This window comes from Procambarus clarkii, chromosome 44 (genome assembly GCF_040958095.1).
Source record: "Procambarus clarkii isolate CNS0578487 chromosome 44, FALCON_Pclarkii_2.0, whole genome shotgun sequence".
Lineage (NCBI taxonomy): Eukaryota > Metazoa > Arthropoda > Malacostraca > Decapoda > Cambaridae > Procambarus > Procambarus clarkii.
This window is the reverse complement of record NC_091193.1, coordinates 12849582-12986170: the sequence shown is the minus strand read 5'-3', so window position 1 is coordinate 12986170 and position 136589 is coordinate 12849582. Positions and strand designations below refer to the sequence as shown.

Below are 136589 nucleotides of genomic sequence, written 5' to 3'. Positions count from 1 at the left end.
CGTGTGCAGCTTTCTGAAGAATTCGCTTGTTTACATTTCTTAAAACTATTATTGTATCCACTTGTTTTCCAGATGCCGTCGATGTTGTCTTTTTAATGGGTGCTACTGGTGTGAAATTCCGTGTGATGCCTTTATCCAGATATCTTTTCTTTCTTTTCCGGTGTTTCTAGCTGCCTGCCCTTCGAACGTTACTGCTCCTCAGGCCTCCATTCTACCTCACTCATTCTCATAACCTTGCATTTACTTGGGGGAGGTTAAATTCTAAGAGCTATTTGTCTAAGAATTCATTAACACTGCAGTTTTTAGCGTTTTCGTAGCTAAGTGCCATCTACAAACAGTGACATGATAGAATCCGTCTTGGCTGGTAGGTCGTTGGCATAGATCAGAAGGAGAAAGAGATCTGTGGGACGCCACATCCTTTACTTTCCATAATTCTCGTGTTCACTCTACCACGATGACTCTTTGCCTCCTTCCTAATGGGGAAGGAGGCAAAGAGTCATCGTCATAAATCGTCGTAATCGTCGTCATAAATCCAAGGGTATATCCAACCTTGGATTTATCCTATTACATAAAACTTACTTCTTCATTTTAATAACAGTAATGAATCAGAGGCCTTCTAACAGTCTTAGGAAAATGCAATCCATCCATCCCACAGTTATTTCTGACTCCTTTCCTCACTACTTGCATTAAATAGCTTACCATCAAATAATAGCGTGCTTGACTCCGAAGCCAGATATCAATATATATATGCTTACGTAATAAGGGGTCAGAGTCTTAAATGTTGTGGACTTCCTCACACATTGGACTGCATGAATATGATAAAGTTGATGCTGTTGCTAAGCTTGCAGTAAATAAAGACAATGTTGAACTTAACCTTGAGCTATCAGAATAGATCTGTTTAAAGTTTCATCAGACGAGAGCTCTTGTATGAATTTGAAGAAAGTGAAATAGTGTAAACAGGAACTAGTTGATCCATTGTTTATCATGATAAGATGTGTCAAATAAAACATATGTATGGGGGCAAGTAACAAAATCAGATTAACAGACGTTGCCACAGCTCGAATGCAAAGGAAGTGAGAGACAGGACATTAAAAATATGTATAATCTGCTAAATTAAGCAACCAAAATATTATTTGTCATATATAAACTTTGTTCTGTAATGATAACTCATTTTACACGCGCAAGATAACGTAAGTTTAAATATTTATCTCATTTTAGACGTCTGTTCACTTGAGTGTGTTAAGAGAGTTCAGGCTGCATCTGGGTACAAGTGACAGGATGAACACCCGGGAGGGGCTTTCTTCCCTTTTTTTTTTTTTTTGGTGGGGGGGAAATAGGTGTTGTGTATCCTGCTATGGAGATTTGCTCATTCAAAGGACTAGTGCACACTAGTACCTCCTATTAGACTGTTTTACAGTCTAATAGGTTTTATGAGTTTTCGACGGTTTTATACAGTTTTTTGAGCCATCTTTTCGACGGCTCATAAAACGGAGGAAAGTGTCACGAAAGATATTATTAATAGGAACGTTATCCCCACAGACCCAAATCTGACGATACAATTAACAATTTAGTACAAAAACAAGAAGACGGCCAACCTACTCATGAAGAACTCTCCAGACACCAAACAGAACGCCTTGAAAGAAATCAACATCGTCTATGCCTTCACATGCCCACTTGGGGACTGTCAGCCCCAAAGATCTTAGTTTATAGGCAAGACAACAACGTCTCTCTCTCTAAGCGATTAACAATGCACAAACAACAGGGCTCCATCAAGGAACATTTTTTCTCCTCATACAACCAGACCATCACCAGAGAAAAAATCGGACATCATTATTCCCAAATCCTTGACATGCTGTTTTCCTACTATGGGCAGATTCGATTGTGTTATGTACCCTGTATTATGTTTCAGAGCCTTACTTTTACCGTACCTGAATACCTGGAATTTATCACTGTTAAACATCATGTTATTTTCTGCTGCCCAATCGAAAACTTTGTTGATATCTGCTTGTAGTTTTTCGATGTCTTCCGCAGAGATAATTTTCATGCTGATTTTTGTGTCATCTGCAAAGAATGACACGAAGCTGTGACTTGTATTTTTGTCTATATCTGATATGAGAATAAGGAAAAGCAGTGGTGCAAGGACTGTACCTTGAGGTACAGAGCTTTTAACTGCGCTTGGGCTCGATTTTATTTGATTGACTGTTACTCCTTGTGTTCTGTTCGACAGGAAATTGAGTATCCAGCGTCCTACTTTACCAGTTATTCCCATTGACCTCACTTTGTGTGCTATCACTCCATGGTCACACTTGTCGAATGCCTTTGCAAAGTCTGTGTATACTACATCTGGAATTTGCGTTTCTTCTAGAGCTTCTGTGATTTTGTCATAGTGGTTGAGTAATTGTGACAAACAGGCTCTTCCCGCTCTAAATCCAAGTTGTCCTGGGTTGTGTAGTCCATTATTTTCCATAAAACTAGAAATTTGATTCCTGCTCACTCTTTCAAAAACTTTTATTATGTGAGATGTTAGTGCAACTGGTCTATAGTTTTTTGCCAAGGCTTTACTACCCCCCTTGTGCAGCGGAGCTATATCTGCAAATTTAAGTGCAGCTGGTATCTCCCCTGTATCCAGGCTCTTTCTCCATATTATGCTTAGCGCTCGTGCTACTGTTACTTTACATTTCTTAATGAATATTGAATTCCACGAGTCCGGCCCAGGAGCTGAGTGCATGGGCATATTGTCAATTTCTCATTCAAAGTCTTCCGAGTTCGTGTTAATATCCGTTATATTATCTGCAGCTTGAATGTCATTCATAAAGAAGCTGTCTGGATCATCAACTTTCATGTTGTGATCCAGGGGAGATCCGGGGAGGTCTGGTCCTCGACCTGTCTAACTCCGAGGTACCTATTTACTGCTAGCTGAGCAGGTGCATCAGGGTGAAAGAAACTCTGCCCATTTGTTTCTGCCTCCACCGGGGATCGAACCCGGAACCTCAGGACTACGAATCCGAATCGGTGTTCACTCAGCTGTCAGGCCATAGAGACATTGAAAAGCACTTTGTTAATGTCAGAATAGTTAACAGATGGAATGCATTGGGCAATGATGTGGTGGAGGCTGACTTCATACAGTTTTAAATAAATATCATATAGCCCAGTAGGCTCAGGAACCTGCACACCAGTTGATTGACAGTTCAGAGTGGGGACCAAAGAGCCGAAGCTCAACCCCTGCAAGCACAATTAAGTGAACACACACACACACACACACACACACACACACACACACACACACACACACACCAAAGTGTAGCCAAGCACGACACTGGCCTCCTAACAGTTACCATTGTGAAGCTCTCCATTCTAATAATCATTCTCCGGGGCGTTCTCTCTAAATTAAAAAATAAATAATAAGACTTCCAATTTTTGCTTGTATATTTTTGATGACATATATTCAATTTGTCGGCTCCAGTACACATACATCACGAATATTACGTTTAATTTTAGTTCATTAGCTTGTAAAGTCGTGTTCATGGGGTTCAAACGAGCCAACACCCGCCGGTCTAGGGATAGCCGCCCATTGGTCAGCGACGACACCCGTTCACGACCTCCAGCCAATCACAGAGTCCGAGGCCAGATACTCCTGTGGGGTAAGCCCCGCCCCCGACACGCATTCAGACACGAATCACATCCTCGCATGATCCATTGGTTGATGCCTGACCCAGAAAATCCCTTACGACGTCTTTATGCTTGGAAAATATTACGGTAAGAGAGGATAAAAGCAGCATTCTGTACTCAGGTGATGACGGTGTGTAATTTGTCCTCGTCAGTGATGTGGGTGTATCACGCTAGAGGAGTGACGTGAGACAAGCAGTGTGGGAGGACATGGAAGGTGTATTGGTGAACACCCAGCACCTTCGGGGACCCATGGTACCTTGAGGTTACCTTGAGGTGCTTCCGGGGCTTAGCGTCCCCGCGGCCCGGTCGTCGACCAGGCCTCCTGGTTGCCGGACTGATCAACCAGGCTGTTGGACGCGGCTGCTCGCAGCCTGACGTATGAGTCACAGCCTGGTTGATCAAGTATCAAGTAGAGTACACCAAGTGGTGTGTATCAACACTCTAGTCTAGGGAGCCCTGGGAGTGTAGTTCACCAAGTGTAGCAACACCCTGCACTCTAAAGGTGCCACACACTCTTCTTCTGTGATTTGCGGAACCCAAATAGCGTTTGCTGAGAACGACCTCAAGTGCCTGGGCTCAGCCTCTTAACAATTAATCAACTGGTGTAATGCAAAGTCAGCCCTTAGGAGGTTTTAATTCATTATTTAATTTGCGTTGTAAAGGACAGGAACCCTGTACTTTGGGTTATCAAAGTCTCCCTTATAAAATATATGTTTCCAGAAAGGTTTGTGACCTCACCACAGAAGTCGCAAACATTTTTCATTATATATTAGTCAAAACGTTATCAACAATTCAACTAGCGGCTAATTTCTTCAAATCCCTGATGGAGCTCCGCTATACTTAATAACAACTCGCATAACTTCATAATTAGACTTTCAGGATGTGTGGTAGCATTGCTTATTAGATCCGCAGTGAAATATATAGAAAACTCGCCAGATTTTCACTCCTTTTCAGTGATCAAGTGCGGCCTGTCACAGACCACCAGTGACGTCACTGGTGACGTCAGTTATCCTGGGTGACACATTTATTTGTCACTTTGTGTGTGTGGGTCTACCTGACTGTTCAGTAATCATTCACGAGTCACAAAAAAAAATGTCAGTGACACCGCTCCTTCACTCAAGACTGGCCCTCAGCTTGATTATTGATTTACCAATAACTGATCTGTCCATCCAATCCGGATGTCACTTCTCCCAAATTTCAACGCCAACATGGCGCCAAGTCTTGTTCCTCCAACATTGACCGTCGCCTTCATGGTGGCGAGAAGCGTACAGGAGAGCCATTCCCTGCTGCAGTGAGGACACTGGCTTCAACAGAGCCACCAATCCTTACCCCTAGCTCTGTGTAGAGCCATGGCAGAGCTGATGTTCTCCAGATGGGCTACCAATGCTCCAGGAGTTTATGCCTCCTGCTTGGGCACCGCCAACTCCCTATTTTGGCGAGATTAGATCGGTGGTCTTCAGAAAGACTCAAGGAATCCACTCAATCCAGCTACCTGTGCGCCCACTTGGGGTAACTTTACTCTCCAACTCCACAGTCCCACACTATATACCGAGTAACTCAGATATATTACTGGTAGATATAACGTTAATTTAAACAATTTATGAAAATAAAAAATAATTTATCTGATAAAATAACTCTTGAGTGTGCATTCACTTGCAAATGTAAATATTAGAGTGATATATATATACACACATAATGCAGTTAATTAATCTACCCATTAAGATGAGGGTAAAAAAGTATCTCTTATTGCTTGATCTACAATGTGGCTTGTTGAGCTTGAAACGCATACTCTGGTGCGCGATACACCGGACCTTTGAAAGAAGTGATCTGGAAATGTGACCGTTTGCTTCGCGTCAAATCAGCCAGAACTACGTGACAGTATTTGTGAACTTGGCTAGACATTAACTATAGTTACTCTTGAATTACCATCAAGAATGTCGAGCCAAGTGACTGGAAGGTGAATATTTGTTTCGTTATTAAGTTTCAAGTGTTATTTTTGTGATGACGGGTTTTAACAGGACGCTTGGCTTTCTAACTGCTCCTTAGACCGGCTTAGTGCCATCTTTTGATAATTACTTATTGCCTTTCTAACTGCTGCCAAATGTCACATTGCCTTTCCGCACACCTGTTGTAAAAGAATTTCAAGTCTGTCTTAATGGTGCAATGTGAGTTCAGGTCATGAAGTCGCCAGCGTGGACTAGTGACTTTACATGCAACCATGCACGATCGTAAATCCTTTAGCTCAGGACATAGGTCTGTCTTGTTGGGTATCTACAGATAGCCCATTGGACGGACAGTTCAGTGGTGTTGCAATTTCTTGTTTTATTTTTATTGAGTTACAATCACAAAATACAGAGAGAACATAAAGCAGGAACAAAACAAAAAATTAAGTACAAAAAGTAAGACAGGGGTGCCAAAGCACCAAACGGAGCAGGCTCAAAACAACAGAACAAAACACGGAAAATGACACAATGTAATACACATGAACAAGGACAGAAAATAAGCAAAATAGTACATGCAAGGGAACATAACAGTAACATTAAACATCAATACAAAAACAGTAAAATATAAAAAATATACAGTAAAGAAAAATATACCGTAAAAGACACTAACCCACCACTAGAGCAGGGAAATAGACAGAAAACACTACACAGAAACACATCCAAACAGAAAAATGAAATCACAAAAGAATACACACAGGGGAGCCGCTGACAACGGCAAAACGGAACACTGGCTCACGCAGGAGCCGGGAAAGGAACCCACATCACACACTCCCACGCAACCACAACTACCGGAATTTTATTCACATAGCTATGGAACGCCCTCCAGAAACTTCTCTGGGGGATATCGCAGACAGTAAGCCTCCCACCGTGCCCAATTCTACTTGATAAGGCGACCCCCCTGCCGGCACCACAGGGTACTTCATGAACACAGGAATCTCATGATCGATGCTACTCGCACAGGCAGCAAAGAAACGGGGGCTGGCACCACTGGAACCCCAGACACATGGCATGACACCACAGCTTCCTTCACCCCGGCGTCCTTCCGTCGAGATTCTTTCTTCAACGCCACCACCAAATCCCAAGAACCATCAGTGGGCACCTCAGATGCAATAACTCCCCACTCCGGTGAACCGCCACTCAAGAATACGGGGAGGGAAGTGGACACGAGCCGATACAGAGACCCCACCACAGTTAGCCACAACCGGAACTGGGACAGTCTCAACAGAGCCAGCCACCACCACAACAGCCCCAGCATCCGCAGGCACCCCAAGCACACCAGGACCGGCCTCGTCAGCAGAAGAGAATCCCATGGATTCAACCATGTCCGCCCAGGCTTCACCTTGGGGGGGGGGGGAGACAAACTGAGAGTCCTTCTGGAACGCTTCGACCCGGCATACGTCGTCCGAACTGTCGACCTCCCCCAGAGGCGCCGCAGCAGGACCACCAGGAGACCTCACACGATCCCTCTTCACCCGATCCCGCAACACCTCGACCACCGGAGGCACCGGACCACCCACCAACATAGACGGTAACGCATGAACATCCACAGAGCACTCATCTCACACAACCCTCTATCACGTGGCAACGCACCGCCACAGACCTCCACAGAAGACACAGCAACTGGAGATGTATCCCCACGGTCCACTAGGGAAGCTGCAGGTGCCAGCCCAACACCCAATGCACACTCCACAACCCCCGATGGCGCAGGCACAACAACTTCCTCAGCACACACAGAGTCCTCCTAGGCCTACAGTGGAGGGCATTCCTCCTCCCGGAACAGGTTGATATGCTCCACGGCACCCACATGGCACCCAGTAGCCTGATGGCTCAACAAGCCACACCAGAAACAGGTCCGCTGCTGACCTGCATAAAAACTTCAGATATAACATCCCATCAGGAGCACTGAAGATGGGACAGCCACCGTAAGCCGCATCGCGAAGGGTCCGGATCCTATTGGGCACCCCCTTCAGTCGGCCAGATGAAATGACATTCATCCAAATGTTCGACCAAACTACCCAAAATATCGGAGCAGCACGTCATCAGGGAACTCGAAGGATGCACCATGGACACTCACATTAGTCGTAGCGCCACTGCGATCCGATATGATCACAGTAAGCGAGAGCCCAGCATAACGGCCCACAAAGGCCGCGAACACATCTGCTGTAGTAAACTTATTTTGTTCGACCCTCAGCCTGTGTAGTGATGTTCAGACACTTGTTCAGGTGTAAGATTATTAGCCAAATCACACACACATTTAGGGGTCTCGGTGACCTGTCAAATGTAGTTATTATTTGTCTCAGTGACTGGTAATTTCAGTGACTGTATACCCCATTTTTGTAATAACAGTGACTTCCATCAACCCAGTCACAAGAACTGCTCCCGCATTCTTTTACCAATTATATAACTGGGTACAGGCTTCGGGTGTTGATGCCTTACAGCCTTAAAGACTGAATTACAGAAAATCGGTGAGGCCATAGTGTCTTTGGCTCTAGAGGGCGTCCAGGTGTTAGAACAGAGCTGCGACCCGGTGACGGGGGAGGCACCCGTATGATCTTTGGGAGATTAGTGTCGTGCGACACCTTCTCACCGTCTGAGATACAGTGAACCTCGGAGGCTGCTCTCGCATACTTTAATTACCGCTAATGATAGCTGGCACAGTGACCACCATTGGGAGTGGTGGCGTTGCATGCAGTGCGGTCGTTGCGGGTAGTCAAGCACCCATCACACCAGTCCACCCCCTTCTACACACCCCCCCTTTTCCACACACCTCCCTTTCACCACACCCCCCCCCCTCTTCCACACACACACCCTCTCTTTCCACACACACCCCTCTTCCACACACCACCCTTCCACACACCACACTTCCACACAGCAATCCTTCACACACCACCCTTCCACGTCTCACCTCTCCACACACTACCCCTCCACACCCCTCCAGACCACCCATCCCCACTACACCGCCCAAACACTAAAATACGCACTCCAGCTCATGCACCCCGTCATCCAGGGTATTACCCAAGACATTAAGAAGGAATTTGCCTAAGTAAGACAAGGAAACCTTGGAAGGAAAAAACATATTTGAATTTTGTTTCAACTATTTCTCCGAAACTGGATGTTCTTGTGCAGTATAATTGTGTATTTAGACTAAGGAGATACGAACATGGGAGTGGGTTATCATCTCTGTATTAGGGCTGTTGATGTGTTCTCACCTAAATGTACTCACCAAGAGGTACCTGAATGGTCGGGAGTCAGCTCCTGAGCGGCTCTGTTCAATCATTCGTAGTTAATGTTATAATGACTCTCTCTCTCTCTCTCTCTCTCTCTCTCTCTCTCTCTCTCTCTCTCTCTCTTTTCATATTTGCATTTAGAATTGTGAGTCGAGTTAAAATTAATAAGCAACTCAACTAATCCGTTCCATTTATTTACAACTTTAACGCTGACGAACGCTTTAACGCGGGTTGTGGGAAGAGATATCTCTTCCCACAACCAGATCATCACCAGAGAAGTCTTAACAAAAAACACGGAAATCATCGATAGATACAGCGATAGCAGGCGGCTAGATATCTGCGAGGCACTACACATTAAGTCGACACCAGCAATCAACAGCCAATTAATGCACAACTATATTCTACCCACTTCAAGACTCCGCACCAATATAGAAGCATCAAGAAATATGGGCCAATAGGCCCTTTGCAGTTACTTCCATTCTTCCCTTTAACTTACAAAATATTATACAAATTGTTTCGTGTTCTGTCTTGTGTTGAAAGTTTGTTTTCACCTCATCCAAAACTGTTGTAACATATCACCTCACCCAAATGCAGGTATAAAAAAACGAAGCTGTTTAAACTCTGTTCAGTTAAAGTTGTGTGTGTGTGTAAACTAAAGTCTTTGAAAATGTAATAAGTTTTACGAAACGCGCTCAAGTGTCGCGTCAGACAATTAAAAAATTAATTTTGGAGAATTGATATTTTTATTACCACCGACAGTGAAGAAAAACATAAGAAATATTGAGAAAATTCGTGTTAGAATTATTAATCTTACTTTTTCGGTCATATTTAATAATATATGTCTACAGGAAAGACTGCTACCAATATATATATATATATATATATATATATATATATATATATATATATATATATAGTAGGCATCCTTCAGTCTCGGGAGACTATGGAGTTGCGCCCTAGTTGTCAATCCTGGTGCAGCGTCTGGTGTGACTGATGAGGCCAATCCGAGAGTGGCAGTCCATCCCACACCGAGCACAAACGAAGTCCGATTCTGGTCTGTCTTCCTGGTTACCGGCTTTCCTATATATATATATTATATATATATATATATAATATATATATATAATATATATATAATATATATATATATAATATATATATAATATATATATATAATATATATATATATATATATATATATATATATATATATATATATATATATATATATATATATGCAAACATAAACAAACTATTCGAACAATAATATCCATAAATCATAATATTCTCGTTTTAACAAACGAGGAAAAAAAATACAGTAGGCTGGAAATTTTGGCGGAGGAATATCGTAGCAGTTCCGCAGGTAACTTGTAGGCCCTCCCTTCCGAGGGGAGCCTTACCTAACCAAATTTCTATAGTCTAGGGGCACGCACCTCATTACTGCTTAACGAGGTGATTAAAGGCAGGCAGTAGTTAGCAACCAGCCGTGCCAAAGCCTCAACTGGCTCTCTTAACGAGATGGTTGATAGAGCAATAATCAGTGCCGGGGAGGATTGAATGGTGATTGGTTGGTGGTGATGGTGGTAACCCAAGGGACCGTTGGTGTCTGCTGCTACCGGTAGTGTTACTGCTACCGGTGGTGTTGCTGCTACCGGTGGTGTTGCTGCTACCGGTGTATCTATGTTATTGGCGGAGCTATTGCTACTGATGGTTGTAACCGGAGGGGACTGTTATGAACTGCTCCTGCTGCTACTTACGGTGCATTTGCTGTTGGGGATGGTAACTGCGCGAACTGTTTCTAGTAACTGCTACTAGGGGCGGAAACACATAATGTTTCTTAATATTCTACTTGCGGTGGTAGTCGCAAAAGTGTTTTTTGGAACTGTTACTGGTGTCAGGGAAGTAGCGATCGTTGTGTGTAGCCACTGGCGGAGAGAAGTAGTCATTGAAATAGTGATCGTTGCGTGGAGCTACTGGCGAACGCAGCTAGCAGAAGCCTAAGAAGAAAAGAGGCTGTGGGGAAAGAGGAAGCAGGGCACCTTAACAGCCAGCTACTGGTTGCTGGCGGCCATAAAGAGAGAAAGCTTTGTGCGCTGATACGGGTGATAATAGCCTGGGGAAGGGAGATGGCTCTCCCGCACCGCCCACCATTCACTAGGTAGCCTAACCTCCTACATAGCAGCCTCCCTGACAAATATTCAAGCCTAGCGTTTACGCCTTCGTTCACCTTCTCACCCACACACTTACATTAGGTGAGTTCAAGTTCAAGTATGTTTATTGAGATAAGAAAGAAATATATCTCAAAGGGATAGAGTAGCTTAGGCTATTACTACCCCCCTCTACTAGGTGAGTATAGAGCCCATATCACTGTTGCCGACAGGTGGGGGGAGGGGGGACTAGTTTATGGGACGCATCCTATTGTTTGTATGGTAATTGGTGTCTATAATGATGTAAAATTCCATATTGGAGTTGAGTCATTTAGAAAATGCTTTTGTTGATGGTATTTCAACATTGGTGATTATTACAGAGTAATGTTGTTTTTACAAGTTGAGTGAGACATAATTGGCTCCGATTTGCCTAGCCTATCGATATTTTTGTTGTCCATATATGTTTACATATTTTCCAGAAGCGAAGGCATAAATGCTGTGTAATGATTTCAAGCATTTAATCATTAACTATAAAGTGGTGCACCATTTAGTGCAATGGTAGTTTACAATAGATCAGCGGTAGTTTTGATCTACGGTTATTTAGATTAATTGTTGTTTTGATCAATGGTAATTTTGGTCTACAGTTTTGATTAACGATAGTTCAGATCAACAGCTTTCTAGATCTAAGAAAGTTTTGATCTCCGCTTGTTTAGATCAACGGTAGTTTTGATCACTGGTAGTTTATCGAGATCAACGATAGTTTGGATCACTGGTAATTTAAATCTGTTTATAAGAAATAATAAACACCTGAAGAATAAAATGTCAAGCTTTCATTGATAATTTATAATCGAACTCGCCTCCTGGGACACCCCAGATGTACGCATTATCAACTAGACCACGATGAGTTTTAAAAAGTAACACAACCTGAGGTACGTGAGCTTGATTCCCTCCCTCCAGCCCGTCCTCCTAAACAAAGGCCAAAGTCCATTCCATGCACCCGCCAACCTCCCCCCCCCCTGTTTACAAATGAAAAACGGTTTACACACGACTCACAACTGATGACGTCAGAACACTTCCTGAACAAGTGCTTTGCTGACGACTTTTGTTTGAACTACAACGCAATAAATGCTTCACCCACATACTACAAATACAAATAATCAGCAACAGAAGCTAAACACCTAACCTAACCAGTGCCTAAATATGCACAGCATGTTAATATATAACAATATTAATTTATATTTGAGAAACTGCCTGTTTTGAATGAACAGTATGTTAAAATTGACGAATGTGTCTTTGGGGTCGACTGCTGGATGGAATGGACATGGTCTCAGGACGGGGTTTTGCTCTCACACCGCTGCGTGGATTTTCTCATAATACATCTCGTTATTGTGATATTGTGCAATATAATTAAAGCTTTATGTCCCGGTCAGCAAACCCGTCCTCATCAACAAATGCCATATGCTCGTTAATCCAACCCCCCAAAACTCCCCTCCTGCTTATGAGTGAAAAACTCATTATACGCGACTCAGAAGTTATAAGACAATTATAACTTGTTCCTCCCTGCTAGTCACACTGGATATTTTTGGATGTCTTAGGTTTGCTGAAGTTAAGTTTTACTACATGTCAGGTTAGACTAGACTTGTTAGTTTATGCTCTCAGTTTGTGGAAAATGTTGTAAATAGTTGTGTAAGAAACATAGCACATCATCAACACAGAGGGCCAGCGTGTTCACGAATTTCATGTACAAACATCTACAGTTTCTACAAACTGTAGATTATCCTAGTTGAAAATAGTCCGTATTTTGCATAATTGTCAATTTGAGTGTTCGACAGTTTTATTCCTGACGTGCTCCATTCACTTTAAGCCATTCATCGTACAAAATACGATATTTATATTCATTCATCGTACAAAATATGATGTTTATATTCATTTATCGTACAAAATATGATATTTATATTCATTCATCGTACAAAATATGACTTACTATAAATCATAGCGGCTCACAAACATTTACGTTTTAAATGCGTGGATTACCTAGTTAAATTGGGTCAGGTTCGAGAGTTTTAGTACACTAATTTTTGTCCGTTATGGCAACTGAAGAGGATACTCAATAAATTAACTCAATAAAACGACAATACATAAGTATTGGCCTTAACCTGAATAACCGAGTGACGCACACATCATCCACTGTAGCAGGTGATGGCAAGTACTAGAGCCAATATGCCAGATATAAATACGCTAAACACTGTTCAAAAATGTATACGCGTTACCCTTCAAATTGGCCATTTTCTGTGGTTCAATGTACGTAGAAAATGGTATCTGTTTTAAGGTAAACTTATTTAGATCATTAAACTAATTTATAATTCATATATACTTGTATATGTGTAATATATGTAATTCAGTATTATAATAATTTCATATAAATTCATAATTCATTGTGTGTGGGAACAAGCAGCCAGTATATACATACAGTACACGTTACGCTTAAATTGAGGTCCTCCCCAGGGACGAATTACTGACAAATAATTCAGGATGCTACCCCACACGCTGATTAACTCCCATGTACCTATTTAGTGCTTGGTGGACAAGTGCACTAAATAGGTACATGGGATTCATGCCCAACGTCACCTAGGTTGGGCGTGTTTCCTAGGTGATAGGAAACACGCCCAACCATTTCTGTCTCACCAGGCATTCGATTAAATTGGCTAGAGAGGTTGAGAGGCTCTCAACCTTTGCAGCATATTCCACTTCCGCTCACAGGATGGGTATGGGGGTACTTAATGAATGCAATTATTATAATAATAGCAATAATTTATAGGATAAAAGCAATTTCAGGATCAAGAAACCGAGGGTCACTGATGCATAGGGCCCGGAAGAAGAGAGACCGATAAGACTTGTTTTAACAGAAAGGAAATGGTAGGAAATTATGTAAATATACATACCCCTATGCATAGGCTTGCGGTAAACAGAAAAAAGGTAACCAGACACAGAACTGTGAACACGAACGTCTGGAAAAGGAAGGATTAGATTACCATTCAACTTTGAAATTGCTAAAAAGGGGAGAGGAAAGACTGGAAGACACTAATCATGAGGCCATAGAGCACTTAGGGAGTGTAAATAGTAAGTGATTCTTGTCTGACTCTTCCTTCGCTACGCATCATTGACCCTCAGTTTCTTGATTCTGAAGTTGCTTTAATTTACGTCTTTTCGCTCGCTTGGGTTACCCCTTACATTTTATCACCTTTGCCTATTCTCAAGCTAAACTAAATTTATTTCATCCCAAACCTGTTTCCAACACTAGCAACACAGCTATGTCTTCCCTTCATATCTGAACTCAAACTCTCGCTAATATCCTTCGACGTCTTGTTGTAAAACTTTCCTTTCGACAAAGTAACACACTTCATAGTAATCTAGTATTTTAGTTCACAATGCTCCTTCCCGCTCGCATCGTAGTAATCTGGCTAAGCCTGTCCCCCGACACAATGAATTATTATTATAATTATTGAATTATTTCACAGGTGTGTCTTGACATTTTAAAGATAGTCTAAATAGTATCAAAAAATTTTATTTAGTATATCTTTGTTCTATAGTTTGCAAATGACAAATCAAATGTGTACAAAAGAATATGCTTGCTCAAAAGTTAACCTCACAAAAACACCTCATTGCCGTCATCTGTCTGTCAGTAAACATAGAAGAGCAGGAGGATTCCCACTGGTTGTGTTTTCTAGAACATTCGTGTCTATTTATGCCCCAGCTTGCGGTCCTGTAATCCGTGACGTCACCGATGACATCATCAGACTCACTACTGGGATTTTCACTGTTGCCATATTGCGCATCTCTTCTTTTACTCCGACATTTTGTAATTTTTCAGACTTAATAGGATATTAATGTATACTCTTTTGGATACACAAAAAAAAAATTAACGAAAAAGATAACCACGACAAATATGTTTTACGGTAGTGTTCGCTTCGGATAGAAAAAAAATGTAAATCTGGTGATCGCTGTGTGGGCAGTCATAAGTGGGAGGTCAAGGAATATCTGGACGCGCCCTGAATGGTGGAGAGCGCACCCTTAGTCACCCGGGAGGAGCTGGCGAGGGAAGTACCGCTGGTGCCGCCTCTACCTCCTGCCACCCTTCAAACAAATAACCCACGCACAAACCACATAATAGAAAACGATCAAACATATACCCTTAGATAAGATAATATTTGTTTATCAGTTAGAGCCTGAGCCGTCGTCAACATGCCAGTACCCACCTCACGATCTGACCCCACTCAGGTGAGTTTTGCTTTACCTCATTATCTGATTTACCTGAGTAAATCTAACTACTATACTAACCCTAGTGGCCCTCGACGAGGACAGGAAGCCGGCGGCTTGTCGAAGATCCCTTCCCATTTGCTTTGATGATCTTTCCCAGGTAGATTTTTAAAACAAATTTTGAATCTAAGTGCTAATTATACTTTTCATGTTTGCAAAATCAAAATTCCATTCCGTAATTTCTGAATATACAGACTGAATGCTGGAGAAGGGAAGGGAACTGTCAGGTGTAAGCGCCAAGCCCTTACGATTATATAGCACTTGGAAGGGGTCAGGATAAGGATTTGGGATTGAAATTGAAATTGAAATAAGTTTATTGAGGTAAAATACACACAAAGGGATGAGGTAGCTCAAGCTATTCTCACACCGTTCAGTACAACGTGTTAATACATACATAGACACACATCACAAACAATAAACATATTACCAAACATTCTGAGAGATAAACATCTACATTTCCTAGGATTTGGGATGGGATGGAGGGAAGGAATAGTGCCCAACCACTTAATTTAAGCGCATGTGAAGATCTACAACAAAGGGTTATTGGTTATTTCTTGATGGTAATGGCAATGAGGTCATTGCTTGACCCTGCTGTAACCAGCCCATACTTGCATCATGCATTTTCAATTTTAGTCAGAATTGGATGAGAGTTTCAATCCAAAAACACGCGGTGATTGACACTGGTAATCACTCCCCAGTGTCAATGATCACTGACTGGAAGACCGTAGAAGTTATTGAGTGATTGAGAGGCGCATCCTGAAGGAAGACGTATGTTTAACGGGAACACTTATGTGAATGAAGTGTATCTTAGCTTGAGATGATTTCGGGGCTTTAGTGTACCCGCGGCCCGGTCCTCGACCAGGCCTCCACCCCCCCAGGAAGCAGCCCATGACAGCTGACTAACTCCCAGGTACCTATTTGCTGCTAGGTAACAGGGGCATCAGGGTGAAAGAAACTCTGCTCATTGTTTCTCGCCGGCGCCCGGGATCGAACCCGGGACCACAGGATCACGCGACTAGTGTTCTGTCCGCTCAGCCGCCGGCTCCCTAAAAAAACACTCATGTCAGGAGTGGGATTCGAACCCACGCCCGGAATATGTATAATAGATACAATTCACGTATACGTATAATAGATACAATTCAAATGTATAATAGATACAATTCACGTGAAGTGTATAATGGATGAAATTCACGTGAATGAAGTCATTCAATATGGGACATTCTACAGAATCCATTTATAATGTAACAATATATATAAATTCCTGTAACTAGCTTATCATGGCTGTAACTTGTTTAGCTAAATGAATTTTGGGGTTCAGTCCCTGAGCCCATTATGTGCTCTGTAACCCTTTCCACTACCGCCCACAGGATGGGTATGGGGTGCAGGACAAAGGGGTCCCGGTAGTATAGTGGGGTTCGTTCTTGGTGCACACTCGAAAATTCCGGGTTCGAATCCCGAGCGGGACGGAAATGGTTGGGCATATTTCCTTTCACCTAATTTCCCGTTCACCTAGCAGCAAGTAGGTACTCAGTAGTTTGTCAGCTTGTTGTGGGGTTGCATCCTGGGTGGGGTCAGTAATTAGCCTCTGGGGACGACCTCGATAAAAAGCCTAACGTGTATGCATACACCATGGCTTCCTGTCCCCCAACACACAGTGAAAATTAACTAAACTAATTTCTCTTTCACAAAATTGACAGTGTATTCTACACTTTAGTTAGCATAAGCATTTATACTAACTATACGTGTCCTTATTCTAGACGTATTGGTAAATGGAGAGTTCTTGCTGTGTTAATTTCGTATATAAACGTCGTGAGTATAAGGAACACAATACACTAGCCGCCGTTAGCGGCATTAATGAATAAAATCTTATTGTACACATACGCCGAGAAGCGTGGAATACCAAGCGAGGTATATATCCCTTGTGATCCTTTGTCACGCGTAATTCACAGATTTAATATATTACTACAAGGTGTAGAAAACACAAATTTGAAATGTAAAATATCTTGTTATATATATGATAAATCAATCAGTTATTACTGTCGTATGCCTGTAATTTTCACTAAAATGTGTTGATCGGCTTAAAGTACCACTAACGTCTACTTGCTTATTAAAACATTTTACCTGTGTACTAATCTTTTGAAATTAAAAAATTTCCATGTTTCTAAAGGTGTGCTAATTTTAGTTAAGCCTCTCCTGTACAATGTTACGTTTTCTGTAGTTCTATTTTCGTCAGGAGTGACTTAATTTCCCCGGAAATACCTATGCTGACTTTTGTTACAAAATTTTCCTCTTGGTGGACATTTTTAGCGGTCCTAAAGGCAACAAAGAAAAAACTTGAGTTATGGGAAACAGAAGCCTCGAGCGGAAACACTAGTCGACCACCACAGTTTCTGAAATAGTTAACGAAAATAACGTCATGAGCTCGTTAGTATTTCCGGTTAATTACAGGTCTAAATGCGTCCTACTGTTGGTGGCTTCGTCCTCAACTGAGTACGGTCTAAAACCTGAGAAGGTATGTGTCCCTTTGTCATTGTTGTTCTTTAAGTACATCTAAAACCGAACCTAACCCAACCTTTAATTACCTTATCTTGAGATGATTTCGGAGCTTTAGTGTCCCCGCGGCCCGGTCCTCGACCAGGCCTCCACCCCCAGGAAGCAGCCCGTGACAGCTGACTAACACCCAGGTACCTATTTACTACTAGGTAACAGGGGCATAGGGTGAAAGAAACTATGCCCATTGTTTCTCGCCGGCGCCCGGGATTGAACCCGGGACCACAGGATCACAAGTCCAGCGTGCTGTCCGCTCGGCCAACCTTACCTGAAGATGAGATACAATTTTGTACTCACCTAATTGTGCTTGCGGGGTGGTTGAGCTTCGACTCTTTTAGTCCCACATCTCAACCGTCAATCAACTGGTGTACAGATTCCTGAGCATATTGGAACAAGCTGCTCCAATATCATATATGCATTTGAAACTGTGTATGGAGTCAACCTCCACCACATCAGTACCTTGTACATTCCATTTGTTAACTACTAAGATACTGAAAAAGTTCTTTCTAATGTCTCTGTGGCTAATTTGGGTACTCAGTTCCACCTGTGTCCCCTTGTGCGTGTACCGTCCGTGTTATAGTGTATTTTTCTTCCTTGTCAATTCCTCTGAGAATCTTGTAAGTCATGATCATGTCTCCCCTAACTCTTCTGACTTCCAGCGACGTGAGGTTTAGTTCCTGTAATCTTTCCTCGCGTATACCTCTCAGCTCAGGTACTAATCTTGGGGCATACCTTTGAACCTATTATAATTTAGTCTTGTGCTTGAATAGATACGGACTCCACCCCTGGCGCTGCATACTCCTGGATTGGTCTGACATATATGGTTCAAGGTTCTAAACGATTCCTTTCACAAGTTATCAATTGTGTCCCGTGCATGCGTGCGTGCGTGAGTTTGAGTGTTCACGCGTGTGGCGCTGGCAGACACCAGACGAGCCCTGGAACACGATACAACACTGGGGAGGTTTTTTTTAGAACGGCAGCGTGACAGCCTCTGTTTACATGAGTCACTCCCTCACTCACTCACTCACTCGCTCGTTTACTCATTCGCTTACTCACTAGCTCTCATATTGAATCAACTACTCTCTACTCCATCCCGTCATCATGAACATTAGACAAATGCTCGTTAATTCAGCCACCAAAACCCTGTTTGTTAATTAAAACAGTTTAAGCGTAACTTGTTCTCGGGCCAGGCTCGTTAAAGCGGCGGCCGACCCCCAAGACGCATTCATCAATTTTTAACATTTTGCATATTGAAAATAGCTTTTTCATCGCACATAAAATAATAATATTAAAGCTCTATATGTAGTTAGGCATAGATTAGGTTAGGTGATTAGGTCCAGTTGGAGATCGTTTGTATTTGAAGTTCGTGGAGTTTGGATTCGTTGGAGGTTGCCATGGAGTTGGTGGGAAGGGTGTAGCGATGGGACTGGTGGGAAGGGTGTAGCGATGGGACTGATGGGAAAGGGGGATTTCAATGGGGTGTATTGGAGTCAAAATGCGCAATTTTTTTTAATTTGCTCCGAGGAGCGAGTTTTTTTTCTTACATACGACTAAGTTGATGGGGCTTCGTGTATAGGCTTGACAATGAGGTTGGTAGAACGTGTGTTTGTTGGGATGGGTGTGATATGTAACGGGATGTGTTTATGTGTGTTTATGTGTGTTGGAGGGAGGTTAATGTGTGAAAGGGTGTTGATGTTAGGGTGTGTATGTGTATGGGTCAGAGTGTGGGAAATGGGCATGAGTACGTGGAGTGGGCGTATGTGGGGGTGGGTATGAGTGTGGGTGTGGATGTATGGGGGGGTGGGGGTGAGCGTGTTGAGGAGGGGTTTAGGTGTAGGGTGGGTTGGGGTGTGGAAGGTGAGTGTGGAGGAGAGTGTATAGTGGCCAGCTGTGTACCACCTGGGCACATTACAGTCTCGGCTACAGTATTCCCTGTCATTCATCACGCTAACTACCCATCGTCAGGAGCCAGCTGGTTGATACCTGGTTGAGGTACCAACCAGGTATCAACCAGGTATCAACCAGGCTTAAAGTACCACTAACGTCTACTTGCTTATTAAAACATTTTACCTATGTACTAATTTTTTACCTACAGTGGTTACACTAATTTTTTACCTACAGTGGTTTACCTATGTACAGCTAACGTCAGCTGTGACCTGTCACCGCCTCTTGTTACCATCTGTGGCGCCGTCACGCGCCTCTGGCACTATATTGCTATCGTCTAGACTATTATAGCTCTTTTCAACAGCTGATTTACTTGTGGCTCTCCTGACGTCTCTCCAGGCTGTCAGCAGCGAGGCTGACGTCAACCCCTCACTGTCAGCTCTCATGAGGTAGGCGGGACCACTCCATCACACTCCCATGTACTCACATTCTGGGTCAACTAGTTCATTCATAAATGGTTCATGGTCTGCTCCACCAGGCTATCGGACGAGGCGGCTCGCAGCCTGACGTATGAATCACAGCCTGGTTGATCAGGTATCCTTTGGAGGTCTATGTACACCTAGCACCTAGTTGTTAGGGGAAGCGGCCAAAGAGGGGAGGCGGGTAGGGAAAACAGGGGAGGAGAAGAAAGAGGGGAAGGGCTGACTTGTCACACCCGAAGGTTATCAGGTTAGTGTTATTCCTGTGAGTGAACATTCTGTCATAGTGACGGTATGAGGCAGCGCCACTCATCTTGTGAGTGAACATACTGTCATAGTGACAGTATGAGGCAGCGCCACTCATCCTGTGAGTGAACATACTGCCATAGTGACAGTATGGGGCAGCGCCACTCATCCTGTGAGTGAACATACTGCCATAGTGACAGTATGGGGCAGCGCCACTCATCCTGTGAGTGAACACATTACCGTGTACAGTAATAATATTATAATAATAATAATAATAATAATAATTTATTTACAAGAAGGTACAATGGGTTGGTATCAGGTAAGATGAAAAGGTGCATTGTACCAAGGTTTTATATCAACAAATAACTACAATATAAATTAACAGAGGTGGTTACACAGGTAAAGATATATGTCTTAAGTACTAATATTGGGGAAGTGGGTAATACAAGATACAGTGTGAGTTTGAAGCACAGGTTAGGAAACTATGAGGATGAAATTAAGTACTTTTTTATTTTACTTTTGTTTAGGGCATAGGCTGGACAATTATTTAATTCGTCAGGGAGTGCGTTCCAAAGACTGGGTCCTTTTATTTGCATGGAGTGTTTGTACAGATTTAGTTTGACCCTGGGGATATCAAAGTGATATTTATTTCTGGTGTGGTGTTCATGGGTTCTATTTCACCTATTAAGAAAAAGTTTCAGATCCAGATTAGCATTTAGGAACAAGGTTTTGTACATGTAAATAGCACATGAGAATGTGTTTGGAGTGAGTGTATGTTTAGCACGTTTAGGGACTTTAACAGAGGGGGTATGTTGTTCAATATCTCCCCACTAGGAAGAAAACCCAGACGCAGCTGGGATTTACTTCCAGCAAGTGAACAAACTGTTCAACAAGAGTGCAAAGTGGTCGACCAGACCGCCAGCCAGGAGGCCTGGTCAGAGACCGGGCCGAGTGAATACAGATCCTCGGAACCACTTCAAGGTAGCCTGGAGATGAGGCCTACACGGACAGAGGTCCGCAGTGTTCTCGTACTGGGTTACGACCACAGAACATAAACACGGCCGCCACACCCCTCCACCACCACCACCACCAACTCTCCCTCCTGGTACACTACATCCCTCACCTTCCTCTTGCTGTCACCCACAACTTACTCAGTTTTACATAAAATATTATGAATTATACAAGTATACGTGATTATAGAGGTTGGCAGTGTGAAAGTGGGTGTGTGGCTGGGGGATGGGAGTGGGTGTGGTGTTTGGCAGGGAGATGGGAGTTAATGTGGGTGTGTGGCAGGGAGATGGGAGTTAATGTGGGTGTGTGGCAGGGAGATGGGAGTTAATGTGGGTGTGTGGCAGGGAGATGGGAGTGTGGGAGAGCTGTGGATGTTGCTAAGCAAACGGAACATTGGCGTGGGCTCGCTGAATATAATTTCAGGGGTGGGTCAGGCGAAATATATGAATGTTTGTGGATGGTTATAGAAAGGAACTCCTGAGCACAGGCGTGAATGTTTAACTTAGCCTGTTCTCTGTCGTGCCTGTACGTGAGGTTGTGGATGGAGTCTGCCTCCACCACTTCACTTCTTTTGGGGCTGGTAAATGTTAGTTTTCTTGTTTGATAAATGGTCCACTTGAAACAGTTAAGTTCCAGCCGTTTCTGGGTATACGTCACAGGATGGATAGCCCCAACGGGTTTTCTTTTTGTTGGGGGATGGAATATACATGCTGCTATATGGCGATATGTTCACTCACAGGGTGAGTGACGCTGCCCCGTGCTGTTATTATAGCTGTTTGTTCACTCACAGGATGAGTGACGCTGCCCAGTACTGTCACTATAGCGGTTTGTTCACTCACAGGATGAGTGAAGCTGCTCAGTGCTGTCACTATAGCGGTTTGTTCACTTACAGGATGAGTGAAGCTGCCCAATAAACTCTCTCTTCGTGGCAAACAAAAAAAATAATAATCTATCACGTTCAATTTGTTTTCGTCTGCTCTTAGCGACGTATTTCTCAGCCCTTCGATAACCTCTGGTGGCATATCTCGCTTTGTGTTTACGGAGATAACAACTCCATGATGGTGTCCCATATTGTTGGGGATGGTAAACCTGTTAGGTTTATTAAGGTCTCCAAAAGCCTCCTACTGACCTTCTTAAGGATACATCCACAAAAGTTGCATACTTTTTTTTTATTGCTTCTAGTAGATAAATGACATTATGATTAGGCTGTGTGTTGGGAAGCCTAATATTAATTGCTCTTCTAAGATCCGGTAAAATCCCCATATTTAAATATTTTATGTGTTAGCAAAAGATCTACTATCAATTTCGAATAATTTACGTAACTGTTGATATTTTTAATGGATTTTTTTTTAACTAGCTTACGCTATCTTTATAAGATCTGCAAATTTGATGAAATTGTTCATGTAAAAATCTCCGCTGAGGTCTAAGATCTTTTATACATCCGTAATTCTTTTTGCGCTACCGCTCACAGGATGGGTGCACAATAAACTAGCCGCCTCCAGTGGCAACAGTATAAAAAAAATCAATAGTTTCCTAACTTCTGGGAGACTACTATCACAAAGAGATGACTGACAGGCAACAATATTGCATGAACTTTGTTTTGGTAGTGATTCTGACCCCGGGATATTGCCCTACAATGTGATGATTGTGTGAAATTTGTTTGTATAAATTTATTGAATGATTAGTTTACATTAGTCCTTTAAATTGTATTCTCATCGTCCTTCTTTTGCAATGAAAAGTGTGGCAATATTTGTCACTATAAGGTAAATTACATTTTATTTTTCAAATATATTTCAACTTTTAAACTGTAAACTGAATGTTACTTGGAGCCAAAATGTCAAGTTTGAATTACACTGATGTACTCAGGTGTACTTCAGCCATTATTGTAACGAGTTGTAAAAGTTGTTACTTTTAAGTATTTATATGTAATGATTCGAAAATCATTGATAAATGTAGCTTCTAATTCTTGATTATACTGTTTATAACTACAGATATTTCATGTTATTATTATTACTGTCTCTTGGGTAAATAATTTGCTGTGAATTTTGTTAAACCAATCCAACTATGAATGTACACAATGAACATTTATGAATAAAGTTATGATTGATTTACTGCTAGGTGAACAGGTCTTTCAACAAAGAAAGGAAACGTTGCCCAAACGTTTTTGTCCTGCCGCAAGAATCTGACCTGGCCCCTTTTGATTATGACCTGATGCCTAGACACAACCCGTCCTAGACTCAAGTTCATTACATCCAGCGGTCGACCCCACAGACGCATTCATAAATTTTTACATGCTGTTCATTCAAAATGGGAATTTTCTCAAATATAAATTAATATTATAATATATTAGTATATTGTACATATATATATAGGCATAGATTAGGTTAGGTTAGGTGTTTAGGTTCTGTTGGCGATTATTTATATTTGTAGTACGTGGGTGAAGCATTTCAACCCGTCCTCGACTCAAGTCCATTACATTCAGCGGTCAACCCCACAGAGGCATTCATAAATTTTTACATGCTGTTCATTCAAAACGGGAATTTTCGCAAGTATAAATTAATATTATAATATATTAGCATATTGTGCATATATAGGTTAGGTTAGGTGTTTAGGTTCTGTTGGCGATTATTTGTATTTGTAGTACGTGGGTGAAGCATTTATAGCGTTGTGATTCGAACAAAATTCGTCAGTGAAGCACTTGTTCCGGATATGTTCGAACTTCAGCAGTTGTGAGTCGTGTGTAAACCGCTTTTCATTCATAGACAGGGGGTTTGGTGGGTGGATGGAATCACTTTTGTATCTTTGTTTGGAGGACAGGCTGAGCATTTACAGCGTTGTGGTTCGAAAAAAAATCGTCAGTGAAGCATTTGTTCCGGAAGTGTTCGAACGTCATCAGCTGTGAGTCGTGTGTAAACCGTTTTCATTCATAAACAGGGGGTTTGGTGGGTGCATGGAATCACTTTTAGGTCTTTGGAGGACGGGCTGCTGAATTGGTCTGACACATGTGGTATGCCGGACCAAATCTCAACAGTAGTCCTGAACGAACCAATGTTTAGATTTCTAAAAACACTTATATTGGCAACTCTTGCACATGCTGTTGATGATATCGCTTTATTCGGGGTTCTGGTGACGGATTCCGTGTGATATGGACTTTAGCTCTTTTTATCAGTCTATGCTGTATATTTAAGCTGTATTAACCCAGAAGGTTCTTTCTTCTCCAATTTGATACATTGTGTCTGGCCTGAAACGTTTGGCGCAGTTAGTGGTTTTGTAAAATATTCCAATATAAATATATCAATATACCAATCCATCTAACATTGTATCTACTGAGGAACCACTGTAATTTCATCCATTGTATTATTATTATTATTATTATTATTTCATTACTTTGCAATTGCTTAAGTTGAACTTTAGTAGTCACATGCTGAAATATTCTTTTAATTTGCTCGGATCATCCTGTAGCTTCTTACAGTCTTTCTCTGTATCCTCCTCAAAACTTTAGCATCATCAGCAAATATTTAGAAGTCTGTTCTCTCGGGTAAGTCATTCACGTGGATTAAGAATAGGGTTAGCAATAGTATTGAACCCTTGTTACGTCACTGGTAACATTGTTCCACTCTAAAGTGTATCCTCGTGTAACTTTGTGTTCTTGTGCAAAGGTACAGTGCTTCTTTTTTTCCCTCGAGCACCTGTCACTCCTGCTTACTTCTCCATTTTGTATACTAGTCTCCTACGGAGTACTGTGTCATAGGCTTCCCGACAGTCACAAAATATACAATTCACCTTCGCTCCTTTGTCTTGCTTGGTCGAGGATGCTGGGTCATTGAACTCTCCGAGTTCAACTGAGGTAGAATTTTCCGTCTCTGACCCCTTGGTGGGGTTGCGTAATAAATGCCCTTCTCTCCAGATGGCATGTAGTTTAGTGCCTACTTCCCACCAAACACACGACGAAAGTACGACGTTGCTACAATGTTCGAACAAGTTATGAAACCTAACAGGCTGTAACAACAGGGACCCCTTACGTTGTGTGTTTGCAGGGTTGTGAGTGTGTGTTGCACTGCACTGCTCAAGCACTGCAGTGCAGTGCGCTAGATGAGCTAGGAGAGTGCATAGGAATCATGAACATGATAAAGATTCGGTTAGGGTGTGCAGATCGAAGTATTAGCAAAGGCCAATTAGGAGAGATCACGGCTGCGGAAGGGGTTGGAAAAAAAACAAAAGCCAACCCGGAACAGACAGTGCCCTGCGTCCTAAAAATACTGCATGGCTCGTTTCTAGATGGAAAACTTTTAGTCTGCCTTCTATCCTTTGGCCATAAAAAAAAGGTCTCTGCACAAGCCATATTCAACTGCTCCTCTGGGTCGCTGGATCACGCAGCCACTTCAACCTCTCGAAAGTTAGTGGGATAACCTGAGGAATTTCTCCTCCCTCCTCAGATACCTAACCTATGTTTGGTTAAATTCCTGGGAAAGGGAGCCAATTATTGGTTAAGAATTGTGAGTATGAGGTGTTATGAACATACGGGAACGGGTTGAAAGGGTTGTAAACACACGTTAGGGGGTTGTGAGCATGCTTAAAGGGATTGTAAACGCATTTAGGGGGAGGGGTGTGTAATCGTCTTTGATGGTTTGTGAACGTGTGGAATATTGTTGTGAGCGTGCGGGAGGGGGTTGTGAGGGTGCGGGAGGGGTTGTGAGGGTGCGGGAGGGGTTGTGAGCGTGCGGGAAGGGTTGTGAGCGTGCGGGAGGGGTTGTGAGCGTGCGGGAAGGGTTGTGAGCGTGCGGGAGGGGTTGTGAGCCTGCGGGAAGGGTTGTGAACGTGTGGGAGGGGTTGTGAACGTGCGGGAGGGGTTGTAATCGTGCAGGAGGTTGTAGCCATGTGAGCGTGAGGGTGTGGGGGAGGGAGGTCGTGATCTCAGCAAGCGTTACTGGACTCTAACCTCACGGTCCGAGGTGAACACCCCTCGAAATATGTTCCAACCTCCACCGACCCGCCTCTCACCCAGAGCGCATGTATGCGCGCCCGCCTTGCGCATGGGGCACACTATACAAGTATCCAAAACAATAATGAAATAAAGGAAACGGCAAATTACGTCGAGAGCTAACCGATTAGACGCCGATTAGCAGATATTAATTACAAATACCGGTAAGCAGCTGGCCTTGTCATAGGCTAGCCAGGGTGGGGGTGAGTAAAGCTCATTGCCATTTCGGTCTTTCTCGTGAGATTCTCTCGGATTTTAAGGAAGGAATGCATAATGTGGGTGACAAACAATATTTTTTGTGAGTTGTATTATATATCTGATAATTCCTTAAAAAAAATAATATATAACTGGAACCATTTTAACCTCGCGTCTAATTGGCATCGTGAGCAGACTAACTAACCCATGCCGTGCTATTTACAACGCTTGAATGCGTACTCACATGACTCTAAATAGATCTTTAATTAATTATATTGCCTCCACGCTACATTTTATGGGGATTAAAGTGTTGGAAAAGGTGAAAAAAGACGAAAAAATAGCCGTCGACGCCTGGCGTGAGTCGGGGTGGGCAGCGGGCGGCTGGACAGTCAGTCAGTGCTCAGCTCCCAGAGTGTGTGGTGGTGTGCGGCCGCTGCTTGGACTTCCTCCTCCTCCTCCTGACGATATAATTTGAGACCCTTGTGAAGCATCCGTCCGGTGGGCAAGTTCGCCGGTGAAGGATTTCATCTCGCGCTGAAGCCGAGGCCAATTTGTTGAAGTTTTGGTCGAACGTGAAGGTAGGTTTACATTTGGAGTTTGAAATAAATGTGGTGTTGATATGTGCTTTCGAGATCTGAATGGGTGAAGTAGTTGTTGCTGCTTTAATCGTCGGCGATAGCGATGGATGATAACGATACAATTCGACGGTTCTTTATGTGAACGTCCTAGAAATGTTTATCCTTTGCGGAAATTTGACTTTGGGTGAGGGTTTGCGTGTATAATTAATGCTAAATATACAAGTTCGTGGAAATATGTAGACCGTGTTGGTGTACACATGTGGCACCACAGCTGTCACGGCACCGCCAGCCTCTATGCACATCTGTGTCGGCACCGCCAGCCTCTCTGCGCACATCTGTGTCGGCACCGCCAGCCTCTCTGCGCACATCTGTGTCGGCACCGCCAGCCTCTCTGCGCACATCTGTGTCGGCACCGCCAGCCTCTCTGCGCACATCTAGAAGACAGAAGAGTTAGGGGAGATGTGATTACCACAACAAATTTGCAGGGGGAAATTGTGAGTAGATAAGGGGAGAATATTTAGCGCGGGTAGTACTCGAACAAGGGAACACAGGTAGAAACTTGGTATCAAAGTGAGCTTAACACGTTATAATTTTTTCCATGTCGGAATAGTGAAGAAATGGAATGCATTGTGTATTGTTACGTTGGAAAACATACTCCATACACGGTTTTAGATTAAGATATGATAGCCCAATAGATTTAGGATCCTGCACTACAACCAATTGATTGTTGAGAGATGAGACCAAAGAGCCGAAGCTCAATCCCTGCAAGCACAATTAGGCGAATACACCTGCTACTAGTTCTGCTTGGAAAACAAATATTTGGAGATCCAAATAATGATCGCCAGAGAGCGGAGAACTTTACTGAATTTCATTTGACGATGCAATATTTTTTTATCGGATATTACAGTAGCGTTGGAATGGGAGAAATAAACGTAATGTAAAAGTTTGGTGAGAGGCGGTAACAGTGCTTCACACTTTGACAAGGGGCGGGTGGCCTCGTCGTCTTGTTGTTATCTATCTGTTAGACGATAATTTGATAAACTGTGAATAGATTGTTGGTATATATGTTACTATGTTACAAGCTCAAGGCTGTGACTTTCATACCTAAACGAATTATGGGGCTTATAGGATGGGTATATTGTGCGTAATAAATGAACTAAAATATAAAAATTAACATCGTAATAATATTCGTTTAGAGCGTATAATTGAAATAAGTTTATTGAGGTAAAATACACACACAGGGATGAGGTAGCTCAAGCTATTCTCACCACGTTCAGTACATCGTGTTAATGCATATATAGATACACATCACAAGCAATAAACGTATTACCGAACATTCTGAGAGATAAACATATACATTTCCTCCTTTACACAAGTAGTATAGTATAGAGCGTATAGAGAACGTACAGACTAGGATGGCGTTTTGGGGGGGATGGGGAGGGGGTTGAGACTACAGCAACGGTCGCATGTGGAAGGTGTATCTTAGTGCGCTGCTGGCGATCCCAAAGTCAGTCTTGCTAATAAATTTTAGTAGTCATAATGTTTGCATAGTGTGTAGAGTACGGGTGTCTGATGACGTGCCAGTCTCCAGCCCATTAAAGCGTGTGTAGCAATTATGTTGGAAGCCACGGCCGAATCTCCTTTTCTTTTTTAAACCTTGGGACGTCTCCAATATAACTGTTTTACACTCAGATCGTGCGAGACATTGTAAATAGCTAACACATTTTATACATAATATTTGTACTGGGTATTATGTTTCTTTAGTTATCACCCAAACGATAATTGGCATACAGGAAGATCTGGGAAAGAGGTTATCTTGAATTGATTTCGGGACTTAGCGTCCTCGCGGCCCAGTCCTCGACTAGGCCTCATTGTTACACACACCCAGGAAGCAGCCCGTAGCAGCTGTCTAACTCCTAAGGTACTTATTTACTGCTAGGTGAACAGAGGCATCAGGGTGAAAGATATTGTGCCCATTTTTTTTTAGATATATACAAGAGTTGTTACATTCTTGTACAGCCACTAGTACGCGTAGCGTTTCGGGCAAGTCCTTAATCCTATGGTCCCTGGAATACGATCCCCTGCCGTGAAGAATCGTTTTTTCATCCAAGTACACATTTTACTGTTGCGTTAAACAGAGGCTACAGTTAAGGATTTGCGCCCAGTAAATCCTCCCCGGCCAGGATACGAACCCATGACATAGCGCTCGCGGAACGCCAGGCGAGTGTCTTACCACTACACCACGGAGACTGCGGAGATTTGTTTCCGCCTCCACCAGGGATCGAACCCGGAACCTTATAACTATGAATCCGGAGCACTGTCCACTCAGCTGTGAGGCCCCCCCCCCTGACAGCTGTTAAGACCCCCCACCCCTGTTAAGAGTTCATAATGATGAGCGATATTAATGAGTCTATCAATATGCTGGTATTAGGTCTTCCCTATCAGTTCTAGTGACTGTGGGAGCATGTTTTGTATTTTTCACCCAACATAATGCTTAACACACAGCATCCCGTGTTATAGAGTGCTTTGCCGTGTTTCGTGAGTGACGTATTGTTCATCCTGTCCTAAGGTTTCCCCAGCGTCAAGAAATTGTCGTACTAAAATGGTTTTTATCCTAACCTATCAGGGGGGCCCAAAACAGAATTCTGGGCAGTATGTCAATTTCGCAAACTGCTACTGTTTTCTAGTACATTTTTTGGCCTTGGGTAAAATATACATCAAAATGCGACGTTCTATTAGGAGGACAAGTTGCATTGTTGCACACTGACGACAGCGGGTTGTCGAGTTCTTCCTCTTGTTATCTTGTATCTTGAGGTTATCTTGAGACGATTTCGGGGCTTTTTAGTGTCCCCGCGGCCCGGTCCTCGACCAGGCCTCCACCCCCAGGAAGCAGCCCGTGACAGCTGACTAACACCCAGGTACCTATTTTACTGCTAGGTAACAGGGGCATAGGGTGAAAGAAACTCTGCCCATTGTTTCTCGCCGGCGCCTGGGATCGAACCCAGGACCACAGGATCACAAGTCCGGCGTGCTGTCCGCTCGGCCGACCGGCTCCCCAAATCTCCTTGTGATTGCCTCTTAGGATGGTTGTAGTCGCTGATGCATATAGGATGGTAAGAGCAGTGGTGCTGATCCTCTCGAATGGTACATCGCTTTTTGACGTATTTTTTGGCCTTAATGACCAGAAAATGTATGTACTAAAAGTCATAGCGGTTCGCAGAATTAATGCAATGTCCCTTTTTCTATTCGTGGGTCCTCAGTTAAGTTAGATTCGGGCACTTTAGTACATTAGTTTAATGACGTTGGGAATGCTGAAGTGGACGGGATGGCTGATAACGGTAACGGTGGGTCACTATCTACCCCTCGATCTTCATATAGCCCTCATCAAAGTGAAGATATGCAGGCAGTTCATTATGAATGAATTTAACTTCGTCCAGCTTTCAAAGACTTATTCTTTAATACCGTCTTTCTTTCTTTCTCCCTTGCCAGACTTTCATTAATGACGACATGGCGCCATTCCCAAGCCTTCCCGCCGTCGCGAGCCTTCGCGTCACTAAACTGATGTACTAAAATTTGACTGAACCTAATTTAACCCAGGACCCACGAATAGAAAACGGGGCATTACGTCAATTTTTTGAGCCGTTGTGATTTTTAGTACGTCATTTTTGGGTTTTATGGGATTTATACGTCTAAATGCCACTTATTCGAGAAGACGGGTTGCACAAACACACCCTCATCATCCCGTTTTCTTTGTTTATCCCTTTGTTGTTCTGATAAATAAAAGGCATGGATGCTATTTGTCACCTCCCACTCTTCTCACCCTCTTTCTTGTCTATACCCCTTAAAAGAAGAGGGTGTAAATTATGTGGTGTTTGTGTAGCCAGAATAAGTACCAAAAGGGGGGGGAGGGGATAACCTCAGGAATAGAAGAAATGTGAATTCTAGACTGCATCAGGTAGCCTAGGTAGTGCGGTGAATGCTGCCAAGAACCTAACGTTCATTTTTCGGGAGGTAGACGGGTGGGGGCGGGCAGGCGGGCGGGCACAGATGTGCTTCCCATTCCTTGTCTGCAGTTACTGGATAATCATGCGTTTTATTATATTTGTTCCCGGTTATCTCGCTTATCTGGCACATAACCACTTGCGTCATAACGTGACTTAGTACTGTCACCACCTCTGCTTGCAGTACCAGGCAGCTGCGCACTCCTTAGTATGGGTTCTATTCATGTATGATTCATATATAAATTTAGAAAAGTACAGGTTAAACACTAGTTTGTAAATTAGGACGTGGAATTTTGGAACAAGTTGCTGGGTATAAGTGCATCTGCCTTACATGGGCCACAAGGCCTTCTGAAGTTTCCTCATATTTTGTGTAATACGTCCTATTCAAAATCCATATCCTCGTATCTCACCCAAGTGCTGTATAGTCGTAATGGGCTTAGCACTTTCTCCATTCACATCTTACCCAAGGATAGGGTCTACTGGAACAGCGAACCGCCGGCGAGGACTACCGGGTATTTGTATTCCACCTCCAACCTATGCTGGGTCCGGAGCCGATTACGGTTCTCGTAGTATAGCTGACTTCGTTCTCGACTCACAGTTAGGGCTCCCTGGGTTGGTTCCCGGCCGGGGTAAATGATTGTGTACATTTCCTCTCGCCTAAGCAGTAAATAGGTTCCCGGGAGTTGGGCAACTGTTGAGGGGTTGCATCCTGTTGAGTGTTAGTAGTTCGTCCTTTGGCGAACCTCAATAAAAGCTTAGCGTTTGTGTGTGTATATATATACAGGCTTAAATGTTCCCATGAAAATGAATTATTATTTATTACAAAGTCACATGTTAGATATCGCTATTCACCTCACGTATAGCCATTTAAGACATGGCCATTACATTAATATTCAGGCTGCGATAAGTAAATACCATTATTTACATTATAATTAGATATGTTCTCGTAAGTTGACTAAATACAACAGTTTAAATATGGGCGAGAGTTACAAGGTTGTCTAAACATGCAGGACTGACATATAAAGAGGGGAGTAAAGAGAAACGGAGGTTGAAGAGCGAGGGAAAGTGAAGGCAGTTGGAGGGCAGGAGTGTGGGGAGGTGGGGGGGGAGAGGGGCATTGCAGAGTGGGACTGACAGAATGGAGAGGGGGGATTACAGGGTGGAGGAAGAGGGGGGGGGGTACATGGTGAGAAAAGTGTGTGTGTGGGTGGGGGAGGGAAGGGGGGGAAAAGAGCCTCGTGCTAGACGGGGAGAGGGGAAAGGACTGGGGTGGGATAGGAGAGTGGTACTAACAATAAACGATGGAGGTGTTTGGCCCCTCGCCATGAGTGCCGTTGCTGGGGATGGGAACACGCTCTCCCCCCCCCCCCCCATCCTTCCATTAAAACCTGGAGGAGCTTGAGAAGGTATGGTGGCGGAGGGTGTTGTGCCTCCCTAGGGCACCTTGGGTTGATTTAGATCTACGAAAATGCGTCCTCGACATACTAAACAAGAAGTAGAAATAGGGCAAATACGATTCAACTAAGAACAATCCTAGTAACGTTGCTATTCCTTGACTTATGGTTTAGTTCATTCATTATGCATCCCCATACCTATCAGTTAGAGGCACTTGAGCGCAGGAACATACCCTCAAAATTAATTTAGCTAAGCAAGTTGGTCTTGATACACTAGTTATAACAATGGGCTCGAAAAAGACTACAAGTGCAGTCTCTTAAACTAAGCATTTTACATCAACCTGGATTTAGGCAGGAAATCCGCTCACGGTAATGGATTCACGATGACTACGTAATTAGTGCTATTATCTACTCTATCCATGGTTAGGTTAGGGTTTGTTTCGTTAGGTTAGGTTTCATTATGTTTGGTTCTGTTAATATGGTCGGGGGAGGGACGGTCTCACTTAGCTTGTGTAATCTGTTGTGGTTTACCTGGATCGTACCTGAAGTGGGTTCCTGGAGTTGTACTCCCAAGCCCAGCACCCAAGCACTTAGGCTAGGCGGTAGAGCGACGGTCTGGCTTCTTGCAGGTCGGCATTCGATCCCCGTCCAAGTGGTTGAGCACCATTCCTTCCCACCGTCATATCCCAGATCCTTATCCTGATCCTTTGCAAGTACTATTTAGTCGTAATGGCTTTGTGCTTTATCCTGATGCTTCTCTTCCCAAGCCCGGCCTGGTGGCTTGTAATAACTTGGTCAGACAGACTTTCTGGGAGCGGCCCACAGATCCACATGTTCACTACAACCCGGTTGGTTCGGCACTTCTTTAAGAACAAATTAGACAGTTTCCTGCAAGAAGTCCACTTTTCTCTTGGCAATGTCTAGTGCTTGCTGGGAAGACATTGAACAGCCTTGGACCTCTGATGTTCACACAGTGCTGGCTGGTTGTGCCAGTGGCACCTCTACTCATCACTGCCTATATTCTGCATTTCCTGCCATATCGTTCACTCCAGTATGGTATTTTACCACGATATATAATTTTACTAATAAATAACTCGACCCTAACACGTGTAATGAAAACCATGTTGTTGTGACTTTCTGCATAATTTTATTAGTTTGCAACACAGGCTTCACGTAAGAGGAACGTACACCTTCATATATGTAGATTATGTCGAAATAAAATGTTTGTTAGTTGTTTAAGTTCCAGATATTCTTCCGTATCATCACGTACTCTTGTCAGTTATATTCCAAATTCCTTATAAATCTGGAACTACTACATGAATCGACGCATGAAGTGTTCTGATCAGCGAACTTAATATTCTGATGAGTTTACATTTGTGTGCTGACACAGGGTGATGACGCAGATGACTGGCTGGCAAAGATGGCGGTGAAAGCTCTCGACTCTGCTGTAATAATAATAATAATAATAATAATAATATTTAATCATCAGTTAGGAAGCGGGGAATTGTGACAAGAGTTTGAGACTTTAGATTCACGTAATAGAAACGTTTACGTTACTGGCTAGATCTTCACCAATAACAAAAAAAAAAAAAAATGCGCTTAGATAATCCGAGTCAACTTGCAGACCTAAAAACTCTTAGAGTTCAATGCTTTTATCTTGAGGCAAATCAAACGTATGTGTAAAGTTTTCCATATGCTGTATATTTTCCATGTTTTCCATATGCGTGTGCTGTATTGGGTAGGGGGAGGGGGAAATAGAGGCTTGTCACCATGTGTTGTATTCTCTAGCTCAATAATGTAGACTTTGTTACTTGTTCAGAATAGTGCACTTATTAACGATAGGAATAAATATTGAATGTAAAGTTCCATGTGTAAGTAGATGTGATGTATGTTGTAATCATTAGAGCAAAGTTTAACGAGTACTGTTGTTAATATAACAAATTGAGGTGCTCATAAATGTTGGAACTGTCTGAAACTAGTCTACCCTGTCTTGATTGTACTAAGCTATACGGATAGCATTAAGTACAACCTGGTAACTTAATAAATGAGTGTTATTATTTATCGATCTATCCTATGTATGCAAGCGTAGAAACATAATGCATAGGCTAAACGTCTGAATTGGACGCAGTTTTCGATAAATCTTTTTTGATAAATGGCACGCTCTTAAAAGGTTGGGTGAACGTGCTTAAGTTCATAAGCAAATTTTAGGGTAGTATTAAATGCGTACACATTGCACGCTCCTCAGTTAGGCTATACAAATTGGGACCAAATAGCCAGAGCTCAACCCCCGCAAGCACAATTAGGCGAGTACAAATCAGAAGGAAGGACTGTATTTAACAGAGTTGGGGGTAGAAGTAGCCTAAGCTACTCTCTCCCTTCGAGCTGTAATTTTCTTGTCTCAATAAATATAATTGAACTTGAATTAACAGAAAGCGTTGCTGATGCATCTCACACGGGGGAAAAAGTGATGCATTTGTTTACAAGTTAATGTTAGTCACGGGTATTTTAGTCGCGTTTTTCATATTAAGTCAACGTGTTTATTTTGTTAACCACATGTTTACATATTAGTCATATTTATATCTTGATATTAGTCACGTGCTTGTCAGTCTTCATATATATTATTGGCTTGTTTATTTATCAATTTGGTTGGTGTTTATGGCGTGGACGTGGCACAAGAATCGGCTTGTTTGCCAGGGTCACCTTGCAATTGTTAAATGTTTTTATCATTGAGTATTTGGCGACCTGTTTGTGATGTATCGCAGTGTTGTGTAACATCATTTGTATATTGTTCAGTCCAATTGAGGATTTGCCTTTGCGGGACCGCTGAGAAAACAGTGTTTGCGGCGCGTGTAACGGTTGGACGCGAATGGACTTAAGGAAGCTTTCTGTTGAAACGCTTACCCACCAGTGCTTACCCCCTGCCCATGGAAGACAGAAAAAAATGTATATATGCTGGTTAGCATTGTAAATATGTGGCCACGTCTGTGGTAGAAAAAAAGTGCTTGCCTAACTCTTTCTACAGGGACGCGAAGGCTAGGCGCGCACTCTGCCCCCCGCCTGCTAACAGTGGTGTACCTGCTATGGGATATTTTAAGTATTAACTATCCTGACATTCAAATTCTTTGTCATATATCTGACCGTTCACTTAATTTGCTAATGTGTAAAAACAAATGCAAGTGTTTTTACGTAACCAGAAACGTTACGAACCCCATCATATCGTCAGTATTACGGTGCTTTTAATATTTAGTAATGCATCCCATTTGTAACGGATTGTTAAAATTGTAGGACCTTTGTGTTTGAGCTGAAGGACAGTCGTTTCCATTTATTTTCACTAGTGCAGAGGCAACAGTTTTCTAGACAATTTTCCTTAGAATATGATCATCTTGCATGTAGCTCCAGACGTCATAGTGGAATTTAGGCAAGAGAGACTTCATGTCATGCTCTATAGTCACAGCTTGTCATTGTTTGCCTTCTCCCAAATTTTGGCATCCTAGCTCAGTGTTACCGTCTCGGTGAACCATGTTTTTCTCGCTGATGAAACACACACACAAGCAAATTGGTTACGTTCACAGATTCGTAAATATAACGGAGAATACTACGAACACCTTACTTTTTTCTTTTTTATCCTTGGCTAGTGCACGGTATTCAGTTACGTTGGGGTAATTTTTCCCGGGGTTAATGCACGGTACTGTATTAAGATAAGTCAGGTTCGTTTTCAGTTGTACACGGACCCTGGCCGCTGGTAGTGCTGCACGTGACGTTATTAAGTGTGTTTTTTAATATTTTGGGGCCTAAATGCACACAACCTATCTCCAGCCTATAAGAAAATATAAAGCTTGATAGATACATTTTTAACAGGTATGATTGATATCCAGCATGCAGTTAGGGATTTAAATAAAGGGTTCACTTAATATGTTTTGCGTTTACAGCTTTTCGACTTTCAGCTTACAAGTCGTTACAGACGATTTTGCTGGTTCGGTTATCGTCCCAGTTGCAAGCTACACGACCACTACTGTAAGGCTTCAGTGCCTTTAATCATTGCAAGGCTTCGTGCATGGCTTCAATGCAAGGCTACTGACAGCAGGAGATGCGTTCTCACCCATTGGGGTCTGACATCTGAGTGGACAGCGCTTCGGATTCGTAGTCCTGAGGTTCCGGGTTCGATCTCCGGTTTAGGCGGAGACAAATGGGCAAAATGTTTCTTTCACCCTAATGCCTCTGTTACCTAGCAGTAAATAGGTACCTGGGAGTTAGACAGCTGCTACGGGCTGCTTCCTTGGGGGGTAAGAAAAAAGGAGGCCTGGTGGAGGACCGGGTCGCGGGACGCTAAGCCCCGAAATCATCACAAGATAACCTCAAGATAGGGTAATAAACCCATGAAATCCCCTGCCAGCCGAAGCCGTAAATTCAATTCTAAATTCATATGGAAAAATTCCCTTGGAATAATGGAAGAAGGGAAGGGACCTTTGTCCTCTTCGAGGCCACTAGAGGTAATGACTTCTCAGATAAATTCAAGTTATCGAGCTCAAAATCTTAAATGATTCTGCATATATCCCAGTATTAGTAGAATACTGTGTGTTACATGATGACGAATGTCGCCATTGGACGTACGAGGCCAGTATACTTGTCAGCGAGCAGGTACTAGTTGGTGTGGGAAGATTACTGCTTACACGAGCCGGTTGGTGCTGATGCAACACTTGCAAGTGATTGTATTGGTTGTGGGGGAACCTTTCTCTCCCACAAGTTTTAGATAACTTCTCCACATATCTCCCATAGTTCTTGCCTTCTCCCATCATTCTTGACCCCCTTTCCATCGTCCTTGCCCCCACTTGAATGACATTAGAAAGAACTTTTTCAGTCAGATTAGTTAACAAATGGAATACATTAGGCAGTGATGTGGAGGAGGCAGACTCCATACACAGTTTCAAGTGTAGATATGATAGAGCCCGATAGGCTCAGGAATCTGTACACCAATTGATTGACAGTTGAGAGGCGGGACCAAAGAGCCAAAGCTCAACCCCCCGCAAACACATCTAGGCGAGGACTTCCCTCTCCCACCTTTCTGGGCTCCCACCTTGCTGACGTTCTGCTCAGCTGCGCTGATTGACTGGCCAGGATGTTCCTTGTTGAAGGGAGGGGACGGGGAGGTTGGTGGGACAGTGGCAAGTGAGAACGGGGAGGTGGTGGGAGAGTGGCAGGTGGGACGGATAAGTGGTGGTCTGTAGGTGATAACTTAAGGATGCCACTTTGCAGTCAGTTATAACTATTGACAATGAATAGTGTGGGGGCGGGGGGGGGGCATTATAGCGGCTGTTAAAAATCAGGGTTTTTTTTTTTCTTGATATTTTCTTGAATCTTACCGTGTTAATTTGCGATTTCGTCTGGGTTCAAGCCCTGGCATAAAGGTTTGACTGGTTGCCAATCCTTCAGTGTTCGCTCTTGGTTTACCCAGCAGTAATTGGGAACCTCATTGTAAACCGATTGACTGGTAGGGTTCCAGGCAAAACTGGTTGGGTAAGACTTAAACATGAGCTATGGGAACGGCAAGCTCTAAGCGTGCTAAGAGAAGTCAGAGGTCGTCTGCTACTGACGACGACGAAAAATATAAATGTAGTGGAGCACTTCTCACCGTAGGCGGTGGAACCACTACATCTTCAAAAGGGGGTAATTGTATGCTCTGATGACCCGAAGAGAGACTTGCTCCTTGAACCTGCTGGGCCACCTGGCCTAACTCCTCTGATTTCACTTCAGTCTGAGACCAGAGTCGAGATTGCAAACCAAATGTTCAGGTTAAATTAATATAGTTTGATAGTGTTAATAACCTCTTTGTTCCAGTCACTGATAAATTATACATTTTAGGCATGTTTTTAAGTTCGAGTTGAAATACTGTATTTAATATTAGTAATCATGCATTCCATACAGTTCTGTTAAGTCGTGTGCCTTGTGCCTGTGAAGGGGGCTCGCCACCGGTGAAGTTAGTAATTAATTATGAGGGACTCGATTCTGGCAGACTGAGATGAAGGTCTTGACTCCCTCTCTCACTCCTGTTCAGTTACGACATAATAAAGTGTCCAGGACGGACCGAAGGGTCAAGTTTCATTTTAGGAATAAACTCAAGACCTTTTGCAGAGAATAAATCACTACCGTGGCTGAAAACAAACCCAAAGATCTTGAGCATATTACTAAAGCAGCAGTGGGAGGTTGGGCTGAGAATGCCTTCTTGAGGTTATCTTGAGATGATTTCGGGGCTTTTTAGTGTCCCCGCGGCCCGGTCCTCGACCAGGCCTCCACCCCCAGGAAGCAGCCCGTGACAGCTGACTAACACCCAGGTACCTATTTTACTGCTAGGTAACAAGGGCATAGGGTGAAAGAAACTCTGCCCATTGTTTCTCGCCGGCGCCTGGGATCGAACCCAGAACCACAGGATCACAAGTCCAGCGTGCTGTCCGCTCGGCCGACCGGCTCCCTAAAACATTATTGCCAACAGCATTTGGTGTTCCCAGGCGGTCACCCATCCAAGTACTAACCAAACCCAACGTTGCTTAACTTCGCTGATCGGACGAGAAGCGGTGTTCTCAACGTGGTATGGCCGTTGCCTTCCCCACTGCCCATGACTGCACCCTATCCAGCTCTCTCTACTGACGTGATACAAGTACTGCATGTCAAGCTTGCTTCATAGAATAGCTAAGCTTGGCTGATTTTTCCATAAATTCGTTGAAGGGGAACTACTGTGCTCTGTGCGTTAATGTGTGTCATGTTCAGCTGCATCTGACAATCTTTCGCCCAGCTGACAACACGCCCCCATTTGCCACAGGTACCATAGGTACCACAGGTTTTATCACTTTTATTGGGTGATGAATGCTCTATTGTATGCTTGAGCTACACTGAAGTTCGTGCTTTTTGTATTGCAACGCTTTGTCATACATCAGGTCTTGCAACATTGTGGAATGTGTTTAGCCTAATAGTACAAATATTAAAGCGCTGCAATGTTGTCATTGTAGTCCTTGACAACGTAGATCAGCTGTGTTCAATCATGCCTGATGCTTGTGTACACACACAGGAGCAACACGTTAACAATTGTTGTGATTGGAATAATCCAAAACATTTTCCTCTTTTTCTTCTTTTCTTCCTAATCCCCCCGCCCCTTCCTCATGCTGCTGCTCCTTTCACCGTCTCCTGATCCTCCTCCTCCTCCTCCTCCTCCTGCTGTCCCCCCAGCTCCTGATCTTCCTCTCCCAGGTCTCGTCTCGTGCTGCTCCTGCTCCAGCAGCATAAAATGGCACATCAGCAACACACAAGGCAGGGCATAAGACAGTCAGCACTGGCGGTACACAAACGTGTGGGACACCGGTGCAAGGCAAGTGTCCCAAGCCAATTGAGCTACACACACATTAGAGAGGATTTTTTTTTCCAGTGCGAGTAGTTAACAGATGGAATGCACCAAGTGAAATGATTGAGGCAAATTGCATAATTTGAAATGTGAATATGACAAGAGCCCGTTTGGCGGAGGAACCTGTACATCAGTTGATTGACAGCTGAGAGGCGGGACCAAAGAGCAGGAGCTCAAATCCCGCAAACACAATTAGGCGAGTACCTTAATATCCTAGGGATGGTGACGGGAGGGACTCGCAGCACGCTGTATTTTTTTTATTTATATATACAAGAGTTCTTACATTCTTGTACAGTCACCAGCACGCATAACGTTTCGGGCAGGTCCTTAATCCTAATATTCCCCGAAATACGACCCGCCATATCGTTTAACAACCAGGTACCCATTTTGCTGTTGGGTAAACAGAGGCTACAGTTAAGGATTGGCGCCCAGTAAATCCTCCCCGGCCAGGATACGAACCCAGGCCGAAGCGCTCACGAAACGCCAGTCGAGTGTCCTACCACTTCGCAACAGACTACATTCTCCCGGGTGAATGTACTACGTCCAGGGCCTCGTGTTGGGAGTCTGTTTTAACGGTCGTTTCATCTAGTCCATTCTAGTAGTGGCTTCTGGTAGGATGTGGTTCAGAGGGAGGGAGGGAGGGGAGGGAAAACACGGATATAGCGAATGCGTAGTGGTGGTGGGACAGGGGGGGGGGGTGGCAGATAGCCTTTCAGGTGCGCGCGCACAGTAACTTACTTTAATTTTGTACTCAAGTGCGCAACATTCTTGCGGAACTGTTCAATCGGAGCACGCCGCTTCCAGTGAAATTAGTCAGTTAACAAGCTGCGTCTGATGCACATTTCGAAGTATTTAAAAGAAGTTTTAGAAATTTGGTAAAATTATAACTTTAATTAACACTGAAATGACTTAATAATAAAAAACATAACAGTTCAATCAGGAATTTGAGAAATGCTGCCTAGTGATTTATAGACTTGAGGACTGCAGGCCATTCGGGCCCTTAGACAGACAGGTCTTCTTCCTTCATTCATCTTGCAAATTGTTCTTCGCCATCTTCGACTTCCATGCATTTTTTGGAGGGGGGGAGGGGGGTGATGGGGAGGAAAAGTTATTATTAAAATGTGCAATATAGTGTGTGTCGAAGTGCACGTGCGTCTCTTCTTGGTGTAATCGCTGTAGAATTAATTATGTGTATGGTGTTCAACACGCTGAACTGGCTTGCTGGTGGCTTGCTGTTCTAGTCTTTATGTTCAGTGGTTATATGTTCAGCGATTCATGGAACTCTTGGATTTTTTCGTTCATATGATGGGGGGGTTTACAGCTCTTCTTAGTGTCTTGTTTTTCACAGTATGTGCTCTGAGTGTTCCTGTTCTTTGAGGGATGTATTGGTAAAAGGGGAGAGGGGGTGCGGGTGTATTAGAGACGCGGACGAATGGCAGCCTTGCGTAAGTTTAATTCCGTTTCTGTGATGTTACGGAATCTTCTTTCTGTGTCTAAGACTGTTTTTGCTTCGTTTATTCTGTTCAGTGGATTTTTATTATGGTAATCTAGTCTCAAAGTATTTTGCCTGTATTTGTATGGTAGGTTGGGCGGTTGTCGAAAACTATTGATTCTCATTTTTTTTAATAACTAATAATTCGATAACTTTTGATTATGGTATATTTTACATTGCTTTTCCAATTTGTTTATAAATTCTATTTCCGTCTTGGTTTGGTTGGCCAGCAACGTTTTTTTTTAACTTTCTTTTGTTGCAGTTTATTACCTCTGTCGTCCGCATAGGAGATGCATTTTCAGTGTTGTGTAGGGGACAGGTCAGGTGTGTGTGTGTGTGTGTGTGAGATGAACGCGGGGGGTTATTGGCAGGTACCTTAAGGCACTCAACGTCATCTCCCAAGTAGCGGCTACGCCTGATTTTGGCTGGAATGTGAAGAAAGCTGCGTAGTATGATGGGGAATATGGCGTCCACCGATGGTGAGTAGATCTTTCTCATTAGACCGGTGGGCCATTAGACTTTATCGAAAGCTTTCTTTTAACTCCGAACACGATATTGCCTCTCAATTTTTTTCGTCATGGCATTGACGTTGAGCATAGTCAGTATCTTGTTTCTGAATTCATGTTTGTCCTGAGGTTACACTTTTTGCTCTTCCATTCACTTCACCAGTTTGTTACCAATATTTTTAATACTTTATCAGGGCTCTCGAGCAGGGGAAAATTGGTCTGTAATTTGTTACTGAGGTCCCACCGGCTTAGGGATGATAATAATAATAATAATAATTAATAATAATGTTGTAGTGGCAGTTTTGGAGTGGGTGGGAAATGGTCAGGCCAGGACGCCAGGGCTACTTCAAATATTAGTGTATACTGATGGAGTATACTCTCGCTGGTAATAAGTTTGCAGTACCAGTTTGTTTATTTTGTTAATGTGGTTTTTGTTTCCCCTATTCCCCTTCCTCCCCCTCTCCTACCCATCTCTCCTCCTCCCCTCTCCTCTCCTCCTCACCACCACCACCTCCCTCCCCATTCATTCTCAACAAATTACACTAAGCTGTAGAAAAAACATAGTAAAAAACCATCACTCCCGAGGCCCCTCACCCTGTGATACTTCAGCACTGTGGTTCCCATTATGTACTTGCACGCTTCGCAGATCGTCTTAGTCTCGGGAGGGTTGAAGGTCTCAATTACCCGCGTGTAGACGTGACGGGGATTGATAGGTGGTTATAGGTATAAGGTAGGGTTTGTTGTGCTGGCTTACGGGCTATTCAGGCCCGTGCCCCCTTTTGGGTGGCTTAGTCATTATCAATCAATGAATCTGTTGTGCTGGGGTACTCGTCTAGTTGTGCTTGCGCCGGTTGAGCCTTTGGCTCTTTGGTCTCGCCTCTCAACTGTCAATCGACTGGTGTACAGATTCGGAGCATCGGAGGGTTTATATATGAAGGCTATACACAGTATTCATCTATAGACATCCATATATGTTGAAATACATGTGCAAAACCTCTCTCACTCAGTTTTCTGACAAGAGTGAGAGCAAGCTTAACTTAGCTGCCAACACCCACACATTGTGTCAGCAAGGCGGACAGCCCGCCTGCTTTCATAACTCACTGTATTTCCCATTTTTAAACCTCCCTTCACCTATGCCTCTCCATCCTTTATACTCCCTCCCTCCCTCCCCCCCCCAAAAAAAAACCCGCCTAGCTAAAATCCGACGTGCCTTTCTTTTCTTTTTTTTTAACATAGGCACATCTATATTTATGCAGTTACTTTAGACACTGTGAAAGTTAGTTTGTAGTTCTAAAATCACTCTCGCGTTGGGGTGTGTCCAGTTCAGGCAAATCCTGGACGGATGGTGAGGCTATCGTCAAGAACACGGGGGAGCGGATAACGTAAGGACGTAGCTGCAAAGCTCAGCTATCTCAACAATAAATGTGAGCTCGGCTAGTCTCCTTCAGTCATGATGATGATGCTAGACAGCTTCGAAGTGCATGATGATGATGGACATGCGTTGTGCACGTGAGTTGGGGGGAAGGGGGGGGGAGGTGCGGGAGAGTTTGTGGTTATGCGCACACATACTGTAAGTGTGTTCACCCCCCCCCCCTCCACCCCCCACCCACCCCCTACCCTGGCCTTCGGCACAACCCGACATTTGCTGTGGTGGTGTTGTGTAATGGCATCAAAACACTTGCAAATGCTGGTGATTTACCTCTTGTGTTTACGCTTTGTGTTATGAATCGTCACCAGATGGGTAAAGCAGAGGTTAACGCCTCGCCGAGTCCCAGATGCTCCCTGTTCGCCGCCTTCCCCCCTCCTCTCCCTCCTCTCCTGGGTAATTCACAAAGGCACACCTGCCATTACCCACACTGAGGACTGAACACAGGAGGTGCGTAATGTTGCCTACCTCGTCTGAGGGTGAAATACAGAGCGGGGATGAGGTCGGGGGAGGGTAAGCTGGCTCAGACACCAGGCTGTGCAGTAGAGGTAAATGAGAAAGGTGTACAGGTGAAGGAAAGATGTGGACGCGAGACATACAGTGGTGGGAGTCAGGAGGGCAGGCGGGCTGTCAGTCAGTCTGGTTGACATGGTGTGTTTGAAGCGAGGGTAAATTGTGGGCTTATTTTAACCGGTGTTTGTAAGAATTTCACGAGTATTTTGTCGTAGTGGAGCTGGTTGCATGCAGGTTCTGATGCTTGTTCCTGTGTTCTGCTGTTACTCTTGGGGGTTATGTTGGTGTTTTGATGGTGTTTTAAAATGATTGTTTTGCTTTCTTAGCAGTATGGGGGGTTGCGCGCACAAGGGTGTAGAGAAGTGTTTAGCAAGTCTACACATTTTGACCTGCAACTGATCTTCAAGTATTTATTGAGGGGCTTGGTTGTCCTTGATTAAATCTAGGCTAAGCTCTTGGGCCCATCAATTGTGGGGGTTGAATCTCTTTCTCTCTTGTTGGTGGGCTTTCCAACAGTATTTTACCATCCGTTCGTATCCCATGCCCGGGTGGCTTGCTGTTGTAGTCTTGTGGAGACTACATTGTGGAGCATTCTCAAACTGCAGCACAGGGAAGGCCAGACTGGAACATTCTCAAACTGCAGCACAGGGAAGGCCAGACTGGAACATTCTCAAGCTTTAATAACGTAATTTGTAGTGTAGGTTCTCCATTTAGATTACAGGGTGACACGAAAAACAATGACAACTGAAGACTGGGCTGAAGTAGATGCATCTTAGGGTTTTGACTCGTGCTTCATTGCCGCCTAAGATGTATCAAACGCGCGTGCGCTATAACACCCCACACGATTTTTTTTTTGGTTTGTTTAACTAGTTCCTTTGAGCGTGTTCTTGCGTGGCAGGAATGGTGACCGCAACAGCCGCTTGAAAGCCTTGATTGTTAAGCTGCATTTTATAGGGGTCTCTGGTTGGCTCTGCTGGTGATGGTAAACGTGCTTCTACCTTACATCTTCCCCCTCCCCCCCTTCTACTAATTTGGAATTATTAACTTAACCTGTTAGGAAGGATTACGTGTTGTAACGACCCCGGGGCACAGAAAGAGTAGCTTGTGAAATCCCACTTTGAAGCCCCACTGGCCGTCTCCTATTCAGTCAGAGGATAGGAAACGGTTTGTTCTATTCACAGGCGAGTATAGGAGTACACGACTTCTGACTACTTCTAACAGGCTTAGAGGTACTTTCCATCTTTTCCTATACCTCATGGCAAGCCTTATCCTAATAGTTTTCCCCTAGCACAAGACCCGCCTATTGGTTTCCCACCAGGTCCCCCAATTACTTCACTGCTGAGTGAACAAGGGCAAACGGTTAAGGATCCTCCCCGGCCAGGGCTCGAACCCAAATGAAATAGCTCACAAGGCGCATGGCGAGTGTGCTACTACGACGCCACCAGAAACGTGGTTTTATTGAACCACAGAGTCCTAGCAATCATTATTTACCTACTGTTAGTAGAGTCGAGATTGCAAACCTAAAACAAAGATTTAATTAATGCGTATATAAGGCACTATATATGAGTCAACGTCAACCGGTGGGTCCTCGACTTGGGGGTTCCTTGAAACCTTCCAGGCCGGTAGGTATGGCCATGGACCGAGGAGAACTGTAATCCTTATGGCGCCGCTCCAAAACCTAACCAGCCCTCCGACGCCAGTGATCAATACGACCTTGGCATCGTCTCCAGGCTTAGTGGAGAGGACGACTCGGGATGTCGAGGATACTGTGGAGGAACTGTGGCAGAGAGGAAGGACTTGGATCGGGTGTGCGAAACCAGTGATCATAGGAAAAGCCGCTTTTGAAAGTTCGGCCTTCCCTCTTAACTCTTTAACATCCTCTCCCTTCTACCCAACCACTTGGACTGGAGGGTAGAGCAACGGTCTCGCTTCATGCAGGTCGGTGTTCAATCCACGACCGTCTAAGTGGTTGGGCACCATTCCTTTCCTCTGTCCCATCCCAAATCCTTATCCTGACCCTTTCCAAGTGTTAGTCGTAATGGCTTGGCCCTTCTGGTAGTTCCCATCCCTTCTCTCTCCCTTCTGTTAGTTCCCATCCCTTCTCTCTCCCTTCTGTTAGTTCCCATCCCTTCTCTCTCCCTTCTGTTGGTAAGGCGTTGATTTGTCCAGTATCTCAGTCGGCTTTTCCAGCGTGTAAATTATTTACATTCAGTTGAAGACTTTCCAGCAGTCTAAGAAATGCAACTCACCCACCCACGCTTCTCTTTATTTCCTTGTATCTGTTCTAATTATAGTACTTTTTATGAAATTGTCAGACATGATTTCCCTTCCGTTAACCCACGCTGCGGCTGCTGCTACTGCTGCTACTCCTTATATAGCTCTATTGTCTCAAAGTGAACTGTTATCTCTTGTGTTAGTCCTGCTGCTTGTAGGGAACCATGTCAGCGAGACTGGGGCCAGATTCAGGAAGCACTTACGCAAGCACTTACGAACCTGTCCATCTTTTGACAATCTTTGGCGGCTTTGTTTACAATTATTAAACAGTTAATGAGCTCCGAAGCACCAGGAGGCTATTTATGACAACAACAACAGTTGATTGGGAAGTTTTCATGCTTGTAAACTGTTTAATAAATGTAACCAAAGCCGTCTATGATTGAGGAAAGTTGTACACGTTCGTAAATACTTGCGTAACTGCTTCGTGAATCTGGCCCCTGGTCTATAGTTTAGGGCTACCTCTACATGCTCTTAATATTCATACGACATTGGCTGTCTGGCATCTGTATAGTGATCTATTGCATATTTTGATCAGACTTGCCTGGTCCCCAGGTCGGATTTGGAGAGTAAAACTCTCGAAACCGAATACTGGTAAGTAACCATGGCGAGATGTTGTAAATTATCGTTTTTCTTGTATTCAGTTCTTCCAGGTTCTTAAATCGCCTCTCGTCACCACTATCATTGAAATAAGTTTATTGATGTAAAATACACACAAAGGGATGGGGTAGCTCAAGCTATTCTCACCCCGTTTAGTACATCGTGTTAATACATACATATGCACACATCACAAACAATAAACATATTACCAAACATTCTGAGAGATAAACATATACATTTCTTACCACTATCATTGATCCTTCTTGTGTGACTGTGTGATAGTTTGGGTTTAATATGTTCATTTGTGTCATTTCGGCCAACGTCTCCCTTTCTCTCAGTCCTCTTATATTGCATGTCCTCGCATATTCACGGGTGAGAGACTGCGACAGCTTGTGGTGACCTCCCATTCAATTCGGCAAGGTAAGCAACTGTATTCCGGCGTGCACTTCCTTATTAGTAAGTACTTTCCTTTTCTGTGTACCAGCTGTCCACTCTTATCGTCTGTACTTCAGCTAGGCGCGTAAACAGGATGCAGTGGCCGCTGGCTCTTAGGGGCGTATCGTATGTTATAGCTCCTTGGTGTCGGTATATCTCTGGGGTGAATATCAGACCTTCGCTGCCTGGGTCTCCTCTCTCGTTTGCTTGGCAGCTTGTCTGTGTGGATGTGTTGGCTCTCGTGGTGCTGAGTGATGATATCTTTTTAAGGTTTACGCCAAGCCAGAGTGTCCTCGGAACAGTACGTTAGTTTGAGGGGCCAAGCACGAGCTGCTGGGATAATGTTGCCAACTGTGTGCCCCTGGTGTGCTGCGACCATCAGGGTGTAATGACTGTGAATTACCTTCACACAGTATTGCCGTTGTTGCCATGGCCGCGTCTGCGTTTGCCGTTTTTGCCATCGCTGCTACGTCTGCCATTGTTGCCACACGGCTTTTTTTGCCTTGTAATTTGTATTCATTTTGCGTACATCGTCGCATTTTTCTGCACGAGTGGCGGTGCTTAGTGTTTTAACCAGTAATGTTAATAGTAAAAATTATCTGCGTCTAATGATACCCGGGGCGAGCCCAGACTCGCCAAACAGTGGCTGCTCAGATGCAAGTGCAAGTCACCAGTTACGAAGCATTAACAAGTAAATGTGCAAATGATTTTATATCTGAAGTACATGACTCGCGGCTTCATCAAGACTTCAAAGCTGCTCACACTGGAGATTTATTAATAGATGCTTAAGGAATTCTTTGGCGTGTGGTTTAACAAGCGGGAATCTCGGGCCACCGAGGCCTGCAGACTGGACGACACCCAACTGCCTCCCGTTGTTATTGATTCAGCTACTCGGAACCAGCTCCAAGTAGCACGGGCTATGGTGAGCCCGTAGTGGACTTACCTGGCACAGGAGCGGTGCGTGATGAACTGCCTCCCGTATGAACGCGCCGACATTCCCAGAGGTTTAGAAACACCTGACATGCCATTACTGGCACTCCTTGTGGGGGGGGGGCAACATTTTTGTTTCATCGTACTGGTGAGCGCGTCAGTGTGTCTGCAAGAAGGCGTTGAGAGTTTCAACAGTATATTAATATGCTTAACTGTATTTACTCAAGATATATTCTTTCAGTGTATGAGATCAATTTTCAGACAAATTTCGTTAATTTATAATAAGTTGTATATAGAGTTTCAGACAATTAGGAATCCCTTGCGTCGTTGACCGTGCTCTAGGGAAAAACTTTCACAATGAAGTGAAAGTTTCGGTTACCATACTACATCCTCTGGAAGATATACCGAGAAGAATAACAGATAATCCCCAAAATGAGGAGTCTCGTAGATCGAGAGCACTAAAGTTGTAACATGGTGAAAGCTGTAGACGGATGGGTAATATAAATGAAATAGTCAAATGAATGTAAGGCATTAATATAAGGTAATATCAGTTTCACAAGGCGTCCTTCACAATGGTAGTACCTGTAGCTACTGGTGAGCATTTTTAGGTCCGAACTGGTAGTAATGAACAGTAATGAACACATTAGGATACATACAGTAGGTCTACAAATTGTTTTGAGAAAAATTGTGGATGGGAAGACACTGTTGTACCCTTGTAGGGAATATCTTGGACACATTTCAGCAACAGGTGCAAGAGTAATAATGTTTGGGTATAAACAGGACTTGTAACACTCCTACTGCGGGCTCACCATAGCCCGTGCTACTTGGAACTTGTTCCGAGTTTAGCTGAATCTATAACAACAATAACAACTTCTACTGCATTGGTATTGTTATCACGGGAGCTGCTGTCCGCCGCTCTTGAACCCCGTCCCGTCATCAAGATAACATCCGCACACAACCACTCGTAATGACCACTATTGATTACCGCCAGCAATAGTCATACAATACGCTCCTGTGGGTGGGGAGAGGGGGGGGGGGTAAGTGTGCGAGAGGGGGGTGGGTAAGTGTGCGAGAGGGGTGGGGGAGGGGGGGGGGGTAGGACTGACGTCATGTAAATGGAGCCTTTGTGGCGGGTGTCGGCGATGTTTAGCGTAAAGATGTGTTGAGAGATTACGCCTTTGGTTATTTTCTCTCCCTCTCCAGTTCCTCTCCGTCTCTCTCTCTTCTACTCCTCCACTTCCTTCCCATCTTTCGCTACTACACTTCCTCCTCCTGTCCTCCCCCTCCTCCATTACCTCTTCTCCCTCTCCAAATCATTTCAGTACAGTGTTCTATATTATGATATCCCAAGATGAGTTGGACGGTCGGTGTGCGCGTGGTCTAACCTAACCTCGTATCACCTCGTCCTGAGCGTCGCAGAGCCATTATTGCCAGCTGAAGTGTATGAACAATTGGCTTCCCTGGAATATTTTGAAAGGGAATTCTATCTGCTGGTTGGCCTTGGTGGGGGCCTCCCACTGGCGATGGTCGCATTCCTCTAGGCTTGTGCTGTTTCATTAAGTTTTCAGAGGTTAACTGTGGGGTTCAGTGAGGAGTACTAACCCGAAGTTTCAACACAGCACCGCTCCTGTGTCAGGTAAGTCCACTACGGGCTCACCATAGCCCGTGCTACTTGGAACTTGTTCCGAGTAGCTGAATCTATAACAACGTTTCAACATCTTCTATACATAACTTGACTCCTCGATGTTCGAAAGAGAACCTGATCAATTCCTCCGAAGGATTCCTGATTAACCAGGCTGTAATTTATATATCAGACTGCTACCATTGGCGCCTTAACAGCGTGATTGACAAGAACAGGAACCACGAGGCCTGGTCAGAGGCCTCATAGCTACGTAACCAAAATAACTAAATCTAAAAAAAGTTTGTTGAACAGTCCTGTGAATCAATAGTATTCATCGATGGATTAAATATTTTAATGAGTTATGATTTCTGGATTACTTTGATTTAAGAGGAGAGATCAGTACTAGTCGTTTGTGTGTGTGTGGAGGGGGGGGGGCAACAACCCGCCACACACCGAAACTACGACGTTGGTACAACGTTCGAACGAGTTTTAATACCTCCTAACCAGTTATAACAACCAATATAGCAAGTTGTAACAACGTTCTAATACGTCATAAACACGTTAAGCCAAGATGTAACAACTTTATTACAAGTTGTAACCAGCGGAAAATAAAGACAGTTTCGGTTTGTGTTTCCAGGGTTAAGGGATGACGCTACCAGGATTACGTCAGTGTTATTTGTCCCCAGGACGCGTCTGGACCTTGAGGAAGGTGACGGGTGTCATTACTGAAAGTACGCCCGCTGGCTACATTCTTATGGCGTCACCCCCACATTTTTTCCTCTCCTCGCGCCGCCCTTACGGGCTATTCATGCCCGTGCCACCTCTAGGGGTGGCATAATCTTCATCAGTCATCAATCTCGCGCCGCCTTGGCTCATTCGGTAGCTTCTGGAACTGTTTATTGCATGCATCGTATGATATAAATGAAGAAAAAATTGGCAAGAAAATGGAAATCTTAGATGACGATATGAGGAACTTTGGGTGGCTATAGGATCTGCCTTGTATGAGCCATAGGCCTGCTGCTGTAGTGAATCTTAAGAGCTTCTATCCAGAGCTAAATATCGTGTTCGTCTCTGCTTAGACTGTTATAATTGTATCTAGATTATTTTCATTACCTGCTGATGTAGATCTTATTGAATGTAAACTGCCAGGGGAAATTATTCGCACACTCTCCGTCACTGTGTGATGGAGTACGGAAAGATGCGTGAATTTAGAGACACTTATGTGACAAATGTTCAAAAGATATGTAAATATTTTAATCAAAATGATCTACTGAAAGAAGTTTTTGCTAAATATTCCCAGTTTTCTAACTGTATAGGGAAATGTGGGTGACTAACCGATCTACCGTCACCCACCGGTTGGAGGGGGGGGGGTAGGGGGGAAGATGGTGTCACCCACCGGATGGGGGGGGGAGATGGTGTGCTTGATAATGAAACCAAATTATGAAACTAGTTCACCGCATACACAAGTTGCTTAGCTTAGAGACTACGTGTGGCCGTTCTTGAACTCAGGGTTCATATAATAATACAATTATGTAACTAGGTTATAAGGACTGTAACTTACTTAAATGAATTTTGGGGGTTCAGTCCCTGAGCTTATTATTGGCCTCTGTAACATTTTCCACTACCTCACACAGCTTGGGTATGGGGTGCATAATAAATGAAATAAGCTGATCAAACAGGATGCGAGTTATGCAGGTCAGGCTGCAAGCAGCCGCGTCGGACAACCTGGTTGTCCAGATTAGCAATCAGAGACCGGGCCGCGGTGACGTTGATCCTCGGCATCATCGACAAGTAATTGACAGACAAACGTCAACTAACGTCGTCGACCTGAAGACGTTCATATGCGAGAACACGCGCACCTCACTTCCTCGAGACACATATATCCACCCTTCGGAAGTATCAAAGCAGTTCCAGCCCCGCTCCTGTGCCAGGTGGCTCCACTACGGGCTCATCATAGCCCGTAGACACCATTGGATATGGACACCATATGGATATGGTCATATGGACACCATTACGTATCCTCCTCGCGCTTGATATGCCCGCACGCACACGCCCGCACCTGCTCTGTCCAACCACTTGGGCTGGACGGTAGATCAACGGTCTCGTTTCATGCAGGTCGCCGTTCAATCCCCGACCGTCCAAGTGATTGGGCACCATTCCTTCCCCCCCCCCCACCCGTCCCATCCCAAATCCTTATCCTGACCCCTTCCCAGTGCTATATAATAATTACCTAAGTGTAATTACTTAAGTGCAGTTACAGGATGAGAGCTACGCTCGTGGTGTCCCGTTTTCCCAGCACTCTGACAAAGAGTGCTGGGAAGACGGTCGTAATGGCTTCGTGCTTTCCACTGATAAGTCCTCCCCCCTGCACCTGCCCGTCCCCGTACCTGACCACACTCGTCGCCCGTCAACCCCTGGGCGGTGAGGACCTTGTATCTGTTGCTCAATACAAAACCAGAAAGGTTACACACAAAACACTTAACAGTCTAAGGTGAACACTGCGGGAGTCCCACAAATTAATTCGTAGCTAGATCATGGGCGGGTGGCAACACTCTTGGAATAGGTATAGGGTGTCAGTGCTATACCCTTGGGGCGGGGGACCATCCCTAGGACAAGGCAAGCGTATAAAACATACACTAGTAATGTATTAAATACAGTAAGTTAAATACAGTTTTATCACATGGGTGATAAAACAACCAACCTGGACATACTCTACCAGCGAAATGACTGTCACGGAAAACATTCAAAAAGTCGACACGACTAAATCAAAAACGTATGGAGAAAACGGCTGTTCAAGATCAGACATCTCATTGCAAAGAGTGTTGGGGAAGCGATGCGCGACTATGGATCCCGATACTGGGGTACAAACAGCTCTTTGAAGAATGGAGTGTGTCTCCCGTCACGCAGGGTGCAGTCGCACCTCCACAGATCTCCAGTATCAGCTCTTGATACTGGTAATGGCTCAAAAGGGGCCCACCAGTTACGGGCTATTCATGCCCGTGCCACCTTTTGGGTGGCTTAATCTTCATCAATCAAATCAATCATGGAGTGTGGGACAGCCACGCCACTGTGATATTAAGGTTCCAGCGAGGTAGCCAAGGTACCGTGCAACATCTTGTGGAGGAGGCCATAGCGCCAACATTATTATACGTTACAACTTAAAGGGGGCAACTGTATTAATAGCGAAAGACCAGGGGGCCCGGAAAAGTATTGGAAGAAAATCGATGTTTATATAAATTCCAGACTTAGGCGTACAAACCAGTCAGACTCTTCAGTAAGGAGTCCCTGGTGGTAGAGTGGTAGCACACTAACCCTGCGCCTCACCAGTGATTTCGGCTAGGTTCGAGCCCAGCAAAGGCTGGGTGGAAGGGGAGATTGAATGTTCACCCAGCAGTAATTGGGGCCCCTGGTTGTGTTCCATGGAAAACTAGTAGGGAAAGCATTACCCTAAACTTTTGGATGTATGATAATGGAATGATAGAATACATAAGAGGTACAAGCACTTTGTCCCAAGAGTGTAACACTTAAATGCAGTGTTGACTTGATTAATGTGTAATGTAAAATATGATTTGTGTACTGTGATTTGTGGATTTGTACTCGCTGGATTTGTGAGCCCCCTTGAGAGATCTGACGTAGAGGACGGTAGAAATCGCCTAAGTTACTCTAGCCTTTTGAGATGTATAATTTATAATTTTGCCCCGAGAGGCGAGTTTACTGGACAGCGCCACCCATCCGTGAGTGGACACACCGCCATACCAGCATGTACAACACTCCCCAATAGGACGAAAACCCGCTGGATTGTTCTTATCATCTCAATAAACGTACTTAAACTACCCTGAGCTATGAGAAGATAAAAATCTAAGTCTGTTAACAGGAATGAATATTGCACTGTGCCCACCTGTGAAAAAGATAGGTTTAGTGGAGAAATTTTAAACGAGGATATGAATTCAATGTGAAACCATCCAATGTTATGTGTTAAAAATTCGCATACGTAAAAGCCAGGTGCTTATTCTCTGAAAAAAATATCGAGTGTTCTCCAAAGCACTCGACATCCGAGTGTACAAACAAAGTCAGCAGAAGAGAAAAGGTCATCTCTGAAATGTTCCTTAGACCATTATACTTGGATCAAATTATTTTAACCCGATTACAAAAACAAACAGTAGCAATATATATACGAGCAATCGGCAAGGACCACATGTTTGAGCACACGGATGGTTAATCACACATGACCACAGAGGATGGGCATAACAACAACAACGGCACTCCAGACAAGCCACCTGCAAACTAAAAGACGTAACTAGCCGAGTGGTTATAATGAAGATACCGATATCAAGAGATGAAGTATAGCAGCAGCGGTAAAACCGCTACGGAACAGGATAACTCGGCTCGAGGATAACAGGGTGTAACCTCACAATAAATTTAACTTGAGACTGCATCAAGAAAATTATGATTATTATATTATGAATATGTTCAATTACGGATGAGGAACCGAGAACATAACCTAACCTTGCAACACCAAAACCAAATTCATCGAAACCAACCATTAACTAAAACAAATAATGCAGAGATCCGAAGGCATTCGTATGACAACCCTAGTAATGCGTGGAGACACCCGGGGACACCACAACACTACACACCCATACTAAGTAAACCAGATAACTGACATCTCTTACCATTAGTAAAACCATTAATAATTAGAACAGTAGCCGCAGGAACTAAACCACATTGAAAAGCCGCTGAACCAATCAAATATATTAGTAGGCATCCTTCACTCTAAGACAATGGAGTTGCGCCGAAGCCTGGGTAGGTAGATATGGAGGAGAAGCTGTTACCCATGCAGCAGGTCCCCCCCTCTCCACGTTGCTGAAATTATCCAATAGAAAGGCAAATGCCAATACACATGGTTCCAGCAATATATTAAGTGACAACAGATACCCAACGGAACGCACAAATTTCACCAGCAGCAGGAGCAGCTCTATCAAGGATATATCACAAATGAAATCAACAAAATGTTATTAGGAGAAAACCTTTAATCCCACCTCTTCTGAATCCCAGCTGTGACCCCTTTCACAATCCTACCTGACAATATTAAATCCTTCCCCGTCTTTTCTAGCTGACCCTGCAGATAAACTCTGTAACCTCATCCGTTCTGGGTGACTGATCTTGCTTAGGCTAATGGGACCCAGCTAACGGGTTAGCTAGGTCATACATGAAGGGGAGGGGGGGAGTGAGAAAGTGAAAGGAATTTTGAATCGTGTCTTGAAAGTTGTGAATGTTGGTTGGTAGTGATTGTAAGGAATTTTGATAGTAAGATATGATGTGTCGAGGTATTATCTTTGATTGTGATAGGCGTTAGGGTAAGGGAGTGGCGTTAGTCTTGGGTGGTAACACAGAGAGTAACCTAATGACCGCTGCCGGAGGCTACAGCCATCGCCCCCCCCCCCACACACACAGTGTACGCAATTCAATTCAATTTCTTTTTTTATTATGCACCCCATACCTATCCCATGGGCGGTGGTGTAAAAGATTACAGAGCCACATAATCGGTTCAGGAACTGAACCCTCTAGTTCGTTTAGCTAAGAAAATAACAGTAGCTAAGCTCAGGACAGAAGAACGAAATTCTATAAACAAATATATATTTGGACGTAGTTGAGAGCCTCTCTATTAATTATAATAAGACTAACCAAAAATATCATACAAGTACCTGAATAAATTATTTGAAGGATTAGCATTAAAATACAACGAGGATTGAAGTGTTCAGTGTTTACTAGTCAGTGAGGCGCCAGCAAGTTTTTTTGTTTTTTTAATTTCAAAAGTATATTCTCCTTCATATCTTTTATTTAAACATTTACGTATTTATTGTCAAGTTATTTGATTAACTAACTAGTGACTTCCTCTCTCTCTCCCCACCCCTGTCCTCCTGACCCTTCTTGTCCCCACCTCTCCTTCTGACCCTTCTCGGCCCCCCTACCCCTGACTCCGCCCCCCCCTTACCACTGACCCCTTCTTCTCACCCCCCCCCCCCTCCCTGACCCTTCTCACCTTGCCCCCCTCCTTGACCCCATCGTAGGCTTCATCTTCTCCCTCCCAGTTTGTAACGCCACCCATCACTCCCCACCATTCCCCTCTCACTCATATAACAATATAAATAATATAAATCTAACCTATTATTCTAGTGGCACACCCCCTTTACACCCTCCTGTATCTTGCCCATTTTCTACCCCTTTACCACACCCTCATTCTTCCCTCTACACCCTCCCCACCCCCCCTTCTAGGGGAATTTCTACCAAGAGAACTCGGTTCTTTTTATTCTCTAAATTGTTCCTTATTGGTTAAATTGAGGGAAGGAATTCGAGGGAGAGAGTTTGTAAGAGTGTGGCAGGAAGGGAAAGGGAGGGTAAAGAGGAAGTGGGTGAGGGGTGAGGTGAGTATGAAAGGAACTGGAGAGGGAAGTTGGTGGGTGGGGTGAGTACGGAGAGGAGCTGTGTTGGGTGGGACGGAGAGAGGGAGTGGGTGAGGAGGATGAGTATGATAAGAACTGGAGGGAGTGTGGGGGGGGGGAGAAGGGATGATGAAGTAGATGATGAATCCAGGGAAGATAGCGCACAGATTATGACTGCGACACACGCACATGTTTATAATAATCAGGTGTGTGTGTGTTGCATGTAGATGATGGTGAAGATTGTGTTCTACCGCACAACCGGGAAGACACTAGCCAAGGACTGTTGCCTGTGATCGTCATTGCTCCTCGCCGCTGCCTCAAGCCTAATTAATACCATATAATACAGGCAGGTTGACGTAAAGCTGTGGGGGCGGCCCAGCACTCTTTTGTTTTTATTGGTTATTTTAATTTGAGTTAACTTTATATATATAATCTTCTCTTAAATAGTTTTATTTTTATTTAAATTATATAACCCCTTGAGGAACCCCACAGAAAATTAATTAGTATTCTTGTTATGAGACTATCATTTGATTTTATCCATTAGGCTTTCAGTTGTTCGTTTTCTGTGGGTATCTTGAAGAGCTCTTGAGTTGGACCTCGACTTAAAGCACTTAAGTGTGATCATCATGCAGTGCTTCCCCTTGAACTTGAGCTGAGCAACTCCTCCTCCTTGGCCTTCCGGCGCAGGCTACTCACTTTGGTAGCTTTGACGACCAGTTGTAAAAGCTTTTAATTAAACACGATTTCCTTACTTCACTTTTCGAATCATCACAGAACAGGCAAAGATAATGTCTTCAAATTTCATCATCTTAGCGTCTTAGCGAAAGCGTCTTGGTCGTGTTGGCTTCAGATTAAATGCGAGGCTCCACCGTCTGGGTCCTCAGGCTTCAGACGTTGATGATATCAGTCCTGGGCCATTACATGACTTGATAATGGTCCCGGACGGATCGAAACGTTCGCGCTTCCTTTTTTTCAGATTTTTTGGGGTTGGGTGTCTTGGGTGTTTTTGGTTCTCTACAATATCTATGTAGTCAATCTTCCTTACCGTCTGACTTCACTAATTCAATTTAAAGTGCATTTATTACATAGTTTCACCTCTTCACTGTAAACACAAATAATTATATATCTACAATATCGATATGGGTAAAATTTCAGCAGATACTTTCAATATTTTTTCCTAGATGACGACGACGAGGTCTGACTTATATTAGTTGGCTTAAAGCTCTTTCTTACAGCTTCATCTTAAGCCTTACCACTTACCTGTTTTCTCAGGAACATGATATGCAAATCCCTAATTAATCCTGGGTGAACATGGGTTACGGATCGGTGATCAATTAAGAAATATAACATTTGTTTACATTAATGTTGGTGCTGAATGTAGAACGTAGAAGAAAATTTTGTTTACTGGGGAGAAAAAATTTAAATTGCATACCGCTTCCCAGAGGTATAAGTTATTAGGAATGATTAAATGAATTAAACCTGGCGTCACTGGAAGGCAGAACTGTTAGGGGAAGACCTGATAACAACGCATACAATTATCAGGGGAATTAACAAGGCAGACACAGATGTTAGGTATGGGGCATGGATGAAACGTGAACAAACGGCCACAAATGGAAACCAAAAGTACGCAAATGAACTACAGAAAAATTACAAATAATTTGTTCAGTCACAGGTGGAACAAATCAAAAATCTAAAAGTGAAGTGACAGATGGCTCCCCCCCTCCCCCCCCCCCCCACACACAACTTCAAGCTTAGAAATGACCTAAGTGTTGAAGCCTAGCCTGGGGAGGCACAATTAACAAGAGTACTTTTGTCCCAACCAGTCCTACCTTCGACTCTACCCTGGCACCACCCAGCCCCTTCCCCTCTCTTCTAACCCCCCCCCCCCCCTACCCTCTCTTGCCCCCCCAGACCCACTTATTTTTTTGGTCACTTCCCGTCTCGCTCAGACCTTCTAATTGTGGGAGTTGAACTTCAGCTCTGTGGTCTCGACTCAACCAAAATGTTTCAAGTAGAATATCTTTGAAGTGCCGTAACATTGTTCTGTGGAAGGAGGGAGGTATCCAGTGGTATTAATTGGTATTTATTGTTAATATTGGAATATTTTCTCGTGGATACATCATAGATTCTTTGTATGAAATTCATCGTGACTGAATGAACTTACACTGATTACATTATAAGTATTAAGTAAACCGGCCATAAGTGCCTAGGTGCCTGCCCATGTCTCAGCGACCAGAGACAGCACGAACGCCGATTGATTAATTGATAAAGATTTAGCCAGCCACGAGGTGGCACGGGCATGAATAGCCCGAACGCCGTGCCACGAGTCTTCTTGAAGCTGCAGCATGACGCTACCGCCATCAGCCTCTCGCCAGCATGTGCCACCCATGGTCCATTGTGTCCACCTAATCTGATACCATTTGCGGTAAAAGTTTCTGTGAATGTCGCACTATCTCCAAACATTTATATTCGTGCAGTCGTCGGGAGGATAAACCCTTCATACAAACTGCACGTACCATCAAGAAGAAGAAGAAAGAGCTACCAAGGTTGTATAAGTGTTAAGAGTGAAAGTAATCCCAGGCCCTCCTATGGTTATCTTGAGGTTATCTTGAGATGATTTCGGGGCTTTAGTGTCCCCGCGGCCCGGTCCTCGACCAGGCCTCCACCCCCAGGAAGCAGCCCGTGACAGCTGACTAACTCCCAGGTACCTATTTACTGCTAGGTAACAGGGGCATTCAGGGTGAAAGAAACTTTGCCCATTTATTTCTGCCTCGTGCGGGAATCGAACCCGCGCCACAGAATTACGAGTCCTGCGTGCTATCCACCAGGCTACGAGGCCCCCCTCGTAATGGTAAGTACATTCTCTACATTGCATACAGAAATCACAATAGCGTGATGCATCAAATGGACAAATCTACAAGGGCCGTGACGAGGATTGGAACCTACGTCCGAGAGGATCGTTCCGAGAGGTTTGAACCTACGTCCGAGAGACGTAGGTTCGAACCCTCGTCACGGCCCTTGTGGATTTGTTCAATTGCAATCTCTACATTTCTCAGTATTGTTGTTTCCTTGTGTTGATCCTGTGATCAGCCACCAGATCGATAGATCTCTCTTCAAAGACCGCAACAAGTGGGTGGTACACGACAGAGAGGAAACTGGACAGTGTCAGTGAGGTAATCATAGTGATGCTGCTCTGCACACCTGTCACCTGTGTATTTAAATTATATACACACACCCAACACTTTTGTGAATTACCATTGTTGTAGTCACGTCTCGGTGATGTGAGATATTTCATTATTGTTTCGGCGACACATGTTTAATTAATTTGTGATTATTTTCATGGGGACATGTTTTTAATTCATTTATGATATTCATTTACTGATTTTATTCATTTACTGATCTGGGTGATTTATGCGGTGTGTATTGGTTTTGATTCATTGATTGTGCATTTCATGTGTACTGCCCAAGTATGTTGGAACTTAAATTAATGTCCCTTGATACTGAAAGTGTCGTATGCAGTTAGTCAGTATTCAGTAGTGTACAGTTAGTTCACATCGACCTGTGCAAGTAGAGGCTCGGTGACTTGTACCATAGGAACGATTCCTGCTGTGTGTGGTTTGTATAGTGTCGGGACACTCTTGATTAACGTAAAGCCAAGCTCCCTGTGTATTAATAAGTTTATTAAATAATCCTGCTATTAGTACCACTTATTCGTCAGTATTTTCCAAAGTACTGCGCCCACTATTTATTCTACCTTTATTGTCACTTTGCTGAATGTTTGGTACTGACTCTAGGTATTGAGACCCTTACAGCTTATTAACACTAAATACTAAAGTTAGTGTGACGACCCCCTCCCATCTTTCATGTCATTTCTTTAGAATAACATTCACACATAGGAGAAGGCTGCCAACCCAATGATGGGAGGTGCCTCTGTGCTCGTCTGGAGACTGGTGTCCCTCCAATGGAGACCTCTTCTCCATTGGAGGGACAACAAATCTCTGCGGGGCTGCTCTTGCATATATTTTCTCTCAAGTGACAGAATTTTCTTGCAGAGTGGCCACCCATAAGTGTTGATACTGTTACATGCAGTTGGCCATTGTATAAATACGCTCACAAGTGGAATGCCCTGAAAGGAGTCGTGGAAGCCACATCCACACGCAACGTCAAAAGGCATGTACTACAAAGAACGCGAACATCAGTTGAAAAAAAATAACACGGCGTAGAAGCGGCAAGTAGGTGATGGAAAAAATACTTTTCTTTCTGTAGTGACAGTCAAGTAAGCAGCACTGCTGTTGTCGCAGCTGTCCGAAGGGTGTTGGTGGAGGTGGGTGCAGGTGGTTGTGACCCGAACCAAGCACCACCCCCTCCTCCTCCCCCCCCCCCCCCCCCGTGTCACAAATATGGCCTCAGCTGGCGCCCCCGCCAAGGACACCGCCAAGCCACGACTACATGTGTGTAACCACCAAGATATGTGCCTTTATTTATATCTAATGAATATGGTCTGAGGTGGCGGGGTTTCCACGAGCGGGGAGAGGAGGGTGGCGCGGGAGAATGACTCGTTTCTGCGGCGCAGTTTGGCAGAGATTCTTCTGGAAGCTCAATTATTAGCAAACTGATGCTATATTTTTGTTATGTACTTTGAAATTACTTTATCACAAATGAAGTTAATATTTTGCTTTTATTACTATAACGGACACAATTTATAAATCTGTTTGAGAATTTGATGAGTATGCAAAATATTTTTGCATATAACGTTCCGCGAGCGCTATGTCATGGGTTCGTATCCTGGCCGGGGAGGATTTACTGGGCGCAATTCCTTAACTATAGCCTCTGTTTAACGCAACAGTAAAATGTGTACTCGGATGAAAAAACGGTTCTTCGCGGCAGGGATCGTATTCCAGGGACCATAGGATTAAGGACTTGCCCGAAACGCTACGCGTACTAGTGGCTGTACAAGAATGTAACAACTCTTGTATATATCTCAAAAAAAAAAAAAAAAAAAAAAAAAAAAAAATTTGCTAAAGTTATTCACTCTTTGCGTTAGAACGGATATTAGAATTAGAGGCATTTTATCACTAAATAATGTTTTTAGTTTATCAAGCTGGAGGTTATTGTTTTCTCCACTTAATTGTTCCACACACACATAATTTGCCCCATCTTGTAATGCTGGTTTGAATCCCACTATGTTTAATAATATATTATTAATCATGATGCCTAGGCTTGTAATTTCACTAGACTAGGCTACTAATTATGCCAATACACGTTGAAATGCATTTCAAGAATCATTTGAACAAGTCCATAACACACACTTGAGAGTATCATCATCATCAGCAGCAGCAGTAACAGCAGCAGTAGTAACAGCAGCAGCAGTAGGAGTAGTAGTAATAGCAGTAGTAACAGCAGCAGTAACCGCAGCAGCAGCGTTATCATCATCATTACCACGCAGTTGTTTAACATCCATGTGTATGTCTGAAGTTGGTCAAGATCTTCCGGTAATTCTCTGTAGTCCTCCTCCGATGTTACATTCCTCATTAGCTTTGCGTGGGCTACAAGCATTAACAGGTAGGAGCTTCTTCTTCTCTGTTTGGCGGCTACTGTTGTGTTTGGCAGGACCGCCACCTGTCGGCCGCCTGGAGAGTGAGATATATGGCGCGCAGGGAAATTAATGAATTGTGATGGGCAGATGGAATGTGGGCGTGTGGGGGGGCCTAGCTTTTTTTTTTAGCTTTTTACATCACGCATCTTTCCTCTATAGACCCACTACAGACCCATACAAATAAGATTAATGGACCCAGTGAAGAGGTCACCCGTCTTCTCCAACAGTACATCGCATTTTGACGTATAAATCCACAGCGGCCGTAATATGATGTACTATAAATCATAGCGGTGCACAACATTGTGACGGGCTGTCACGTTTTCTATTCGTGGGTCCTCGGGTTTTAGGTTAGATTGGGGCAATTTAGTACATCATTTTTCCGACGCTGTGACAACTGGAAAGGAGGACGGGTTGCAACACTAACAGTCAGAGAACACTGTGATCGTCAGAGAACACGTGCGATCGCCATCAAGCTGCTTCCTGTGTACTCGCTTATTTGTGCTTACGGGGATTGAGCTCTGGCTCTTTGGTCCCGCCTCTCAACTGTCAATCAATTGGTGTACAGGTTCCTGAACCTACTGGGCTCTATCATATCTACACTTGAAACTGTATGGAGTCAGCCTCCACCACATCACTTCTTAATACATTCCATTTGTCAACCACTCTGACACTGAAAAAGTTCTTTCTAATATCTCTGTGGCTCGTGGGCCGCTCCAAGCAACAGCCTGGTGGACCAAACTCTCACAAGTCAAGTCTGGCCTCGGGCCGGGCTTGGGGAGTAGAACTCCCAGAACCCCATCAACCAGGTATCAACCAGGCTCATTTGGGCACTCAATTTCCACCTGTGTCCCTTGTGTTAAATAGCCTGTCTTTATCTACCCTATCAATTCCTCTGAGAATCTTGTATGTGATGATAAGGCCCCCCCCCCCCCCGCTAACTCTTCTAACAGCGACGTGAGGTTTAATTCACCTATTCAAATAGGTGAGTACACGTACGTACGTACAGTTGTACTAACGTATACGTACGCACGTATGCGCTACCTCCCCCCCGCCCCGACCCATTCCTCTGTGCCCCACTTAATCTCGGAGACAGACATGGGTACCAGGACCCAGAATAATAATAATATGGTGCCTTGGGGGGCACTGCGCACGCGCCAGTCGCAATCGACCATGGGGTCGACCACATTGGCAACGCCATGTGTTTTAAGTCGCCTCCTTACCTGTATTGCTAAGCGTGGCGAGGATTATCCATCCAGTCGTCATTTAGTGTGCAAGGCTGGCACTTGCACGCTTCAGATGGATTATGCAGATATCCTAAACCAAAAAAATCCGAGTGGATGAAATCACTGGAAAGTTGAGTGTACCTCATACCGCCAGGTCTAAATGGTCTAATGACTGGACATTGAGCAATGTAAGGTTGGAGAGTGTAACCCTCTAGTCACTGCTGAGGCTTGAGAGGTTAGTCACTTGCAGCCACCTGCCACAGGTAACGGTAGCCAACAAGATCCTGGCAATCACTCTCGCACTTTTAGACGTGTTCTGCTGCCCATTGGTGCCAGATCTTAAACGGACCATATTTGTATTTATGCTCACAGATGTAATTGTGGGTCACTTCTTCAACCACTTTTGGTGTAAAAGATTCCCGATATACTTTAAAACTGTGTAACTAGTTTCACGAGTGTGTCACCTGCTTAGTGAATTTTGGAGGTTCGGTTCCTGGGCATATTTATGTGCCTCTATATCCTTTTTCCACTACCGCCTACTGGATGGGTATGGGGTGCATAATAGTGTGAAGAACAACAAATCAGCTGGTGCTCTCCTGCCGTTTGCTGACAAATTTCTGTATCAGGCTGACAGATAACGTCTTGGTAAGTTGTGGCAGGGGACACACAGAGCTCTGTTACAGTATCGGACTGGCCGGCCTCCAGCGGCACTAAAGTCCAACTTCCCTTTTGGTGGAAAACTGGAAAGGTAAAGTTGGCAAGGGCTGACCAACAAGCCGTCTCTACTGCCTGCCTACCACCCCCAGACATCCGTGCCAGGAGTGGATGGGTAAATGAACTGATCAGCTCTTCCTCTTCACTTATGCCTGTCAAAACACAGACGTATTTCCATCGTCCCTCCTCTCTCCATATCTACCTTCCTCTCTCATATCTATTTTCATAAGTCCATGGGTGTTTGCAGACTGTAATATCTCTTGTTTCACAAATATCTAAAGTTTCCTATTGGGTTCGTAGGTTTCTGGTTAGGTTAGTATGGTGGAGTTTTTACGTAGTGTGTAAACACAGGCACGGGTTGCATCCTTGCTTAGGTTAGGAAATCTTATCAGTATCAAAACTGCATCTGCCAATCATTTTCTCATTTTATGCCTTAAATCGTCTGTTAGCGTTTTTAAGCAAGTCTTCAATGTTTTTTTTTTCTCGTCCTATTTTTGTATAAAATGCAAATATCCAAATGTTGCTGCTGATTCCTGTTTAGCACGATAGGTAAGCATCACCAGGTCAATATTAATTTATTGATTCGGCAAATGCATCCTTAGTAATACACAATGTTCCTTACAGTGATTTTTAAAAATATTTAAACATTATACATACATCTTAAAATGAATACATTTAGAATGCCTACAGTGCACACGTGGGGCGCCTCATTCGCAGGTCTCATAACAGATTTGTTTGTTGCGAGCATGTTTCGCAGAGACCAGCAAGGCATTTATTTGTCAGGTAATTACTATAAAGTTGACCGCCTAGACTAAGAAGGTACTAAACCCCGTTGGAAGGCTTAGAGAGTGTTGGCATGTTCGAGGATTGGTAGTAAAGGTGTGGCAGCATCATCACGAGAGAGACAGACAGACTTGCAGGAACCCGGCCATTCAATGCACATCTTTGGACCAAGACTTTATGGATAATTTGCCGTTTGTAGGTAGTCTAATATCGGCTTTTTTAACACGCAGATGATGTACAAGCTCATACTCCTTCCCAGTTACATCTAGGGTTGTCTCCTGTCCTTTGGAAATTAAAATAATTAGATGACTGTAGAATTGGGGGGATAATTAGTTTGTAAATAATCAGACTCGCTAAATTTTATATACAGCAAATTCGAAAATACAGCACAAGAAAATACAGATAATTCGAAAATCTTACAACCTTTAAATAGTCTTCCTGGCATCTGTAGTCGTCTACTCTGTAGCTCATGGTGAAGATGTGTCCTTCTTTGTCATGGGAAGACCCATAACCTTTAAAGAAAAAAAGTTAATTTATACTGCTTTGGAATGCAAGATTTTGCTATTGTCTTTAGCGCTGGGAGGTGACGCTGGGGGGGGGTGTGGGGGTGACTCTGGGGGGTGTGGGGTGACTCTGGGGGGGGGGGGTGACACTGGGGAAAGTGGGCACTGAGGATTGAGGAAGTAAAGCGCCGTACGAGACGAGGACGCTACCGGGAGCCAAGTATTTATATCTGTCGCCTGCTACCACAACACATACGACCACGCCAACCTCACGCCCTCGTTCCCTAAACCCCTCACGCCCTCAATCCGGAAGCCCCCACGGCGTGCGGTCCGGAAGCCCCCCCCCCTTACGCCGTGTGGTCCGGAAGCCCCCACGCCGTGCGGTCTGGAAGCCCCCCCCCCCACGGAGTGCGGTTCGGAAGCCCCCCCACGGCGTGCGATCGCTAACTCTTCCCCCTTTTCATATTCATAGAAGAAATCCTACCTCAGAAGTTTGACAACATGCGACAGTTCGTCGGACAAGCTGACCAATCGCATGCCTCGACCGCGTCACCACGCCCACCCCACGCCCACGTCACCCTCTCCCCAACTCATTTATTCCAGGCCCACGCCTTTGCAACTCAATCGTTCTTGGTTCAACACCCTCGCACAGAGGTGCGCGCGCCGACTACTTACAGGCGGAAGGGTAATATTGTCCTTACTGATTCGTAAGTACACAAGCGCTACCCCCCCCCCCCCCCCGTCCTTTTGTGGACTAAACAAGTACGACTAAAAAACTCATTTACGGGATAAAATAATGTTTTTAATTTGTCAGTATAGTAATAATATTCATGCATTAGTTGAACGGGGGTCTGAGACAACTTTGGCGGCGTGTGCCCTGAAAATGTGTGTAGGTGGTTGCTTAGCCGCTGGTGTTTATTTCAGTGGAGTACGTAATGCCGAGATGTAAACGATCAAATGGACATTCCAACAGCGCACGAGCACATTCTACACCTCCACTTTCAACACATCCTCACACCTTCGACACCCCCCCCCACGTGGCCACATCAACCCCGGTCCAGTTGGACAGAGTACTAAAACGTGGACAGGTATCAATGCACCCACAGCACCGCTCCTGTGCCAGGTAAGTCCATTACGGGCTCACCATAGCCCGTGCCACTTGGAACTCATTCCAAGTAGCTGAATCTGTAACAATAACAATAATCAATGCACCAGGTTTAGTAATCGGGTGGGGCTACGCGATCTAGATCGTCCACTACGGGCTTACCATAGCCCGTGTTACTTAGAACTTTTTGTTCTAAATAACGAATCTTTAACAACAACAACAGCGATCTAGATCTTGCTCGCTGCGGGCACAAGTAAACACGGGCTCGCGAGACCACCTGACGTGAAGCTTGTACCCTAAACACAGCAAACCCAACAAAGAACAGTTAGGAAATAAGCATTGGGACATGTGCTACAGGGCGGGTTAGGGGGGGGGAGGGGGGGAAGGCGAGGCTACACATTGGGAAAACCCTCATACAGTGTGCGACAAGATGGTGACTGGGATAGCTGGATGTCTTGGTGTGGATGGTTGAAGCGCACGAGGGAAGAGTATTAACAGGGGAAAAGCCTATTTGGAATAGGCGCCAAACCAGTACGACTACATGTATACTCACAAGTGTTGAAATATTTTCATGTATAGTGATGGGTTTATAAGTTTGTGAGGGTACCACCTCTGGTGCCAATGTGGGGACCCATAGCCTCGGAGAAGAAAATAAAAAGTATTCAGAGGAGACCTTGTGGTTTCTCACTGAACACTAATATTATCTTCTCCTACCACCCCCATTCTTTTGTATGTACACATACATATTTACTTTATTTGAACTTTGTTACAAAAAAGGAGTTACATATGGGTTACAAAGATGGTTATCATAGGTTGTCGAGTTCCTCCAGCTCCTCAGATGGCGGGCAGGAACCCTGGATGCAGTGCGCATTTCCCCTCTGTATCGCCACACTGAGGCGCTGGAAAAGAAAGCTTGCAGCATATATGTATTCAATTAAATTAGATTTTTGTTCACAAGTAGTTTTTTTTAAGTGCTGTTTAGCACTTAAAAGTGCTAAACAGCACTTGTAAGTGTTGTTATTTTTCATATTTTCACTAATTTCTCGTTTTAATTAAGAAGTTAAGAGCTGTATAATTTATTGTGAACTTTGGCTAATAGCCTCACGTTGTTGTGAGTGGGTGCTTGTCCTCAGTTTACCAAGAATTTAAGCTAAGAGGATAAACTTGTGGGTCAAAGAGGAAGACCTAGAGGCGAGCGTATTTTTTTCCTCTCTTTCTCCTGCAAGATCTCGTACATCAAACAATTAACACTAACTGAAATTATACATTCAGTATTTATTTAATACTTTATTAATATCCCTCTAGTTATGCTCAGTCGTCTATTTTTATACTATTAGAAACATACAAATTAAAGAAATTAATTCAGATTTAGAAGAACTAAGAAATGCCCAGAGACCTGAAAGCTGCAGTATTAAAAGCTGTGACAACTTTTGTAATAATAGGTATTTGTATGGTCAGCACAGTAACCGGACCAGGCAATGTGATGTAGTCATTGCGGTAATTCGCTTTGGCTATAGGCACATCTGGCAGGTTAGTGAGGCTTAGCCACTACCAGAATATTTAGATTGCAAACTCTGTGACAAACCTTTAGTGCATTCACTAGAACACTATATTGTTGAATGTGAAACCGTAAAAGATTTTAGACCTCCTGGCCTATTGTACCACCAACTATGTAACTATTTCATTGAATCTGGTGTACTGGACGACATCCTAACAATTTATCCAAAATTTGCTTGTCCATTTTAAAGAATGAACAATTTTATTTATATTATTTTGAAGTTGCATCTCTTATGAATCCATCCCTGCCCTTGTGTGGCAGTGCACAATAGAAAGTTGATTTTACATATTTATACATTAAAACATTGATTGTAACCATGATATATATGTGCTTCAGCCTACAGTTTAGACTTATTGTCTTATGTATGACCCTCTGTCCTGCGTGACAGTGAATACCAGCATTATCCTCACTTTTTAATAAGACTTAATTGAAATCCTCAGATTAGGCAAAATTGTAATTAGATTTTGTCAAAGATGTTAATAATAATAATCTCCATGTGGAAAGTTTCAAATTTAGTAGGATTAACTTTATTTTTCACTGAACGCGTTAAAGTGAATTCATGTCCATTCTGTGATACGGCGACCCAGATTGAACTGCATAATGTAAATAGGACCTACTGGAGCAAGATAAAGTTGAAGAATAATTTTAAATGTTTTATTGCTCACGCTTCGATAAATAAATCTCAGTATGCTATTTGCCTTATTTCGAACTTTTTTGCATTCATTTTTTGGCTTTAAATTCCCACTAATCATGGCCCCCCCCCCGATCTTTTTCGCAATCAAACTTCTCTATCGTCATCACTATCCAGCTGATATCTGTAACTATCATCTCATTTGATTGGTCATGAGTTATATATGATAGTCCATATAATTGTATTTGTGTTTCTCCTCAGGTGAGTTGTGGCACTGGGGCATGCAGTCGGTTTCCTTATGATCAAGTAAGAAACTTTGGGGTCACGTACATCAACCGTCCTCCAGTGAGTGTGGCTTGGGTGTTTGTGGCTCTGTCTCGGTACCATTTACGTTATATTCTTTATCATATGGTCTTGAAGTTTCCAGTGGTGTTAGCACACCTCTTGTGTGCTAACACCACTGCACACCTCTTGTGAAGATGGACTTCATTTCTCTTAAATAAGCAACATTGGTAACCTTGACAGGTTACTTGAAGCAGAATGTGAAGGTTGATTTAATGGATTAGGTAATTACCTTCCTTTGCTCCCCAGATGCCACCAGCAGCGTTACTTAAGGAATGAATGCTTTGTTTGTCTATTAATTATTTATTACTAAGCACCCAAGTACGCAAGCATAGTGTGTGTGTGTGTGTACTCACCTAGTTATACTTACCGAATTGTGCTTGCGGGTGTTGAGCTTTGGCTCTTTGGTCCCGCTTCTCGACTGTCAATCAATTGGTGTACAGATTCTGGTGCCTAATGGGCTCTATCAAATCTACATTTGAAACTATGTATGGAGTCTGCCTCCTCCACATCATTGCTTAATGCATTCCATTTGTTAACTACTCTGACACTGAAACAATTCTTTCTAATGTGTCTGTGGCTCATTTGGGTACTCTGTTTCCACCTGAGTCACCTTGTTTGTGTTCCACCCATGCTAAATAGTATCTTTGTCCACCCTGTCAATTCCCCTGAGAATTGTGTAGGTGGTTATCATGTCTCCCCCTTACTCTTCTGTCTTCCAGGGATGTGAGGTCTAGCTCCCGTAGTTTTTCCTCCTAGCTCATACCTCTCAGTATGTGAACTAGTCTGATGGCATACCTCTGAATCTTAAGAACATAAGAACAACAACATAAGAATGAAGGTAACTGCAGAAAGCCTATTGGTCCATACGAGGTATCTCCCTATTTATAACCACCCAATCTGATTTATATATGTCTTGTTCTTTCTCGTCCCCCTTTTCTGTTCATCATGTAACTTCTTTTCTTCCGATGATCCTCCAATCTTCCTCTTTCCACTTCCCACTGTCTAATCCATATTTATCTCCTCCTACTGCAGTTATTATAGTCTCTTGCGTCGTCAGCTGCCGTTGGTGACACTGCCCCCCCCCTACCCCCCACCTTCCTCCTCTGTTACGCTGCTGTTGGCAATGTTGTTGGGCTTTTCCCGCTGTGTGCGACTTTATTTTAGGAAACTATGTCAGCGTGGTGACACGGCAGGCTTCACGCGCGCTGGCTTCACGGGGAGTCTGGCTAGCTGGGCGCCCCGACAAGCCGCGGAAGCTGCTTTAATAGAGGGATAGGTGGCTTTACTTTAGGTCGAGCAGGTAAACAAAGTACAGGTATCAACATGTACATGTAAACTTGTACACTAGTTCCTCGTCCAGTGTGTGTGTGGGGAGGGGGGAGGGGCAGGGATGTGGTAATTTGGGGTTACAGCATAAACGAGATTAGAACAGTTTTTCATTCGCGCTCTAGGAGGGGAGTTGGGAAAGAATGCTGCCTTTCTGAAGTAAGTATGAGGGGTCGGGTGAAAGAGCGAACTAGCATTTGGAGGTAGGCGGGGGCATTTGGAGGTAGGCGGGGAGAAATAGCGTTCATGTGAAATGTGAGACGAAGAAAGTGAGGCAAGGGGGGAAAAGCGCCACCAAAAGAGGGGAAACACGTGAAGGAAGAGTTGATCCAAGTCTATGGAATAGAACATCTGTGCGGTTGTCTGTCCAAAAGTAGGAGGCTAGACGCTCGTCGCTAGCCTAGCCCAACGTTCCAGCATGAAACATTGGGGGAGGAAGGGTGGGGGGGGGGGGGGGGGAGGGAGGGATGGGGGGGCTGTTATAGGAATGTCATAAAACAGTTGGCGTCGGCCCAAGTAACAACATTGAAAAAATATAGGCTTCTATAATGCACCCCCCCCCCCCCCCCCCCCCGCCCCCGAGCAGTAAGTCAGAAGAGAAATGCTGATGAGTTTCCCGTAGAATTTTGATGATTATATCAGGCGTTTACCCGCGTATTTTCATGGTGTATTCGAAAATGACGAACGTGAGTTCATTCGAGTTGAGTTATATTTTCCGGGACAGATAGAAGGCGGGAAAGAGAGGGAGACGCGGGGAGAGGGGAAGAGGACCGTCTGAAGACATGGCTGCAGTGGGCCCCCCCCCCCCACAATTCTAGGGGTCCCCATGACCCATAATGCTCATGAGAGAAATCTTGGCAGGATGAATAATTACTCGACCCTCTCCCTGGATAGGTATGAGATTCAAATCCCTTTTCCAAATTATATTTATATTATAATTTGCGCATACCCATCTGAGGGTAATCGTGTACTTTAGCTGACGGGCGGGGCTCATCATCTGGGTAGGAGCCCAAGTGCAATGCTATAATGCTGCCACGAGTGGCCCTGGGAAGTGGGGGAGGTAAGGAAGAGGGGGAATGAGACCCGGGTACCGCCGGATAACCCATCTAGTTAAAAACTTAACAGTTTAGGGGAGGGAGTAGTTTTGGCTGTTAACGTATGAGGATGATTACGCACATTTAAACAGCCGCGATCGATTGTATAAAAGCTATCCTTCAAGGATAGGGCGATGACCTTAATATTTTTTGTTTGAGGGGGTAGGACGATAATAGTAATATGCAAATTCAAAGGCAGCGAGGTAATCGAGGACTTTTATCATAAACAAAATCGCCTTGAAAGAGACGCTAGTCTTGTGGGCTAGGAACATATTTTGAGGTAAATCAGATGAGAAGGCCGACTAGTTTCACGCATTGAAAATGAGGGAACATAAAATGAACTAGCATCAAGGGGGTCGTGGGTGGCGGGAACTCGTTAAAAAAATTGTTTATCCTTCGTGGCTGATAAATAAGTATAAAGAAAGAATGGGGATAGTAACTAATGTATTTGGGGAGTGTAAGTGAGCGGGAGAAGACGAAACGAAGGGGAGATGAGAGAGATAAAGAGAGTAGGAGAGCGCAGAGGCTAAGATGAGGGACTGATAACAGAAATATGAGGAGATTAAGACGAGAGACGAGAGAGGGGGAAACAGAATAAGAGAGTTGATAGCACCCTCCCCTCTCTTCTTGTCTCCTCACTCGCACTTCTCTGCTTCTTCCCATTCACGCTTCTTCTTCGTGTCTGAACACACTCGTCTTCGCCCAGAGACCAAAACCTTCCACAGGAGACCATAAGTGTGGGGGCACTCCTGTCGCCCCCTACGATCACTATACTCGGCAGCTACATAATGTCAATATTCATTATCACTTAAGTCGGTCGTGCGTTCTCTCGGCAGCTCGTATCCAGCCTCTTGTGTGCCTTGTGTACAAGCTAATGAGCCTTCAGATATTTATCTTTATTAGCGCGCACCTTGCTGGCTGGGTTGTTTGAGTGCTTGATGCTTATAGCCGCTTGACGTGGGTGCTTCTGAGTGCATCCGTTAGTCGGTCAGTTGATGGGGTAGTACATTATGACCGGCAGAACTCGCTCCTTGGTTCTTTGTGGGTTATTTTTATTTAATATGTAAAATTTGTATATTGTATGACACGTTAGTGAGGGTGGCAGCTAGAACACTCACCAGGCGAGATGAATGAACCTAATGAACAGCAATAGTGAAGCCCACTGTTTGGTGTTGACACCCCCTCTCCCCCCCCCCCCCTCTCTCCCCTCCCCCTTCCTCCTTCCCCTCTCTCGGCAACAAGATCTTCATTGTGCAACGTTGGTTTGTGAACGTTAAGCGTGTCTGCTATTGCTCATTTTCCATGAGCACTCTGCTGCCTCACCCGGGACGACAAAATCAGTTGTTAAATGTGACATCTTCTTTCCCAAGAAAGTTATCTTGCACCAGAGATGAAGACTTGCAATAATGATCCAACAAAATCACACACCAGAATCCAGACCGAAGCTTGTATGTACACACGCTAGCAAAATGTTTCGAAAGAAAAGCGAGTCGGAGGACAGGATGTTACTCATCATTCACAAGTATCAAGCACTTGCTTCACACAACAATTGATGATCACTGTTAATCCCAGCACTAATGCCCTCCCCCCCCCCCTCCTGGTCACTGGAGGAGGGGGCGGCGGCGGCGGCGGCACAGAGCCTTAGTTCGGCCTTGGCGGGGGGGAAGGGGAGGCCAATCACAGTGTGGGCTCCACTTCTTGGTGAATATTTATAAGTTTACTTTAGTCCTGACTTATTATCAGAACTAAAATATATTTGCAGGTTGGTCAGCGAGCCAGTGGTGGGCCATAATAACCCTCGTGTGGTTAATAGCAATAAAGCTCAGCAATAAAACCCAAGGGCGGGGAAAAGCCATTTTCCTGGCCACGAGGAAAGGGCGGAAAGGAGAGTCCCGGATTCGATTCCGGTGCAGGGCAAGAAACTTTTGTGACAGACTACGTATATCCAGTGAGCATAACAAAAATTTATAATCTAGGAAAATGATAAAAGTAGGAGCATTGAATAGTGTTTGGGGCTTACCTCTCCTTTCTAGAGGGAAAAGGTATCACATAATATACAATGATGATACTCTTGTCAGGTCCCAAATATGGACAATAAAATAGACTGGAGCCTAAGGTTAAAAAAAAAATGCAGAAGAGACCCAGTGAAAAATAGAGGTTCCACAGCCACATCAGAGAACACCGTATGAACATTGAACAAAGAGCCCACGGAACAAAGAGTGGAAGATTTCAAGCCGCAGATTAATTCCAGCAGGAAGTGCGGCATCAACCGGGTTGTAATGAATATGTGGGCCTGCGGGCAACAGTGTAAGTGATCATATTACCGAAAGATTAGCCAGACCCACGCCGAGCTTGAAGAGTAGAAAACCTCAAATTGTCTACAGAATATACTATAGGTAAACAGGACTGCTGTTTCAGGTACTCAAACGCCATCATTATTTTAGTAATCACTTCACCTCAATCCTCTTGACTGCGATGTATAAACGGTTACAAACGGAGTTACATCAGCCGGTTCACACGAGGCTGCCCTCGACAGACTACATTTCCTGTACCCATAGGAATCCCTGTAATCATTGCTTATCTAATACTCATTGCACCACTCTTTCCCCAATATATGCGGCCCGGGGTCCTCATGAGCAATATAGAGATAAAGTAAACTTGCGTTTCATGAAGTGGCAAATCATTTTATTGTGAATGATCAAATATCTGAAATACTTGCACTCTAACCATATTTCCTTCTTTAGTAGGTAAATGAAAAAGTGTATGTTGAATACACTGGTTGTGACTCAACAACATAAACTTTACTATTAACCTGTACAAACCCATATTGAAAACGATCATCATTAACAGAAAATTAACTCGAATGTAAAATAATATATTTATCCATAGAAGTTGCAATGAGGGAAGTCAGCTACTAGCTGTCAATATAAATCTACTGGAATAAAATCGGTGCTCTCTCGAGCTTTGAAGTCTAAGCAGGACACAGCCAAGACGGTTGTAGCCCGTACGTGCTACAACCTTATCACCGATAAAATCAAATACTCACACACACATAGCTTGGGCTAGCCAAGTGCTATCACATGGCGAGCCAGTCAAAAGGCTTAAGGCTAGTAAGCCACAAAGGTTATTACATTGGAATTAAAGTTTTAAACACGCAAGCGGTAAGAGGAGAGACCCGTCGATTGCCAGACCGTGGCGAGAGGAGGCGCCTGTCGATTGCCAGACCGTGGCGAGAGGAGGCACCCGTAGGTTGTCAGACCGTGGCGAGAGGAGGCACCCGTAGATTGCCAGACCGTGGCGAGAGGAGGCACCCGTAGATTGTCAGACCGTGGCAAGAGGAGGCACCCGTAGATTGTCAGACCGTGGCGAGAGGAGGCACCCGTAGATTGTCAGACCGTGGCGAGAGAAATATTCTTTGTTAAGGAGTCCCCAAAATTAAAGCTCAGGAAGCCTAGTATAAAATACCAAAAAAAGAAATATTAAAGACTCATCAATTAAGAATCCTACGATCCTATACCTTGCGTTGGTTTCGGGAACCAGGCTGTTGGACGTGGCTGCGAGCAGACTGGCGTATGGATCAGTTAAACAGTTGTGTAACTTTATAAGAGATCAAGATTGCTTTATTATTTCAGGAAGAATTCCAACTCCCTGTATTGTTAAATGTAAGTGCATTTTTATATTCATATTATTTCAAAGATACAGCTTTGCCTTATTAAACATCAAAAGGTATATGCTGGCTTAAATGTTAAGAAGCACAAACTGAGATTAAACCCAGTATGTCGTGCGTCCATTGAAATTTAATCACTTCTAAACATTCATCTTTACGCGGCTGCGTAAAGATGCGTAAATTCATCTTTACATAAGTTAGGTCGAAATGTAATGCGCTACATCCATATTTAGTTATGTTGGGATGTTTCAATACGCTACCGCAAGGTAGCGCATTGAAACAGCCTAGTATTTCAATTTCATTCTTTATTGTGCACCCCATACCCATCCCGTGGACAGCCTAGTAATCAGAAGATATGACACGAACAAATTAAAAGAATCAAAATCGGCAAGAAAATAACCGAAGCCAGTATGATTATATAGCACTTGGATCGAACTCTAATCTTGCAAGATGCGAGACGATAAAACTTGAACCAGAACAATAATTTACAGAGTGAAATGTTGTTGTTTCAGATTTAGCTACTCGGGACGAAGTGTCCATGTAGCACGGGCTATGGTGAGCCCGTAAAGCCCAGAGTGAAATAAACCAGAGTGGTCATATACTAGGTGAATCTTGTCTAATGAGGTGCTGTAATTGAATAATCAAACGTGAGGCGACAGGAGACCCAGGAAGAGATACTACGAGAGAGGTCAAGTGACCATGAGTGACGGCAGCGGGGCTGACATGAAAGTTTGTTTACCTTTTGCGCGCGCCTTTCATAACAAATGCCTAGCCTGTCTCGCTAAAGTATCTCGTGGTGGACTGGGGCCCGCGAAAGTAACAAGGTGACGAAGCTGCCACCATTGGGGCCCCTCTACTTGCTTCCTCCCTGGTTGCCACCAGCAAGCCCTCCACTTCAGTATGCTTTAAGTCACTACACTCCACCACCACGCAAACATAAGAGCTCAACTCAAGACGCCAGTCTTTACGGGCTATTCATGCCCTGCCACCTCTTGGGTGGCTTAATCTTTACCAATCAATCGACGCCAGTATCCACAAGTTATAGCTCCGCTCCTGTGCCAGGGAGCGAAGTCCACTACAGGTTCACCATAGCCCGTGCTACTTGCAACTTTTTGTTCCGAGTAGCTGAATTTAACGATGACAGTATCGAATTAGATACATGAAACTGATCTGAATAATTTAAGTGCGTTAGCGCGTTCTCAAACACTGGGTGTATTAATTTTTGTATTCGCTACAGTTTGATTGCATGTTTTTGGGCCTGTGTGTTTGCATCTGTTTTAAATTTGGTGTGTAAAAGATCCCATTCGTGCCAGCCCACATCCTAATTTATATACAATGATCTGTTTCTCCTAGCCAGTACCAATATTTTATAATTTTTTAAGATGCTAAGAGCTAATGTATACTTCAGTCTGAAAATTGGTTTCATTAGGTTAGGTTACCTTAATACGGTGTGTTATTCTTATTGTGAAATATGAAATTCGAAAACTATTTGAGTATCCCCTAGAATTTAATTTACAGAAAACTAAATTCTTCTGCCACTTGGAGTGGACGGTAGAGCGACGGTCTCGCTTCATGCATGTCGGCGTTCTATCCCCAACTATCCAAGTGGTTGGGTACCATTCCTTCCTCCCCCCCCCCCCCCCCCGTCCCATCCCAAATCCTTATCCTGACCCCTTCCCAGTGCTATAAAGTCGTAATGGCTTGGCGTTTTCCCCCTAATAATTAAAAATTAAAAAAATTCAGACTTTCAAGGAAAAAAAGTTATGCATATACTTTCTATATTTTAAACAAGTAATTTATAATAAAATGCAGTTACTTGGGAATATTATTTGTTTAGGACAAAGGTTCACTTACCAGTTCACAAGTACACTATTACTGGAACCATAATATGCTTCCAGTCCATCACACATTTCCACGTAAATATCCAGGTGGTGGTCCGGTCATTAGTCACATTACCCTGAGACAGCTCAATCGTTTTCACTTAAGCTGTCTTCACAAACTCCTCCACATCAGGTGGCTGGACAACATCCTGGACATGGAGGTCCTGGAAGGGGCCAGTATTCCCAGCGTCTACACACCACCTACAGAAAACTCGGGTCAAATGGGCAGGGCATGTTGTCAGAATGCCTGACAGCCAATTACCAAAACAGCTGCTGTATGGAGAATTATGTCAGGGCATGAGAAGTTGGAAGCAGAAGAAACATTCAAGGACTGCCTCAAGGTGGGCCTCAAAGATCTGGATATCAACCTCAATATTTGAGAGTCGTTTGCTCAGGACCGTCTAACTGGGGAAAAGCAAATTCACCACAGGGGCCCGTGCGACAGAGATTGACAGACTGCAGAGGCCCAGAGGAAACGTACCGCGCGCAAAGCTAGAGCAACCTCTACCTCTACAGTAGCACCCATATGATCCGTGTGTGGGCGAACATTCCGAACCCCAGATTGGTCTCGCCTTCCATCATCTGACACCCACAGACCTTCCACCTGCTATATTGAAGTCACGGTCATCTTCGATTCCGAAGGACGGACATGATCACCACTGCTGTAGTATGGCAGATATTCACAAGCGCACGATACTTGCCATTCGTACACCAGCTCATTTTCATGAGCCCCCACCCCCGACTCCAGTAACACGAGCCAGCGTCGGCCAGCGACCCGTAGCCAGTATCTAAACAGGTCATGTTACCAGCCCCTGGCTGGAGAAGTGGTGATAGGCTAATTGTTATAAAGTTTTAATAGCAAGGTACCAGTTTTATTGAATTTATAAACTGCCCAGAACGACTAATATTGGTAAAAGTGTTTAATTCATATTTTAAAATACTTATAGTAATGTTTTGGAAGAATATTGTCAGAATTTACGATGTAGCTGAAGCCTCTAATTTTTAACATGACCAGGTTCAGCGAGATGCCTTTGATAGTTTTTATTTATTTACACATGACTTCATGGCAGCTTGTGTTTCGCTGTTTATGACGTAATCATCATGACTTTATCGTCGACATACATATTTTATGCTTAAAATTAAGCTCAAATAATCCATTACTCATAATTTGTAAACTGGACAACCAAATGCTTAAACCCCAATCGTTAATTCTTAAAAAAAAGTGAATAAGTGTTAATCAATATTGGGCTCAAATAAGCAGCCGTCAACTAAAAATTAATCTTTTTAATCTTGTATTTGTGGATGCGTTCACCCCTCTCCTCCCCCACCTCTCCTTCCCCCCACCTCTCCTCCCCCACCTCTCCTTCCCCCCACCTCTCCTCCCCCACCTCTCCTCCCTCACCTCTCCTCCCCCACCTCTCCTCCCCCACCTCTCCTCCCTCACCTCTCCTCCCTCACCTCTCCTCCCTCACCTCTCCTCCCCCACCTCTCCTCCCCCACCTCTCCTCCCCCACCTCTCCTCCCCCACCTCTCCTCCCCCACCTCTCCTCCCCCACCTCTCCTCCCTCACCTCTCCTCCCTCACCTCTCCTCCCTCACCTCTCCTATCTTGCAGTTTCCTTGCCCCCCCCCCCTTTGCTTTCTCCCCGCGTCACCCATGCTTTATCATCACTCAAATAATTCCCTATTTGCTGCCTTTACATTTATGCGGTCAGATGATTATTGTTTTGTATTTTTGTCAACCTGGCGCCGGCGTGGTGTGACGGATTACATGAAGCAGAAAAAAGTAGTTAAGAAATAAATATATAAAAAAAGCTGATCACATCATTTTAGATTTTTTATAGGTTGTCATTAATAGGTTAGAATAGTTAGGTATAAGGACTGATTAAATTTTACTACTACGTTATTTTTTCTTAAACAAACCCAACCCAACCAACGCCTAACTATACATTGAATTTTATTATATAATAATATTTGAGAACAAACCTATTTTTGTTACACAGTTCGTTAAAATTGATGAATACGCTTCTGGGGACGGCCGCTGCTTTAACGAGCCTGGCATGATGACAGGTTGCAGAATCCACACTGCAAATACACACAATTGCTAACAGAAGCAAAACACCAAACCTATCCAATCGTAGGCTATTAATGTGTTTATAAATTAGAATTAATGTTTATACAAACACGAAAACATTTTTTTTTAGGTTACTCAGTACGTTAACATTTACAAATGCGTCTTAGAACGAGTCTGCCACAGCTTTAGACGAGCATAGGCAAGGCCATTATGCATGCAGTGTAAGTTATCCTATTCAAGGCCGACGATGTACGGTTTAGGCGCTTGAGGATTGATATAAATTTACGTTTAATAATACATTTCTGGAGTAGGCTATAGAAATGTAAAGGAATGTCGTTGCAGATCATACGGACTTTTTATTTTTTTATTAATACATTAGGTACATCTGCATTAGTGCAGCTACCCTAGACTATATGAAGTGGAGTACAGTGTGGCAAAAAAGCTAACTAGGTGATGCTAAAAAATCCCCATCACACAGGATGGTTAGTCATACAGGACCATATGTTTAGTAGCCTGCACTGGCAAATTTTGGGTACACTGTGAGGATATCTTCAAGAATACGAGAGTGAATAAAGTAATTGCAAAGCTCCAGGTACCTTATGCCAACTGGTCTGATAACCAATAACTTGTCATGTCTCGACCTTAATTATAGAGATTTCGATAAGCCTAACATATTCCTCTCCCCGACAATTGGAAACTAAATCTATCCGTATTGTGCATACTAAATCCCACAGTAAGTTTAACACTAATTTATCAATCTGTTCTTAAATAAGACCGCTTTTCACCCGCAAAAAAGTGATAACGTAATGCAAGTTTAAGGGTTAGTAAAGGTTAATGTTCTTTTTAACGATTTATTCACTTAGGACAGTTAAGCGTGTCTGGGTACAAGTGACAGGATTAACAACCTAGCCTCAAAGAAGGCTGTTTTCAGCGAGTTTTCTTCTGGAGAGGGGAGGGGGTGAAGGTGTTCAGCTCAACCTGTCCTCTTAAAAAGAACGTCGCTTTTGGCCGTTTACCAGTATGGCCAAATATGGACGTAATTTGAAAATGAAAAAAAATGAAAATAAATTTGGGATTTTTTTCAACAACAGTAAGTTATGGGTCCTCTGATAGGTTAGGTGGGCAGGAAATTCTCATAAAGTTTTAAAACTGTATAAAAAAACGTTAATGGAAAGTTTCCTCTTTTAAGCTTGCCGAGTAAGCCGGACGACTCAAACAGAAAACGGGACAGTACGTCACGTTTGTGAGTCGATTTCATTTCAAATTACGTCTAAATTTGGCCATAGCGCGCATACCAGCGAAAAGTGACGTTAGTTTTAAGAGGGCGGGTTGAACTGCTGTTGTGGAAGTACTGTATGTTCAATCACAAGATGCGACGCTGCCAACTAAACTCTCCCTTCGTTGGGGAAATTGAGAGAATTATATATACTGTATAATATAGTTTCCCCTAATGTTCTCTCTTTGTAAACAATCAGATATGTAATTGTATAACCTTGAAAAATAAAGTGTGCAACATAAAAAGGGGGGGAGGGGTGGTAGAAGTGAACACTCATACGTATTCAGAGTTAAATGGCAAGTTTTTCTCTGAATGCTGTGTGTTCCCTTCTTTGAGGCTGTGGGTCCCCACAGTTGCACCAGAGGTGGTATGTCTTTTATTTTATATATTTATTTATTTGTATTTATTTATTTAGTTTGCAATTGAGAAAAGGGGAAATCTTGGAGACGCCTCAGACCAATCCTTTCCTGCCTGTCAATAGTCAGCCGCATGTGCATAGCTGTCAGTCAACCAAACGTGGAGGACCCCTCGTCCTCCACTCGCCAGGCTGGTCATTCACAAATATTTACTTGAACCAACAGTGTGATTTGTGAGGAGTAAAAGTGTACGGCCCGTTGGTGGTGGCCAGGAAGACAGTAGAAGGCCCTCTCCAGGTTCGTAGTCTGGTCAGCCAGGCTGTTGGACCCAGTTACTCGCAGTCTAACATAAATAACAGCATAGTTGATCAGGTATCCTATCGAGTTGTTTATCAAGTAATCTCTTGAACACCGTGAGATGTCGGCCAGTTATGGTCCACATGTTTAGCGGGAAGTGTAAAACAATCGTGGGCCATTGATGTTGTAAAACTGTCTTAGTGTACCTATTGCACCTCTGTTTTCAACTATTTTTCGTTTTCCTTAGTCGTGTTCAGTTCCACCAGGTGCAATTTTTACTTCGTCTCTGGTTATTTCAAAGTCCTCCAGTGTTGGTTTGTTTCCATTATTCCCCCTCCCCCTAAGCTCGGACACTTTTTTTTTGTGAAGCCTCCTGGTACCTAAAGTTGTTTCTCACACGCTCCTCTCGTTCTCATTGCATTAGTCCTCACATATCATGTTTCATCGTTTGTTCCTACATAGTTGTTTTCTTTCTGATGTGGCTTTGAAACGACAAGTTGTCATTGCTTTAGACGCAATGTTGTTTTCCAGTTGCTTTTCAGCTTCCCTTCTCACTCAGAGGTACTCATTCCTGGGTCTCTGGTTGCCCTCTCCCTAAGCTGTTTGAAGCAAAGGTCAAAGCCAGTGTCTTCGCCGGACCACAGATAAATATGATCCAAGGAATCACGGAGCACAATGAGTTCATGGAACACAAGTAATTCCCCCAAAAGTTCGATGATATAATGTCAGTCTTCTGATCTTATTGGTAGTTTGTCCAATCTGAGGATCAGCTAAGGTGACCGACTCTAGAGTCATCACTTGAAATTGTTCCCTAGAACCCATATTTAGTGAAAAGACAGCGTCTGTAGCAAGATTCATGATCTAATAAAGAGGCTGTTGTCTGACCTGAAGTAAATTCGCCAGCATATAAGAATAGTCTTGGTTTCTAGGGTCTTGGAGCCAGAGCATTTAGCCCTGTGACAGCACAGATACGTTTCTGCAAGTTTTGGGGGTAGAAATAGTCTACTCTATCCCTTTGAGATGTATTTTATCGTCTCAATAAACGTGCTTGAATTGCAAGTTTTATTTCACCTAATTTGATGTTGTGAACTGTCTTAGCATACCTATTGCACCTCTTTTTCTTAACGGGGCTATTTTGCATTTTCCTTAGTCATGTTCAACTCCACCATGTGCTGAATCTGATGGAACTGCTGTTCACCTAGCAGTACTCACTCGGGTGTTAGTCAAATGTTGTGGGGTTGCCTTCTTGGAAAGGTCTACTGCTGGCCTAAGGGGATCGTGATAACTGTAACAAGCTTCCTTGTCCTCAACAACGGACAAAAATATGACATAGTCTGGAACACACTTACTGATAAACAAATTGAACTCGAGGGGAATTTATTAAGAGTACAAAAAGGTGTACCTTGTTGTTAAAGTTTCTGGAAGATGACACCGTATGCAATAAGTACCATATTGTGGTAACCAGGGTAAGAAGTGCTTAATTTCAGTTTGTCGAGTACAATGTCCACTTTATATAAAGGGGGAGATATACAGGAATGCAGATATGTCCATATCAGGTGAACATTGGTATCTTTCAGTGACTTGCTTGGCTAGTAGTACTTAAGATTCAGATAGTACCTGACCAGATATGTGTAGCATATGTCAAAGAAAGAGTAGTTATTGTTCCCCGCAGATAACCCCAGTATAGATTGAAATTCCTTCCTATTTTCATGTACATAGTACGTTACTCTTTTTATCCACAATTGCTTAACACGCCACCCGTAGTTTCTTACTGGCAAACAAGTTGAATCATGACCCGCATTTATCTTTCAGGAAGGTTTCAAGATGCCATCAGGAAAGTCTCTCAATGTGGTCCAACGAGAGAGCTTCTTCGATGACTCATTCTTCAAGGAGTCCTGGGAAGACTTCGAACGAGCTATTCAGTCAGTCTTGGACAAGTTTGATAATAAAGGACTCAAGGTAGGTATTTGTCATCAACGATGTCCCTATTAAATTTTTTGCTATATATAATATATACATTGGTGGGTACTCATACTCCGCCCAAGTAAAACAGAAACAAGCAACATTTAGTGGGCCAGCCAGAGGTTTAGGGCCCACGCAGGAATATCCCTGCAAAATAAAAAATAAAATATATAAAAAAGGAACAGACGACTGCTGACTATTGTTAGCAGGCTGAGAGCTCTTTCCCATCCCGCAGCTCACGGTAATCCTGAGCCACTAGTTTCCCTGGAAACTAGTAAAACCCGCCAATCGTTTATCAAGCAGGTACCCAATTAGTGCTGGGTGAACAGCCGTACAGTTAAGAATTGGCGCCTACTCAATCCTATCGTTCTGTATAGTGGGCACCCCATATGATGCTTTTGAGTCTTTTAGTTTTGTAAATGCTCTTCCTGATTACATAGAATGTTACGGTTATGAGTATATCCCTTAATTCGTTTTCTTCACCGCATTCAAACATTCGTGTGGGTAATGGGATGTTATCTAATCTCTCTGGTGTGAACACTGATATAAAGTATTTATTCGGTGTTTGCTGCCCTTTTATCGCCTATTATAACTTAGTCTCATCTTTATAGAGTCCAACAGAGCCTTTTATTTTGGTTTTACAGGTACTTCTTAAAATTACTTTGGATCTTTTATTTATATTTTGGGCAGGTTTTCTTTTTGTAGTTTCTTTTGGCTGATCTGATTTCCTGGGTGGCTGAATTTAATGTCCTATTTACAGTACATTATCTCATAATGTGCATTGTTCTTTGTAGATATATACCTTCTCCAGAGGTTCTGCTTAGTTATTAAAGCTCTTTTGCTTTGCATCATTTGCCTGTATCATTCCCTTTCCCTTTTTTGGCACACATTTTTGAACGAGTTTAGTGATGACCTTCATGAAATTTTCCCATGATGCTTCCATGCCATGGTGTTGTGTTCCATGCCATCAGCTTCCTCCAGGTGTTTGTTTTGCAGTTGCTTTCTCATTTCTTGATAGTCTCCTCAAGGGTAATCTAGAAAGTCATCATCCTGGACTTTTATGTGGGTTTCTGTTATTGTAATCTATCTTTAGAATATTGTGATCACGCAAAGGGGTGAACTTTTCCCCAACTTGAATTTGATTGATTAGGCCCTCTTCAGATGTTAGCACGAGATCAAGAATGCTGTTAAGCTCAAGTTGAATTGGGCTGGACGGTAGAACGACGGTCTCGCTTCATGCAGGTCGGCATTCAATCTCCGACCGTCGTTCCATTCCATTCAAGTTGAATAGCTGTATGAGAAAAATCCTGTAGCAGGTCATGAAATTGTTGTTCTGCTTGTGGTAGATTTATCCAATCTATTGTCTAGTACTTAAAGTTCCCCATTATAAAGATTTGGGTTTCGGATGCTGCAGTGATCACATGCAGATCAGCAACTTCCTTTGCTGCTACTATGTCAGTCCAGTAGCATGCTCCCACTGTCAGTTGAGCTAGTATGTTGCACAGTACAGATTCTGATCATTCCATGGTGGGAGATGGAATTCCCTTCAATTATGTCCTCTCGTCCTCATGTTTCACTGATGCCAGTGATGTCAGGATTCACAACCTCAGCCTATGCACATAATGCATTAAATTTATTCACTAGGCTTCTGACATTTGTGTAGAAGAAATTTAAACTCCTAACATTGTTTCTAAGAGGCTGAGAGATTGCTCCTGCTTAAGTAGGAGCAGAAGCTTTTGACACCTGACCAAAATACAGGTGTCAAAAGACCATCATATCCTCCAAAAATAATAGTCCTGAATTTATAGCTGCTGTGGGTGGAATATACAACATATGGACTGTTGTACTTAAAAGGTCTATGGTTTGAACTACTGTATTGGAATTGTAAAGCACAATACAGAAAGTGAGACACTTACCATAAACCTAACATAACCTGTCCTAGGCCAAACATGCAATCATAGGCCTATTTTAGTACAAATATATAAGTGCTGTGCTATGCCTAGGATGTGTTAGGTGTGATTACTGCCTTCCTTCTCCAGTCCTCTTCAAAAGTAATTGTACAAAACATGGACCTATTTTTTGGTGTATTGGTCTATATTTTGTACACATCATCCACAGTCACTATAGATGCACTCACATTTTTGGATGGTGGGTATCAAGACAGAAAGAACTTTGCAGAATAGTGTAGCATCAATCATTTGCAACACAGACGAAGGCATGATACCAACAGTGCATTGTTTTCACTTGACAATCTTATATATAATTTTTGTAACCAATAATAAAATAAAACTTGTTTAAAAGATAAACAAATCATATGTTCATTGATATTAGTTCCAATGTTTCCAGTTTGATCTGAAGTTTTTGGTTTCATTTATAGTAATATGGTATTTCTGCTTAATCATTCCTTCTTTACTATTCAGTATGGTAATGTGTGTTTGATATTTTGTATATAACTACTGAGAACTCTCCTTCAAAGTGGTGGTTATATTGGATTTGCCTAGAGACTTTAGAGCTTCCTTTCTGTATGCACAAACTTTCATGGAATATTACTCTTGAATCTTAATATCCCACATCTCTCTTGCTTTCTCTATAGTCACTTACATACACGTCTTCATTGCTTATTCTGCCGCCTTATTACACTACTGTATATGCATTTCTTAAATAGTTTTAAAAGCTTTATTTCTTATAATTCCATGCTAAATAAATAAATAAATACATGCTCATATGTTTCACTCTCACAGGTCAGTCATTTATAAACTCACATTAGCTTCAATTTTCCTTCATACATGATTTACCTACTACATACATATGTTGTAAGAGTGTAGGGTAGTCTAATAATTTTAGAGAACCTAACACAATCTATCCAATACTATATAATAAATTATACAAATTTCCAAGGAATTCCAAATCTGTTTTTAACAAAGACATACAAAATTATCTAATTATGGAATGAATCAAGTTGGAGAGGATGCCTTTTATTAAAGTTTTTGACACCATGTAGGTTAATCAAGGCTCCAGATCAGAATGCCGTGATGTATACAGCAAGATTCGTACCAGCAAGATCGATGAGGACCTTTATGCTTCACAGGCTCTCCAAATAACAGAAAAGGATGGTAAATTCCAGGTAATTATTACCAAGATTGAAAAGCTAGTTCTCCTATTTATTGCTCAGAGATGCTGATAGGAAAGGTAATTAGGCATTGTAAATCCCACTGTAACCCTAAAAATCATTTGTGATGTTTACTAGCCTCATATGGCAAGTCATCTTGTCACATTGCTAGATACTAATTCTTTATATTCATTTAGATAGTATAGTATTATCACAAAAGGTTTAAATTCCTGTAAAATTTCTTGTACTTTCAAATTATTGATATTTAATATTTTTTGTTAGCTTTAGTTTACTCAAATTGCTGAGCACAATTATCTTAGCTAAATTATACTCGTAGGCTGTAGATTAATGTAAGCCTTATTGTTAGTGCAATAAATCTTAGAGCTTGTAGTGTAAGAACGTGACACACCCACCACACCTCACTGTGGTTTCAACAGGCCAGCAATGCAATTAAAAAAAAATTGGTATACTGTTTATCATGGTAGAATATTTATTTACTGGCATTGTTTATATATATAACTGGCCTCCTCAGTGAGGCATATGCAATACTGTATTTGCAGCTTTAATTGAAACACTCACAAGAGACTACCTGACACTGAAATATGGATGCCAGAATACAATCTTTTCATGTGTGACAGAAAACATGGGTTACAGGGCAGGACTATTTATTAAAGATGATCACCTGCACTGAACTACTAAACACAACAAATTATACAGTAGACATACTTATGAAAAAAAAGTAGCTATTATCCTTGTATATGGTACAAGTCATATATGATATAAGATGCAAGTCCTAAGCAGTTTAAAGATAAACTAATAAAAGTAGAATACTGCTTAGAAAACTTAACAAATCTTCCCCCCCAATAATCATTTTTGATTTGCGAATTCAATCTACGACACTTAAAATGGAAAAACACTTTGCAAATACCTCTACTGTATCATTATTTCAGAAAATTTAAGGAAGCAGTGTAAACAAAGTCGCATACAATTGACCAGCAAATAGAACCAACTACCTAGATCTTATTTTCACAATGATAGTGATAAAAAACAAGCATAGACAAAGAGACCCCATGCAGCTCTTCTCAAATCCAAGAGAAGGAGAATTCAGTAAATTCAATTTTGATAATCTTAATAACTGGGGCTTAATAATACAAAAGATGACCAAAAATGTTAGTACAGAAGTGAACTTACTCTGATCTAGGGTGGAATATTATTGCACTAACAACCCCTTTCAAAACTGAATTTACTGACCTGGAGAACTTGCAGGTCTACTACCTTCACTACCTAAATCCACTTAATAAAACATTTAATTACTTCTAAATCTACATACAGAAATTACTTACTTGAGAGACCAGGCAGCATGGCAGACTGTGCAAAATTGCCTTTTTGAAAAGCAGAGGTGACACACCTCTGTTAAGTTAAGGGGGCGGAACTGTCAGGGGAACGTGCCAAGCCGTTACAATTATATAGCACTTGGAAGGGATAAGGATTTGGGATGGGATGAGGAAAAGGAATGGTGCCCAATCACTTGCACAGTCTGGGGTTGAACGCCGAGCTGCATGAAGTGAGACAGTCGGTCTATCGTCCAGCGCCAGTGGTTGGGCAGAGGTGCACTGAGTATACTAAGAGCTCTATAAATATTAGGGCCCAAGACTTTTCAACACCCTCCCTCAAAACATAAGGGGACATAAAGATCTGACTGTTTTCAAAAAGGAAATGATAACACCTCCAAAGAATATTTGATCAACCAAGATGTAATTTATGTGTCAAACTGTGAGCAGCAGCATCTAACAGTTTGGTTGGCCAGACCACCAGTCAGAAGGCCTAGTTTGAGACTGGGCCATGAGGACAGAGATCTGTGTAACCACCTCAAAGTAATCATTTACTTTGATTTTATCAAACTAATAATTAGTGATAAATTGCTAAAAAATAAAAATTATCCCCAAATCTGGGTTAATCTCTTTTCCAAACCCATTCTGGAACAATATACTGTACCAAAGTTTAGATTTTGGAGGTTGCACTCTGTAGGGAAATAGGATACTTTTAATGATAATTTTAAGATCGAAAATAAACTGCAATTTTTTTAGTTAAAAGTTCATTACATTGGTTATTCTTACACAGCAGAATAAAAGTACTGTATGTGATACCTTAATACCAAAGGCACTGCAAACAAGAATGGCAGATCTTAAAAAAATTGTGCATTGAACATTAACTCTGACACACATGTTCTTTTAGGCTGTGATGGATGTGAAGGATTTCAATCCAAGGGAGCTGCAGGTGCGTGCAGTGGACGATCGAATTGTGGTGGAAGGATCCTACCAGAAGGTTAGCAATTTCTGTTTGTTGCCTGTTATTGAATTACTGTACATGTACAGTATTGTTAGAATTACAGCACTTTACAGTAAAAGTAAGCAAGCAAATACAGTAATTATTACAAAGTGAAAAGCTTGTATGGCTGTACTGTATACTATAGTACAATACAAGAAAGAAGTTATTAGGAAAATAACATTTGGCATTTTTGCTTTTTACAAGTGGGAAATGAAAGTTAGTGTTTCTATTTGATATTACAAAAATGTCAAAATACATTTTAGTGATGAATGAGTTAGAGTAAGCTGACAGGCACAGATTATCCTAATGATAGCACATGTCCATCAATATAAATTAAGTAAATAGATTAGGAACATTAGAATAAAGGAAACTGCAAAAACACCAAAACGCCTTTTGGCCTATCAGTGGCAGCACACATTTATATCCACCCAAGCTCACTCGTATGTCTAAATCTACACTTGAAACACTCCAGTGATCCCACTTCACCTCACAACTAGGTGAGTACATCTATTATGTTCTCGACTAATTTGTTCCATAAACAAACCAGTATCTATACTTCTCCAATTTATTTCCAATGTTTTGAGTTCTATTGTGTTGTATATCAAATCTTATTTACATCCACTTTGTTATACCATTTTATTTTTACTTCATTTATATTCCATGTGACAAAGCTGTCACCATCAAAATACGACAATACAAATCAACTCATTCGTATCGTGGTTTCGTATCGTTTCTTAATGCATCTACTATTTTCAGGTCTCGGAAGATGGTAGTTCATCATCATCAAAGTCGTTTTATAAGGAGTTTACACTGCCGTCAGCTGCAGATATTGACCTAGTAACAACCGCATTGTCCAAGGATGGTGTTCTCACTATCAAAGCACCAAAGAAGGTAAAGATTTCTTGACCTTACCAGTTTTCACAAATAACCATAAATAGTAAACTTTACATTGTATAGCAATTTCTTCCATTTTGTCGCCTGTTATTGAAATCTACAATTAGGCTTAAATTTATTTTTATAATCTAAAGGCAAGCATTTTGGACATGCAGTAATTTTCTATACCTGTACCATGTTTTTCTATAATGTATAAATTTTGTTATGTAAAGCAGGTAATGATATGTCTATGGGGGTTAAACTGTAACTACAGTAATATACTGAATTAAATGTTTCATGATCCTTTTACTCCTGCCGATTTCTCCAACTTCTGCAACAGCCTTTTATAGGATACTGTGTTAAAGGCTTTCTGACAATCCAAGAAAATGCAATCTGCCCAACCTTCTCTTGCCTAATTTTTGTTGCCTGGTCATAGAATTCTCTTAAGCCTGTGAGGCACGATTTACTATCTTTGAACCCATGCTGGTGGTGTCAGAAAGCTCATTCCCTTGAGATGCTCTACGAGCCTTTTCCTCACGATCTTCCCCATCACTTCGCATAGTATATTAATTAGGGAAACTGGCCTGTAGTTCAGTACCTCTTGCCTGTCACCCTATTTGTATATTGGGACTACATTAGCTGTCTTCCAGCTTTCTGGTAGGTTTCCTATTTCCAGTGACCACCAAAGAGAATGGCTTGGTAGGCCTATAGAACTCCACAGCGGATATGACCTAGTAGATGGTAACATCTCAGCATACAATAGCTGAAGGAAGCCACAAGGGGCTTCCCCCAGAAAATGGCTGTTTTCAGTTCATCAGTCTTGGAAAGGTTTTTGGAAAGGTGTCTTATACATTATTCCCACCATGTTGAATTTGATACTTGTAATGAGCGTTTCAAAGGAACTGGATACCTTCCTGCAGAGTACAAAAAGTTATTATACATTTAAGATATTTTACTTAAAACTTATGTTCAGAAGTGACACCAAGAGAGCTATAGTTCAACCCCAGCAAGCACAATTAGTGTTGGAGGAAATGAGATGGGTAAAAGGCAATTGAATCTTTGATATATTTATGTAATTCTTGAATTTCTCTGCTTCTCTTTGAACTCCAAGACCGTCATTCCTGATGCTCTGGTACTCCTCTCTGCTGCCTTGTTCTTTATTTCTGTAATTTATCCATGCCCTTATGGTTGTGTTTTGCATCTTTACACCCTTTGTTAAACCATGGTTTAATCATACAGGGTGTCTACAAATTTACCCCATTGTAAAGCTTAATAAATTCCTAATAGGAGTTATCTTACTGTTGTAAGTCAAAATATAATATTAAGTGATTCTAGAACATTTATACATCTTGATGATAAGTTCATAAATATTTAATAAAAAAAAACTTGGTTTTGACTAATATTTACTGAACTACATTTCTAAATGTCATAACAGGAAGGTGCTGCAGTGACTGTGGGTCCTAAGAATAGCAGCAGTAGCACCTCAAGTATTCAGCAGTCATCCTTTAGTGATGGTGGCTCCACATCATCCTTCAAAAGTTCCTCCTCCAAGATGGTTATTCAGTCTTCCTCCAGTTTTGAGAGCTCCTCTACTGATGGACTTGAAAGCTTGCCAAAAGAGATGAGGGAAAAACTTATGTTTAGCGACTCAGGATTTGGTTCAACGAAAACGAGCACATGTTCATCTCCAGCACCAAGTGAAGTAGGCTCAGAGTCGTCTCGCGTTTCCTCTACCATGGAGTTTGATCTAGCCAAAAAAGCCCCTACTCGTACTGAAGTAGCTTTCAATGTCACAAGTCCAAGTCAGCCAACACCTCAACCAATATTCAAGCCAGTACATCAACAGGGCCCTAATCTTCAGCAGCCACCCCAGCCCCAGTTCCAGCAGCCACCCCAGCCCCAGTTCCAGCCGCCGTCCCAGCCCCAGTTCCAGCCGCCGTCCCAGCCCCAGTTCCAGCCGCCGTCCCAGCCCCAGTTCCAGCCGCCGTCCCAGCCCCAGTTCCAGCCGCCGTCCCAGCCCCAGTTCCAGCCGCCGTCCCAGCCCCAGTTCCAGCCGCTGTCCCAGCCCCAGTTCCAGCCGCCGTCCCAGCCCCAGTTCCAGCCGCCGTCCCAGCCCCAGTTCCAGCCGCCGTCCCAGCCCCAGTTCCAGCCGCCGTCCCAGCCCCAGTTCCAGCAGCCTCCCCAGCCCCAGTTCCAGCAGCCTCCTCAGCCCCAGTTCCAGCAGCCACCCCAGCCCCAGTTCCAGCCGCCAACCCAGCCCCAGTTCCAGCCGCCAACCCAGCCCCAGTTCCAGCAGCCAACCCAGCCCCAGTTCCAGCAGCCAACCCAGCCCCAGTTCCAGCAGCCACCAGAGTTCAGTAAGCCATCTCAGTTTCTCCAACAACAAATAAATCGGCAAATGTTTCAACAGTTTCCTCAGCCTGCTGCAACAGGTTTCCAGCCAATGGCTAAGACAGCACCTCGGGCTCCTTTTGCTCCTACGCAGGTTGTTGGATCTGGGAATCAGTCCAATATAAGTGTTACAGAAGAAAATGGACGACGTATCCTTACATCCCAGACATCTAATGTTGTGCAAGAAAAAGATGGTTTTATGGAACATAGAGAGACTGCTGCCGAAATTAAAGACAAAGACAGTCAGGCTGCACGTCGAGAAGCAACTACAAAGATTTCTCGCCAAGAAGAAGATCCAGAAGGAAAATCAAAGCTGTCAGAAGCAGCTGATGCAGCTGAAGTGAGTGAATCATGTATACAACATATGCCTGATGGCTCTATCATGTCTGTAAAGAAGAGCTCATCTAGTGCCTCTTCTGTCAAAAAATCCTTCTCCTCCACTGGTGATGCAGGTTCCTTTTTCCAAACGCCAGATTTTCCTACTGGATTTGGAGATTTAAAAAACTTGATGAATCGTGGTCAATCTCTCATGTCTCAAATGTCCACAGATTCTATGGCTTCTACTTTGTCTGGAAGATCTGGATTCTCTGATATGTCCAATTTTTCTCATTTCAGTGACACTTCTTCACAATATTCTGGAATGTCAAATTTCAGCAATATGTCAAATTTCTCAGATATGTCACCAATGTCCCCAAGATCACAGAATCAAAATGTTCCAAGCCCTGGAAGCATGGCTCAAGACTTCAATTCGTCAAGAGTTGTCAAATCTTTCTCTTCATCATCCACTTTTAACAAATCTTCATTCTCCTCTAACCTTGGGGATAAAAACTTTTAAACACTGTTGTTTAGTGTTGATATAATTTGTGACCAAGAGAAAACCCTTCATCTTAGTTATTTAAATATTCTGAGTTTTGCTAAGTATTCATAAATTTCCCAGACATTGCTTTTTGTTCATACCTAAAATGTTAGGAATGTTAGTGCTGCTGGGCCTTATGTTACATTACTTTTTTTTTTTAAATTGGGGCCAAGCTTGTTTAAATTCAGATAATTGAGTTTGTTAATGCTGCACTGCAAAGTATTTTTGTATGATCAAATTTTAAGGATTATTATTGCATAATCATGGCTTGGAATTAAATATTTGTTAAATATTGCTAGTTGAGAAATCAGTATTATTCTTTAAGCTTGTATTCATTATTAAGTGGAAATTTTCTTATCATATGTTATGAAAGGCTATATTAAGTTTACTTTCATTAGTGTTAAGAGTCATTAAATTAAGTAACATTTCGTTTTCTACACCGCATGACTTTTGAATAAAATGTTCCATTTACTCACGTCGTGTGTTTAATTGATCTTGGGTTGCTTAAGTGATTACACCACCAATCCCTTTACTTTCTTTCATATAATTCTTAATTCTGTAATTCTCTTGCTCTGTTCTCATACTGTACTACCTTTGTTCCCAGTTCCCACGTGTGTGTTCATCATCTTGGCCAATGCTCCTTTTCTTACCCCTTGCTTTATTCTAACTTGCACACAATCATATTTATGAAAAGAATTGAATGGGCATTTTTTTTTTAATATTCTGTACCATGAAATATTAAAGATTTTCCTCGGAAGTGCTGCCTCGACATGGTGAGAAAGGGGGGAGGGGGGCCTATATGCACTGCGGTCGGCAGTGTGTCTGTGACGTGTCCCCCTATTCTTCTCTCCCCCTCCCTGCATCCCATCCCAAATCCTTATCCTGATTCTTTTTACCAGTGCTATATAGTTGCAATGGCTTGGTGATTCTCCTGATAATTTCCTCCCTCCTGCCTGCTGTGATGGCACACAGGTGAATTACACAATAGTAGTTAAGCCACCCATGTTTTTTCTGTGTATGGTGACTTTTATGAAGAGAGACATATGGCATGTAAGACATTCTGTACCGTTCCTTCATCTAGTCAGCCTACCTAGCAGCAGCTGCAGACTGAAGGGCAATGCATTTCTTTAATAGTGGGGTATAGTAAAACAGGAGGTTCAGCGAGGCCTCCATTAGTTACCTTCATATACTTGTCTTGTTATTGCTAAGGTTGCCTGCATGTTTGTACTTTCCAGGGTTGGGTTCCATAGAGGATATGTAATTTTTTCCACCCCTATCTGTACCTCTCACAACTTTCCTAGATGACACATAGGTTGTATGGGGCTGTCAAAGACTGGTCTGGGTCACAGGGCCCACCTTTAAGAAAGATCAGCTCCTATTCTTAGTCTTGGGGAACTCCTGTGAAGTCTCTTATAGGGGGTTCAAGTTCCAGTTTGTCAATAGTTTATCAGCTGATCATAATATTTTAACTTAAAACATAACCACAACATTTTATAGAAATTGTAAAAAACTGCATTGTGGTTATGTTGTGTACTTACATGTTTGGGAAGAGAGGAACAAAGGTGGAAATGAGGAGGAAGGGGAATGTGGCTCTCCCCTCCTATTCTCCCACACCAATCTTCTAAGAGGCCCCATACAGTTTCTTATTAATAAATTTCTATGTATGTACAAGGAAATGTGTGTCTGTCTGTCATCAAGGTTGGAGGGGAGAGGGGGACAGAACTTTTCAGTGGATAATCCAGATATTACTTTGTTGACAATTACTCTTGGTTCTGTTCGTTCAGAAGTGAAAAATCAATCTCCTTACTTTGCGAATAATTACTTTTGTTCATTTTGTGTGTAATAGCACCATAGTCACATTTGTCAAAAGCTTTTGCAAAATTTGTACATTATTATTATTTTGCTTGCCTTCCATGACATCTAAGACGGTCATAGTGGTTTAGCAATTGTAAAAGGCAGGAGTGCCCTGTCCTGAACCAATGTTGCCCCAGGGTGATGTAGACTGTAATTCCGTGTATTTCATGTTGGAACATGAAACGACAAATGTCATGTGATCTCGTGACATTTTCCAAACTTTTTAAGATGTGTGTCTAATTTTTTTTTTTTTTTTTGGGGGGGGCATTTTTTTTATTACCTCCTTTGTGAAGTGGCAGTCTCTGCTGTTTATAGTATATCATGGATAAGACCAGTATCTTGGCTCCATTTCCAAAAGATGTTTAGAGCCTTTGAGTGATTTTTTGCAATTCATTATGAATATAGAATTCCAGGAGTTTGGGCCTGGTGCAGAATGCATGAGCATACTGTCTATGGCTACTTCAAAGTCAAACGGGGTAAGGATGACATCTGATACATGGTTCATTGGTGGTGTCATATTCATAAAGAATTAGTTTGGAATCATTGATCTTCAATGAGTTCAGGGGTCCACTGAAAACAGAATCATACTGTAACCTTAGTATTTCTCTAATTTCTTTGTTGTCACCTGTGAAGGTTTCAGCACCCTTTTACAAAGGCCCAATACAGGATGTAGTTTTTATCTTAGTTTTTGTATAGAAGAAAAAGTATTTTGGATTCCTCTCTATTTCACTTATGGCATTCTCTCTCTGCCTCTCCTGGATTTTATATGCTGCAAGGGCATCTTGTGATGTACCACCATCATGGCACTTCAGGGTGGTCAACCAGGCACACATTACCTGGACAGATTTATCTAGAAAACTCAAACATTAAAGTTTCTAATACAGGAAAAAAATAAGATGTCAAACAATGCCATGGTTTACTATAAGCAATTATGTGCATGTTCACAATAAAATTGGAAAATAAATTGAAAACCTTAATTATTGCACTAAATGTGTAAAAATGAAAAAAATTACTAAATTATTTTCTGAAACAAGCATTTTTAAAGTAGCTGGGATATAAAACAAAATGAAAACTTTGATACTGACTTGTTTATTACAACATATCAAGTAGAGACCTTTTGGTTTTGGGTTGCCCAAAGACTTGCAATATTTCCTGCAGCTACATTCTTTCCAATACCCACATTAACATGTAAAATTTAAGATACGTTTAAAATATTTAATCCAAACAAATTTAAAGCAAGATAATATACATGTTCACTACTTCAAACCCAGAAGAACAAAGGCTGCAAATATGGCATTACTGGTTTTTTTTTTTAAAGATAAATTAATAATGTGTGTAAATCACAAAAGTTTACATGTGATGAAAAATGTGATAGTGTCGGACCACGGAGGAAGAATTGAAACGGGAATTTCCTTAAGTACTTTCGTATTTAATACCTTCTGAAGATGTATTATTAAATACGAAAGTACTTAAGGAAATTCCTGTTTCAATTCTTCCTCCATGATCTGACACTCAATGTATTTTTTATTAAAAAATTATTTATCTTTTAAAAAAAGATAAACAAGAGGTTTTAATTTTGTGTATTTTTAAGTCAATTTCTACATAAACTGTACCTCCAGTTAGAAATAAAAATTTGTACTTGGTTGACATTCAAATATGAAGTGATATAAATAATTGCTCTGAAAGAAACTTGCTCTCTATTATGGAAATACTTGCCTATTCAGAATTTACATTTGATTTAAATGGTTAGTGGCAACCAAAGTTGCTTTTCTGAATGCTGAATCAACTATGGGCAAGTATAACAATTTTAACAATTACTAGTTCGGTATGTAATGAATAATTAATCATTTGGATTGGACTAAGATAATTGGGAGAGCAATTAAAAACATGCTCAAAACACTTGCTTTACTTCAAGAGTGTCATGTTACCACGTAACAATTGTGCATTTCCAGTTTTCGTATAACTACCACCATGTAAAAAATTTTTAAACATCACTAAGGGGATCACTGCTGCTGTTACTCGACAGGTCAGCATCATATTCATTATTAATTACCTGCCAGGATTTCATGTCTGTGGAAATAAAAACACTGCTAGCATTGTGTTCTACTTGAGATTTATTTGTATTTGTTGTAAACACTTGAGTATTTCCCATAGGAATTTCAGTAATGTCATCATGAAGGGAATTGCTTTCTACAGCGTCAAAGAATGGATCAACTTCATTATTCTTTCTAGATATATCACTTTCAGGACATGCTGAACCAACACTCTGCTGTTGTAATTCAAATCCACCAAAGTCCTCAAACTCACTTGATGATATTTCAACAAAATTTAGAAGCTCTACTGTATTAGAGTTGCTGCACTCTTCCAAAATATTCACACCAAGACATGATGATGGTTGAGAACTGTCATGCACTATAAAGATATCTTTTGTACAAGGGCCTTTTTTGCCACTAGACTGAGCCTTACCTTGTTCTCTTGGCACACATACATTTGTTGACACTTGCTGCTCTTTTGTAGAGAACTTTCTATCTGTCGCTTCACTCTCACTAGTCTTCCGACTCTTAGTTTTTAATGTTTTTCTTTCTTCTGGTAGCTTTCTTTTTAAGGAAATTTTAGAGTTAGAATACAAGAATCTGGTCATTTTGGTAGATGCTCTAACAGAACGAGCTTCCTTCTCTTTCACACTACGCAACATGTATGACCTTTCCTTATTATGCCTACTGTTAAAAATATGCCCAGAAGAACCATCTTTATCCTTTGCATTTCGATACGCTGATTTAACACCTTCATTCGATTTTTTGTGCACATAACTGGAAATTTTATTCTTTTTGGCTGCATGAGATACTGTTGATGCTTCAGCTATTTTTGACTTTGTCAAAGTGGTGCTGTGACCTTCGCAATTATTTTTTACATTTAACAGATTGCTTTCACTGCGAGTGCAAACTGCTTGTTCACTATCCATTCTTGATTTATCAGCAACTGTACTTTTGTCTAATGTCTGTGACAAGTGAGAGGAGTCACTGACCACAATCTGTGACGTTGATTTTTCAGTTACCGATTGTTTCATGAGAATATTTCCATTTCTGTTCTTTGTAGTATTTAATTTACGAAATGATTTTAAAGCTGACACTGTTGCTAAATTGTCATGCGCAGCACTTGCAGCATTTAGAAAAGTATCTTTTTTAGCCATACGTGTTGTAGGAGTCCTTGAGACCAGACTGTCACTCACATTCTCTAGGTTTTCAGAGATTATTTTCTCAACAGTTGCTGCCTGAGGTAAAGTTGATGCTTCTATCGTTTTCGACCCCCTCAAGGTAATGTCGTGGCCTTCAAAATTAGTGCCATCATCAAACAGATTGTTTACACTGTGATTGCAAACTACTGGTTCACTATCCATTATTGGTTTACCAGCAACTATACATTTGTCTAATGTCAGTGGCAAGCGAGAGGCAGCACTAACCGCAGTCTGTGACTGTAATTTTCCAGCAATTGATCGTTTCATGAGAATTTTTCCATTACTGTTTTTTGTAACATTAGGTTTACGAAATGATCTTAAAACTGAGAATGGTTCTAAATTGTCACTAACAGCACTTGCAATATTTAGCAAATTATCTTTTTTAGCCATAAGTTTTGGTAACATCTGAGAATCTTCATTTTCAACCATGGGCCTACTCTGAGAATCCTCTTCAGCTGTGGGTATGATTCGAGAATCTTCAGCTGTTGATATGATCTGAAGATCATCATCTGCCTCCAATGTGGGCCCAATATCAGAATCATCAACTGAAGAAATGTGCAAATCTTCATCCTCAACGATGGGTCTACTATCAGAATCTTCATCAACTGTAGGGTTGATCTGAGAGTCCTCATTCATAATTGTGGGTCTGACCTGAGATTTGTCTTGTTTCCCTTTACCATGCTCTTTTGTCTTTGTAGGGAAATATTTTGTGAGGGCTTTAAGGATGTGTTGTATAACAGGAACACTCCAAGACTTTCCTAGAAGATTTTGCCGCTCTCTTTGTGATAGATTTCCAACATCTGTATAATGTTGAGGGAATCCAAAGATCTGATGGAAAAAATAAAAGGTAAACGTTCCTCTCAACAATCTGAGACATTAATAAAATTATCTAACTAAATTATTTTTTATACCTATACAGTATTTAAATTTTATCAATACAGAGAATTCATCTATGTATGGCCAGAAAAGGATGAAATATTGCTTATATCAGGAAATATATTAAGGAGAATGAGTGTTAATTCAAAAATATGTTGCATTGTGTGTAAGAAGAGTAGAGAAAAATGTATTTGTAAGAATGTGATTTTCTGGGTGAGACCCGGAGGCTCCCCGGCATCCCTCACTCCCTTCGGTCGTCGGTTTTCGTGTTTTTGATACTCGGCCTCTGAACTGAGGAGAGTTGCCGGCGTGGAGGTTTTGGACCCCCCGTCCCCCTCCCGAGGAGGGGGGGTTGCGCAGACGGATGCGCTGCATTTGTGGTGACGTCATACTTATTTCCTTGGTTTTGATTGGGGAGTTCTGTTGCTAGTTCGGCTTTCGATTTGCAATTTATTTGATCAGCAGTAGTTAGTTTTGGAATTCCTAGCTTTCTGGGTGCCTGACCTGGTAGATGGCAGACAAAGACTTCTTCCAATTACATGGGGGTGTCTTTAGGCCATTGCTCCTCGTGCCTCTCTTGAGGGGACCAGGTTCTGGCTCTGATCCCTGGTAGGCCTAGAACTCATTTGATTGACTTGCCACGGTCTAATACATACACGTCAGCCCGGTATAGCTCCAGGGAGCCGAAGGGGCTCTCCACAGAAAAGGGACGTACAAGTACGTAGGTAATCCTAAGGTAACAAAAGAATAGATATAGGTAACTAAGGGAGGCTTGGGCAGTATTCCAGGGACTGATTAGGGATACCCTACAATGCCCATTTGACCACAAGTCTGATTAGGCCCACTAGCCAATTGATTTATTCCGATTCATTCGAGGCTCACTGAACTTCCCATTTTACACCAAGCCCTCCACCAAAAAGTGTGTGTTGGGACCTGCCCCTCCCCCATCCCCAACCCTCAGGAGTTGCAGACTCAACATCCAGATGAAGGAAAATTGAAAATTGGGAATATACAGGTCGCCATGCATGGCAAACACATGGGTGATTAAGCTGTAGGGTGTATTTTACTTGTACCTGCTTGATGGGGTTCTGGGAGTTCTTCTACTCCACAAGCTTGCCCTCAAGCTAGGCTTGACGTGAGAGCTTGGTCCAACAGGTCGTTGCTTAGAGCGGCCCGCAGACCCACATATCCACCACAGTCCGGTGGGTCTGGCACTTGAAGAAAACTATCTAGTTTTCTCTTGAAGATGTCCAGGGTTGTTCCAGCAATATTTCTTATACTCACTGAGAGCATGTTGAACAACCGTGGACCTTGGATGTTTCAGTGTTCAGTGTACAGTGTTCTCTGATTGTGCCTATGGCACTCCTTGTGCATCATCACAGCAGGCAGAAAAGAAAGCAAAAGTCACCCATGCCCAAGAGCCCCTCACCCCTCCTTGAAGGGGATGTTTAATTAAAAAACAAACATTACCTTTTCAATTTCTGTCGTCCATGGTACATCTCCGGAGTCATTCATGCGGATCGGCCAATCTACTCCAGCACCAAGCTTTAAAGATGCTGGGTTGGTTGTTATGCAGTTTATTTTCTTCACTAAAGCTTCACGGTTGCCTATCTGATAGGAAGTTAGATATACAGGTACTGTACTAATTATATAAATATATATATATATATATATATATATATATATAAAACAGGAGTTTATTGCACACAATGGTGAAAATTAACAAAATAGAGTACAGTGGCATCTTGACTTATGACCTTGCGAACCCTTACGAATTTTTTGAGTTACGACCCCAATTTCGTCGAAAAATGCAACTCGAATTACGACCGTTGCCTCGACTAACGACTTTGTTGATACACGTATGGGTTGACCAAGCGTTCCTGGTGGTACGGACGACTTCGCCTCAGTTTACCTCATCACTTAGTGATGATCACACATGTAAAGAATTTCATTGTTTTTGTGCTTTTTGTTTTTTGAACATAAAAGTAATTATTATATACCATGCCCTGGGTCCCAAGAAAGTCAGACGTAAGAAAACACATGTGAAGATGACCATAGAGGAGAAACAAGAGATAATTCATAGTGAATGAATGTGATGTCTCACTACATACAAATGTTAAAACGTAGGTAAAAACAAGTCTCTATGGAAAGGTTCTTGGCGAGACAAACAAGCAGTGAACCACAACCAGATCCTAGTGGTATGCAGACAAAATGTAGGAGAGAGAGTACCCCAGAGAAGTTATCACTGCCTGATGTTATAATGGAAGGGGGCTTCCCCCCCTCCAAACAGTAACACCTCTCCTCTTTCCCCCTCCTCACTGTCTTCCATACGCCAACAAGTGTCCTCAATAATGGTAAGATATACATACTGTATTATAACTAGCACAAAAAGATTGGTATACGGTATAAAATGTATTTTTAAGTTAATATTTTTGGGGGTTTGGAACGGATTAATTCAATTTACATTATTTATGGGAAAATTAGTTTCGACTTTCGAATTTTCGAGTTACGATCCGTTTCTGGGAATGGATTAAATTTGTAAGTGGAGGTGCCACTGTACCTTTTAACATTCCTATATTATTAATGGGAATCAGACGTTCTTATGTGCACAGCTCAGCTTGTACTGTACACTATATGATTTGATAACTCGAGATCAAACAAAAAATATATCCTTGATCTAAACTGGTATATCATATAATGCAAACAATACTATGGAAATGTAATGTTTTACTTGTTTATACAGACAAAGTTCTAGAATAGACCCCTCATTTATTCTTGTTATCTTAAGCACTGATACCACCAAGCATTAGTGAATCACACCAGGCAGGAGACTTCTCTGTTGCCAATCTGAAGGCAGGACTAGAATCTAGTCCACTCTGAGGCAAGCGTGATAATTAGAAATTGTTCTAAAACTGGGAAAATACCACCAGAAAGTACAGAAGCAACAAATTAAGCAACTATTTGAATGAAATTGGACATCTATAGACAAAAATGGTAACTGGTCATTACCATGGGAAAAATACTATGATGCACCTGACTGCTACCAAATGGCAGCCCCGATCACCAGATCTCTCTTTTCGTCTGCCCCTTCACTCTTTTGCTGGTGCCACCTGTTCCACTTTTGCTTCTAGAGCCTATGACTGCTTCAAGCTGTCAGCTAAGTGGTGGTGGCTTTTCAAGGAATAATTTTTTCTGCTGGGGTCCATTGTTGTGTTTGATTTACTGCTTCATAGTTGTGTTTGGGCCATCCACATATCATTGTATCGTACGATTATGTTATGTTGTTAGGTAGATTAGATACAGTGTTTAGCGGGTTTCATATGTATTTAGTAGTCTTGATTACAGTAGTCGGTTGTTGGCATTGTCGTGGATGTTCAGACGGAGCTCGGAGTAAAGCAGAGAGCTGAGTGAGGGAGGCCGAAGTCGCAGAGCTCTATGCGGGAGAGCGTGGCAGCTCGATTGGGAATCGTGAGTGTCTAAACTCGATGGGGAGTGAGAGCGTTGTAGCTTGATGCAGTCGTAGTATGCTGTCTGCTCCGAGTCGAAGCTGTAGCGTCTTGGGTCAGTTGGAGCTGTACACGCTGTGTGCTACATTCCTGAGGTTGAAGAGGTGGCGGTAACTCCCAAGTGTTTGTACCAAAGCTAACTGAATCACTGTGGAAATTGTACTGTCGGTTATTCGATTCACTGATAAAGATTAAGCTACACACAAGAGTAATATAATATAATATATAATATATTTTAACATGTGGTTAGTTTGGGCCCCAAGTTATTTGGCTTGCCTTCTGGCCAGAGATCTCTTTCTTTCCCATTGCGATCACCTTGGGTTTTTGGTCAACTGAAAGAAGTACTGTACCACTTAAAGGCTCCTTAGATTCCGAATAGGTTGGGACTGGTTTGGGATATAAGGAGTGCCTCCCTTTCTTGCCATCAGGATTGCATTGGGTGCATAGCCATCTCTGGATGCTATGGTGGTGGTCAAGGACTTGCTGTCAGTTAAGGACCTAACACATCAAAGTCTGCCATTTTCCCCAAAACAACGTTTGGGATCCATCTCGGACACATACCTGTAAGAAATGCCAAATTGTTTACCTTTTTTCCTCATGGTTGCTATTTTTATTTAAGCAGTTGTTTGTTCTGATGAGCTTGTGCTTTCTAGAGAGATTTTTCTCAGTTTTTGATTGATATCTGATTCCTAAGCTCCTTCCACCTAAAAGAGCTAAATTCTGGTCCAGACCTCCAGTAGGCTTAGATGGGTCTCAGAAGCTTACAATAAGATTGTAGATCAGTGGAAAATATAAAGTACTGTATCATTACACTTTATACTCATTGAATAGTTTCAAGTATAGATTGGATAAATATATGAGCAGAAGTAAATTGGCTTTACAGTGTGAACTCTAAATAAACTATATAGGGTAAGGTCAGTTCATTTCAAAAGGGATTCGTTCGACTCGCCCGAACCCAGGAACCCCCCCACTCGACCAGGACAAAAGTATTTAATTGGTCCAGTGATCAACTTGTTTACTTAACTGAAGATTGACACTCACTTATATAAAATATCAGATTGTTTTCATAGTTAAACATAGTATAGTTTAATATAACCACATACAGGAGTACCTCGGTTTAAGAGTTTAATCCGTTCCTGGAGACAGCTCGTAAACCGAAGCTAATTTCCCCATAAGAAATACAGTAATGGGAAATGAATCAATACGTTCCTGACTACCCAAAAACCTTACTTCAAACTACATTTTATACCTAATTCATCCAAATCTACACTTTAAAAGTATGTTCAAGTTATTACTTACCCTTGCTGATGACTCCTGTTGGTGTATGGAAGATGGTGAAAAAAGGGGGGGGGGGAGGAGAGATGTTACTGTTTGGAAGGGGAGTCCCCTTACAGGGGTAAGGGGACTTTGGGAGGGGAGTCCCCTTACAGGGATAACAGGCAGTAAAGATTTTTCTGGAGTGCACTCTGGCACGCTTTGCCTGCCTACCACTAGGTCCTGGTTGTGGCTCACTGCTCGATTTTCTCACAATGAAACGATCCATTGAAGATTGTTTTTCCCTTCTTTGCAACACTTGTCTGTAGTAAGACATTACATTGTCATTTAAAAGGTCAATGCAACGGCCTGCTACAGCTTTATCTGGGTGAGTTTTTTCAACAAACTTTTGCAGTTCTTCCCATACTTCACACATTTTCTTGATGAGGAAGGGACATCCTTTACTGTCTCTACTCACAACTATTTTCTTAGGTTGAACCTTACCAATGGCTTTCTTGGGACCCATAGCAAGATATATAATAACTTATGCTCCAATGGCCAGAAATCCGACAAAAAACTGTAAATCCTTGTGAAGAATTCAGGTGGGATAGTCACTGGGCGCAAGGATCGGGTAAACTGAGGGGTGATTGCCGTGCCACCACGCGCTAGGTATGCATATCAACACCCTTGTAATCCGAGGCAATGCTCGTATTCCGATGTAAATTTTCCGAGCAAATCTGCTCGTAACCCGAAAAACTCCTAAACAGGAATGCTCATAATCCGTGGTACCACTGTACATGTACTTATATGTATGGCTTACATTATTCGTATCCGATAGGACAGTGAGAGTTTCACCTTCACCCACTTTCACTCATAAAAATGTATCTTTTCATTTTCACTTCTTTAAATGCCATTACTGTAGCATTCAACATGATAGCTCTAGAAAACTAACATATAAACTACTAATTTTCTTCAGCAATCATATCCATAAATAAATAAAATAAAATAAAAATATTCTGACGATACTAACCTTATGGAGATACTCGCTCAAATTATAATTTTCTCCTAAGTTTTTAGGAATAGGAGCAGACATTCCTGAAAAGAGAGAAGATAACAATATACAAGTAGTGTACAAATGGATGTAAGTGTCTGTCTGGGAGGGGGAGGGGGGGGGCAGACAGACACTATCCTACCTACCATTGGGTACCCCTTCTAGTTCTATATGGAAGTATTGGTGTTACCCACCCAAGACCCATGAGCAAATTCTGCTATAATTTTGTAATTGCTATAAGGTATTTTGTACCATGGGCTTGCAATTATCACCAGGTGACCTACGCTTCCACCTGGTGGCAGTCAGGAGTATCAGAGTTAATATGTTTACATTGTGGGAACAACTTGTCTACTTGAGGGAACCTAATTTTCCTCAAGCAGTGGCTTTTAATGCGGTTATGCTTTCTGAGTTTATATTTCCTGGGTCTTGGGTTAATCTACGATTCTCAAAAATTCCCTTGCCTTGTAGAGGCAGATTCTAGTCTTGATTCCCAGTAGGCAAAGGTGGGTCTTAGAAAAATAGTGCATCTTCCTAAGGCTTTACTGGATCAGCTACTGTGGAGGCCCTGGCAAGAAAAAATGCATTTTTCCCAGAAAAATCATGACATTGCAAATAAACCTACATAATCTAGTTTATGGTATGACACATACCTGGTAAATTGCCCCAAAAATATCTTGGTCGACTTTGTGGAGAGAAGTACTTTGCATCTATCAGAGTTGGTTCTCTTTGAAAGAATCTGTTAAAAAAAAAGGGAAAAACAGGCCTATCATATTTGTCAATTACTGCATGAACATTTTTGATACACATGCAAAATAAGACATAGAATATCAATACCATTATCCCATTTCCTTCTTTAAAACAAGTGGTTTAGAAATGTCTGAAATTCAACCCATCCTCCAGCTCAAGCTGTAAGTAAAATATTGAATTACATAATTTAAAAAAGTCTGTACATTATTTGACTTTTAAGCAGATAATCAACGGAAAGGATGAATATTTCACACAGTATAACAAAAGTTTTTCCATATAAATAAATATTATATCTTGTTGGTTACTGTATAGTTAGGTCTAGACGAGGTGTATAGGTTACATTGATTAGGGAGTGTTTACAATACAAGTTGAAAGTGAACTTACCATATTTTGAGTCAAAATGGATAAGTCAAATACTGTACTGACTTATGTACATTTAAAAAGTATAAAAAAGTACTGTACTGTATTTGACTTATACGTTATGAATCCAATAGCCTTTTATTTTGATGATGAGCTCAGGAAAATACAAAAGTTAAAAAAAAAAAAAAAGGCGTCAAGGGAACTTAAATGCTCTATTTTAATCTGGTTGATCTGTAGCTTCCTTGGCCAATATCTACCTGGGACTTTGAACATTCTCATTTCTAGCACAGTGAGGAAAACTCTAAATATCACCTCAGACAAGGACAAAGAGAGCTTTTCAAGATGGTTCTTTCACCCCCTAATGCCATTTCGAATTCCGTCCAGGCTGCCTGATCGTTTTGTTGTCCAGATGCAAGAGTGCTTCTGTTATCCATCTTTTTACCCCTGGATGTTCAGCAAGGTTTTCCCATGATTTGGTTCCATTCTGTCTACTAGAGGTCAGTCTACCTTTTCGTGGTGGGGGCTGTACACTGCTATAGCAGCATTTTTGGTTTCTGGATCTGTGGCTGCTATTTTGACTTGGAGTTATTTGGCAGTCTGTTCGGGAGTGTAGTTTTTGCCTCTTTAGTTGATCCTTGACCACACCATGCCTGTGGAATCCATGGGCATTTGGCACACTCTGGTTGATCCTTTTCACCCAAACCCTGCTCTGTTGTGTTCCAAGAATCAGGCTTTATTAGTTTTCCTCTTCTTTATATTCCTTAATTTTTCCTTTCAGGAAACCTATCACATTGCCCAGTTTGTCTGCAGTGTTATTAAGTCTAGCCAGCCAGCAATCTAACCTTAGGCACAATATTCCCAAATATGCCGCCCTGGCAGTGGACTTTTCTAACATGTCCTGGTCTGACATGGTAGATATTTTGTAACCCTGGGCTCAAGGGTTTTGGTGGTTCTGGCCACCCAGTATTTGTTAATGTTTCTGGTCCCAATTAGTTGTTTGTTGCTTTGGGCCGTGTCTCTCAGCATCTAATCTTTCCTTCGTCGTAGTACCTCCCACCTCTCCTCCATGACAAATCCTGAATTCATTCTCTGTGGTTAATTAGCATCTGGGAGCACCAGAAACCCAACACTGATGGTACTGAAATACTTTTCTCTGGTAGTCCTGGTGGCTTCCTGTTTCCCCCCATCCCTTCCAGGTTCGTTGGTTCATCAGTGTGTTGTTTGTCAGCTCCAGAACTCAGCAAGGAAGCCAGCTGAGGGCTGATGGTAAGGTCACTTGGTGACAGCTATTGGTACTAATGGGCTCAAGCTAGTTTTGAGTAAATCTATTGTTTCATGTGAATTGTTTGAAGAGTTTCAAGGCTTCCTTTTCTGTGAACCTTTACAATTGTCTGTAAAGCTTCACCGACTTTCTGGTTGCTTTCCTGTTGAGGTGGCAGATTGTCACTCACTCCCTGCACCTCTGTGAGAGGGCCCAGGTTCTGACTCTGGTTTCCCAGTAGGCTAAATAGAACTCTTGTGACTGATGTGACCCATTAGAATGGAGCAATCTCAGTGAGATAGCTTCAGGGAGCCAATGGGGCTCTACCAGAAAGAGGCATTTTCATTACATTCAATGCTTGGTTTCTGCTTTTATAAAATGAGGACTCTTCTCCCCATCAACGGGCCACACAGGGAAGAATAAAACTCACAGAAATAGCAACCCGCCCACAATCCCTCAGAGTAGTTATCTTTGCTGGGGTATAAGAAACTGCTAATTGACCCCAGGGAAGGCAATCCTGGCAGCGGTTTGAGCAAAATTAAATACTGGGGCATACGCAGCATGCTATAGTTCGGGAAGCTACTGAGGGCTCCCTCAGTAGCTCCTCAAGTTATAGCACTTTGGTAGCCAAGAATTAAAAAAACACAATAGACCCAAGGTTACAGTAGCCAGGACCATAATTTTAATTTCTACAAGACAAGAGCTTGGGGATCAGAAATCAGCTCAAACTAAGAATAAGTTCACTTAAAGGAATATGCACATCAAAACAAATAACCACCCAAAGGGAATTAATAGCGTAGAAGATAAATTGCAAACAATCATAACTGCTGTATAAACACCCAAGCCACGATAACTCTGGTTTCCACCAGATGTGGGTCTAGGTCACTTAGGGTTCCCTGCCAGCTAGCTACCTCATTTATTACACATTTAGTTTTGCACTTTCAGATAAGGGTTGTTAGCTATACTTAGAATGTCTTATGATGTGTAGAGCCATTACTTTGTTTTTGGTTCATTTTCATTCATAACAAAATTTCAAGGTATTGAAGTAATTACTCTAACAATCATGCCTTACCTTACCTTGAGGTTACCTTGAGGTGCTTCCGGGGCTTAGCGTCCCCGCGGCCCGGTCGTCGACCAGGCCTCCTGGTTGCCGGACTGATCAACCAGGCTGTTGGACGCGGCTGCTCGCAGCCTGACGTATGAGTCACAGCCTGGTTGATCAGGTATCCTTTGGAGGTGCTTATCCAGTTCTCTCTTGAACACTGTGAGGGGTCGGCCAGTTATGCCCCTTATGTGTAGCGGAAGCGTGTTGAACAGTCTCGGACCTCTGATGTTGATAGAGTTCTCTCTCAGAGTACCAGTTGCACCTCTGTTTTTCAACGGGGGTATTTTGCACATCCTGCCATGTCTTCTGGTCTCATGTGATGTTATTTCTGTGTGCAGGTTTGGGACCAGCCCCTCTAATATTTTCCACGTGTAAATTATTATGTACCTCTCCCGCCTGCGCTCAAGGGAGTACAGTTTTAGGCTCTTTAGTCGGTCCTAATAGTTTAGATGTTTTACTGAGTGGATTCTAGCAGTAAAGGATCTCTGCACGCTCTCCAGGTCAGCAATTTCTCCAGCTTTGAAAGGTGCTGTCATTGTGCAGCAGTACTCTACTCTAGAGAGCACAAGCGTTTTGAAAAGTATCATCATCGGTATAGCATCTCTAGTGTGAAAAGTTCTTGTTATCCAACCTGTCATTTTTCTTGCAGTTGTGACGGCTACTTTATTGTGTTCTTTAAAGGTAAGGTCTTCCGACATGAGTATACCCAGATCCTTTACATTGCCTTTTCGTTCTATGTTATGATTTGCCTGAGTTTTGTACGTGGTTTCCGTTTTTATATTTTCATTTTTTCCATAGCGCATGAGCTGGAACTTATCTTCGTTAAACACCATATTATTTTCTGTAGCCCATAGAAAGACCTGATCTACATCTGACTGGAGGTTCGCTGTGTCCTCTATGTTGCCTACTCTCATGAAGATCCTAGTGTCATCTGCAAAGGATGATACAGTGCTATAGGTTGTGTTCTTGTCTATGTCCGAAATGAGGATGAGAAAAAGTACTGGAGCAAGCACAGTACCCTGGGGGACTGAGCTCTTCACGGTTGATGGGCTGGATTTTATTTTGTTGACTATTACACATTGGGTTCTGTTGGTCAGGAAATTGTAGATCCATCTGCCTATTTTTCCGGTAATTCCTTTTGAACGCATTTTATGTGCAATAACACCATGGTCACATTTATCAAAAGCTTTTGCGAAATCTGTGTAAATTACATCCGCGTTATGTTTGTCTTCCATAGCATCTAATGCCATATCATAGTGGTCCAGCAACTGCGACAGGCAAGAGCGCCCTGTTCTGAAACCATGTTGTCCGGGGTTACGGAGTTGCTGTGATTCCATGTATTTTGTGATTTTACTTCTTAGCACTCTCTCAAAAATTTTTATGATGTGCGATGTTAGCGCTATCGGTCTGTAATTTTTTGCCTCAGCCTTAAATATTTTTGCCAGTTTTTGCCAGTTAAATATTTTTGAACTTCATAAAAGAAAAAGAAAAACACTTACTGATTTATGTGTGTCTTGAACACCCGAGGCATGGTGGCAACATTCTCATACAACCAGAAAAGATGATTCTTCCCATTAAGAACTTGGAGCGTTTTTAGGACACGATAATAATAGAAAAAAAGAATTCCAGTGCCATTGGGATCTGAAAAAAACCAGCGTTGAATGTAATGAAACGCCATTTTCTGGGTGAGACCCGGAGGCTCCCCGGAGCTTTACCGGCTGATATGCTAATGTCAGACTTTGGCATCAGTCATGTGTATGGAGTTCTAGGGCCTACCGGGGACCACGAGCCAGAACCTGGCCCCCTCAGAGAGGCAAGGGGAGCAATGGCCTATAGAAACCCCCGTGTGGTTGGAAGCATTCTATGTCTGCCATCGACCGGGTCAAGCATCCAGAAAGGTAAGCATTCCAAAACAAACCCCTATTCTGGTGAAAATTGCTACCTAAGCCGAACTAGTGAATAGAACTCTTCAACAGAAAACACGGAAACTAGTATGACGTCATACGTCACCGCGCCGCTGTCTGCGCAGCTCCCCCCTCCCCGGGAGGGGGAAGGGGGAGCCCCAGACCTCCCACGCCGGCTATCCACCCATCAGTTCTGAGGCTGGATGTCAAAACACGCGAAAAACGCCGACCGGAGGGAGGGAGGGTTGCCGGGGAGCCTCCGGGTCTCACCCAGAAAATGGCGTTTCATTACATTCAACGCTGGTTTTCTGGGGGGAGCCCCGTCGGCTCCCCGGAGCTAACTACCCACAGAGGAAGGTCAAAGGGACAAAACCGGGAGGCGGACACCACGCACCCCCCAAGGAGGCGAGACAACCGGCAGCAAACGCCAACCCAAGGCGCCACAGCCCCGAAAATCCCGGGAACAACACGAGAACCACGAGCAGCAAGGCCCCTGCACGAACACCAAAAATCCATGCCCGAAAGACTGCAAGGCCACGTCGCCCAGACGGCAGCGAGAGCAGCGAAGCCACGAACGCCACAGGCATGAGGGAAGAACACAGGCAGCTTAGCCGCAAGAACACGGCTGACCACCCGGGACACCATCACCCGCGAACCGGGAAGAACAGAACCGGATCAACGCAAAACGCGCTCCGGACCCAAACGCCGTGGCACGCAAACAACAGCAGAGGGCCGCCACTGAACACAAAAACGACACACCCCCGGCCCGACCAACGAAGCACCAACAAACCCTGGACCCCTCCAGAATGCAGCAGCCCCACCCCGCGCCAGAAAAGATGGAGACTGCTGCCATCAAACAACCAAAACGCTAAAACCGAAGGAGCAAGAAAACACAGCGAACCGACCCCCAGAGGCAAAGGCCCAAAGGAAAGAGCCGACGAAAAAACACACCGGAACCGAAGGGGCACTACCAACCGAGGAGAAGACAGAGCACGCTGACCAGAGACCAGGATGGTGCAAGCGGCGCACGAACAGGCCGGAGGTGAAATGACGCACAAGACAGCTGACTAACGGTGCAGAAGCAACACCAAGACCGAAAGCAAGCTGAAGCGGCTCCGCCTGCGCCGCACGAAAAGAGGCGACAGTATGTGGCAAGACGACGGCCCCCAACCCCTACTAGAAAACCAAGCCGAGAGTAAACCAAGCCAACAAGAAGGACCCACCGAAGAAGGAACAGGAAAAGGAAGGACCGCCAAAATACCCCATACTGCCGCCAAGAAAGCACGCAAGTGGGACACCTACCACGAAGCCACCTGACCACCAACCGGAGGCGAGACCACGAGGCAGAACATAAGCAGCCCCGACAAGGCCCCCCCCGAGCCCAGGAAAAAGGCGGAGCCGCGAGAAGATCTCGGGCGCGACCACCGAAACCCAGGCGGCACAAGGAGATGGAACGTCTGCCGAACAGAAAAACTCCGAAGCATGCAAGCCCGCCAGGAGTTCAGAAACGACGAGTCCGACGCGAGACATCGCAAGAACCCCCCCAAAAAAAGTAAAACAACAACAACCGGCAGGGCAAGCTAGGAAAACCAAAGAAGGCGGAAGGGTCGCCGCCAGAACAGGACCCGAACCAAGGGGCACGAACAACTGCAACAGACCGAGACAAAGAAGCACATCACAGGACACAGGCTGACCAACGCCTAAGAACACACGCAGAACATTCCTGCTGCAGAAGAGGCAGGAAGAAAGAGCAGAAGCACAAAAAAAAAAAAAAAACCAGGAGAACAACCAGGGGTGGACAATCAGGCAGGGACAAAAACCCCACGCAATCCCCAGGCACAAAACGGCAGCAAAGCGCCACTCCACAACCGGACACAGGAACAAGGACACGCCACCGTGAAACACGGTACCAATGCTCACGTGCAGCAGCAGCAGCAACAGGCACCACTGCAACATGCAACATGTAAATAGCAACTCCCCTCTGCAAAGGCAGAGAACGGAGCAGGCAGACCCCAGACAGGGCCAACGGAGACACGACAAAACCCTGCAGGCCCAGAAACCTGCACCAGGCGACCGACGGCGGAGAAAACCCCGCTCGATACCTGCTGGATGAGGTACTGGGAGCTCTTTTACACCTCAAGCCCGGCCCAAGGTCAGGCCAGACCGGCCAGAGGATGGCCCACCAGGCAGCTGCTAGGAGCAGTCCACCGGCCCACATACCCCCACAACCAGGACGGGCCGGAACTGCCATACGAAAACAGGCCAGTGCGCCCTGGAAGTCCACGGACGAACCAGCAAGAAGGCTTATGCTCGCAAGTAGGTCGTGTAACAAGCACAGACCACTGATGGTAATACAGTGTTCCCCAAAAGTGCCAATAGCACCACTGCACTCCACTGGTACTATCCCGCAAGTTCTACCAGATAGGCGGGACCCAAGAGCCAGAGCTCAAATCCTGCAAGCACAGCCAGGAGCCTCACCAGGTGAGTACAGAACCAACCCTACAACCCCCACACCTCACAACATTAAAAAAGGAGGGTCCCCTGAATGACTCCAGCATGGGTTGGACATGCACATGAGGGGGACAGGAAGGGGTGATAAAGGGACAGTCACTGGTGTGCGAACGGTCTCAGTCGTACAAAATTATACCTAAATAAAAACAGGTATATGAACACCGCCGCATCCAGCGCCCGGCCAAAAGACGCCAGATCGCAGAAACTCACCTGGCGAATGGTGGCTCGAACTTGACACGACTCAACCGTGCCCAGAAGAACTTGGGAGCACCGCCAGGTGAAGACGCCAGAGCCGGACCCGCAGGAGAACAGGGAGAGGCGAAGGAGGCGGTCCACACCCATGACACAGAAAACCGCGGTGTCCTCCCCACAACTGGGAACCAGGACACCCCTGGTGCAAAGGGGCACATACCGCAGCCAGGGAGAAGAACGAGAGGCGAAGCACTGTAGCAAAAAAGGGCGCAAAACCCCAGCACTGAACCATCGCCCAGACCAAAACAAACTCCACGGCGCATGCGCATAACACGCTGGCCGAACCGCACACCCTCCCTGCGGGAAGGCGCCAGCCAGGACTATTGCACGAGAAAAGGAGCCAAAAGAGGAAGCAGGAACAATAAAACCGGCCAAAGAAGCAAAGAGCCCAAAAAAAAAAGGGAACCCAAACGGGCGACAAGTAGCCCAAACGGGCGACAAGTAGCCCAAACGGGCGACAAGTAGCCCAACCGGGCGACAAGTAGCCCAACCGGGCGACAAGTAGCCCAACCGGGCGACAAGTAGCCCAACCGGGCGACAAGTAGCCCAACAGGGCGACAAGTAGCCCAACAGGGCGACAAGTAGCCCAACAGGGCGACAAGTACTAGGAGCCGACAGACGTTCCAATAATGCGGGAAGTAGCGAAAAAACCTTCCCGTACCCTCGAGAACACAGAAGCCAACACTAGTCCCGAAGGCACACGAAGGCGCAGGCGCACCCGAGATCAAAAGTCACGCAGAACCCCAACGAACGGGGAAACATGACAAAAACACCGTCCCAAAAAGCGGGGGAGGAAACATCCACCCACAGGACGGAACCAACCGACTCAAAGGCCAAGGAACCGAGCCCGGGGAGGGGCCGACGTCCAACAGCACGTACGGCGAGTGGGGAGGAAAGACCCCACTCCGCGTAACCACAAGCCCCGCCTAGAGGGGGATAAAACCCCCCACGGGGTCTAACGGGGCCAAGGCCCCCCCCAAGGCAGCCCCTCCCCAGCCCCGGGAACCTACACGACAGGCCCCGGGGCCGAGCCGTTCCCCCAAAGCCCCGGCCGTACCAGAAAACCGGGGCAGCCGTGAAAACACTAAGGAAGGGAGCCCACTGGCAGACTCATACAACACGGCTGGAGGAACAGGCCCAAATGCCCCCGTCACTACCCCGGAAGGGGAATTCCCCGAGACTGCCCGAGTCTCAACACCACGAAACACCCCGCCCTGAACCTACAGACGGTAAGGAACCGGATGCAGGCAGGAAGGGTGAACCAGGGGAAAGACAAGGGGGCGTGGATGCAACCAACACCCCCAAGTCCCAAAACGAAATACAACGGGGCAGCCCCGGGGCTCCCGGGGAGGAAACCACGAGAACGTTGCCACCACCAAGGCTCAAGTGCAACGCCCCTGCTGCCCGCACCCGCTTTGTTAGCACAACTGGGTAACCGAGCCACAACGAGCAACCAAACTCGCAGGACACCGGGTCGAAGGTGTCACCGACCCCACAGGCAGCAGACGGAGGCAAAACAGAGAGTCACCCAGAGACAAAAGGTGAGAGCAACCCTCAAACTCGCTGGAAGCGAGGGGGGGGCTCTGGGGTCACATCCATCGGACCCGCGCGCCCCCAGGGGTTTCCCAGGGTCCCGAGCGTTTACTTTAAGAGGACTCGCGCTCAGGTAATCCCAGGCAGGGTACTGCTAACCGGCACCCAAGCTACCAAACAACTTTCTAAGAGCTGAACCCCCGGGACGTGTACACTCACGGGGACCTAGCAGGGGGTACCACCAGAAATACTCAGAACACAAGGGACACAAGGGGCAAGAACGAAGGCAGACCCCCCCACCAGGTATATAAACAAAAGAAAAAGAAAACCCCGCAAGAGGACAGCGTACCCAAGCGGAACAGAGCCGGCCGCTATGATTGGTAAAGACAAGCTGCACAGTACCCCGCGCCCCACCAGTGCAAACACCGCCCCTTACTCTAAGGCGAACAAGGGAGACAGAACACCCGAGCACACAAAGAGCGGCCGAAAACCAAGCGGTAAACGGCCAGGCAGGGGCAGGACCCAAGGAACTTGTGGAAGGTGGCCCCAAGCCCCAAGGGCAGTACTTACAGGGCACCTAGGGAAGGGAACCCTAGGCGCATGCAGCCCGAGTACTGAAGAATCACACCCGGCTCACGCACCACCTAGAAAACAGACACCACACTCTAGGTACAGTGCTGAAACAACCACTGGAGCCGGAGCACATAACCATTGCCTATAGCATCAGCCGAAGAACTGATGGGTGGATAGCCGGCGTGGGAGGTCTGGGGCTCCCCCTTCCCCCTCCCGGGGAGGGGGGAGCTGCGCAGACAGCGGCGCGGTGACGTATGACGTCATACTAGTTTCCGTGTTTTCTGTTGAAGAGTTCTATTCACTAGTTCGGCTTAGGTAGCAATTTTCACCAGAATAGGGGTTTGTTTTGGAATGCTTACCTTTCTGGATGCTTGACCCGGTCGATGGCAGACATAGAATGCTTCCAACCACACGGGGGTTTCTATAGGCCATTGCTCCCCTTGCCTCTCTGAGGGGGCCAGGTTCTGGCTCGTGGTCCCCGGTAGGCCCTAGAACTCCATACACATGACTGATGCCAAAGTCTGACATTAGCATATCAGCCGGTAAAGCTCCGGGGAGCCGACGGGGCTCCCCCCAGAAAAATTCTTATACAGTACTTTACAATGACAAAAATATTATGCAGAAAAATACAACATATTGTATTGTGCTAGTAGCTAGTAGATGTACAAGAATGTAAGAACTCTTGACTATATACAAAAATAAAATAAAAAACCAGCGTTGAATGCAATGAAATACCAATTTCTGGGTGAGCCCCAGCGGCTCCTTGGAGCTACTGGACTGATGTGTGATATATTAGTCTGGGGCTTCAGTCATTTGGAGTTCAACCTACTGGGGACCAGGACCATGAGCCAGAACCTGGCCCCCCTCTCAGAGAGGCAAAGGGAGCAATGGCCTATGGAAACTCCACATGTGGTTGGGGGTATGCCATGTCTGCCATCGACCAGGGTTAGTGCCCAGAAAGGTAGGCATAACAAAACAAATCCCACTTGGCAAGAAAAAAAACGACAGAAAACTGAACAGAGGCGCAGAACTCCCCCGAAAACATAAGGACACAATCAAACAAGCAAACATCTATTACCGCCGCTGTGCTGCTTGTCCGTGCAGCCCAGGCACAGTGAGGTGGAGAGGTTTGTTTGGGAGACTCACTTCGTAGTGAGGTGCAATATGGTGTTTACAATGCAGCAATGATTGTTTCATTGCCTTCAGATACTTAATTTTCTTCAAACAGATGCTTAATTTGTTGCATTTATGATGAAGTTTTCTTGATTTAAAATTCAAAACCAATTCTCAAGCTTCCCTTGACCTTGCAAAGGTCTCATGCATTTTCCTAAGACTAAGACACAGCCGAAATAGTGCTTAGCTCGGGTAGCTACTGAAGGGACATTTCCAAGGTATGTAAATATAAATGTATAAGAACTAGCCGTGTAAAAATTCCTCACCTGAATGTATGTTCAAGAACTAGACTTGTAAAATTCATCACATTGCCTAGAGGTATAAGAATGTGAAGAAAATAATATGCCTTTATTGTAAGTTAAAGATTACTTACCAAATAATCCTTTCCTATTTGGATTGACAGCACTGAGGTCATTGCATGGGGAACCTCCAATGAGCAGATCAATTGGACATATCTGAGTGATCTGAAATAACATATAAACTTATGAAATGGAAACAGGTGGTGAGAGGGAAAGAAAGAAGTGTCATGGGTAGATCCTAAAGATATGTAAGATATGTCTGAATATGAAAGTTTTTGTAGTAGTTATCATAACAAATCTACTGCCAGAAGCCATACCAATAGAACTTTAGTGGTATAGGCAACTAAATATGGTTTGATCATATTACTGCAATCAAGAAAGGCATCCTGATGCCAGCTATTTCAGGATCACAGTGTTGTAAGTTAAGTGAAAGCTTGGTGTATAATAGATGAAGTGTACGGATTACAGACAGGTGTAATGAACATACATTGGTTTAATGAGCATAGGTAGTACTCTAAGTATAGGCTGGTATAATCATAAGAACAAGAAAACCAGACAGATCACCCAAATGAAACACCAGATGGGACCACTCAAATACTTGCACCACTAAACTCATAACTCTGCAGGGAGGCCAAAATATAGCACCGCACACTGCTGTCATCATTTATAACACCGCAAATCGCTGCCATGATTTATAATCTTTTAAAAATTAACTATGAACCAACTTAACATGCAACACTGCCATCACCTTCACCTATGATGAAAATTCATAATTTTTACAGTGATTGGCAGTGAAGGATAGCGGTCATGGAAAAGTTATAGATATTAATTATTCTAGGTGGCGGGCACTTTGTCTAAACAATTACCTACTGTGACTTGTTCCAGAAATAGTCTAAACTTGCATAGGGAAGGGAAAAGGAGTACAGTGGAACCTCACTATTCATCGACATTCAAGAAATTCTCACCTCTTTTTTTATAATTAACCTTTACTGGTTGGAGGGAGCTAATTTAACATTTAATAATATCAGCCACAAACCAAAGGAAATGCCCAAAGGATATCTGGGCTTAGCAGACTATGAATGAATAGACAGGAGTGAATGGATACACAAGACGGATAGTTTATAATAATAAATGTATTTAATTCAATTGAATGTAGATCCTACACTGAATGGATACACAAGATGCATAGTTTATAATAATAAATGTATTTAATTCAATTGAATGTAGATCCTACACTATCTTTCCAAATAAGGCAATTAGAATTTTGGACACTTGTGATGCTAGAACATAAGGGACCAGTGCTCACTCAACATACAGCTATGATGTAATTTGTGGAAGAAACCAGACTGTCAGTCTCCGATCCCTGTGATGCCCATCAATGGACCCAGACACCTGTTTGTCTGAATCTGCAGCTCATACCATCTTTCAATCAACTTGTCCCTGGCTTTTATGTCAACAGATACCAACCCCTCCCCCTGTTACCGTTGGCTTATCAGAACTGATGTGGGTAACTTCTTGGAAAAAGGATAAATCCACCAACCTTTGGGAACTTAGAGATGGGGGGGGGGGGTTAACGTAACTCTACTTCACCTCCATGAAAGCGAGATATGTTATCTTTAGGTTATCTTGAGATGATTTCGGGGCTTTTAGTGTCCCCGCGGCCCGGTCCTCGACCAGGCCTCCACCCCCAGGAAACAGCCCGTGACAGCTGACTAACACCTAGGTACCTATTTACTGCTAGGTAACAGGGGCATTCAGGGTGAAAGAAACTTTGCCCATTTGTTTTCTGCCTCGTGCGGGAATCGAACCCGCGCCACAGAATTACGAGTCCTGCGCGCTATCCACCAGGCTACGAGGCCCCAAATGTGAGGTCTCCTTACATGGTTCAACTTGAGTCATCTCCACAACTGTTACAAAAACAATTCTCCCCAGTTTCCAATATAACTATTTACTAAACTAAGGCATCCAAAGCCGGAAAGACATGTAGCATCCCGGTCTCCAGAGAAATGAAGAAAATTATGGTGATATACATACTGTACCTCTTTATCAGTGAAATGCATGACATCACCAATGAAAGTAATTCTTGAGCCAAAGTTTAAACTTGTTACATTTTTTGCTGCTTCATCTACTTCAGAAGCATAGTATGCCTCCACTTCCAGGTCTAGCTTGTCCAATACATACAAGCCTATGAAGAACAAATTATTAATTATTGCACTTACTGTATGAATATATTTTAATGGACATAATCTGTATTAATGCATATAATCTATGTTTTATGTATTAAACCACACCTTAGGCCATGCTAGCCTAACATATGGTCTAATGCATATATAATCTGTGTTATATGCATTAAACCATGTTAGGCCATTAAGCCTAAATTAAATGGTTTTAGCTTTTAATGTCCTTTTATTCACCCATTTTTAGTTAGTCCTTAATTTGTTTGGAAACATATAAATTTATACAATATGTTCAAAAGTATGTGTACATATATTTGCTTACAAAGGGAAGACTATAAGCCTACATGGTACTTATGGCTATTATCAGCCAAAAAGCACTGGTTTTCAATTGTTTACAATAAATATATTTTATAATTCTTTTGACTGTTGTGTATTCAGAACGGTTTATGAATGTCAAAATGTTTGTGTGCATACAAACACTGGTCAGCTGTTTGGATACCTCAAACTGCCAAACATGGCAATTATCCAGAAACAGTACATGTACTGTACAGTGTACCCAAATAACTGCCATAATTGCCAACATAAAACATGTTTGTACAGTATTTGAAAATACAGTACAACATAATGCAGATTAATACTGATTAATCTTGTAATACATTATCTAGGATAACCACACAACACGCGAGAACAATCCATCTTATCAATTCACAGAAACTGTTGTAAGGAATGCCGAGTAAACTTCTATACTGTACTGTATATACCTCCCAGAAATCCCTGATATTTATGGTGCTAAATGCTGCGGTATATAATGAAAATGTTTCACTTTACGAATCTGTAATTGTCTTATCTCTTCAGTAATACAGTGTATGCAATTTGATCTGCTTGCCATGTTATGGTCCATCAGCTGTGCATCTGGTACCTGCATAATGTGACTTGTTTCCAATATAACCATTTAAAAAAAAAAAAGAGGACTTAACTGGGCAAACCTGTCTAGTTCTCCCCTACTCGCTCCCTATGCCTCAACAAAAATGCACACTGCTTACAACACTGCATAACAAGATTTTGTGCATGTACCTTAACATAATATATTTTACTTAATGTTATGAGCTTACCTCTTAAGTAAATTAGATGAGGAAAGAATTAAAATTCCCTCGAGACAAAAAGCTGCAAATGTTAAGCCACCTAAATATGGTAAGGCTTTCATTATATTTATACCCTGTAGTTAAACAAAGAAGCTTGTTTATGCAAAGTAAGATCTGCTTAAATATCATCATGCAAATTATTAATACTATGATGATGATATGTTCACCTTATTTTATTTGTAAACAAACTAATAAAATAATTGTATAAAATCTATTAGTAACTACAAATTTCTTAATTTTAATGGCAATTAATAATTAAAAAAATTCAAAGTCTAAATAATGCATGCACAGTTAAATTAGTATTTTGTTAGTAAAAATATCAGCTAGCATTAAAGGAAATATTGAACTACATGCTGAACCTGTCTAACAAACAAGTGTAAGAGGACGAACAAAAATACAATTACATGAGGTATACCTACTAACCAGTACCAATACCATCAAAAAGGGAGAGGACTCTTAGAGGCCTATTGGGAAAGGTTGATGCATCAGGTGTTTCATCATCATCAATAACCTCACTACTTGGCTCTGCTGTTTGAGATTCGGAGGCCAGCTATAAGGACGTTTTCAACATTAGTTGGCTTAATCTTATCAGAAAACCAGCATGCTGGAGACTCTTGATGCTATGCTATACAATGCTCGATTCTGCATAGTATAAATCCTATAAATTATATGTTATAGTGAGACCCCCCACTAGAACAAACTTCACTAAAGTAAAACCCCAAAAAGGAGCAAAAGAGGATGCTAGTTGAGTAAAAAATTAAGCAAAACAACAAAAATATTCATATCTACAGTATTACGATTTGTCAGTTTAACCTTCTGACATCCTGCAGCATGCACTCGGACATTTTGTTCCTTCACAGTAGTGAAGCTAGTAAAAAATTAACATTTTAATTTTTTATTTTTATTACTGTTCATTTAAAATAAAAAGAAATCTTTTCTTTCATCTAAACCATTCAAATTTTCCAAGTTCCTAGATCTTTGTCACTTTATGCAAAATTAGGCATTAGCCTATCAACCACTCAACTGACAATGAGAAGCCAATGACTAACAGAGGCAATAACAGTTCGAAAGGCTACATACACACTGTGCAAGAACAAGGGGGGCAGGATGGCCGAGACCTTGGTAACATTGGTCCCCATCTGGTGGCTGCCAGGCACAATACACTGTATGGTGTATTTATTCAACAGCAATGATCACTGCATGTTTCCTAAGAGGGAGGGGTGCTTAATTTTCTTCAAGCAGATAAGTTTTGGTTTTATTTCTACTTTGTGGTGGGTTTTTACTAATTTTAAAACTGTTCTCTGATCCCCTGGTTCCTCTGCTAGTCCTAGCGTCTGGTAAGCAACGAGAGGTCTCAAGAGGCCTTGTGTGCTGGGCTTTCATAGCATTTAATCAAAGTTTGATTTTATTGCATTAAAACTAAGATCATTAAATACCTCAGTCATTATTATACACAAAAATACCTGTACTGTGTATGCAGTACATCCACCCATAACAGTGTAGAAAAAATAAATGGCTCCTGGAGGGTCATGTGACTGTTCAAGAGTATGAAATCCTGCTTAGAATAAATCATGTTTGTTCCATACAGTTCACTGGAGCGAGGGCCCACTGTTTCAGGTACTGTACTGTATTATATTTTACGACCATATTTTCACTATTTCATAAAGATCCATTTGGTTTCCTTTATCTTTGGTAAAACAACTATAATATAAAAATGCAGGCATGATTTTTATTCTTTGCTCAATGAGATGCTCTGACAAATGAATCGAAACCTGTTGAGGTCTCAACAGGCAATGAAGCAATGGATGCCATAAACTATTACAACTTCAATTTGGATTCTCTGAAATGAAAAGTTTATACTAGAAATTGTTATTGTTAAGTGCATATTTCTTTACAAAATACATGTAATATAACTAGATGAATAATGAAAGAATGCTACAATGTATTCTAAATAGTGATACTGACAAATTATACATCAAATGCCTTAAAGTATTCTTGTTAATTTTAATTTCCCTTTACAAAGAGTTTTCATCAAATTTCATGACAATCTATGATCAGGCCAGCTCAAATAAATCAGACCAGCACTAAATTTCAAGCTAAAGCAAACATACAAAGTTTAGTTAACTAACAAATTTTTTGTTTAAGTTCTAACGAGTTACTAAAATAACAGAAAATGTAGCTAAGCAGTCAAGGACGAGCATCTTGCCCTAGAGCTGCTCTTAAAGTGGTTACTAGGGACTTTAGTGCCCAATACCAATAAGAAGCTATATGATTATACATAAGCACTGTATGCTTTTAAATCAATACAGAAAAAGGCACACTCTCAAGCTGTTGCAAAGAGCGATAAAATAAAAAATTACCACTAGGTAATACTGCCAAATTTATCGTACAAAAGTGTTGTAAATTTCATGTCAATATGATAAGGGGTTCTGAAGATACAAATGGGCATCAGGGAGATTCTTCTCAATTTAAATTATTAGGCTCCAATATATAATTGTGCATGTGGATATCATCTACATTTTTCCCAGCACTGTGTTCTTCACTACGATACAAATACTGTTTGATACAGGTTAACATACTGCACTAGTACATGTGCAGTTTTGTACTAGTTATGGAGGTTACAGAGGTACCTCGGTTTTCGTAGTTAATCCATTCCCAAAGACGGTATGAAAACCGAAAGGAATTTTCCCTTAAGAAATAATGTAAATTGAATTAATCTGTTCCACACCCCCAAATAAATTAACTAAAAACTACATTTTATACAGAATATTACTCTAGAATATTATTAAAAGCACAAAACAATGAAATTCTACACAAAGAATTCAAGCGCGATCATCACTAGGTGGGAGACACTGGTAAACTGAAGCGCCACACCCGCGGTGGACCCGTACCTGTATACAAGAACAGGGGCATACAAGAACCGAGGTTCCACTGTACTACAGAACAGAGTTGAACATGGCAACATTGTAATGAGTCCTGCATTAACAGTTCAACCTAGCTAACATACAGTCTGTACAAATAAAAGTGTTTCAGACATACTGAATTAGCAAGAACTCTGATGGCTGCCAAGCTAAAATATTTTATGAAATCTGGAATTTTTGTGTTGCCATATATATTGTAGTTCACTTAATGAAATCTCTGTTTGGTTAAGAATTTGGCTATTTACTAAGACCTACATTTAATACTACTTATTACTTAATATGTAGAAACTATAAAAGCTGTGCACTGTGAATACTACTTGTGCGGTCAACATAAAATTGAAAGGAATGACGTTTTATCATTTGTTAGTTAACCAAGACTTAAAATTGCAAGTTTGAGTACTACCTTTTCCTGCCACTCAGGTCTTGGTTTAAGAAGACCATGCGTATCTGGATGGTACGGCTCACACAAGAAGCAGTACCATGGATCGATCTCTTTGATGCGTTGTACTGCACTTGGTGACACAAGCAGCTCCACACAGCCAGTACAAAACTCTCTAATAAAAATATATATACCTTACCAGTAATTTATTTTTTAATAAAATTGATAAAAATCCTTGTACTAATCTATAATGTGTGTGATATCACAAACTGTTATAAACTTGGCACAGTCTCTGCTTTCATTAGCCCATTCCAATATACCAACTTATAATACAACCATGTTTCTGATAATACAAGGCCAAATACAAAGTTCACATTACCTCTCACACTCTGGTTCATCACAAAGCAGCATTTCACCAGGACTTCCACACACTGTACAGTATACCTGTTGAGTAAAAGTATATTATTGCACTGTTCAATTGAATATTTCAGTATGTAGATTGTAATCATAATTTCATTGACTTGTCTACAGTCACCATTAAAACATTTTGCAATCATAAGTTTCACTAACACAGTATGCACAAAATCTAAATGAATTTATATTGTCAAGGTACAGTATTTTCCTTACCTCATGGAGTTTAAAAGCTTTAAACTACATGTTAATTACTTTATTTGAAAACAACTTCCAGATTTAACTCTGGCTTTCAAGTGACTTATTAATTGATGCTACAGAGAAATATAAACATGTGAAAAACTATAGCTGGAAATGGCAGAAAATACAATGGGAATGGGAAAGCATTAGAGAAGCCATTTATTTATAAGCAATACATTACATAACAAAACAGTGCTTAAAAACTATACTTACATTTATGTCATCACCATTTGCCTTGACATTGTCTTCAACCACTTCCTGTCAAAAGTAGAGAAATGCATTTAAGTGATATCTTAAGTTTGGATGAACTGGATATATACTGATACAAATTAACAAAACCCCCTTTTTGAGTAGCTCCTTGGTCGCTCCCTGATCAATCAATAATTCCATTACCTGCAGTTTACCTGGAGAGGGTTCTGGGAGTTCTTCTCCCCAAGCCCAGCCTGGGGGTCAGGCTCAACTTATAGTAAAAATAACCCTATTTAAACTACTATATCCAAGCATCGAGACCTCGCCATTAAAAAGACACAACTGCTTTGGAAAAGGGTCTGTGCAGTGACAAAAATCATCTCAGAATTAATACCAGGAAAGATTGAGGATATCACTGTAATAACCATGACCACTCCCCCAGAGCTCACACCCAGGGAAGCTTTCTCCAAGAGGTCAGCCTAGATGACCTCTGGATCGTCTTGCAAAGTTAATTAAAATATTCCTGGGCTAGTCTTAGTCAACAAGTTTCAAGTAGGTGATATTTCATGATAATCTTGTGAAACATTGTAATGGAATTAGACTCCCATATTCTTATATGTAAACACCCAGGGATCTACCCCTTTCTGCCAGGTCAGAGGTCAACCACCTACAGAGGGAGTGTTGGCTGTGTAAACATTCAGGTGAGGAAAACGTTCCTTCCCTCTTGCACCCCCCCCCCACCCCATAATTAATAATTCCCATCCTTGAAGAGGTGTATGGTGGCTGTCAAACATCTTGATGGCAAATTCTCGAGTGTTTGTGCACGTGTGGGCAGACCTCTTACACCTCAGTGTAGGTTAGCAACAGCAAATCTCACCCCCCCCTCCCCTTTTCTCCAGCTGATAGGGGATGTGGCAGTTTTGGAGGCATGTATATATATGCCCCTGTAGGAGAGTTAGACACAGAGAGAGTGCTGGATCACGGAGGAAGAGAGGGGGGCCTCGGGAGACAGACTGAATTCATCCAGGTCGTAGAGCAAGGACCCAGAAGGTAATGTGTGTTATCTTTGAATTGTCCATATAAGATTTCTAAACATTTGCCAGTGATAGAGTAGAGACTTATAGTTGAAGAATATCATATTTTGTTCTCAAACTCATGTTAAACTTTCCATCTGTGTCAATTAAACGGAACCTTTCAAACTCCTATGTAGGTAGTTTTGTCAACAACCGGCTCATAATTAATGACAGTTAAAAGAAAGGACTCTCAAAGTCAAGCAACATTTCTTGCCTCATTGTTTGATATAGCTGATGGTCAGGCAGGGTTGTGGCAGCGTAGTTAATTAATTTGTTCCCTGTGTAGCATTTCCTTGGAAGGGTACCTTTGGGTTCCGGGTGTAACCATCAATCGGAAACCCTATGTCAGTTCATATTACGTTAAATATAAATAACCAGTGTTCAATAACTAGTACCCTCAAGGCTTTACCTTTATAAATTTTTATAAAGTGTTACCAAGTGCAACTAGTAGGAAGTGTTATTCAGTATATATCAGCCTTAATCAGTATAGTCTAGTGTACAATATACTAGTGTTACATCATGACTAACACTACAAACCAGTCATGACAGGGCTAATACCATCGAGAACTTTAAAATACTGAACAAAATTAGAAGACATTAATCCAGACATCATCTTTAAAAGGTTTAATGTAACAAACACATAAGGCATCACCTTCAAGCTCAATATGCCACAGAAGATTTTTTGCTTACCCATGTAAACAATAAATGATAAGGTAGTTCTCTAGCTTGTGGGGCTATTGACTATTGACTTCATCTAGCATGAGAACTTCTACAGGATTGCAGAATTTTCACACTGTTCAATAGGCTTCCAGCCCTCACTTGCATCTGAATACTAGGCCAACCAGCCTTGTCACCAGCTACACCACACAATGGTGTTCCCATGATAGCATGTGCATCTAATTTGTTACCACAGTAGTCTGCCATCACTGTAGCCTGCACTGAAGAATTCTTCAGTTCTTCATGTGAACTCTGTGATGAATTCACATAATTGAGTCATGGAGTTTAAGTGTTCCCCTTCAGTTGGCACCAGAAACAGGCCATACCAGCTCACAAGAGAACCCTTCCAAGTGACTTTTATTGGTTTCTTAAAGTCATGTGATGACAATGACTGAATATAAAGTAAATAGTAAATAAGAACTGTAGTGATTAAAAGAAGGTGCCAAGTTGGGAAGACTATTTAGCACTGTCAGTCAATGGATATTTAAAAGTGTTAAATATCCCTAAGGATGCCAATACACGAATTAAAAGACAAACAGATTGACATCAAAGTATCAGATTTACCAAGAATCGAGGGACCAGTGACCCGGAAAGATATTCCTTGCAGGAGAAGGTGGTGGTGAGAGAGAACAGGGTCCTCCTGAGAGGTAGTAGTCAAAACATGGCCCAAGGTAATGAAGACAGTAATGATTACAATGGTCCTGTACAGAGGACATCAGTTTCAACATAAAAGCTCTGGGTGGAGGACAAATGAAAGATACCAGGTGACAGAACATTAGGGTCAAGAGCCAACAATATCTTTTGCAGAAGTAGCCAAAGAGGGGCAGAGGCAAGGCTGATAATAAAAACAAGTGGTGGAGTCTATCAGATGAAAGCAGGCAGTGACCTGGAACAATAGGAAGGAAGCAACCTATTATTATAAACAACCTGACAAGACCAGAAGGACTCACACACAGAAGATAAAAAATTCAGACCAGGAGGAGTTAAAAGTTAAAAGGGATCCTAGACAAAGTGTAAGCAAGTAGGGCAACCCAAGAAATAGGGAAAAAAAATTCAGGATACAGAGGGGTCCAACAGGGATGACAAAGATCAGTAAAGATTACCTTCCAAAGAAGTAAAGTACAGTATATACTGGTAGAGAAGATTAAGGGATGTGGAAGATACAGTTGGGTGTTCATTGATTGGGACACGAGTAAGGAAGAGAGGAAAAGCGAAGAGAAATAGAAAGAGGGACAGGAAATAGAGTTAGGAGGGAACAAGAAGCAAGACCAGGGGCAGGACGATAATCAGGCACAGCAAGAAATCGGGCCTAATCACACCCAGAGATTGAACCCGGGATCCTCGATTGTGATCCGAGAACGTAGCCACTGTACTACCAACACTATCTTATAAAAATAATAATAATAAAAATAAATAAATAAAAAATTCACAAAACTATTACAATATCATAATGTTTCCCAGGAAAGCTAGAAAAAACTTCGAGGTATCTCATTTTGGGTTATTTAGCTTAGCATGGAAGATTCCATTAAAAATTTAATGATTTCCTTACCTGGCAGTCTTTGCAAGTGCCTCCTTCAAAACATGGATGTGGAGACACTATTTCACAATCAATGCTGTCACAAGCTATACAGAGTGTCTCAATATTGTGTTTCCCATCCCTGGCTGCCTTCAAAAGAGATGCTGAAATATTTTAATTACAGTATATTAAAAGTATGTCTTCCCCCTCTTTTTTTTTCCATTTAATTATGACTCTAGGGTTATTGTTCTTCAGACTCAGGGTGTGATCCACTACTGGGTCATGTGAGATAAAGTCAAGATAGTGTTACGATAACAAGATGAAACTTATTAGTGCATGAAAATAATAAAAATTAAAATAATGAAGATAAAAAAAATTCTATTGATTAAATTGTATATACAGAAAGGTAATACTGTATATCCAATACAAGAAACCTAGCTTAACAAATAATTATACTACAAATATTTCCTTTAATTTATCATTTATATAATGCAATAAATATTTACTCATATGATTACAAACAAAAACAGCCACTTTCTAAGGGCAGACCATTATGGCTCCCTGAAGCTGGCACATTATCCCCGATAGTGTACCAACTACTAAGTCACATCAGCCGCGAAGTTCTATATGGGCCTACTGGGGACCAAGAACCAGAACCTAGTCCCCTCACAGAGGCACAGGGAGCAGTGGCCTTTATTTATTAGGCCACTACCAGGAAAGGCACCCAGAATGTCAGCGAAACAAAACCAGACCATAGCTGGCTTTAGAAAAGATCAAGCCTTGAGAACCACAAAAAGAGCTCCCTCAACAATGTAAACAAACAGTTGAAAAGTTTTGAACTAGTGCCAGCTCGTTCACCCACACCTCCCCTACTTGTTTGGGGAGGGGAGGGGGGGGGGGAAACAGGAAGTAGTTTGCAGTCAGCCAGCAACACCACTCTCAGTTCTATGCTGATGTGTGTAGTGTGTGAATAGTTGCCTTTCTGCTGCTTAGGCTCTGGTTATTTGATTTTGAACTGGGTGGTCTCTTGCCTTGTAGGCATTCCTCTGTGCAGTGTTGCACGAGTCTAGACATCACAGTACTTGGAGCTGCATGGGCACAGTGTTCTCTTCTCTAGGTGCTCCCTAGTGCTGCCCTTGCATTTCAGGGTTATCTTCCCTGGGGTGTTCAAGAGTCCCCTCCAAGGGAGCAACTCCCAAATACCCTGACCACCTTAGGCTCCTCCTTTGTGGGTTGAGGATAAGTCAGGTGTCTTTAAATTTCTTGACTTTACTCAGGCCAGGAGTGGAAGTGAGGGGGAGCACTGTGTATTTGCATGCTCCACTGTAGCACACTGGGGTAGATCTTTCCAGCAGCCAGAGCCAAGCTGTGTTGGCTAACTATGTCATTTCTATACCTTTATTGAGGAATGCATATTTAAAAAAAAAAAAAAAAAACGTTGAATGTATTTAAATGCCATTTTCTGGGTGAGACCCGAAGGCTCCCCGGAGCTTACTAGGCTGATATGCTAATGTCGGACTTTGGTCGTCCCAGGTCATCCTCAGAGTTATTAGGGCTAGCCAGCCTGTGGTCTATCTCCGTGCCCATGACGTTCGTAAGTACACTGCTCTTGCTGCCGTCTTTGGTAACATGTCATGGGCTGACATTCGGGCACGAGGTTTTTGGCAGTCGAAAAGGGTCCTGGCTGCTCGTTACCTTGTGAATGTCCCTAGGCCTAGTCGGGCCTGTGTCGCTTTGCAGCCAGTTGTCTCGACTTCGAGTTGAGGAGTGAGCAGCAATCGCCTCCCTGGTAAGTCCTTATGTTTTTTTCCTCTGTGGGTAGTTAGCTCCGGGCAGCCGAAGGGACTCCCCCCCCCAAAAAAAACAGCGTTGAATGTAATGAAACGCCATTTTCAGTATTTTAGCTCATTCCCCTTTGTTAGCTCTTGGGTTTAACCGGTTTAGCACCACCATGTCTGGGCTTTCCATAGCAGTCAACCTATGGACCCTGGAAAACCCCGTTGGGGCTCGGTGGACCAATGGAAGCGTCTTCCAAGTTTCAGCTCTTCTCGTGCAAGTTTGAGGGTTGCTATGTGCCCTTGTCTCAGGGTGACAGTCACCCGTTTTGACTTCGTCATGATGCCTGTTGGGTCAACGACATCTTTGACCCAGAGTCTTGCGAGATGTGCTCTCTACTCGCACAATGAATACAATGCACCAGCATTGTATTCTATTTTAATTCACAGCCTAGCTTTTTTTCCATTTGTCAGAGGAAAACTATTCAACTCTTATTCACGAAAGCATGATGCACAGAACAGACTTGTGTTAATAAACCTTAAAATTTTACAGTAAAATGCATTCTGAGGAAATTTAGAAAGGAAGGAAGATATCCAGTAATTACTTTTAAAGGCTTCGTACATACTGACATAAAAAAACACACCTTTGGGTTTCCAGTTCTGTCGTTCATCAGCACTTGATGAATCCGAATTAACTGATGAAGATGATGAGGTAGGAAAAAACGAGTCGTGTGAAGAGGAGGTAGATGCCGATTTCCTCGACTGCATCCTTTTAATACGCCTCAGACAATGCATTATTTTTGAAGACAAACATAATACTGAAAAAAAAATAAAAAAAATAAATGCCAACAAAACTGATTAAGAATGGAACACACATTAATCAGGTATGTTCTGATCATAGCAAATCAAAAAGAGATCTCCAATCATCATCTCAGGATATAAAAAAGTGGTAAAAAGGATATGGGGCTCAATGATTAGAGGATGCTGTAATGAATAATGGTGGTGGTGATAGTACGGGAAGTGATGATGGGATAGGTGGTGATGGTATTGTTAGTGCTCCAAGTAACAACCTTTTAGATAAAATTATCTCAAGACAACCCTAGATCCAAGCTGCCCTTTGAGACCAGAATGCTTGAAAGTGACTACAGGTAAATACAGATGTTAAATATAAAACCAGCATTAAATGTAATGAAACGCCATTTTCTGGGCGAGACCCGGAGGCTTCCCGGAGCTTTCCAGGCTGATACGGATATATCAGACTTTGGCATCAGTCAATGTGAATGGAATTCTAGGCCTATCAGAGACCACGAGCCAGAACCTGGCCCCCTCAGAGAGGCACGAGCAGCAATGACCTATAGAAATGCACATGTAGATATGGAGCATTCTATGTCTGTCATTGACTGGGTCAGACACAGAAAGGTAAGCATCCCAAAACAGACCCCATTTTGGTTGAAACTACTACTGAAAGTCAAACGAGTGGACAGAACTCCTCAAATGAAAACGAGCAAACGAGCATGACGTCATTACGTCGCAGTGCCACTTGTCTGCGAAGCCCCACCCCCCCTCCCCAGGAGGGGGAGGAGGCTTCGCAATTTGCTGGGTCCTTCGGTGCCATGGGTTGTCTTGTTTTCGATTCGAGTTGCGCATGGCGAACACTTCCCTGGTGCATCCCTCTTTTCCTTATCTTTGGTGAAGTAGCTCCGGGAAGCCGAAGGGACTCCCCCCCAGAAAACCAGTGTTGAATGTAATGAAAAGCCATTTTCTGGGCGAGACCCAGAGGCTTCCCTGCAATCCTCCCTCCTTCCGATTGCCGGTTTTTCGCGTGTGTTGATATCCAGCCTCAGAACTGCAAGGTGGATCGCCGGCGTGAGGGTCTAATGCGCAGCGAAGTAATGACGTCATGCCCGTTTGCTCGTTTTCATTTGGGGAGTTCTGTCCACTCGTTTGACTTTCAGTAGTAGTTTCAACCACAATATGGGTTTGTTTTGGGATGCTTTTCTTTCTGGGTGCCTGACACGGTCGATGGCAAAAACATGTGCATTTCTATAGGCCACTGCTCCTCGTGCCTCTCTGAGGGTGCCAGGTTCTGGCTCATAGTCCCCAGTAGGCTTAGACATTAACATTGACTGATGTCACAGTCTAATATATCTATATCAGCCTGGATAACTCCGGGAAGCCGAAGGGGCTCCCCCAGAAAAAGTATTGATCCCTAAAGGGTGACTTGTGACTTGAATTAGACTCACAACTGTCAACCCATTTTTCTTAAAAATTACAATTTACAAAGATATTTTCCATGATGCAGAGGGAAAAGGTCAACAAGAACCTGACAAGTGATAAAAATCCTTGGCGGAACATATTAGCTCTGAATTGGGGAGTATTCAAGGTAATGGTTCAGAAAGGAATCTTACTGTGTTAAAAACACATAGTTTTGCATAAAAAGCAGGGAAATCACAAGCATCCAATTTAATATGTTCACAAATCTTTAAGCAATTAAGGAGTTCTGCCTCCTTACTAAAAACATTTATATTGAGCTCACCTATGTTTTGTTCAAAATTTATTGCCTCGGGAAAGCCATTATGAGCCCATTTCATCAGCGATTGTTTTGAATCTACGTCTTCCAATCCAGACTGCTGTCTATATTCCTGAAACAAAAAATACAAATGCTTAAGCTGGTTATTAAACAAAATATTGTGATTAATAATCAATTTATCTGGTGCAGTATCAATGAGGATGTTGAGGCACCATATAAATATTATTACAATTTCGGCTAGGTTTACCTTTTATGCTCGATTTCCTAACAGGATGAAAAAACAGCCGGGAAACAGACCTTTCAGTCCAAAAAGACCACATGGCTCATCCCTAAGAAAAGAAACACTTAGTCCGTCTTAATTCAATCAAAAGTAGGGCTGATAAATTCAATTCAATTGTGCTCTGGGTTGTCAGAAGGCATTAACAACCCTATGCACCATAGAAGCAAAAGGAGAAAAGGGGGGGATTACAAAGAAAATATATTCTACACAATTTCTAATCTATACTACTCAAAAAACTAATTAAGGTGGCCTATTTTACACGAGCATTGTCAGCACTTGCATGGTATCTGATAACATGGCTTTGCAAATACCTAATGTTCAATTTTTATAAAAATTCAAGATTGAAATAAAATTAAGAATTTTGTCATTACTCGGGGCTAAGGGCCCAACAGAATGGATTATTAAAAGTTGTTCTAGTGCAATCAAAATTTATTGACATTTTATATGTAAAAAGGGGTGCAATTGGTCCAAGTTTCAGCATTGCAGCCTATATAGAGAGGGAGAAAAAAAAAAAAGTATTTGAGACAATTTTTCAACATTTTTCAAAGAACTCGAACAAACACAAGTGTCAACCGAAATCATTTCTATGACACTCAGTTATCACATTACCATAAAATAAAGATTTTGTAGGAAGATTTCTATCCCAAATGTATTTAGTGCAATAATACAAATTTTCAAAGTTCCCCAAAAAATTATGCAACAAAATGTTTATAAATATTTATAAAATCAATAAATGGACTTAGGAAAACAAAAATCCCCCAGTTTTTAGAGGCATAAACTCTACATATAATGTGCAAGTTTCATGTAAATTTAATAATAAATGAAGAGTTTGAACTCCCATGTAGTTGTTAATTATTTACCTGTACAAAGGTCAAAGTTCAGCCACCTGTGGCTGAGGTTGACGTCGACTTATTAATTTTTTAATAAAACTAATTATAATTTTTTTTAATACAGTATATGCTATTGTGATAGCTGGGAGTCATAGTTGGATTTCAGTTGACACTTGTGTTTGATAATTGTTTTTGACCATTTTGGAAAATTGTTGACACATAATTCAATATTTTTTTCACTCTTCCTATTTATGCTACGATGCTGAGACTTGGACCAGATGAAACCCTTTTCATATATGTCAAAAAAGTTTGATTGAAATCAAACCATTTTGAAAAACGTTCAAAATGTTCCTAATGCCCCCTTAAGTGTGGATTTTCAGATGGTCCAAGTATACAGTATCTCTCTTGTACTCTCTGCTGTATAACAGCTTTTTACACATGCCATATGACTTGCATCTTAAAAAGTTTGGGGTTTATATTAAATACCACTGTACCTCCCACGCATTCTGCACTTTATTATGTACTGCATTTGAGTACTCATTTGACTGCCCTAAGGTAAAATGCCATTATTATTTGACAAGTCCCCTGAAGCGACCAGCCCCAAAGAGCCAAGGGCTGCATCGAACCCCCCCCCCCCTCGGTTCAGGCCATTGGGGCGCAGTCCGAATGGAACCAGATTTGTCGATCCGCAAGCGACACGAACCCTCTGAAGCGACATCTACACCGCCGTGAACTCCCCGCACCGTGCTGCGCGCCCAATGTAAGGACAAACCCTCACTGCCACTGGCTGGCCTGGTGAGCACTGGTCACAAAACCCCAGCCAAGACACAACGCATCCGTGGACATATTGAACGAGGGCATGGGGAGGCACCACGGCACTGAACCCCGAAAAACCAGAAGAGGACAGCCAGACGTAGCAGCCGACACAAGAACCTAAGAGGTTGAACCCAACGATTGTGAGAGCAATAGAAGGGATGTCCCCAAAGGAACCAGAACTGCCGCAGAAGCCAGACCCAACCCGGCAGGTAAACTAGCATGGCGAAGTTACTCCTGCACAGCTGCTTGAGTAACCAAGAAGTGACCTGGGAGCCCCCCAGAAATGGCTGAACGCGGGACTGCAGCTGCAGCAACGACACCAGAGAGAGAAGCAAGGAAACGGTCCGAGAGTCCCACACAAGACCCAGCCAAGTCCAAACCTGAGAGGGAACCAGATGGGACTTCCTCCAGTTCATCAAGAACCAGAACTCGGCGAGCTAGAAAAGAACCAGAACCCGGCGAGCTAGAAAAGAACCAAACCCCTGGCGGGCAGACATGCGGACCGGCTGGGAGCCTGCACCAGCCAGTCATCGAGGTAGGCCAGAACCCGAACCCCTAGCAGAATCAAGCGGGTCACCACGTCCCGGATAAGGCATGTGAACACGTGAGGTGCCAGATTCAAGCCAAATGGAAGGTAACGAAAGCAGTAAGCTTGATGCCCCACGACAAAACGGAACCAGTCCCTGAAACCCGGATGAATCAGGACATGCCACTATGCATCCCAGAAGTCCAGAGACACCATCCAAACATTCGGCTCCAAAAGAAGCCAGACCTGGGACAGATTGGTTATCCGAAAGGAAAGGCAAAAGACCCAGGGGTTCAGCGGGACAAATCCAGAATGAACCTCAGATTCACACAGTCCCGTTTGGGGACTGGAAACAGGCGGGAAATCCACCTGAGGGACGGGGTCATTTCGACTATGCATAAAGCGAGATGGGACCCCAGAAGATGCATCCATTGGACCAATGAGCCCCAATAGGGTTTTCCAGGGCCCTTAAGCTGACTGCTAAGGGAAGCCCAAGCACGGTACTGCTAACTGGTTGGCCCAACTACCGAGAGATCTATTAAACCTGAACACCTGCAAAGTGTACAATCACGAGGACCTAGTGGGGGACCACCAGAATAACAGAGGATTGACAATAACCAAGGGGCAGATCCCCACCAGGCAACAAATAAAAAGACAACGTCTCCAGGAGGAACAGAAACGGCCGCTGTGTAATATGTGACAAGCTGTACAGTACTTTGCGCCCCTACCAGCAACAATACTACCTCCTACCCAAGGTCAAACAGAGGAAATGAAAACCCCTGCTGACCCCAAGGTGGGCAATTACCGAGCAGCAAAAGCTCTCTACGGAGGTAGTTCCCAAACAACCTGTGGAAGGCAACCCCAAGCCGCAAGGGCAGTACTTACAGGGCATCTAGGGAAGGTGGCCCTAGGCGCATGCAGACCCAGTACTCTGCGAATTACTCCTGGCTCACACACCATCACACAGCAGAACAAAACTGGAAAGGCACAGCACAGCTCAGAGACAGGAGCCAGAGTCGAACGACTGTCACACAGCACATTAGCCTCAGAACTGGGGTTGGATAGCTGGCGTGATCACTCTGGGGTTCCAAGTGAGTGACAAGCAGTTGTGACATCATGCTTGTTTTTAGATTGTGGAGCTCTGCTTGATAATTCGGTTTTCATTAGGAATTTTTAACCAGGTGGAGTTTGTTTCAAGATGTCTACCTTTCTGGGTGCCTAACCCAGTAGATAGCAGACATAGAATGCTTCCAACCACACATGGGATTTTTTGTAGGCCATTGCTCCTCATGCCTCTCTGAGGGGGCCACGTTCTGACTCGTGTTCCCCGGTAGGCTAGAACTCCAATTGAATTGACTGATGCCACGGTCAATATATATCAGCACACATACATATCAGCTTGGTATAGCTCCGGGAAACTAGAGGGGCTCTTCACAGAAATAAACATCTTTTACCTGCATTTAACAGTTGCTAAGGCAGGTAACTTTCAGCTTGTATAAATGCTTTCAGATCTTAAACAACTGTAACTGCTGCTACTTTGTCAGTGCAAGCAGCCTCACCCATTATTGTAGCATTGTGAAAGATGCCGGCAATTCCTGAAATTATCACAAATTTATGATCACTTAGCATACATGGAAGCTGCTGCATCAGCTGCTGAGCCATTCCAAGCTAGTAAATCACCCTTACTAGCTTGGACTGGCTCAGCAGCTGATGCAGCAGCTTCCATGTGTGCTAAGTGATCATAAATTTGTAAAGCCTTTGCAAACATTAAACCAGTTAACAGACACTGCTCTCTGATTCTGGTCTCTCACCCACACTGCTAGCATTGGAGTGAATTCACACAAGAAATATATGGTATTTAAGCACAGAACACAACAAGCAAGACATGTGGTGAGCAGTACAAGTTAGGTAAAACTACAAGCCAAAAGGATATCCTATCACAGCATTAAATACTAAACAACAGGTCATAACATCGAATTGCTCATTTAGAAGCAAACCCGTTTGATCCTTGGCAGTAAAGAAAGTATTTACCCATTCCTGAATTTGCATCTTTTTTAGTACGCTCAATTCAAGGGACCACAGTATAAATAAATTAGGTAATGAGCTAACTACAATAAATAACTAAAGCCGAATATTAAGTCAACCAACATCATCAGAGGCTTCTGAAAAAATTACCAATAGGCAGGTATATTCAGGTATAATCATATACAGTGTACTGCATATTCAAGTACAACATTTAAATTTCCAGTTATTGTACAAAACTCTCAAAACAACAAAACTGATAATTATAATGAAGAACAAATGTACTGTACATTATCTCCAATACCAGAGTATCAACGTACCTTAATACACTCCAAGACTGCTGCATTGAATGAAAATTGGGATGATGTTGAAAACTGGCTTTTGAAATTCTTTGCAAAGTCCATGATCTTTAATACAGGCACCTGTAATGATTAAACAATGTATTTAACTGGTTACTGCTGTTTACCTTGATCCCCCCTGCAACTTGCAACTTTGGCATGCAGGTCAAGAATCTCCCTGAAATAATTCAGCAATTGACCATCTCCACCGTTACCTGTATAATGCATTACATTTTACATAATCTTGTTAATGTTATTATAACTGTAATTTACTAAGTATTCTCCTGAGAGTACATTGTTAGGTGAAAGAACTGTCCTATTCCGAGAATGTTTATGTTAGCATTACTTGATACTGTGTATGCCTGTGTTTCACATGCTAGGTACCACCACACTCAACTTCAAATGCAGTCAGACACACCAGACAGACAGGAGGCAGCATTGTGAAGTTATTACCTCCAACACTGCAACTCTGAGTTGCAAGTTGTCTCCCCATACACTTGAGAGTTCTTACTTTAATCATGCGATCACTTCTGCAGCCTACGATTGCTATCCATTATGTGTGAGAAAAGAACAGCTTCCTTCCATGAAATGGGAATACAAAAATTTGTATTTATAATGGATATCCCCCCTCTCTCCATCACTGAGGAGGCGATGAACCGTAGGACCTCGTATTCGTTTACGACAGCTTGGAAATTAAAAAATTAAAAAGGGTGATGCTGAGGATTGAGACTCGCATCCCTTAGCCCTTAAAGTATGGTTATCAACATATGCCGATTCACAGGGATATGCGGTTATCATACGTTGACTTAAACTACAGTATTATCTGGGTTTTACACGTATGATGCTAATATCAATAAAATAGCTCTATGTAGATGTAATGGAGTTTACCTTGACACACACAAAAATCCTCTTCATACACTTCCTCTATACACACTTTACAGTTTATACTACAGTAAAC

The 136589-nt window shown here is 42.8% G+C and overlaps 3 protein-coding genes, 1 long non-coding RNA gene and 1 other non-coding gene across 22 annotated transcripts in view; 1 reads left to right on the top strand and 4 right to left on the bottom strand.

Moving 5' to 3' along the window:
- The window catches only part of LOC123745126 (coiled-coil domain-containing protein 8-like), a 12941-nt gene extending 8020 nt beyond the window's left edge, over nt 1-4921 (bottom strand). The window contains exon 1 of the mRNA XM_069300459.1: nt 4820-4921. Within this exon, the coding sequence (XP_069156560.1) occupies nt 4820-4921 (102 nt within the window). The remainder of the gene's footprint in view (nt 1-4819) is intronic.
- Nucleotides 4922-15128: 10207 nt separating this feature from the next.
- LOC123745277 (uncharacterized) lies at nt 15129-92730 on the top strand. Of its 8 annotated transcripts, none has more exons than XM_045725647.2 (7): nt 15129-15324; nt 68684-68767; nt 82549-82695; nt 85700-85822; nt 88043-88132; nt 88892-89026; nt 90444-92730. In XM_045725647.2, the coding sequence occupies exons 1-7, from the start codon at nt 15289-15291 to the stop codon at nt 92232-92234; spliced, it is 2406 nt and encodes an 801-aa protein (XP_045581603.2). In that variant the 5' UTR covers nt 15129-15288; the 3' UTR covers nt 92235-92730. The 8 variants fall into 8 exon arrangements, with proteins under 8 accessions (XP_045581603.2, XP_045581604.2, XP_045581605.2 ...); XM_045725648.2 differs by having other exon boundaries at nt 15130-15324; nt 68684-68728; XM_045725652.2 differs by lacking the exon at nt 15129-15324 and adding an exon at nt 27044-27287.
- On the bottom strand, nt 39161-39279 carry LOC123745447 (5S ribosomal RNA). Its single transcript, XR_006771338.1, has one exon. It is a non-coding gene; the product is annotated as a 5S ribosomal RNA (ribosomal RNA).
- LOC138350252 (uncharacterized) lies at nt 64631-78014 on the bottom strand. The gene is made up of 3 exons (XR_011222019.1): nt 76709-78014; nt 65049-65137; nt 64631-64903 (listed from the first exon to the last, which is right to left on the bottom strand). It is a non-coding gene; the product is annotated as an uncharacterized lncRNA (long non-coding RNA).
- A 2449-nt stretch (nt 92731-95179) lies between the features above and the next one.
- The window catches only part of LOC123745276 (serine-rich adhesin for platelets), a 50737-nt gene continuing 9327 nt past the window's right edge, over nt 95180-136589 (bottom strand). For 10 of the 11 annotated variants that reach the window (XM_045725640.2, XM_045725633.2, XM_045725637.2 and 7 more), the window contains 15 exons: nt 135614-135715; nt 130826-130931; nt 128934-129107; nt 126548-126678; nt 123233-123277; nt 122748-122812; nt 122393-122543; nt 119492-119618; nt 117789-117934; nt 115824-115914; nt 109004-109145; nt 104682-104767; nt 104011-104075; nt 99691-99831; nt 95180-98172 (listed from right to left, as the gene is read on the bottom strand). In XM_045725640.2, the coding sequence (XP_045581596.2) occupies nt 96094-98172; nt 99691-99831; nt 104011-104075; nt 104682-104767; nt 109004-109145; nt 115824-115914; nt 117789-117934; nt 119492-119618; nt 122393-122543; nt 122748-122812; nt 123233-123277; nt 126548-126678; nt 128934-129107; nt 130826-130931; nt 135614-135715 (3651 nt within the window). In that variant the 3' untranslated portion in view covers nt 95180-96093. Of the gene's footprint in view, nt 98173-99690; nt 99832-104010; nt 104076-104681; nt 104768-109003; nt 109146-115823; nt 115915-117788; nt 117935-119491; nt 119619-122392; nt 122544-122747; nt 122813-123232; nt 123278-126547; nt 126679-128933; nt 129108-130825; nt 130932-131066; nt 131151-135613; nt 135716-136589 lie in introns of those variants that run through there. The other variant, XM_045725641.2, reaches the window with a different exon arrangement.

Bases quoted from the DNA above. Each gene is read 5' to 3' on its own strand.
- LOC123745277 (XM_045725645.2), top strand. From the start codon at position 66,064: ATGCCGAGATGTAAACGATCAAATGGACATTCCAACAGCGCACGAGCA. The intron at 68,768-82,548 runs GTGAGTGTGGCT...TTTATCTTTCAG, and splicing joins CGTACATCAACCGTCCTCCA to GAAGGTTTCAAGATGCCATC. The intron at 88,133-88,891 runs GTTAGCAATTTC...TACTATTTTCAG, and splicing joins TGGAAGGATCCTACCAGAAG to GTCTCGGAAGATGGTAGTTC.